Below are 121,546 nucleotides of genomic sequence, written 5' to 3'. Positions count from 1 at the left end.
AACTGTTTTTTATGTAGTCTGGCAGAGTCTTAGCACAGTTTGCTTCCTTGGGAAAAAAAAATCTGGGATGAGGGGGAGGTATTTTCAATTCTGGCTATCTTATTGCTTGACTGTTCCATAATACTGCATACACCTGTGGACAGAATATAGAAAAGGTCTTTTTCACAACCTAATATGTCTTTTTATCTCCTGAAGAGCAGCTTTATACCAATTATAGGGTGTCAATGCTATGCTCCAAGTTAGCCTGTGATATGACAACTTGCAACCCAGACACATGGTACTATTCCTTTGTATGCTCTTGCCATATTAGACTACCAAGTGCTATTGTAGCTCCCACTGTGTATAGACAAAAAATGTTGGAAGATTCATAAATACCCTTAATCTTACTATGCCAGGAAGAATAAGCACAATTCAATAATGCTAAATTCCATGTTCATGAAATTCATTGCATGTTACTAAATATGGTGTCACTGGAAAAAGAAACTTCAATCTGTCAGTGAAAGATGATTAAATGGCTGCTCCTGGCCAAAGCTGTTTTCAGAAAGTACAGAGCCACCCACAAAGGTAGCTCTGGTTTTAGCAGTTGAAGACTGATGTCACATTTATGTTTGAAAGACAAGAGGGCTTTTTCTCTTTTTTTTTCTGCTGTATGTGAGGTTGCAGATGTTCTAAATGCCAAGGTTTGCTGCACCCAATGGAACACAACCCAAATAAAAACTAATATAAAATAGCAGTAGTAAAAGGGTGTCTGCCTTTTGTCCAGTACACTGCCAAGACTTCAGGGAAACTAAGCAGCTGATATTCAGATTCCAGTTATTGGGAGGAAATGGATGGTTCACAGTGAAAGGTCATGAAGAATTCCTTGTGCTTGAGGTAGTTTGGGTGACAGTTCAGTGGACTCTGCAGACTGAGATGCCAGAAGGTCACCATGGCTGTACCAGATTTCCATTAATACTTTTTATCTTGCTGTTATGTGGAGAATGGAAAGATGAAACAAAATAGTGAAAGCACTTTGAGTAGACAGGGATGTTACTGGTATGTTTCCTTGTGCCAAAAAAGCTCCCAGCTTGAGGTGCTTGATAGTGAAGTACAGCTCCTGTCTTCACCTGGGAACTTAGAGATGAACAAGCCCATGACTAACACCCGTGTCCTTTCAGGGAGAATGAGGCGTGCAGGGCACCCACGGCACAGTCTGCACTGCCTCAGCCCAGCTTATCAAACACTGCAGTATGGCTACTGAGCACCTCGTGGCTGCCACTTGTTCCACACATCCTGTTTATCTGCATCCCATTAGCATAACCATTATCCCAAAATGGTGCCCAAAACCTTAGTTTAAATGGAAGTTCTCTTAAACTAATTTTAATGTAAGAGAGTAGTAATGGCTGGACAAGAACAACAACTTTGAGGTGTCTGTTGAAACCTCTACAATGAATTAATCATGAAATCAAGACCACAAAACTGTGTTGAAACTACTTTATTCAGTGAACCTTTTAATTATTTTGTTGTTATTAAAACAATGTAAATGAGAAGAATATTCTAACAAATTTTAATTTCCTCTGATATTTGCATATGAATCCAAACTGAACAAAACAAAGGTTATTATTACTAAGGGACCATCCTAATTCTGAGGCAGAAATAAGAGTTGAATTATGTCTTTTGCTGGTTTAATATATATGTTTTAATATATATGTATATATTTAGACCTTCATCTTAAGTAATGTGTAAGGAAATAAGCCATTCTTTTAAACTGAAATTAGTATGATTGCTCTGGATTACTGAAAATTTTAAAAATGGACTTAAAATCTACATTTGAATCACTGGGAGAGAATTTAATGTGCTTTTAAAGCTGACATTGGCCTGTACAAGTGGATGACTAATTAATTTCATATTTCTTCATCAAAGAGCTAGAAAAAGTGGTTACAGGATTCTTTTTATTTTATATATAATAGCATATTTACATGCATCTGATCTTGCTGGTGCTGAAGAAATAGGTGTACATTTTACATAACTTACCTGAGTAAATGAATACTGCCCTAATAACCAGTAATTAGTGAGCTGTGTGTTATTAAGGATTCATAGATCTCACAAAACAATGGCATTTATTCTAGTTAGAAATCTAGTTTTAAAAAATTGATCTAATATATGCAAGTTTGAAAATCTGGACTCAACATGAGCTGAAGCTGCACATTAATGGTGTAAGAAATACCCTTTTACATGCAGTTACCCATATTTACCCTTGCAGTCTCTACCACCAGGGAATATTAAAACCTGACTCAATGCTTTTGAGGGTGTGACCCAAACTTAACAATGTAATTCAAAAGTAAGGTTTACAGTGCTTCATTAATGCATGCTAATGAGGCCTTGCTAAATAATGGTATATGAGTAAGGCTTTCACTAGTTTCTTTCAATTAGCTTAAATATTACCTTGAAAATGCATTTAAATCAGTTATTCTCTCTGCTGCATAATATTCAGTGAACTAGGGTATCTCTTCCTTGCAGAAATTAGTGTTTACTGGTGTTCAGATACAGCTGTTGGTACATGAGGAAAAGTTGCTAAACATGTGCTTGTACTAATAAATAATTCTGAAATGCTGTTCTTTGTATGTTTTGGATCAGCCTCTTGCCAGGAGATAGAGATCCCAGCGGGCTGTTGCATTCCCTATCGCTGCCGTGTGTGCCTGTCCCACAGGGACAGCAGGTTTCAGCAACAGTGTTTCCTGTATCCGTTTCATCAAGAGGTTCCACTGTGTTATTTTGCTGTTTTGCTCCAGACTCCAGCCAAAAAGCTGTGAAAATATGAGGCACTGAAAAAATTTATAGGATGGAGAAAAATATTTTTTGGCTAACCTATTTCCTTTTCCTTATTGTCTCTTTTATTCTGTCCCATTGTTCTACTGCCTACTACATTTCTCAGAAATATGTGCAGCATTTGGGTCAGTGTTCTTTCTAAGTTCTTAGTAATTAATACAAGTTAAAAATTCCTTCATCCCTTTGAAGCTTATGTATTGATCAATGACCCCCAAATCCCCTCTGTCCTGATTCTTGTGTGACATAACTGTTTGATAAGCAGAGTCCAATTGCTTTTGCAATCTTAGTCCTCAGATAATTATGCAATGTTTCTCTAAAATACCTAATGCTGCCACCCTTCCACATCTGTCTGCCTGGGAAAGAACTATTTCTGTTTACGGTATTTTATGCAAAATTAACAGAATGAAACAATAATTCAAAGTTCAGCTGTTGGAAGAGTGAATTTAATTGCATAAGGAAATATAGGGAAAGGAATAGAAAAAACCAGATTGGTTGGGATAAGTTTACTGAAAAGCCAAGAGGCTGATCATTATGAAAAACCCCATAAATTAGCACTTAATGCAATATTAGAATTAGGAGAACATCCCTGGAACCATTGGTATTTTGAAATTCTTTCCTTCTGAGTTAAATCATTAATGCTTAGAAGTGTGTGTATGTGGTAGAAAACTGCAGAGGGAAGAAAAGGATAATTTCATTATTCCCATTAAGAGGATTTCTAAATATGCACAGTATTGTTCAAGCAGTTTATTTTCTGTGCTAATTGTTATTTAGATTCAGTCTCCTCTTTCTAAGTAATATCATCAATGCCTGCATTAAGCATCTCTATTCTTTAACACTGTTAGGAATGCTTGAGGTGAGTTACAGATTTTATTCCATGCTGATGTTTTGGTTGGGAAAGGGATTTTTCTGGGAGGGGCGTTGCTCTTTTCTCTGATGGGAAGAATTATGATGGTATAGAAAGACTACAATTCTTGGTACCGATCTTTATTGTCTTACACTGGTTATGCATAGGGTTATATTGTTCATTGTAAATAAGGAACATGAAGTTTAAAATGGGGAAAAAAAGACAGAAGGATCCTTTAGGCTTTGAAGTCATTCTTCAAGCTCTGAATGTCTTTGTAGCCTAGTTTCCTGCTGCCTGGCATTGGAAATCACATATATGAACAAAATCTAATTTTCTTGGTGCTGAAATTCGAGAATAGATTATGTTTTTAATTTTGCTTAAATATTACAGCTAATGGCAAAGTGTCAGGACTACTGAGGTTGCCAATAAAGATTACCTAAGAAGTTTTTCACCGATAATATCCTAATTTCCCTGAAATATCCTAAGCTGATACCCTAACTCTGCCCCCTTCACAGCTTTTCAGTGCAGGTATTTCTAACCCACAGTCCTACTGGACTGCAGAATAGTGTTTACTGTAAAAAATGTTTTCACAATATCTTTAAACAGTCATCAAGACAGGAGACATCAAACCAAGAATACACTTTGGAGAGAGCAATTTCCTTTAATTCAGAGGAAATTGTATTCCTTTCTCTTTGGCCCATTTTTATTTCCAGCTGAAGACAGAATAAAAACTGCCATGTTTTTTTGGGGAACACAAGGAGAAGGATTAGTATGTGGCAGGACAGGACATGCCGCCATGGAATCTGATCCTGGGATCAGCTACGCACTTGTAATTCAAATTAAACACTTCTTCCATGGCCAAAATGCAGTGTAATGTACATACCCAGAGCTCATTACAGATCACAGAACTGGCAGATTTATTGGAGTAAATCAGTATTCCTGTGTCATCCAGATCTTGTTAGACTCGGAAGAAGAGATAGTAGTTGGCATAAAATGTCATGGTTACTCTGACAACAGCACCAGAATAGAAACACACAGATGGACAATGTATTAGCCTGTGTTTTTAAAATACCAATTCTGCATAGAATATGAATTATTAGCTGTGTCATGGTATGCCATTATCTGTTTAACTGTTTAAGCACATGAAATTGTTAGACACACCTTTGCAGGCCAGCAATTCTACAAGATGCATAAGCCTGTCCTGTTGCTGATATAATGATGAATTGCAGATTGTCACTGCGTGAAATAAAAGCCATTTATTACCATCAAAGTACCGGTGTTGATCAAAACACTACTTATGCACAGGTATGCAAACGTTACTCAGATTTTTACAGCAACAGAACAGCTTCTTGACAATTTGCCATAATTCAGTGAGGAATGTTCTCCATGCCTTTGCCCTTAAATGCACAGAGGGAAAACCCATGCGTGCAGGATTCTCCTTCCTCAGTAGTAATAACTAATAAACACTTAGTTTGTGAGTTAAGGCTTTGATTTACTGATGCTGAAGTGGAGCTCAGCTCTCATCCTCTTGCATCTCCCTTTCCCTCATGCCCTCGCTACCTCAGCCATGGCCACATTCTCTTCTTTCTTCAACAACCTTTCTTACCGTCCTCCCTTCCTCTTCTCCCGGCACGCTGGCTCCTCGGCAGCCCCCGGGAAGGGGCAGGGGGCGGATCGTGGAACCAGCTCTCGAAAACCTCCACTGAAAAAAGGGATGTTGCACAACTTCCTTGGCTGGTAAATCACTGAGCTGTTTCAGCCCATGGAAATCCTTGCTGGTTCTTACATCTGATGCATCACAGCCCTTCTAATACTTTCGAAACCTGGAAGACATCTCTGAAATGCGCTTGTTGATTTGGGGTTTTTTTAGGAGCAAACAACGCAACTTCCTCAATTTTGTGTTATAGGTCACACTTTGCTGTTTCTTGTACTTGTTGCTCTCACGTTGTTGCTCTCCTGCTATCCTCAGCGCGCCTCCCTCCCACGGCTCTGCGAGAGCTGGAGCGAGGCGAAACCCTCGGCTTGCTTTGTGTCGGGAGACGCGCGGCAAACGCGGCCGCTTCCTCTCACTTGTAGGGGCTCCGAGCGAGCCCGTCGGTACCTAAAACACCGGGAGCTGCCGGGTGGATGCCCCGACACGCTGACAGCCTGCGAACGGCAGCGAGAGAGCGCAGGGACGCAGCGGCACAAAGACACCGGGGCGGGGACGCGCAGCCCGCCCGGCTCCCGCAGCGCCGCCCCGCCGGAGCGCCGCCCCGCCGCCGAGCCCGCGGCGTCCCGGGACCGGGCCGGCAGCGCACCGACAGGAACAGGAAGCGGGGCCGCGCCGGGAGCCGGTGAAAGGCTCCGCGGGGCCGCCGAACCCGAGCGCAGGGAGGCAGCAGCCGGCGGAGGACGATGGGGGCGGCCGCGCTGCTGTGGGCCGCGCTGTGGGCCCTGCTGCTCCCGCGGGTAAGGACGCGGGGCCGCGCCGCCGGCCCGGCCCTGGCGGATGGCGCTGCCTGTCGCTTCTGGTCGCTGCCGGAGCTCCTTCCTCATCCCCCAGAGCTCGGCGGCCGCGGCGGGCAGGGCCCGCGCAGCTCCCATTTCCCTGGGCTCGGCTGGGCTGGACTGAGCTGGGCTCGGCTGGGCTGAGCTGGGCTCGGCTGGGCTGAGCTGGGCTCGGCTGGGCTCAGCTGGACTGAGCTGGGCTCGGCTGGGCTGAGCTGGGCTCGGCTGGGCTGAGCTGGACTGAGCTGGGCTCAGCTGGGCTCGGCTGGGCTCGGCTCCCGGTGCCTCCGAGCGCCTCGGGGCGCTTGGGCTGGAGCGTGGCCGGGAGGTTTGGGCCTCCCTCGGACGAGGCCTCTCGGTTCCCCACACCGGGCCCGGGGAGTTCGGGCCGGGCCAGCTCCAGTCACGCCTTGCTGGTTGAGATAACAAATCTCCGGGTGCCTGCGTGGATAAACCTGGTTAAAACCTGGTGTTTAAAGTTGGATCCGGGGAAGGGGGAAGTTCCTAGTGTGGATTTGTGTCCTGACTTTTGTCTCGTTCATCTTCAGTTTTGGTTTCGGTATGGCACGTATTCGCAGCTTCTCCCTCAACACAGGTGTACACTGCCGTGGAAATCTGGCAGAGCACCTTCTGCCAAATGGGGTAGTGAAATGGGGAAGTCAGAAACCTCCATAATCTGCTTAGGCAATATAAAGGACAAGTATGCATTAAATGCTGTTCCTTGAAATTGTTTTGTTGTTGAGATGGTTTTTTTTGTTTAATTTTAACAGAGTCTATCTTGTTTTGGTAAGATGGGATGCAGAACACTTCTCTGCTGTGTTGGAAGTCACCATTGGATATACTCAGCAGCAGGTGCACAGCACAGTGTGTCAGTACCTGGAGAATGCCTTGGGGAAAGTCACTTGTCTCCCTTGCTTTTCCTGAGTCCCACAGAGCTGTCACTGTGTTGGGGTTTTTGAAGAGTGGCTTTGCTCTTTAACCCAATGGTCTGCTGCTGCTGACAAGGGAAAGGTGATTCTGCCCTCTTAGAAGACTCCAGGCCCTGTGTTCTGCCTCCTTTGCTCTACAGATGCAGTTGCAGCAGTGCTGAACATTGGACCAGGTCACTGTGCCTCAGGAGCAGCCTCTGGCCATGAACAGAGGAGTTGGGTTTGGGGGAGGATCACTGCTGCTCTCTGAGCATGGGCTCCTGATCTCCTGGGTCACAGTGCCTGCAGGGAGGGAGAAAGGCCAATTTGTGTGTGTCACAAGACAGAGCAACAAAATGATGGTTGTTCTGCCTTTTTATGTTTCTATTGGTTTTATGTTGTCATTTGGTACATACAGGCTACCCTCTCTCCAGTCTTTGAGATTCTGTATGTCTTGTCTAGGTACTAATTGTATGGATGTTGTAAATATAGGCTTGGTTTGGTCTCTGGTGCATCTGATTTCTTGTATTCTGCATGATGGGGTTACTGATACACTCCAAAACTCAGCAGTCAGCCCAAGCTTATATCCCTGCAGTGACATGTTTGTAAAATTAGGGATTAAGAGACAGAATGAGACCTCTCTATCAAACATAAGAAATTATACAACAAAAATTTAGAGGTGATAAGGGAAGGAAATATGATGAGAGAACTACCTGTCAGAAACAGGAAGGAATTTGTTGAGAGGTGAGGGGCTGTTGGGTAGTGTCTGAAGTGAAAGGAGATTTTGATGCCCCTTTAGGTAAGGACAGTTGTCATGCCTCTTCTCCATGTGGGAATGCTTTTATGCCAGGGCAAATCAGCCTAGGGAAGCAGGTTAATCTTTTCAAGAGATGTTCTTGTGATCACACCTTTAGTCTTGTTCTTGTGTAACAATATTGAAAATGTGCTTGGTGGGAAATGTTAGCTTTGTATGTAGGATTTGTTCAGTGGCACAGGTGACTGCAAAACCAATAGCCCTTGTCTGTTGAAAGGATATTGAAATGATTAGAAAGTAACAGGACTTTAGCTGGATGCAAGAGGATTTCCCTGGGGATGTTCCAAGTGAGGCGCATCCTGGAATGTTTCTTCTAATTTTTAACTTGTAAATGCTGTCTCTGGAGCTCAGCAATGAATAGGTGTGAGTACACATCATGCTCAGGTCCTGCCTCCCTCCACCTCATGAGGATGAATTGTGTGCCCTGATTAATCCCCAGAGAAGGGAAGCTTGCTAAACAAAACATGCATATCAAATAAGCAAGTAATCACTCCTTCTAGGTTGATTTATGCTTGTGTAGCGTTAACACTTGATTTCCTGGAATCCAGAAAACACTTATTATTCTATTTGGTGAAGCAGAAAGAGCTTTTAATGGATGTAAACCTCTGGGGTTTGCACCTGTTGGAAGCCTTTACTGCTTTTAATTCACCATTAGTTTGTACTTCTGGGTGAATGCATTTACGAGGGAAGCTTGATCATTTTTGTGCTGATCATAAATCATGGAACAATTTATTTCAGCTGGCAGCTGAAGAACTGTTCTGTATTAAACAGTTAATGTGCTCAGGCCCTTTGACACAGTTCCCCCAGCAGATGTTCATGCGCTGGGGCCGATATAATGGATTCCTCTGAAGAAGGTTTTTTGCTATTCAAACCAGGCAGACATAAACCTCTGAAACAATATCGTCACATGCTTTTATTTTCTCTCCAGTTCTCCCTTGCTGCAGAATACAGATCTTCTAGCTTGAGGAGAAAAGTCTGTTTGGGCTTCTCCCCCATAGACATGCCTACTAGCTTAATATGTCAGTGGTTTTTAATACAAATATGAAATTTACAGCAGTATTTTTTTAATTTTTTTTTTTTTAAATTCTGATGATACTTATTGCTGTTGAGGTCAGTTCAAGGCAAACAGTTGAAATAAGAGCATCTTCCAATGTTTTTTACAGTGACATTTCTTTGAGATGCAAAGAATGTAGCTGCATCTGATCTTTAGTCTGTTCATTTATCCACTTTTTAGAGGAATATTTGCATAACTGATATTCTAAACTTGGTGTAACTCAGAACACTGTGATCTATTGCAGGTAGCTGCTGATGAGGGGATCCTGCATGCCTCTGGAAGTGGAGTGCCTCCAGTAACTAAGGATTACTGCATCATTTACAATTCTAATTGGGTATCCCTTCCAAAAACCTTGGACAATGCTGTAAGTAGTTTGTAATCATACTCTCTAAGAAAACTAGAATGCAGCATGAATTTGAGTCAACTATAACTTATCTTCAAAATGTTGAGTTAAATACATGCTACACTGAATATTTGCCATTTTGGTTCATGTTGTCCCCTTCCCCCCAAATCACTACCAGTAGTGACATTTCTGTGTAATCAGTTTCTTATGTTTAAATTACAATATCAACTACTGTGAAATTGCACTTAGAAATAGCCAGATTATTTCAGCTCTATGCTGCTCTAAATGTCCCTTGGTATTGCATGCTGCTGAAACTGCTGCTGTGATTTTCTATTCCTGAATTAATCATTCTTTTTTGTTACACCCCTTCCTGGCAAATCTCCTGTTAAAGAGCATAGTAATGTGGTTGTCAGGATTAATTTGTTTGTAATATCAAATTTCCAACTTTAATCACATTCGTTTTCTGTCTCTGTAGACTTACTGGACTCTGGAAAACCTGACATCTACAGACCTCTGCAGTTCACCTGAAATTCCTTCTGGCTTAGTGAAAGACAAAGCAGTTGTAGTGATGAGAGGAAACTGCACTTTCTTGGAGAAAGCAAGAATTGCACAAAGTTTGGGTGCCAAAATACTGTTGATTGCCAGTAAATCTAGGCTGGTAAGTTCCAACAGTTTTCCTCTGTACTGCAGTAGTGTCTTGTCTGTTTGGTCCCATGCAATGTTGTGCAGGGTTAGCTGAGAGAAGCCCCAAAAGCAGAGGACCCTGAACCACGTGTGGGATTCCAGCATGAGCCATTTACCTTCCTCACAGAGCTGTGCTGACTTACATCAGCTCAGAGGAGCTATAGCTGAGCTGGATTTTTAAATGTTCCTTGTATCTTCAAACATGTTTCTAAATGCAAATACTTGTTTTTATCATTCCCCAATTTTAGTGCATTCTGAAAAATTAGTAAACTTGGGTGTTACTGTTTTAGACGTGTGATAAGAAGCTAGGGAAATGTAATCCAAAACTGGAAATAAAAAATGGTCTTGTGAGATCTCATTGCATTTTTGTTCTCCATTGCAGCTGCCAAGTGTATGTACAAATATGTACAATTTATGAATTGGGGTGATTATCACAGAAAGTTCATCTTGTTTTAGAAGTGTAGAAATTAAAAACAGTTTTAATTATCTCTGGTAGTACTATAAAATCACAAGAGCTGTATAAATCCAGATGTGTTGGTAGTAACATCTGGTTTAAGTACATCTCTCTTTATTAACCTTTTGCCAAGGGTGATGAATAAGCTTTTTGGTTTTTACCTTCCTACAAATACACTGAAATTGAAAGGATAATCTGCTTTAAGGGATCTAACCTACTTTTTAAATAGGCTCAACATACTTACCACTTACACTTTCTCTTTTAGCCTGGTATTTCAGATAACAAGACTGATTTTGAAGATGTGACTCTTCCAATTGCTCTTATAAGATATAATGACATAGTAGATATGCAGCAGGTAAGTAACAGAACTTCAGCATGTTATGTTTGTAATAACTTATGTATTTGAACAAATAGATTAATTTCAGGTCAGGTCTGGATGTCTGCCTGATTTGAATGTGCTTAGATACTGCTTTCAGTGCTAAGTGAGGATGGACATTTAGTTGTGGAAGTACTGATCTTCCTAATCAGGTGAACAAGAGGGAATGAATGATTGATTGGAACACTGAGAATGGGAAACACAATATCTAACTGGAGATGGGGAACCATGGAAGTTTCCTGCAGAACAAGATAAACTGTCTTCAGTAGATTTGGATATTGCTGCAGGTGCCTGGCACATGTGAGGAGCTGTAGCCTGAGAGGGCTGTTCCTTTAGTGCAGAAGCTACAACAGCTGAGCTTGCAGCTGCTGGCACCAGAGCTTTCAGGCAAGCAACACCTGAGCAAGTTAGATCTTGAGGAAAGACTGAAAGCTTTTTTGCCTTTGCCAGATGATGATCTCCCTCTGTGTAATGTGACAGCATCAGCTAAACACTGGTTGGGCAGTGTAGTTTGAGTTTCTGCTGGTGAGTTGATGGTGAGAAGCTGCATGTTATTAAACTGCAGCAGTTGTAGTGCTCCTACATTTTATAAGCAGGGGGAGTTTGTTTTGGGAGTATTTGGAGTTTCTTTTCCTTGGCATGTAGTATTAGAATAACAAAATACTGCACAGGGTTTTAAGGAAAACAATATATTTTCTTCAGTGTGGCTTTTTTGTTGTTATATTGTTTGGGGTTTTTTATTTAGCATTGAATAGTTTTGCTAAGCAGGAGTTGCATTGCACATATTTTTGGGGATAGCAGAGGTTAGCACTGTGTGGTGTTAGCTTCTTGAGTTGAATTTGCAAGCTCACTTCACCATTTCTGCTCTTAATCTTCAGAGCTGCCATGGGAGGTTGCCTTAGGTAAGTATGCAAACTGAAATTGCCTAGATTGGTAGGACTTTGGTTGCTTGCTGTTGTTATTAAAGATAGGTACTTGCTGAGCACTGACAGGACTGAAGGTTTGTGCTGTCCTCAGACTGCCACAGCCTTGATAAGTACTGTAGCTGGGTTCAGGTTGTCTTCTGTCTTCAGGTTTATTTCTTCAAGTCAGACAAGTGTTGTTTGCTTGCTTGAGTGATCTGAGGATGCCCTACTAACATGAAAGGGAACTAGGGCAAGTTAGGTCTGGATCTTCTCTGTACTTCTTTATTGCCCAGTTATACTTAGAGTGATGTGATGAAGAATCACTTCTGTACAGCTGGAGTAACTCACCAAAGCACCTCTGCTGTATGTTGGTATGCCAGATGGTGTCTCATATTGCTGCTGAATCAAAGAATTCTTTTTTGTCTTATGATGAGACTGCCTTCATAAAAGTGAGGAGCACAGCCTAGACTACAAGTGACCTTTCCTGGTTCTGCTGTAGTTTTTTGCCAAAGCCTTCTGTCATGTCCCTGGGAGCTGTTATTTTGAATGATATGCACTGCTTGGAATCCAGCAGCCATTGTACACTTCCTACTACAGTTGCATTTCTTGTTTAACTCCAGTTTCCTCCTTTTATTTAGAAGAGAGAGACAGCACCAGTTTGAGGGCAAGTAATTTGTATAAGCATTCTTTTTACTTGACAAGTCAATCATCCCTGTTAGCCTTCACCATTAGAGGCAGGGTTAAGAGTCTTGATAGCAATAGCAGAGTGTTACAAAGCTTTTAGACAGTGGACAGCTCTCTTGCAGATTTGTTACCTGATGCAGTCTGTTCTAGTCCAGAACAGATGTTGAAATTATTCAGCTTTCTTATATGTGGCTACTGTATTCCACTCTACTACTGGACTTCCCATTCAGTCTTTCTAGTGCCAGCTTGATCTTTCTGAAGCCAAACCTGTCTGGCATGTTCTTTTCTCTCTTGCTTTTATCTCACATGCAGACTGTAAACAAATCTGGGGTTTTTTTTCTGCATCTCTGAAGTCTGTTCTCACTGCACAATTATTTTAGATGTCTGGGCTTACTTTGACTGCAACAGCAAACTTGTCTTCCCTACTACTTTCCATTTCCTGTCAAATTATCATCCTTTTTTTGTTTTTTAAATCTCACCTTTCAATCAAATGGAAGTGCCTTGGTTTTGCTTTCAAAATTTTTGTACAATTCAGTATCAGTTGCATCTCAATGTTCTCTCCCATTTTCTTCTGTGCACTTGAGCTTGTTTTGGTTTTTATTCTTAGGTCTTACATTTTTAAAATGGCATGAAATTGCTTTCTTTTCATTTGAATTAAACTCAAATCATGTTTTGTGAATCTGCTGGTTAATAACTTTCTGCCACCTTGAACTGTCACTGTGCTCTGTCTGAAGCCTGATGTTGGAGTTTTGTGGGTTCAGGAGCTAGAGGTAGATCTGCTGATACCTCAGTGGACCTGTGAGTTTATATTTCAAGGTGACTGAGTTAGATGTGCTTTCCTGCAGAGCAGATGTCTTTGATAGCACTTGGTGTATTTTGGGGAGGCATTTGGGCTAGAGGCACAACTCAGAAATGTGTCAAGAATGCAAAGAGCACCATTTTCTCTTGTGGTATCTCTGCCTTTACACAGGAGTAAATAGATTTGTTTCCAAACCTGACCATCATTAAAGGTAGCATGGAAAGCATTGCTTCTTGGTAAACATTTGACATGTCTTGTGCAGCAAGTTGAAAACTTCCTCTCAGCATTATGTAGATTAAGAGTAGGAAATCTCGATGTACATCTTGTTGGAAAAGAAGCAATATGATTTCTTTGTTCTCCTTATGAACCAACTTGTGTGTTATATTTCAGGTGCTTGGAAATGAAGTTAATGTGACTCTGTATTCACCACCTTTGCCAGAGTTTGACTACAGTATGGTTGTCATCTTCCTAATTGCTGTGTTTACAGTGGCACTGGGAGGCTACTGGAGTGGAGTAGCAGAACTGTAAGTTTGTTAAATAGAACTGCTTAAATTACCTGGACTGCAAAGTTTGTGAAAATTATCACTATAATCAGTGAGAAATTATTTTCTTTTAGGTTGGTAATTAAAAAATTAGAAGATATAAGTGCAATTAGCTGCTTTGTCATGAAATGTTTGAGCACTGTGACCTCTGAAAAATCACCACAGGTCTTTGAGGAATCTCAGGCATAGATTATAAAAGTTCCTGAGGGATAATGCAGCTCTTTGGAGGAGGCATGAGTTAACATTTTGACAAATTACCAAATACTCTGTAACCAGCATCATATTTTCCCAATATCCACAATAGAAATGAGGTATTTTAGTTACACCTTTTGAATGCAGTGATTCAGGAGGTAAATACATATTGTATGTAGTGTCTGCATTGGCAGGGATCTGTACAGCTGCACCATCCCAGCTGGCTTTGCTGTCACTAGGAGCAATGGGAAGCACAGCTTGGTTGTCTGGCTGACTCCAGATAAAGTCCATCCTGGCTTTTCTGCTTCAGCTTTTGTGTTTTATCTGGTGGAGCAACAGAGCTGGGGCAGCAGCAGCTCTGGGACTGGGCAAGGACAAGGAGGCAGCAGCAGTCCCTGTGGAGGGAACAGGGAGTGCCAGTGCAGAATGTGGCAAAGGCAGGGGAAACAAGAGGTACTGGGAGTTTCTGCACGGTCCTTGAGGGGTGTGCAGCCTTCAGTGATGCACAGAATTGTTATTAGTCTGGGGTTAAACTGGCTGTAGGTGCCTTTGAGATCATGGCATTATTCTGCAGGACTTCTTGGGTGGCTGTGTATGCTAAATGGGTCAGTGTGTGTTGCTACCTTCAGGGTCTCAGTGGTGTTCTCATTCTCTGCTCACCAGAGCAACAAGGAGAGGATTGTATGTGATAACAACAGCTTCCTTTTTCCCACAGTTATGCAAATTAGCTATTTTAAAGAGATTAAAGAAGTAGAAGGAGGGGAGGTGTGTATGTTTCTTTTTTTAAAGGTTGGGTCTGATTATGCTTCTTTTTCAACCTGCAGTGCTGCAGGGTGTGGCTGCAGTGAATGCTAAAATAACAAAATGTGGTGCTGTTTCCCATATTAAAAATACCTAGATGTAATTTATTAAACTGGTTAAAGTGCTCTTTCAGAAATCTAGGGCGAGCTTATTTTTTTAAAAAAGCTGCTTATTCAAAGCATGTCTTCTGAGAAGGTGATTCATCTAACAAGGTGCCTTGCTCCTGTGGGCTATTCTCTTTTGATGGTAGCTGTTTCAGTTCTGAATTCAGCATTTGGTAGGTAGGTCCTGGGATTCCTCAGCAGCATGCTATCTGATGGGCAATTTGCACTAGGTCTGTACTAAAGAGTAGAAGGGCTCTCTGCTCAAAGAACAAACACAGCAATTTAAATCTCCTTATATTACATGGTGAGGTATAAATATGGAGTGTATGTATGCATAGAAATCTTACTTCCAGTGAAAATTCCCAATTGTACATCCTCTCTTTCACTTGCTCTGTAATTATGGGGTGTAAGAGTAGAAGAACTAGTACTTAGCTAGCTTCATTCTGTGAATGGGTTTTGCAGACACTTAATGTCTAGATGAGGTTCTGAGAGTGTGCAATACCTATGATTTTGATTTATTGTAGATATATTGATCAGATATTGTAGACATATTTATCAAATGGTTATCTACATTTTGCCCAATGAATTTTGCAGTCAGAGATGATGCACTCATTGAGCTCAATGTGTGCATCCTGAAAAGTTTGAGTGTAGCACTACTTTTCTTCACATGGATCAGGGTTTTGTTTAGAGATGCTCCCTTAAAGTTGGCAATTACCACACCATTGGAAAGAAGTGCAGTTAAGAATCTTTTCCTTGTGCTAGGTTGGAAGTGCATCTCTTAATTAAAAAAATTAAGAGAAATTCAGACAATAACCAGAAATATTTTCTGTGGGTTTAAGTCTAATAATAGTATGGAAGACCAAACTGAAACCTTACCAGTCTAAATATTCTATAAGCATCAATTCTGATCACAGTGAAACTTCTTCATAATCTGTCACCTGAAGTAAGTGTGTTTGTTGTTTTCATAAAACAGTGAGAATCTGAAAGCAGTAGCAAGTCCTGGGGAGAGAGAAACTCGCTGGAAGAAGGAAGAAAATGTTACTTTCACCCCTGTAACAGTTATTTTGTTTGTTGTCATCTGTTGTGTCATGCTGGTCTTACTTTATTTCTTCTACAAATGGTTAGGTAAGAAACAATGAATAATCTCCTTTGACTTATTTTTCTATATGATCTTAGGAGTGTTTGAGTCTAAAAAGCTGGATTTCTAAACTAAAATGTATGTAACTGTTAAAATTATTCTCTTCATGAGTGAGTTGAGGGTTGAAAGGATGCAGTTGCTACTTAAAGGAGAGATTTCTACAGCTGTCTTACCATGAGTGCCTTGACAGTGCTTGTTCTGAATGAAATCATATGGAAGAGAGGTGACTAATGGTGAGAAAAAGAAAATATATCATGTATGTCAGTGCTCTTGGGTGGATGGCAGTGACAACCTAGTAGTGTTTAGAGTTTGCTTAATGAGAACATATTTTGCTAATTGGGATTTGGTGTTTGGTTTTAGTTTTTTTGATGAGGATCTGTCTAGAAGGCAATTCTGATACCTCTGAGTCAAGTTTTTCCTTGATGAGAACTTTGTGATGGCAGAGACACTGAGAATTCAGCATTTTCTGTACTCAGCTGACTGTGGTCTCCAGTGACTGTTGAGCACTGCTGTAACTGTTAACAGTTGATATCATGGAATCCTTAAGATTGAAAGAGGCATTCAAAACCATCCAGTCCAACTGTCTGCTCAGTACTGTCACTGTAACCCTTAAACCACATCACCCAGTGCCAGTCCAGGCACCCCTTGAACACAAAATACCAAATGTATATTACTGTGTTTATTTGCTGTTTTCTATTTTGTTGTCACTGATTCCTGTCTTCATTGTTTTTATTTAGTTTATGTTATAATATCAGTCTTCTGCCTGGCATCTGCAATGAGTTTGTACAACTGTCTTGCAGCATTAATAGGACAAATCCCATTTGGGCAGTGCAGGTATTGTGCACCTTTCACTTATTAAAAATGACAGGTTTCCTCTGGGTGTTTTCTGCTTGCTGCTCAAGGCAGCATGAAAATATGAGAACAGCTTGACAAATTGTTTCCTGTATGGTTTTAGTGTGTGGGATAGTTATGAAAGAAAATTACAAGCTACTTTAATAAATATTAAAGGTATCTGTAGCATGATCAACAGTTAAAGTAGTTATAAATTTGCTGCATTACCTTTATTTGAAAGCATTCTGTAATAAAATTTGAAAGGCTCTGCTTGGCTGCTTGGTTATACAAAATTTTGGTTGTCTGTTGTATATTCTTATTTTGTTCATCAAGGACCTCTGTAAGGGGAGGATCCTTCACATTTGATCCTGTTTGGAGCAAGTATTGTGCTATAGGCAGGAGAGGAGATTTCCCCTCTTCTTAACCTATACTGTACCTGCCAATTTTTAACTTTCAGCATAGACAACACATTGCTCATGTTAGAAGGCTGTGGTTCCATTCCTCACTGGGTGGTTTGTTACCAGTGCACACATAGGTGCTTCTTACCACTCTTAGTTAAATATCCTGCACATATTAGGGTGTATGGGAGTGTCTCTGTTTTCCTTCCCTGCATTTTCACTTTTTCACTGAATGTTTAATGCAACAAATTGTTCTTTTTTTCCCCGAAAAGAACAATGCTTATGAACTTGGAACCATGTGAATCATGTGGTTTGCATGTTGCTTAGTGTAGGATGTTCATATCAGTATATATGTTTATATGTGATCCAGTAGCCCATCAAAGGTAGTAATCAAGTAGAAAAGAGCAGGTTTTATGTCAGCTGCAGGAGAGGCATTACTTCTGTCAGCTATCAGTTCAAAACCTGTCACAGAAAATTGAGTATGTGGTAGAAATGGATTTTGACTCACAATTTTGCAATTCATAGTTAACTTCATTTTTAATCTTGTATTATGTTTCCTAAAATCGATTTTTCTCACCACTACCATTTTGTGCAATTTTGACATGGCTGTCCCTCACTGACATAGCTCAATTGGTGTAATTGTTACATGAGAAATGGATGAAACAAACTCCTCTGCTTGCTGCCTTCCCTGGAAGTGCTTGCTAGAATGAGGACAGGCCATCCAAGTCCTTCTTGGTGTGTTTTTAGTGCAGCCCAGAAAAGGATTGGTGCTGCAGTTGTAAGAACAGTGCCACCTGAATCTGTGCAGAACAGATGGGCAAAAGAGAAACCCTTGGGTTGAGAACACCTTGTCAGCTTAAGGTTGTGTGATAGCACTGGCATGTGTCTTGGCTGTTGCAGGTTTTCTCTTTTAATTTAATTATTTTCTTTTAGGATTTCATGTTCCAACAAAACCATTGAAGTGAGGCTTATTTTTCTTGCTATATTCTGCATAGCAGCAGCTGTTGTCTGGGCAGTATTTCGAAATGAAGATAGGTAAGTGGTGCATTCTCACTTAAGAGTAAGGTGAATAATTGGTGTTAATGAACTTCCCAACATACAACTAATCCTGGAGCACAGCATCCTTCTAAACTCCAGTGCCAATTTCAGAAAAGTCATGAAAGTATTTTGAAGCTTAATGAGCATGGGAGTAATGGAGAACAAAGCAATGTAAATAAGCTGTGTGGTAATTCAAAGTTATAAAAAACTATGAAGATGAGGAAGAACTAGCTTGATTGCTAATGACTGCCACAGAAGAAAAGAGGTGCAGAATAGCATGGAGGATAATTCTGCTTAGCATTAACTACAACATCCTTGTGTTATCAACACTGTTTTCAGCACAAATCCAAAACATAGCCTTTACCATCTGCTGTGAAGAAAATGAACTCTATCCCAGCCATTACCAGCTCACTCACCTATTTATGCACAAAGGCTGGTATAAATTGACCATCTTGAAACTAGGACTCTTGTGGTTTTGGTAGTAGTCATTCTGAAAAACTAATTTCTTGTTTTCTGAGAAATTTTCCTTGCTATTTCCAGAAAAATCTAGATTCCAGCAGCATTTTGAACAACCTGTAAAAATGTTTTGGGTTTTTTTTGGGTTTTTTTTTAGGTGGGCTTGGATTTTGCAAGATATTTTGGGAGTTGCTTTCTGCCTAAACTTCATTAAAACATTGAAAATGCCCAACTTTAAGGTACTGTAAATTGCTTATCTTAAGATAATATTCTACTGCCATGAATCTGCAAGTTTACTGTCAGGAAGTAGGTTTTCCATACACAAGAAATATATATTAAAAAACATAAAAAACATAATCTTTACCTTTTTTAATGATTATTAAAATAAACTAATCCTGTTCTAAATGTTATGCCTAATTAAAACACATGGTACAGTAATGGTTCCAGAATCTAGCTGTTTGATACTTGAAAACCCATGGTGATTTTTTTTTTTTTTTTTTTGCCAGTCCTGTGTAATACTGCTAGGCCTCCTCCTTCTATATGATGTGTTTTTTGTCTTCATAACACCATTTATCACAAAGGTATGTTGGTTAATTTATTGTAAGAACAAAAATGTCTGGTCATTGGGAGAGTATTTTTGTTTAACCAGTCAGTGTTTGCAGCGTTCTCAAGGTGGAAAAGCTAATTTCCATTATTCCCCATGTTAGACAACAGTGGCATAAATTTTTATGGCAATCACATGGTCAAAAGTAAACCATGCCCAGTTAGTGTGAGGGATAGTGTGATCATGAGAAATTACTGCCCTCCAGATTTTTTTCCTTCTTTTGCCTTAAACACCTGGTTATTGGAATATGCTCTAATACTTTGTGATCATTTGCAGTGTGGTATGAACTGTGCAAGTGTTAACCTGCTTTATTTTGAAGCAGAAAGCTCATGGCAGAAAAGCTGACAGGTTTTTATCTAAAATTCCAGCTACATCTAGTGGACTTGTTGTTTGGGGATTTTTAACATTATTTTAGGCTGGACTACATCTTTTTATTGCCAAACAATGCAGTGTCATACTGTACAATACTGGGGCATTCCCTTTGATATTCAGGATTTTTCCAATCCTCAATTGTAATTGGAGGTACAAGCAGTTTTTGTAAATGTAGTGTGAAAGTTTTGGTTCATTAAAACACTAACTTCTGAAAAATAACTTCAATTTCAGAATGGGGCAAGTATAATGGTTGAAGTTGCAGCTGGTCCCTTTGGAAACAGTGAAAAGGTATGAACAATCACTGTGATATATGCATTATCAAAGTACTGACTCTGTGTAGCTAATTCATAGTGTGCTTTTCAGCATAACTTTCTCACAAAATATAGCCAGCTTCTGCTATTTTCTTACAAGTATTAAATGCCTTTTGACTTGGGTTTGATCCTAGAGTGATGGAAACTTGGTGGAAGTCCCTACTGAACGCTCAGCTCCCCATGAGAAAGTAAGGATTGTATTTCAGATACTGGATTTTTAAATTATTTCCTCTAAAAAGGCTGTTCTTTTGGGGAAAACCTTACTGTCCAAATTTCTCTTTAGGGCCTGGATATCATTGATCAATATTCTGTAGTTAGGTTAATAATCCAGATTTGTTACTCCCGTTATATGGTTAAATATTGTTTTAACTTTTTTTTTGTGTGTGTGCATATTATTTGTAAATCTGAAATTCCAGCTTACCAGTTGCCTTAAGCTTTATCTACTTTCTGTGTTGGTTTCTGGTTTTTACTTCAGGTTCTACCTATTTTGAAGTCTTCATTAACGATAAATTAATTATCTTTAAACTGTTTATTAATTCAAGCAACCAAAAAAATCCAGAACACTGGAATGCTTTAGATGAGATTTATGTGGCTTCTGAAATAATGTTTTCCAGTTACCCGTGGTTATTAGAGTGCCTAGACTTGAACACTCTGCATCAACATTCTGTGACTTGCCCTTTTCATTGTTGGGTTTTGGAGACATTATTGTCCCAGGTGAGCAAATATTTTTTGGTAACTTTAAGTTTTATTTTTCAGCTGTCTTGCAGAGTAATCTAAATCAAATGCAGCAGTTTGCCTTGATTAGTCAGTGCAGAATGCAACAAAAGCCAGAGCAGAAGAAAGCTCAGTATGTTATAGAATACTTAAATAGTGAGAGGTTTTTTATTTTCTGTTGTACTGGATTGAGTCAAAGCAAGTCCCATAGGTAAATCGGTTGCCAGTATTAACTAAATTTCTAATTGTATTAACTAATTTTTAACTTTTTAATTAAAATCTCACAGAAAGCAAATATTCTGTGACTTCGTAGTATTTTCATATCCTAGACTGTGTAATTAGAGGTGAGGTAATGTAAAATGTTTTGCCAAGTTTTTCCATCTTTCTCAGAAGAGCTGAATTTGGCCATAATTGGAGTCTTGAGCAAATTACTTTAATTGAGCATTTTCAGGCAAAATTGCTGAATGTTAAGGGTGAGCATTAGAATCCTGTTGAAGAAAAGTATTAAAATAGGTTGTTACACTTCTGTATTAGAAAGCTGAAAATAGCACAATGTAATTAGGTTGCTTGAAAACCCCAAACCTCAAATCCTAAACTTGCTTGGCTCATATTTTCATTATGGTTTTGATTTTCTAGACTTACTGTAAGATTTCTTAGACTGGTTCTTGCCTTTACAGAAAAAATATTGGAAGATGATAAAATACCATAGTAGGAAGTCTTACTATAAAGTAAGACTTTATGCTGCTTTCATTTGGAAAATTGGGGAGGAAAAAAATCATGACTAAACATTTAATTAATCCTTTTCCTTTTTTTTTTTTTTTCCCCTTTAAGGGCTTCTGGTTGCATATTGTCGAAGATTTGATGTTCAAACAAGATCATCTTCTGTATACTACATTTCCTGCACAATAGGTAAATTGTGATATTGCAGCATAGTTGATCTTCACAGCAGCTTTTTTAAAATGGTAGATCTAGATGGTTTTCTTCAGGTAAGGTTAAGGGTTGTCAAGAATCTCTCTAGAAACTCTTTTTAGTGTGCCTACTTGTACTTAAGGTGACTATTCTTTATGGTAGTGAGTTGCTTTGAGAAATCTTGCAAATATGGAGCAGCCTATTGTGTCCCTTCTTCAGTTATATTAACAAGGAAAATACTGCTTAAAAAGAAATTCTGTCTTACTAAATGATTAATCTAAAAATTCTCCTGTTCTTGATTGTGTATGTCTGAATGTCTTTTTATAGCTTATGCTGTTGGCATGGTGCTGACTTTCATTGTTTTGGCATTGATGAAGATGGGGCAGCCTGCCCTTCTCTACCTTGTACCATGTACACTCATCACAAGCTCCCTCGTTGCCTGGAGGCGCAAAGAGATGAAGAAGTTTTGGAAAGGAAGCAGTTACCAGGTAGGCTGGAGGCCTTGAGTATTGTTGTTAATTCCATTGAGTGTATGTTTCTCTGATAATTTGGTGAAAGATCACCTGCAATCCAGTTTTTGCAAGTTTTCATGTGATCTTCTGGAGCTAATAAGGAAATGTAGTCTTTACTCATAGAAAATCTTAGTCTAGTAGTTGACGTGGCAGAACAAAGCTCAAGTGAGCTGAAATAGCTGGTTCAGTACTCAGGGAGGAAAATTAATTTGTTCTACTTTGAAGTGTTTTCTTGTATTTTAACATTCCTCATCTATCATCTTGATGTGGTATAACATGAGTCACTGAACTAAGCTCCAAACTGCACTAGTTCTGTATTAGAGACTGTTCCAGAAAACTGGTAATCAGCTAGAACTTTAGAGATGCTCCATGCATCATCACTGGTGGCCTACATCATCAGGATTGTATGGAGCATTCAGGAGTAAAATAGCTGGGTTATGTAACTGTTTATTATCACAGCACACTGCCTTGGATATTCTGTATTTTCCTCTTGGTTATGTCTAACACTACCCAGGAATTGCAGTTCTTAAATCTTCCCTATTGACTCCTGCACATTTTCCCTGATGTGATTTGCTGTAGTAACTGGGTGTTCCAGTAGCCCTTCTGAGCTGGCATTTATCATAAGACAACAGTCTCAAGATTATTCTGTGTTTTGCTTGAGACCTAAGTTCAGTCTTGTTTGAATTGAGGCACCATCACCTATACCTAGGGCATGTTGAACTTGGAGCTTGGATAGTCTCTTCTGGGGAAAGGTGAGTATCAAGTTCATGGTGGATAGCAGCAGCTCCCTCTTCTTCAGCTTCTGGATTGAAAAGTTTGAGTGGGTCAGTTGAAGTCAAGAGTAATTCTTGTGAAAGTAAAACTACAGGCACCAGCTCCTATAGTATTACCAGCAAAATGCTACCTTTTGTTGTTCTGATACACTACACCTGTTTCACCTGGAGGCTGGCTTAGGTGTGAAATTACTCAGGAGATTTTCAGCTTTAACTAAATACCCTGCCTTTTTGTTTACAAAATCAACTCCTCCTTGCATAGGTCCAATGAATAGAAATGTTCCTCTGTAGGTCAGAATGAATTTGGTTTACTATGCATTTATATATAAATTGGTGCCTGTTTGCCCTTCTAAAATAAACAAGGCCACATTTATGAAGACCATTAACTCTGGGTTTGTTGTAGGGAAAGCACTTTGCAATTTGTTTTCCTCACTTGAGTTCTGAGTAAGATTGGCCTAAGTAAATTTGGCAGGTCTCCCTTAGCGACAAAAAATTTCTTGCACTTCTTGTAGCAAAACTCATACTTGAAAGAATTATGTTGCCATAGTAGTTATTTCATGTCCTTTCAGCTGGTTTCTTGAAGGATTAAAACTACTCTGAACTTCAGCTTGTTTTGAGTCAGATGACTTCATTCCTAGCACAATTTAAAATGTTGATTTCAACCCCCATTCCAGCATCCCTGAGTTAGACTTGCCTGTAATTTAGCCTAAAATTGACCTCTGTGTAACTTTACTAGCTTGTATTTTTCTGTAACTTTCTGAAGAACATTTCTGTATTAATTTTTTGTTCCCAGAGGGCATTATTCAAGTTTCACTCTTGAAATGCTGCATATGTTGTCCTCCTTATCTATAACTGTATTTTGAACTGTCCTTAATGAACTTACAAACATGCAAAAAAGTCCAAGCAAACAAACAAAACCCCAAATAGCCCCACACAACTCTAGGGTTGAAATCTCCAGCTTTCAGTGTTCACTCTAAGGAGGAAAGATATGGAAAGGTATCAAAAAACAGTATCTTGCTCAATCTGCTGTGATTGAGGCTCAGGCAGAGCTGCTCCATTGACAAGGGTGGCCAGACTTGTGTAGAAGTTTGCTTTGCCCTCACGCGAACAGAAAAACCTTGCAGAGTTGTTAAAGCAGGATGTCCTAAAAATTGGGGTAGAAGAGCATGACAGTGCATCAGGTGACTAAACTTCTTGAAAATAGTCCATTAGTTACCTTTTTGGAGTTTGGGGATTTTTTTTTTTTTTTTTTTTTGTTGGTTTTGTTGTATATGATTTTAATAATGGAATAAATTTTATTTAGGTATCGGACTCCTCCAGGACGCCTTTGCTACAAGGTGTGATTATGGCCTTCTTTTAATGTAGCTTTATTAATCATATTACAGTTTGTTTTTTCTTCTTTTTCCTCCTCTGCTTCCTTTTTCAGTCTGTTTTGCATCTACCTCAATTTTGTGTGAATTACTCAATAGAAGAGGGTAGAACTGAAGACAAGATACAAATTTGTATTCACACTTAGGTCTTCTGGGCTTTTTATTTTTTTTTAAAGGAGTGCTGGAAAACATAAGTAGCAACGAATCTGTGATTCCTAAGCCTGAAGACAGGCTTTGTATGTTTCTCTACTCTCTAACTTCCCAAACCCTAGGACTGCTTTCAAATATTTGCAGTTGGTGTTAGTTTTTCTTCTGTTACCTTTATTGCATTCCTTCACCTGATTTTTCTGTGTCAGCTGCATAGATGTGAAAACCTGTTTAGTGCTAAACAACAATTTTGTTGTCTTCTGTTGCAACACTGAGCATTGTAAATTTGCCTTTAGTAATCATGTGTGCAGCCCTTCTGTCATCATCCTGCTCCACAGTGCCCTTCATCCTGTCCTGCCTGCCCTTGCACGGGGCTGGGGAGCAGGGAGTGGGACTGGCTCCTGTGGCCTCACTGCCGCACCACGTCTGGACTGCAGAGAAGTTTGACCTTTCTTGGCAGCAGCTCATGACTGCTAACACTGATGGCATTTATTTTTGCTGTCCACACAGCTTGCAGAGAGCAGTGCAAGCTTTCAAATTTCAGCTTCTTGTGGAATTTAAGCATTTAAATATAATCTTGAATTATAGTTGCTGGAGTTATGCATCTGTTTATAAAGTGTAGGATGTTTGCTCTCAAGACAATTTGAGATGGTGAATTTTGCCTGACTGTCTTAAACTCTCAAATAAAAAGTATTTTTCTCATTAGATCCTTTCCTCTAAGGAAGAGTAATCTAACAATTTAAGTCTCATTAAAAAGCCTTCATAATAAAGAAATTAGATATAAACCAAAGATGATATTAGGAAGTGGGAGGAGTTGAGTGCAAATTAAAAACAGATGGTCAGACTATTTTTGTAACTTAGAATTCTTCTGTCCTGCTGTGTGCACTTGAGTTCTTGGATAGGTTTGGTAAAATCTCTTTTTTAGTTTCTACTGAATACATATGACAAATGCTTGACTCCCCAAGATAGCTTTGAGGTCCCATAATTCATAGCTGAGGTAATTTCTGTTTCTGCATAATGATGCAGTCCTAAATTCTAGTTATGCTCTGTGTGGCTTTTTTTATGGTGTAGTCCTGAGCTGGAATGAGTTGCTGCACAGAAAACATTTTAACTATTCACTGAAGTTCAGAGATTTCTTGGAAGAGTAATGTACTTGCTTCCCTGCCACCTAACTTTGAGTATTGCTGTTGTGAAGTGTAAAATAAAGATTTATCTAGGTTTCTGGATTGCTTATACTCCTTGTGGATGCCTTCATGATAAACTAATTTCATACTTATTTTTCAGTTATTGATTTAAATTTAGAGTACTGGTTTTTGTATCAGTGTAATCTATGGAATAATTTTAGCAAAATTGTGGAAAATCTAGTGGCCTAATGCATCTTTGAAGTCTTCTACATGGAGTAGTCTTGCAACTTGGAGTTTGTCAGTTTGAAGTGTTTAGCATTTCTTATCTCTCATGGAAGTAATAAATCAACAGATTTGTCACTGGCATGTTACACAGCATGCACCTGCTCTTCAGTAAGTTTTATAATCACAGTTTTAGGTACTTGCAGCTTATCATAACTGGACTTGTTAAGAATTCCATGAATACAATATTATTGCCATGAATATTGCAAGCAACTGTGTGCATAGGTACTGTGTGCTCCTACAGGGAGAGATTTGTACAGCCATTTCTAGTTTGGCTCTGTGGAAGTGTTTTTTTTTGGAAGTGAGTTTGATGGTTTTTAATAGTTACCATGTTAGTAGATAGGTTAAACAGAAATGTTTTAGTTACAAAGCTGCCTTAACACCTCCCCCTTAAAAACTGTCAGAAATTCAGATGTGAGAACAAAGCTTCTAAGTCTCTTCCACTTCCAGAAATGTTCATGAGCTTCCACAATGTACAGATTGCTTTGCCTTGTTCTTATCTTAAAACAACTTTGTCCAGGAAGGTGCCTTCATCCTGCAGCTGGTTATCACAAAGATTCCTGCAGCTTCTTCTTTGAGGAAGGGGTTGTCCTGAGAGAATCCACAGTGGAGATACATGGACAGGACTGTTTAAATGCCATCTCAAACTTTTAGAGAGGCACCTGTTGTCCCCAGCTTTATGTTGTGGCCTGTCCTTCTGTGTGGAGGAAAGATTAAAAATGGGGTAATGTAACTTTTTTTGCCTTGAAACATTTATATAAACACCCACCTGTCCCCCCAACACCCTTAGAGTTTTACAAGGCATTTCGTTTTAAAGTTAACTTCAAAATCTGATTATTAAGTGGAGACTTTAAAATTTAAAAACAGGTGCTATCTCCAATATATACCAAAAAAAAGTACATTTTTTGCTGCTTTAGGATAACTTTGGTATACACTGAATTATTGCAAATACTTTGAATTCTTATTTCTAGAAGCATCTTTTCCATTTAATAGGAAAAGACTGTTGAAAAGTACTTTACAAAATTACTTTCTCTGTGCAAGGTATTAGATGATCTTCCCTAGGCTGAAGGAAGATAATATGGCATGACTTGATGTAATATGGTACTGTGGAGGAGGTTGTTCTTGTTTTATCCTGGAAATGAATACTTTAATCCTCATTCAAAGGGATGGTTTGAGTTCTGTAATTGTAGGGAGTGTTTTGCTTTGGGTGACTTTTGATGTGGATTTTTGGTCACAGTATAGAGGAAAATTCTGGATATACTGAAATAAATGCGAGATGGTCATTAGCACAAGACTGGGTGTTCACTGCTGGACTGAGTGTGTGCTGCTGCTCTCAGTCCTTAAGTCTATTGGCAAGATTGGTGCCTGCCTTGGTTCTTATTGTCATGATTCTGGCACATGAAGGGAGGGTTGTGAAAGACCTTTTCTGGTCTTTGATTTTGTGGCCACTGAACTCTCCTAAACCTTACCCAATCCACTGGCTTGTTTTTTGGAGCTGTCATCTCAGTTACTGCACAGCATGCTGGTGTGGCTGGACTGTGAAATAGCTTGTTTAAGCAAAAGTGCTTTTGATAAGGTATTGTTTGTTTACTTTCAATGAAACAATTCTGGTGGCATAAAAGAAGGAATGGCACAGAGCTGTGTCATAACTAGAGAAAAAAAAGCTAAAGGAACAGAACAAGTTTTTTTTTTTACCCTTTACATAGAATCATACCACATTAAAGTGTGTACAACACAACAGTGTCAGAGCCTGGCTTTGTCCTGGCAAGGATTCTGAGCAGGTGCTAGAAACAGGAAAATAATTGTGTGGAAATTTGCCCAACTTAGATCAGAACCCACGCAGTGAGCAGCTGTTGCACAGAAAGACAGGCAGGATATGCCACTATGGAAGAATATAAGTAGGGTTTTTTGCCTTTTGCTGCTTGAAACATTATCTCTTGTCCTAATTAATCCTGCCACTCTGGGCATATAAGCTCCTTGGCACATTAGGTTTTTTCAGCATTAGTTGTACAACTCCTGTGCCTTCTGTCTCTGGCTGTCAGCTACCTAAACTGTCCAGTTCTTGGCCTTTTGTTAATGATGCTCAATTCTGAAGCCCTCAAACTGATGGTCTCAGTTTGTCATACTAACAAACGTGTGTATTACCTCTGGAATCGTTCAGTGCCTTGTCCCAGAGGGACAGAGCCTTCATTGCCTCCAGCAATGCAACAGTGGATAAGGAAACAGGCTGCTTTGTAGTCAGGACAACTACAAATTTGTTTTGAGTTATTCAGGCAATCTAATCAGTCTGTTTAATAATCTGGTTTGGATTCTCTTCTGATGCAGGACTTTACAATTCTATTTCCTTTACCTTTTCTGAGATAAAAGGAAAATTTACAAAGAAATGTGACCACTACAGTTAGTTTTGACTAATTGTAATACAGGTAGCCTTTACTGCCATGAAAAGAGAGTGTTTTCTATTCAAGCTATTGCTTGCTACCTGTAAATGTTAGATAAGATCCTAGAATCCATTTCCAGTTTTGCAAGCCATATCTTTGAAAAATTTGCTTAACTCCAATTTTTTTTTGTTCTCGGTATTTAATAATTGGGATACTTCTGACTCACAAGTTTGTTTTCCTTTAGAGGACTTGGGTTCCTTGGTTGGAGAATCATTTTGTACTGGAAAGCATTAGCTAATAGAGCTTTGATTATTTGGCTTAAATACTTTTCTGTTCTGTAGAGGACCTCCTAAATGTATGCTGCTAGAAGGCAGTCTAACGTGTTTAATTATATTCCTCTTAGCTAACAAATACTTTAGATAAATGGGGTAAAGCAGTATTTCTTTATAAAGAGCCATCTCTTATCTTTTTTTTTTTTTTTTCATTTTTTAGATGATGGAACACCTGGATTACACAGGAAATGAAGAAAGCACAGCATCAGCCTCTGAACAGCCTGGAGGACAATAATATGTGGGATCTTGATTTAAAATAGCATTTGAATTTTTCACAGATGAATTGTAGTAAATTTGGTGAAATTTTACAATGGAGTGTTTCCCACTCTGTGTAAAAGGGTTTTTTATTCCTTCACCTGTATTTTTATGGAAAATACTGTTAATAACATAAAAGTAATCAAAATGGAGTCACATTTTTACAGCCAAACCATAGCTGGTAAAATCGTGCCTTAATTTAAATCAAAGGATATTTTCTATGCAATTTTCCAACTGTGTTTCTATACAGTATATTTTTATAAAAGTTGCTTGCCCGTATCAGCTTAAGTGAAATATTCTTTTAAAGTTTTGATTAAGACTAGTCAGACTTCTTTGAAAAAAAATAAAGTACCCTTCCTAGGATTTCTTTCCAGATTTTGATAGCAAAGTTGGATAGAAATGTAACTATAGCAACTGAAGAATGAAACTATAGTTTCATTACTACAAGTAATTCAATAAACAGTGTGTATATTGAGGTACATTGTGAGCCATAAAATAAATAATAGGGCAAATTGAAACTGGGGTCGTGAACTCTTCCTCCCCATTTCTCTCATTGTATCACTGGCTAATGCCTTAATTGTGAAAATTGTTAAGCTTTGATGCAAGTCTTTGGATTATATACATTTCCAAACGTTTAAAAATAATAAAAGAGGGGAGGTACTTACACATGGTCCTGAAAACCTCTGTGAAGCTTCTGGAGTAGTTGACAGACAAGATGGTGTGAAAGGCAGGAGGATTTTTGCTCAGTCAGTGCTATCTGAAGGGATGGGATGAAATGTTAACACTGGCTTTGTTCTCTCATCTGTTGAGAGTAGGTGCATATTCGTGGTCTTCATTTGGCTCTGAATCAGTTCAGAAGGATAGAGGAAGACAGGACAGATTTTTTTTTTTACCTTTTGCATCTGCATCATACTTTTTTTTGAAGTATTTTTGAAAATTCTTTGCAATTGATAGACAAAACAGGTTTGAATAGTACTAGTAGTACTTGTGTTAGCTAAGGCAAATGCATGTGTTTAACTTGTTTAATCTTAATTTGGTTTTGCTTTTAAAGACTTGGAAAAAGGATAAGTACTTTAAATCATTAGTTTGCATTTAGAAGAGTTTGAGTTTGACACCTGTTTGTTTTTCAGGAAACTGCTAATTGAGGGGAATTAGGCATAGAAAATTTGTATAGCTGTAATGCTAATACTTGACACCAAAGAAAACTGGAGAAGGCAACAAGGGGAGACCACTGAGTTCACTTAGTGTGAATGTCAGGTAGTTGTTAAAACATTTTTCCTATTCTTTAAATGAATGTCATTCCTATAGCAAGTACAAGTTCAAGAACCCTGGAGAAAACAACTGAGTAAGCACATGCTGGGCAGTGGCAATGGAGGCTTTCCTGCAGTGCCTCGTGCAAGTGCCTGCTTTGTTTGAAGGTCACCTCTAGACATTAGTAGTCAGTTTGGGGCATGTCAGCTCAGGAAAATTTACCCTGATTAAATCTAGTTTAGCTAGATTTACTTTGGAAGTGTGTTAATTAAGACAATTGAAAATCTGTTTTGGCAGTTAACAAAGGCTTACTGCAAATTTACCTAATTTATATTAAGTTGAAATGTTTGTTTGCAAGAGTCAGGAGCAGACAAACTGACAACCTGGATATCAGTTGTTGCCATTCACAGAGATTGAGCCAGTTGATACGGGTAAGGTAACTCACCTTGTTTGCAGCTTCCCTAAGAAAACAGAAATTACAAGCAGTTTTTGTATGTTAGTAGTTCCCCCCTTGACTCGAGCTTCAACTGACAGCCTCAAAATAGAGTGGTCATCTTCTGGTTTATTTAACTGGTATTTCATAATAAATTACAGCATACCTCAATATTAATAGCAGACTGAAAATGTGTCTTCTGATGTGTTATGTTCTTTGACAAGTCCAGTATCTGCCAAAGTTCAGTGATTTTGAAGAAGTTTCTGAAAATTCCTGAAGCAGATAAAGAAGTCATAACTCAAAGCTATTTACAATTGAAAGCCCTCAGAAGCTTCACAAACCTATGTAAGATGATTTCTTTGTCTTTTTGAAATCTTCCACATGGAGGATTAATTAAATTTTCAGCTATAAGTGATAATGGAGTTAATAAAAATAAAAAAGACCTTTGGCAACATAAATGTATTCAGCAGCTGGCTGTGGAAGCTCTGTCTTGTTCTGTGCCTAATAATGCTCCATGCCTGATCATGCCTGAGGTTTCACACATGTGCTGCCGTTTAGTGGGATGTAAACTAACTTTTTTTTCTTTCAAATGCTTAGGTGCTTTGTTTACAAAAATTATGAATGGAGTTTAAAATTTTATATAAATAGTAGGTTAGTATTGACTACTGAAATGAGGTTTTCTAAGTTCAATAGAACTGATTACAACACTTCTAGTAATTTTGAATGTTTTTAATGTTAAACTTGGTTGAGCTTAAACACTGTTAAAAGCCTTGTTAGTCATACTTTAATAGAAAAATCTTACTACCTTTTCATTGTATGTTTACTGACAACAGCCCCCTTCCTTTTGACTCTTAAGTTATCACCTTAAAAATGTTATTAATAAATGTTACTTGGAAAAAAATAGCTGAGTAATTGCTTTGTTCTAACTCATCCCTTTCCTACTGTAAATGTTCATGGCAAAACAATTAACACTTCATAATACCAAGTAAATTAAAAATCCATAATGCATCCCCATGAATATGTAGTTGCAGTTTTTCTCCATGTATTAAAGTTATGATTCTGCTTGTAAGTAAGTACCTGTGTGATGGGTTTGGTACTTTGCTTTTTCTCTGTTCTTTTTTCCCTGGGATGAAGAGGCAGGAACTGAAGTGATTTGAGCTTTTCCTGGTGTTTTCAGTTTTCCAGTAAATGCTTGTTGTACAGCCCTTAGTGCTGAGGCTGGGTGAAAGTACATCTGAAAAACAGTGAGCTGGACTTCACAGCTGCAAACTTATGATGGAAACAAGCTCCCTGCAGCCAGCCAGGAAACAATGCTGCAGAGGCATGGTTCAGCTGAAGGTGCTTAGCCATGAAGGGCAAGAAACAGCCAAGCCTCAGACTTGAAACCCAGGCTGGGTTGGAAGTGTTGGCAAGGAAAAAGAGAAAATCACTGAACTTGAGCACACTTGATACGTGATCCTTGAGACATCCCTGCAGCCCTGTGATAGTGTGCTTTGTATGAAACGTGTTCTTAGGTATTTTAAGTCTCTCTTGCTTGTACACTGGAGTTACAGTAAGTTTGAGTTACAGTAATGGAGTGCTTAACAGGGAGAAAACCCTCCAAAATACTCTTTGAATTTACTTATTTAAAAAAATAGAAGTTGAGAAGAACAGACACAGCTGCAATGAGCAAACATATTTTTCACTTTTCCCCATGTATTCCATTATTAAGGCTGCTCCAATTGACAACTGGCTAAACTGGAAATCTCAAAATTGCAAGTAGAAGAGGCAGTTTCTTCTAAGGAAGAAAGTTAAGATCAGTCCAGACTTTGCAATACAATTCCATTTAGACACAAAGCTTTTCCCTTTGAGTGTGGTCAAGCACTGGCACAGGTTGCACACGGTGGTAGAATCTCCATCCTTGGAGACAGACTAAATACAAGTGGCCACACACCTGGCAGTCTGCTCTGAGCAGGAGGGGTGGTACTAGGCACCCTACAGAGGAGCATTCCACTTTTATTGGTCTGGTTATGAAGGTGGGTGTTGTTTGGGTTTTTTTTTTCTGCTTGTTTTCCAGCTTCAATGATCTGCAATTTTTTTTTTTTTTTTTCTTGGTGGAAAAACTCAAATTTTATCACCACATGGGTTTGGTTGTTTTTTTGGTTTTTTTTTTTCCACTTGGAATAATTTACTTATACTAAACTGTTAGATTGAAATATATTTAAAGGTTGTCTTTGGATTTCTAATGTTTTCAAAGGCAAAAGCACTGTTTTGTTTTCAAGTAGCCCATACAGCACATTTTCTGCGTGAATGCTTTATCTCTACAATTTTTGAGGAAAGAAGGACAACTCAGACTTGTTATCCTTTTTGTCAGTGGTGAGCAATCAAAGTTCAAGGTTTTGTTCTAGAGAGAGGTTGATGGTGGAAGCTCAGGTATCTCTGGAATTCCTCTTATTGATAAAGAATGTGCAAGATCCTGTTTCTCTGAATACTTAAGTACATCAAATAGCTGAGAATAGGCTTTTGCTTGCAGCTCAAAGACCTTTTAACCAAGATGTTTAGATCAAAGAGCTTTCAGCTGTTTGTTAGGGGTATGCTCCTGGGTATTCTGCTGTCTGGTTTCTGATCTCTCTCCTTGCTCATAAACATAGGACCTCCTTTCTTTCTTCCTCTTTTCTATTTGGAGCAGTACCAGCATGATTTGAAATGACTTTGTACATTATCTTGGACAATAATATGTTCTCTGTTCCAGTATGGAACCATGAATGAGGAGGTTTAATCTTCTGGATTCCATGAAAACAAACAGTGCCATCATGCCCACCAGCTCAAGCCACCGGTAACAGGAACTTAAAACAAGCTGATCTTCTGCATGTTCTTGTCTGTGTTACGGTCCCACCGACTTTCTCAGGTAACATTAATGGTGGTGTAACTGCCAGGCTTAGATTTGGAAACAAAAAATAAGGGTTTTTGCAGTTTCATCAGAGGCTGAAGAGTGCTCATGCTGGCTCTCCCCGCATTTTGTAGAAAGGCTGCTGGAATATCTTAAGTTGAGTATTGTAAACACTTGGAATACAAGGAAATTCCACAGGATTGGTACATTTAAAAGTTCAACAATAGTCCAATTAATTTAATTTCCACCTTTGTTGAGATGTGTCCCCATCAAAGCTACAAGAAAAGTGGTATCCTTTTAATTATTTATTTCTTTAAGAAGGTAGTGGAAACTTATGCTGGAGAATTGATCCATCCTTGTGGATTTAAAGCAACTGACTACAGAAAGTTATCAAACATATTTATCTAGTGTGTATATATATATATATATATATATATATATATATATGACTATTCCTGTGGTAGCTGCTTCCAAAAGTAAATTTAGGTAAATTTACATTATAGTAACAATGGAACCAAGAGCAAATGCATTCCCACTGGAACCTCCTTCTCCAAGAAATGGAAAAGCAAGCTTCTGCAGGACAAAGTGACATTTTTGTCATGGTCACTATCGCATAAGAATTTCAATTTGTACAATTAAGACCTATCCCATATAGAGTCGCCTAAAATTTTAATTTTTTATTATCTTTTAAAAATTTCCAAAACATCAAGAAGCAGAGCTGTGCTGGTTGGTAAAATTTAGGTACCTTCAGCTGTTGTCGATTTCCCTGCTGGTTCCAGCAGCACAGTCCTGGAAGGAGATGCTGCACCTCTGTTTCTTGCACCTAGATCATCTCTTTGGTGAAAAGGCCTGACCATCTGCTCAGCTGCCAACACATGAAAGCACAAGAATTTGTGGGCTCAAAGATTTCAGCAGAAACAATTTTCACAGGGAAGCTTTAGGAATTCTAAAAAGTTAATGGGAGGAGAAAGTTCAGAAAGAACGAAACTGAGATAAAGCCATTTTTGTTACATTTTTAAAGACAGGCACTGATAAAATCTTGCAAAGGGTCACTATTATGTTGTAAATGCACCCATGCAGTTCCTGGCAGCTACTGATTTTACACATCTAAATAGAGATGTTTGGAGGCACACCCTTGGCAGTTTTGTGCAAGACTGCGGCCTATGTTGGTTAAGCTCTCAAACTGTTTTCCAAGCAGGAAGTAACACAGCATTCCCAAACACAGGATATGCTTACATTCTACTTTAGATGATGGTAGGGTAATGTATCTCTTTTTGTGCACTCATGGAACATGTAAAAGAACATTCTGAATTACATGTGTTCAATTGCCTCATTAACTTGATATCCCTTCCTATTACTATGGAATATCTTTAATGCAGATTTTAAAACTGGAAAACCCACACTCTCTGTTGCCTAATTTGGATGTGACAAGTCCTAGCACAAAGCTGAACTGGAGTTACTGGTTTTGCACTCTGAGCTTGGTGTGTTTGGTCATTGGGCCTTTGTGCTGCAATCAGAAAGGTGCCCTCCAGCCCTTTCCTACTGTCAGTGGGGGTTTGCCATTCCCAGCAAAGCACTGAAAAACTGAGAAGCCTCACATGCCATTCCCTGCATCCCTGTTGTAAAGTCAGTGGCTGACTTTGTCTTATGCTCTGGCCCTTAGTTAACAGCTAAATGCAGTTAGAGAGGAGCTGAACTGCACTGGTGGCCTTCAGATGACCCCAGATCAGCTCTCTTATCTCCAAAGCCATCTTCCCTCTTTGGGGCTGTGGCACACTGAGATGCCAATCTTATTTCATTGATTTTAATACCTGAGCACTTCTGTAACTTGAATTTAAAAACATCAATTGTCTGTGAGATTCAAGTCTAAATCAGACACAGGAGATTTGTTTAATGGTCATTAAAGACTCAAAATTAATCTTTTGTACATTATCTTCTCCTGGTGTATCTTGACTTTATCTTGGATTTTATGACCTATTTCTGTGTGCTTGCTTCTTTTGTGGGAATACATCTCAGCTGTTAAGGCTAACACATTGCTCAGCCAAATTACTTTTTGCCTTTAAGGAAACTTGATATAATGCAGAAAGATTACTAAAACATTGGGACCTCTTCAGAGGATGTCTGACTCTGGGGTGTATCACAAACCAACGAAGTAACCAGAATTACTAAACAATTTAAAAACTGTCAAGTTATTCAATTTCTAAGTTTTATTTTCCCTGGCAAGACACCTTCTTCTAGCTGTTTCCACTTCATCCCATTCCAAAACAGTATATTTTGAATTGTTGCCAAATTATGTGTTTGTAACATTTGGTATTTTCTAGGAAAGTTATTGGACAAATTTTGTCACAAAAAAAATCAGTAACATCAGCACTAGAAAATTTTCCACAAATAATGGAGGAGACTTACAGATCCCATTAACCTGTATCATTGTATGTTTTTTGCCTTACTTGACAAATTTTAAACTTCTCTGAGGAAAAAAAAAGTTATCTTCAGTTTTTAGGAGTAGCAGTCCGAATGTAAACTGCTGACTTGCCACTAGAGCTGTAGCTGGAGAAATGATTTACCTGGGTAACAGAAAAGGACAAATCTGTGGCCAAAGAAAAAAATAAGACATTTGGGAGAATTCACCCGTTTCAAAAATTTGAAAAGTGAACAAGTAATAACTCTTTTCTGCCACAGATTACTTAATTGTGGGACAAAAAAATGTTTTCTGCAGAAAATCTGTTTGGCCTCGAGTGGGACATTAACTAGATCTCCTTATCAGTTAGCATTTGCAACTTGTTTAAATACTTGAACTCTAGCACTTATTTAGTACAACTGCAGAATAACAGCACATATCTGGTAAAACTTTTTATAGTGTCAAAGCCAAAACCGGGTCACTTTCATTTAATGGTAACTCATTTAGTTTCTCATCAAGAGGAATGCTGTGGGTTTTTTTGTATGCATGAGTCAGTATTTCATCCATGTGAGGGTGAGCAATCAAACAGCAGCATCCTGGCTGCATGATATTGCAGAATTGAGATAAGACTTCCTAAGAGGGATTTCTTATCCTTTACTGCTTACACTGAGGTCGAGTTACAGTTGGTTTAATGGGATTTCAACCTATTAGGGTTGACATCACAAACTTTACTAGTTCTAGTGATGATTACATAACAAACTCAACGTGTCAAGGACAGATGGATAGTTTGACTTGAGATATAAAAATGAGATATGGAATCACATAACAAAAGGAGTTTTGTTTAAGCCAGTTATATTCAATCTGAGATAGTTTAAGCCAGTTGTATTCAATCTGAGATAGCAGAAGCTTGCTTCAGGTTAAAGGTCCTTAAATGCCATAAGGTATAAAATAATGATTCATTATTTCCTTGTGATTCACCGCTGTTGATTTGGAAGGAGAAGAATTTTGAGTTGACTTTTGGTGTGAATGCAAGGTAGCACTTAGCATGACAAGTAGCAAATATTTATCCTACAATGCAGTAATTGACAAGATTTAAGATCTGAATGTACAAGAATTAGCTTTTTGGATGACTAAATGCTAAATCATGCCATGTTCTGTGGGACTGATTGGCTGATGAAGGTTGGAAGAGGATATAAAGTGACTTCCTTAGGCCATGTGCCATCACTGCCAGGTCACAGGGAAGTGTTTCACTGTGGTGCTGTGTCCCTGCTCCCAAACACTGAGGGCTCATGCTCCCCCAGACAGCACGAGGCAGAGAGGATGTTGATGACTCATCTTCCTTTCATTTTCATCCTAAACTGCTCCTGAAACAATGTGCTCTTTCCAACTAAGCTTATCACAGCTGAACTCTCAAACAGTTTGATGTTAATCTCTACAATTTTGCACGATCAGCAGGAAAAAAAGGCATGGGAATTCCTCACCTTACTCATGTTCTCCTAAACTAATAGCTTGCATCAGAGAAGACTCATGCCCAGGCTGGCCTTCAGCTACTTTTTCCTATTTTCCTTGCTTCTTCTAGCTCTTGGATTTACAAATATGAAACATAGAGGCCAACAAGATAATAATGAGAATCAAGTCAGGATAGCCCAAATATTGCTGTGAGATTAAGTGAAGGATCTATCATAGAAGAACTGAGTCATTAATCTAGTGTAGTATGTGAGCTTTAGATCAATTAATTAGAAAGAGAAGAAAAGGGAGTAAGGAAGAAGGAATGAGGTAATTTCTCAGAAATGCTGTATGGTGTCAATGGAAGAGCTCAAAAATCCCCCGTTTTCTCTACTTTGAAAGATTTTTGAACCATTTCCCAAAGGTTCTGCTGGGCTTCCACTGTTCTTTCTGTTCCTGCTCCCTAAACCAAGAACTAGCCCATGGGAATCTGGGCAGGAACAAGTAGTGGCAGATCAGCACGTTTAGGACTTCTACACAGGAAGAGAGTGAACAGAGCTCCTTTGTCCTGTGATCTTGTACTCAGAACTCATTTAAGTTTTTCCTGGAAAAGCCTAATTTTCCATTTCTATGGAAATTGAGAGTCACAAAAGCCTAATTTTCATATCTACGTAAAATTGCAGGAATTCTTCTGAAGGTAACTTAAAACAAGCATTAGGATCTCCCCTGCAGCTGAGGAACTCCCTGCAACACCCTAATGAGATCTGGATACCTTGGTTGCTGAGTCTTCCCAAATTTGCACCTATTGTCTGCAGCAAAGGTGTTCTGACACCAGAATTGACAACTGGATTTGCCCTGCTGCTAAACGGCTGTTAACGCAAGAACGTTTTGTTTGTTATCTACAATTCTGTTTAAAAATGGGGGAAAAAGGCAGCAAAAGCGGCTGCTGCAAGTTGAGGCTTGGTTTGATTTCTGATGGTGCCCGTGATGACTGGAGTGGACTCTGTTACCCTGTGATGCACAAGCCCAGGGTTCAGATGAGAGCACACGTCAGCTCAGCCCAACATTGATGATGGCATTTTGCACGGAGAGGAGACAGATGATAAACAGCTCACAACAGCTGATAAATTATCAGGCTTGATAATGAAAAATCAAAGGTTTTAAGTTACTTTGAATCTTTGGATTGAGTTTATATATAATTAGCAGGGCTATGGTATTTTAAAAAGAGATGCGAAGTTTTCCTAGGATCTCTTTACTTTTTTTTTTTTAATTTAAGACCACAAATAATTTAAGCCAAACCCAATCTCTCTTCTTTTCCTTAGAAATGCTGTTTACCCTAGCACAGAGGTTGTCGCAAAAGCTACATAATGACATATATATATATATTAGAAATTATTGTATACGGCTTTTCATTTGTGGTACTGATTCTCCAATCTTGTAGATTGCATAGAGACAAAAGACGACAAGGCTCCTCCCCTAAGCAGTTTCTAATCTAAACTGGAAACTGAGCTGGCTGAATGGAAGAAATGCATCCTCCTCCTTCCCTCCAGAGGGAAATTTTCTCCAGGTTGGCTCAGGCTGTTGAAGATGCCCCGACGCGGTGCTAATGGCGGCACCATGTGCGAGCAGGGCTGGCAAGGACAGCGTGAAGCCATCGGAGCTGCCGCCGCTCCTGCCCCGTGGCTCTACCGGCGACTGAGGCCGGGTCCCTCTCCCGGAGCTCTGAAGTGACGGCCTGAGGCGACCCCCGTTTCCCGGGGCCCCGTCAGAACCGCGCCTTCCCAGCCAGGCGGCTTTCTCTGCCGGGAAGCTCCATTTTTAATATCTCCGCCTTCACTCCACCAGAACGCAGGGCGGCACAGCCGCTGACAAACACCGACACCTTCCCCGGCTCTCGGGACCCGGCTCGGGGCGCCGCTCGTGTGGAGAAGCCGAGGGCCCCGCTCGCCCTCCCGTCCCGCCCTGAGGGGAGCCGGGCGGGCAGCGCCGCCCCGCAGCCCCCTCCTCCTCCGGGGGCGGTGCGCGCTGACGCGGCAGCGCCGCGGCTCCTCCGCCGGCCGAGTCGCACAATTATGAGAAAGAGGCGCCGGGCCGAGACCGCCGCTAGCCCTGGGTCCCGGTGCGGAGCCGAACCAGCGCCGTTCTCCGCGTCCCGCGCCTCCCTTCATCCCCGGAGCGTCGTCCTCGCCCGGCCGCTCCCCACCCAGCCCTCCGCTGCCGCCGAGCCCAGCCCCGATAGATGGAGACAGGCCCCGCCACCGCCGACGCCGAACCACGAGCAGGAGCTGCCCGGCGAGAGGAGAACCAGAGTCGGCGCCGAGACCCAGCCCGGCCCTGAGGAGAATGGTGAGAGCCGCGGCGGCGGGGCCGGGCGCGCCCGGCAGGGAGGGGACAGGGACGGGGCCGCCGGATCAGACCTGTCCCAGCCGGCTGCCGCGGGTCCCGGCCGCCCCGAGCCGCCGGATCAGACCTGTCCCAGCCGGCTGCCGCGGGTCCCGGCCGCCCCGAGCCGCCGGGGCCGCCTCCCGCTGCCCGCCCGCCGGCGGCACGGACGGGCCCCGCGGGCCCGGCGCTCCCGGAGCTGCCCCGGGATTGCCCCGCGCCGCCGGGCGAGGCTCCCGCCGCCCTCCTCGCGCCGTGCCCGGGCAGCCCGAGCAGCGCCGGTCCCGCGGCGGAGGCGCCGCTGAGGAACGCGAGCTCCCCGTCCGCGCTGCCGTCATGGTGCTTTGGTCCACAAGCACGCTGTACTTCCCTGGGCTGCGGCAGCCCTTCCCTTCCCTCCCGATCTTTACACCTATTTGGTTGCTGCAGTTTCAGCATGGTATGCATAAGGAGTATGCATACACTTAGGGATTTATGAGGGTCTGCTGGCTGTTAAACGGTTCTTCATCCCTATAAGTTTATTCCTTAATATTTAAATAATTTAGAGTGACTTATCGCATCAAGTGCTTTCAAGCAATTTTGAAAATATAAGTGGGTGGTCTAAATATATGGATTTCTACAGACTGCTTGAACTTCTAGTAAGATGCTTTGTTTCATTTTAAATAAAGGTGTTTTATTTCACGGTGTTTTCTTAAAAACCACAGGGATTCGTGCCCATGAATCATCCATTCCTGAGTATATCTGTTGAACTGTGTGGAAATGTGGGCTGTGTTTTTCTAGAAACTGCAAATCCAGCACTCCTCTAGGAAGAAGCTGAAAATGCAACCTTCCATTCCGACTTAAAACACTGCTTGGCATCTGCCACTTGCACGGTGCTTGCTCTTGTCAACTGGAGTGGTTTGATGTTGGGTTTAGTTTTGAGGAGTGGGGGATTTGGGTTTTTTAAATTGATTTCATTTTTTTAGTTTAGCTCTGGGGGGGTTTTTTGGTGCTGTCATAGCTAGAAATGTATGGATTGGTTTTAACCATCATAGTTCTGTGAATTCGAGACTCAGTAGCCTTTTTGGCAATGTAGTGTCTTTGCAGTGTTTTATATTTGGTGTGTGTTTACCAAATATTTTGAAACCTCTGTTAAACAGGTGTTTTGGTTGAGTTGAATGTAGGACATTTTATGCAAGCTCATTTTGCTAAAAATTTCCCTACTGCTCCATGACTATTTAGCAGCTTTGAATAATTGCTGGACGATGTCCAACATTAAATCAGGAATTATTCTAAGGAGTGAGTTGTTCAATGTGGCAATTCCGGCTGTTCAGTCTTTTTTTTTTTTTTTAAATGTGTCTGTGTGGGTGAGATAAGTGTCTGCTAGATCATCCTTCATACCTTCTGGTATGAGGCCATTCTTGACTTTGCTATTTCAAGGCAGGAGGGGGGAAACCTTTGTGCATGTGAAGCTGTTTTGGCTGAGTTTGGACTGTTTGTACCTTAGTTTCCTGATGTTGTACTTTGATACTTTTTTTGCTTGCCTGAGCTCAGCAGTGGAAGGGTAATGTTCACTTGTCATACAAAGGCACCTTGAAACATCACCTTGCATTTGACAGTTATCTCACACTATCAGTATCAGATCATCTCTCTCCCCACGTGGATTATCTTGGAGAGAGTTACTCCATTGTGTTTTAAACTTTCATTTATTTTCTTGTCCCTTGAGGCTCTGCCTAACTAGTCTTGCTGCATTACCATTTTGTCTTACCACATCGGCCCAGCTTTCTCTGCTCTGCCGGTGATAGACTGCAGCATCCAAAGTCCTCTCTTTCTCATCGTTATCTTTGCCACTTGCTGTGCTTCCCTTTCCTGGAAACTTTGGAACAACACCCAAATTTTTCATGCTTCCCTTTCATGGCTCATCCACGAGGTGCATTTCTGTTAACCGTACAGTCCTCGTGGACAGTCATGACAGATGAGTGTTTTCTAAAAAGAACAATATTGTTTTGAACTGAAATAACACTCTGACACAATTGAGTTTGGCTATATTGGTTTGTGCTTTGACACCAGTAATGTTGCAAATAAATCTCTAAGAGAACTTGTCAAAAATCCTTGTGAAGAGAGATGCTTAATAGAATTTTGCAGTCTTGACTTGAGAATGGATTTCTATATTGTAAAGATTTGAAATACCAAGACAATATGAAATTATACTTCTCATTCCAAAATATTTAACCTGAAAAAACATGTCTTTGTCCTTTTTTTTAAGCTGATGTTTATTTCTTTTAGAATTCCAAATTTCTTTCAGCAGTGTCTGCGTTGACTATGATATTTACATGCCCTGTTTATTTCCTGAAACAAGCAACATTAGTTCTGTTTCTTTTTCCCACTTTTTAAAATGGCAGACTGATAGTAAAATCAATGAAAGAATTGAAGTTTTGGTTTCGAGGTGATGTTTCTTGAGTCTGTGAGTAATTCTGTCGAGGTGCGTTTTGCCTTCAGTGGTTGAAATTTCAGCAACTGACTTTTCATCAGATAAATTACTGAATAATCTTGTTCTCTGTGTGTATTTGAATAAGATACTTATATAATTATTAAAGCTGTGTCACTTTTTACCTCTGATACTGACAAATAGCTGTTGCCCCTGACAAATGAGTCTGTGTGCTTCATTGGTTCTACAAAGAATAGTCCACTTGACCTGTGGTAGAACTTGAACTTTTGTTGCACACTTTCTTTGTATTCTCTGGCCTGAAGCCCTCTTTCTCCTCTACTGTAGTCTCTGCAGTCTTATTATTGTCCTTTTTTTTATTTATTTAATCCTTTTGCTTTTGCTCACATAATGAGAACGTAGAGGTGAAGGTGTCATATATCGTGATACAGCCAATACTGAAAGTGATCTACCTAATCCTTGGTTATTTTTATTATGGGAAGCTTGGCTTTTCTTAAGCTAAAATTATAGGTGTTTTTGTGTTTTAAGTAACAAAAGACTGGTTTAACAAAAGAACAGAAAAAGTAAACCCCAAAACCTTAGTGTTGGCCAGCTTTACTCTCTGTCCTGGCTCAGCAAAGGATTAGCTGGGCATCCCTGCTGCTGTGCAGGAGGGGAGAGAGGAAGGATGTGCAGGAGGTGATTTGTCTTTTTGGTGGCAGCCAGTCATTAAGCAGCTGACCAGCTGCATCTTTACTGGGTGGGATCACAGCCCTGAGCAGCAGTGGGGATTGCAAGAGCAATCTCCATCACAGCTGTTCCACTGATGGAAGGAACGCTAGTTTTCTTGAGGAGTGGTGAGTTTTTCAGCCTTTACCTACATTTTGCTAAGCATGTAGAATGTGAGCCACTTTCTTGAACTGCCAGGTGTGCTAGACCTACAAAACAACCTGAGTTTGTTTTTCTCCCCAGCCATCATAATTTTTGCACAGAAGGGACCACATAGATTGTCTAGTTGCTGTTAGGTGAGCAGAGGACAACTCTTACTCCTGTAAGAGGAAAGACCAGTGAACTTCTAATGGGATAATGAAATATAAAAAAACAAAAGAGAAACTGTATATTACTTTTTTTCCTTCACAAAAATCGGGTGAAAAGTGTCCTGAACATATGGGGAATACAGATAGTAAAATAACTGTATTGCTAATAGTGATGCTGGTAGTTCTGAAAAGCAGCTTTATGAAAAGACAGAATATTTAACTGTGGCAGGTGGTTTGACAGCATATGGTATAAGGATGTTGCAGGTTTAGTCTGTAAGATAAATGTGGTTGATTGCTAAGGAGAACTTAAAATATGGTACCAAACTGACAGCACATTAAAGCTTGCAAGTTATGCATTTTTTGCCCCTTAACTAAAGCAGAGTTCGGGTGTTACTGAAATGGTAGGCTTGTATTGAACCTTAATTATGGGAATTTCTGTATTTCTTTAAAAAAAATCCTAAGAGTTGCATCACAGTTACAGTTTATTTAATCTTTATATAATTAAGGGATTTGTATGAACTCATTCTAATGTGAGCTGGTTCATGCATTTTGTTGTCACATTTTCTGAAATGTTTGAGCACTCTGTGTGTATTGCAAATGTGCAATTGCTGAGTTAATGTATGTCAGCCCATCTTTGTTTCATTTGTTCTCAGCCCAAAGAGGATGGAATGAGATTTGTGTGACAGCATATCTGTTGATTTTTCTACAGCTGCAAAATCAGAATTTTATAGGCTGCTTCAGTAATTAAGTTAGTTCTTTGCTGTATGTAGTTGGGCAACTGATGTTTTTAGATCATCCAGCTTCAGAAACAGCTAATGTAAACCCTCTGAAGCTTTAATGGGACTTCAGCCTGTCTGTGGAGAGCCCTAATTTACATCACATACAGTCCAACACCAAGTGCTTATTTTGTTTAAATGCACATCATATGTTTTGCACAGCAGAAACAGAGTGTGCACCAGGCCAATACACAGTTTCAGTGAGTGTAATTGTGTGCTTATAGTTTGTGAAAATTATGCACATGTGAGTCTTACAATGTCTAGACTTACTGATAGTAATTTAATAGCAAGAATTTGAGGCCTTTCTTTGATTTGGGGAGCATTAGACCTTTTTTTTTTTTCAAGATTTCTAAGAGCCTGGTCAAGCTTTTTGTTTCTTTGTTGTGGTTCTGGATGACTCCCAGTGCTCTTGGATTCTGCCTGTAATTGTTTACTGCTAAACTGAGCAGATGTGAAAAAAAAAAAAAGGAAAAAAGCTATAGTTTTGAGAATTGTCATATTGCAATTAAGTTCTGGTTTGCTGATATTAATTTTTTTGCTTAGATTTTTTTACTGGCAACCTTTTGGATGATTAATGAAGTATATTTTTACTGTGTTACACTAAATCATTCTTGCTTGAGAATGCTTTCTCAGTTACAACTCTAAATGAGTTTAATCTAGGTGTTCTGCCTTTCACCACAGCTCTGTAATCCTCAAAGCCTGGGAAAGTGTCTGTTACAGCTCAGTCAGTGGTAGCACAATGGTTTTTGTAATCAAATCCCAGCTTTTGTTCCATGCTTTGTTCACACTTACCTCTACCTGAAGTGGTACTTACTTTCTTTACCTTATCTACTTGATTCTTGTCACCTCTGCTAAGAATTTTCACTTTGTAGTCCCCTGACTTATGCTGGGTCGAATTTTACAAGATGTCCCTGGTGATGGTTCTTATCCAAATGTCTGCTCATTTTTTTCTTGAATGTTGCAGTTTCTGTGAGATGTGGACTTGCAAATCTTGACTCTAAAGGTTTAAGTTTAATAAATAAATCTACATTATGCCTCCTGCAAATACATTTCCAGATGCTTTGTTAGGAAAACTTAATTTCCCAAGCTTAAAAATTTCTGGAGTTGGGGCTGTCCTAGGGCTGGTATTATTTAGCAGCCTAGTCCTTCCCACTCTTACTCATTTTATTGACAATATATTTTCTGAATGACTGGAATGCTTGAATTGTGTTGCAGGGTAATAACCTCAGGTTAAGGGTTGTTGTTCAAGCTAGCTGTTCCCACATGTGTCAAAGCTCTTCCTAAAGGTGTGTTGTAATCCAGTCAACACTCCTCTAAACCCTGTCTCTCCCCTTTCACCTGTCCATTTGTGCTTCCTTGTGTGTTCAGTCACTGGGGATCTGAATTGAATAAACTTCTCATCACCTCCTCTCTTTTTTTTTTTTTTTTTTTTTTTTTTTTTGTGGATTATTTTGTTAGTCATTTCCCTGAACCAGCTTCCATGTGACTGCATAAATGCTGGTGCTGGTATGAAATAGGTTGGGATCATGTGCACAGGCTTAGGAAAATGGGATTGTGGCACCCCAGACTTGACAGGAGCTGTGAAGCTGGATTGGAAACTTTTACTCTAAGGTGCCTGAGATTTGGTTTGTGCTGTTGCATTAGGAAGTGTTCAGCCCATGGCACATGAATGTTTTCTGGTCTCACAGCCTTGTGCACAGGCATGGATGAGCTGTGACAACACAAGTCAGGTTCCATGGCCTCTTCAAAGTATAAACCAAATTGCTTTGTAGCCTTGTCTAATTGTACTGCAAGCAAGTGGTGACTATTCTTGAATACTCCTGTATCTAAATTCTTGTTCACAGAGGATGTTTTTCTTGACCTGCTTTTCTGAATGTGTGCTAACAGATTCAAGATCACTTGTTTTTACCAGATGTGCTGTGCTGTGTCTGTCTCTGAACTGAACTGCACCAAGATGAGTTTGATCCCTCCCATCAGGTTATTTCTGTTGGCAGATTATTCACTGCTGGTAACTTGTCTCGTCTAACAGAATATTGCTGGATTTTTTCCTCAGTGTTCTTAGCATGCAGCATATTTGCTTTTTAGTGCTGTTCCCATTCTTGTTTTACTTTCTCAGGAAGCTGAAACTGTTCCTTGGAGTTAGGAGAAACCAAAACTGCATTGAACTCATGTATCTGCCAGAGCTCAGCACAGCAGCCAGGTGGACAGGTTCAAAGACAGTCATGCTGCTGTATAACACTGTTAAAATTGCATGTAGATTGGCTTTGTGTTGTGAGTGTAATGCAGTATTCTAGTTTGTGGCTACAGCCAGTCTGAAAAAGCTGTTTCCTTTCAAAGCCTGTCCCTGGAGCTGCTGCAGGTCATGAAAGTCTTTAGGCATAACTTCAGTCACCTGGATAGGTTAAATTATGCATGTGCTTAAGTGACACATGATTAGAACCTAAAAATACCAGTTGTGTAATTACAGAACTGTTAATCAACTTTCTCTTCAATTATAAAAATCAGTTAATCTACACAAGTAAGTGTAGTTAATGATGTTTTAAATGTCAAAGTCTTACCAGTTTCTTCTGTGTTCCCTGGCTGCATTATTGTCTGTAGTTTGCAGAATCCTGTTAAACAGCAAGTTTTATTAAACTTAGAAGAGTACATGGCTGAAGGTGATTTTCTGGACAAAGAGTTTGAGAGAGATTAATTTTGAAGGAGCTCCTGTTTCTGGTAGTAACCTTGCACTAGGAAAAGAATAATACATCACTGATACCTTAGCTGACAAATATCCTAGAGAACTGTCTAGGAACATTGCCTGGTGTGGCAATGCCTCTGGCTGCAGAACTGGTTGGAAGAGGCTCAGTCCTCCTGATTTCACAGGCTCTTCTTTGCTGACCCCGTTCTGCTGCTGGAGATGTTCATGGTTCATGTCCCTGGGGACAGCCCTGTGACTGCTCACCTGCCTCAGCCAGGGGCACTAAACACAGATGTGGAGGTTGGGATGGACTTTTACCTCTTAAACTGGCATCAACTGGCTTTGCAGCCAGAGGCATTGAAAAACAGAAGTATCCACTTAAGTAACCTTTGCCCTTCTAATTTGTACAACTTCAGAAATGTTCTTGATGGAGATTTATGCCTTTGCCTCATTAAGCAATTGTTCTGTCTTGGTTTCTTTTATAAAAGCCTTATGCAGAAAAATAATTTTAAAATTTTCAGCTGTAGAAAACCCACAGGTTGTGTGCATGCGATTTTCAATATAAATCTTAACTGCTGGATGTGCAGCTCGGGACTCTGTTACATTCTCTGTAATTGTTTCAAATGCTGTAGTGAAACAATGTGGCCTTTTAATGTAGCTTATGTAGGGAAAGAGGGCGGAAAGCATTCATCACCCTTGTCCTGGTGTGGGCTGCCAGCTTGTGTTACAGGTGAACATTCTGCGGTGCTGGAGGCTGCGAACAAACGAGTCATTGTGTGAGTGTATCCTCTGCTTGTGCTCCACAGGAGAAATATTTGGTACTGCTATGATCACAGTCCTCTGCTGGACAGAACAATGCAGTAAACTTTGGGCAGGGCTAGAAAATGTGCAAGACCAAAGCTTTTCTGCCTTTTAGAAAAGTCCTGTTTTCAGATTCTAGAAGGATGTTTTCTGGTCACAGGCAGTCTGCAGAGTACAGGTAGAGTTTGCAGGGAGGGGAGGATTATTCACAGGAGCTAATTAGGCAGTGAGTCCCCAGGCTTTCTCAGTAGACACCAAGGGGGATTCTGAGCAGCTCTTCTCTCTCTGCAAAGAGGATGTAGAAAAATTAGCACAACTGAGATAAGGTTAGTCATTTTGACTATCCTCTTGGGTGTCATTACTAGGTTTTTTGGGGTTTTCTGACAAATATAAAGATCTTGCATGTAGGACAAGAAAAATCTTTAGTAATTAATGTATTAGGACTTGAATGTTAATTATACCATGAATTAGAACAAATCTTCCATGCCAGATGAGAAAGGTATTTTTAAACACCGGGTATCTGCCCCTCCAAAATGTGACCTTAGGCAATATGTTCTTGCTTCATTGGCAGCTCTCTAAGAAATAACGAAATATAGTCTTAACTTCCTTTCCTTCCTGAATATCAGGATGCATGTGCATAAAAAAATAAAATCATTTTGTATGATAGATCTGTAGTCTTTCCCTGGGTGCCTAGAGCCTGTGTGCTTTTGGGGATAATTTTGATGTACCTTGGCAATATGCTTAGATCAGCTCACCTCTTCTGCCAACCCAGTATCTGTCTGCTGCAAAAGGGAATATCCTACTTCCCTTCTTCCCACCCTGATCATGGCCGTGTGATTCTTTTTTGTGCCTTAGTTTTCTGTCCAGTTTGCATCTGTATCTGTTAATTCTGACATTAAAGTACCTGCTTTTTTTTTTTTTTTTTTTTTTTTTCTTTCTCTCTCTGAGTGTAATGTGCTGGTATGGGGAGCTCAATCAATTCCCTAAAAGGCGAGTGCACAACTGCAGGTGAAGAAGTAGCAGGAGAATGGGTGGGAGGGCAGAATAGGAACTTCCTCAGCTTGTCTTCTAAGACTGCACCCTTCATAATTTGAAGAATTGCATCTCTAAAAGCAAATATTTCTCCTGTGTTTCTTGGCTTTGCCAGGACCTCCACCTCCCTACTGGTGTCTTTTGTTTCTCTGGAATGATTGTCTTCACTCTTCTCCCAGCAGGCCAGGGAGGAGCCTGTCCCAGGTATTAGTCCAGTGTATCTTAGACAGGCCTTTGTGCCACATAGTACTCAGCATTGGTGAGTTTTACTGGAATTTAGTATGCTGGAAGAAATTACCGTAAATAGAAAACATTTTCCATGTGAAATCATGTTGTGGTCTCTCAATATCGTTTAATTAGTTGTTTCCCCTACCCTGGGAAAAAAAAACCAAAATAAAAAAAACCCAACAAACCAAACAAAAAGAAAGAGGGTACTTTATTTCTAAAAATAATATATTTAGTTTCTGAGTAATTATTTAGACTTGTGGTATTTAACATAGAAGGACTTCTGAAAGCATCAGAAACTCAAACAACCCTCAAAAACAGAGGGTGGAAATTTTCAAATGTGCCTAAATAAACATAATATATTATTTCAGACAGTAATTAGCTGCTTTCTCATTTCCTTAACAAACTCAGTAAAGTTTCTTCTTTGCACTTTTCTAGCATGGAAAACAAAAACGGCTTGAGTAGTTTTAGTGGGGAACTTTGTCTTCTGATGGGAGTTGAGGTACATGGATGTCTCTTGAATGCTGTCAGGGTTCTTGTGGCCTGAGGTGGGGCTGTAGCAGCTGCAGGCTGGGCTGGCAGTGAGAGGGGAGCTGCTGCTTTGTCTTGACAGGCAGGGGAAGGGTAACTGAATCAGTAGCTCTTTGTTATGAGCTGTAGTTAAAAATGCTTAGGTCTTTGTAATTTGACAGTAGGTGAACTATAGCAAATTCTTGTTTTGCCCTGCTTTTATGCCAGCTCATCCCACTTTCTCCAGCCTTTTCTAATCTCCCAAGAAGTCTGATCACACAGAAGAGTTGACCAAAATATTTGCTTCCCTACGTGTGCCTAACGAACTCTGGTTCATTGGTGTGCAAATGTGTACAGGTAGGGAGAGCCCAGAATTCCAGATCTGTTTCAGGTGAATCTTTGGTTGTGTGTTTGCAGATAAACCTCTTTCCTAGTTTCACTGCTTTTGATTATAACAATAAAGCTGTTTTCCCAGATACTGTCTAAACATACCTTCTGTGAAATTTCATCATCCTTACCCGCGGTCTGGTGCTGTCTGTTATTTCAGGTGCCCACTAGTACTTTCTGTTGCTCTTCCTTCTTACTCATGCTATTCAGAGAAATATTATTGATCTACCATAATTAACGTGGGCACAGGCTTCCTTCTTTTAAATATATATTTGAAGAGTTGTCTGAGGCCAACTATGTCAAAAATCCCTCAGCGATAACAAGTTTCCATTGTCTAGTGAGTTAATAATAGCCTGCTTAAGTCAGGAAGCATCAGAATCTTTGCTGTGATGATAGAGAAGTGTCTTTCTTTGTATGACATGAAAATTAAGTCAGATTGAAGAAATTGAAGAAAGTGGTAGAGCAGGACAAACAGCATCCACCCTTCCAGTTTGCTTTTGTAGTTGTAATGTGCTTCAGCACATACTGAATTAATCAGATGTTCATGCACTTCGTGAACTAGAAAGGGAGGACTTTCCTTAAATCTGCAGCTCAAATATCGCTGAAGTACATCCTTTGCACGAGGTGAGGGGGTTTGCAGCCTGTAAAGCTGTCTAGGAACAGCGGCTGCCAGAGCTGAGGTTTCTCATCAGGGAACAAAGCGGAAGCAAATTGAGGGCAGGATTAATTATTTGGCTGGTCACACGAGCCCTTTCTCACTGCTTTATTTCCAGAGGTGGCCACCACTGCCTCCTTTCTTGCATCTGTGACTTGTATTCCCTGTGTGAATGGGGAAGGGACTGGAGGTTGCTTGAGGAGGACAGCAACCGGATCCAGACTGTGTGAGTTGCTTTCCTGCTGAAACCATGCCCCAAGCCTCATTCCTTCCAAAAATAAATCCAGAGTTTATGGGATTGTCTGTTCATACACCCTCTGTGGCACGTGCAAGGTAAGCCCAGCACTTGCCAGAGATGTGAGGTATGAACCAAACGAATTCTTTGATGTAGAGCAGATCTGCTGAGCTGGGAAGTGCAGGGGTTTCAGCAGCCAGCACAGCGTGCCCCATCCGTCCCTGTGGAAAGGACCAGGACAGGCACCAGCCTTCATAGCCACAGAAATGTTTTGACAGACTTAAAAAGACTTGGCATCATTCTGTGTGTGTTGGTGAGTAGGAAAGCTGACTCTACCTTCCTGCTGGTCCTATTTGAGAGAGTGTGTGGGCTTGCAATCTGCCTCTGGTGAGGTCAGAATGATCACACACTGCAGCTCAATGTCGAGTGCTGTGAGAAGTGAGGAGGATGCAGACTGTACAGTTGTGTCACTGTGGAGAAAGAAGGGGAAGGAGGCTGGATGTTTGAAAATATAAGAGATTCAAGGTTGGTTTATATGGGTCATTCAACAAAATTAAAACTGGTTTTTAAGTGAGGAACCCTATCAGAAAGAAGCAGGCACTGTGTGACAGGCTTGCAGGCATTCCCATGTACTTTGCCATGATTTTTTTTTTTGGCTTTTGTTTTGTTTTAATCTCATTTGAAGAAAGTGAATATTAAGAGTGAAAATGTTGGCTGAAAAGCTATACTTCTTGTAATTACAACCACACACTCTTTCTCTATCCTTTTCTTTCATCCATGGTGTTAAGTATTAGGGAGTAAGGAATTTTTTCCATCTCTTTTGAAAACTCAGTGATCTGTTGCTTCTAGGTCATAACTTCAGTATATGCTTTGAAATACTTTATGAAATGCATCAAATGCAATTGGTTGGTGAACTCAGAGGAAGTAATTTATAGATTGTTTAGCAGGGCTAAATTTTTTTAGCTTGGTATTTCATTAGTTGGAAAGACTGCAAATGTAAACTATTTAGAAATTAATTTACTTCAGCTTGCAGCAATGAAACTGGTTTACCTTCTGCTGTATTTTCTTTTTCCAACCGAAAGTCCAAATTCTGTCATTGAAAGTTGTTGGGAAATAAAACTTGAAATGCAGTTCTCTCCTTGCTTCCCCTTGGCTTTTCTGAAGGCGTGTTCAGAAACAGTTTGCCATCTGCTGTGCTGCCACAGTCTCAGGGAGTTTCTGGTTTTGGCAAGTTTAATTACTGTGCTGGTAGAATTGGGCACTTAACTCTGAAGGTTCATTGTTATATCAGGTGAGAAAAAGACAGTTTGATATTATACCAGTGGTTAATTGTCTTCTGAAATCAACTAATGATCCATTCCGTAGTGACCTGACCTCTCTCATACTGTAGAATCAGTTGTGAAATATTTTTCTAGATGTATATTAGTATTTATTTTATGCCTGGTGTAGATGGTGTATGCATTTTCAAATCTAGTACTTTCTGAAAAAGAGTAATTTTATGGCTGGTCTAAGTGCAGAATGGCACAGACTTTGACCTATTAAGTAAATAAATTTATTATTTATTTTTAAAATATGCTGCATTTACTCTGAATTTTCTACTGCTGTATTGCAGCCAGAAGATAACTTTCCCAACAATATGGGTGTAGTGGATTGAGTTTGAATGTAATAAAAATATACCAAAAATACTAATATTAATCTGTGGATTTTATTGTGGTACATCAGGGTTAAAAGTCACCATTTCATAATGCTAAATTCTGTTCATGAATTTAGAGTATTCTTAATTAAATGAATCTGCAGGAAATAAAAATCCCTAAACAACTAAATTATGTACTTTGTAATACTACAGTGAAATAATTCTCTCAAAACCAGCCTATTCTCCAAATAGCAGATTGGAATAATTTTCATCAAGTTTGAGAGAGCTGTAAAAATCCCTTTTGACAAATCCTGATTACCTTTTGCATCCAAAACTGCACGTGGGTTCTGGGAGTTCTGTGGTGGCTTCATTACGTCAGAGAAGAACTTGATGAAACAATAGCTACTCTGTTAGAGACCTGGATTGCTGTGAAATCTGTTCAGAGCAAATCTCCTGAACTGTTTAATAAAAAATAGGATTGGTGAAGGTTTGTTTTCAGCACTAAGGGAGCCATTGAGGTGAAGATTCTTATCTTTGCTCTCTGGCTCACTTGAGATCTGCTTCCCATGTGCAGAATTTACAGAAGGCTTTCTCTGACTGCCCTCTTTCCTTGCTTGCTTCACCATTTTTATTTAACATAAACTCAGTATTTTTTTTACTGTCTAACAATCAATTTTCATGACTGTAGCAATATTTTCACTAGAGAAATTTTTCAATCCAGAAAACTGGAGCAGTTTGCTTTCTTAGGAGTCCAGTGAAACCTGGTGAGCTATTCTGTTCAGAACAGGATCTTCAGCATAGCAGAGACACTTTGGTGTGTGATGGGTCTGTCTGTCTGAGCTGGTCACATTTCTGTGACAAGAGATGCCTTAAAGAGATTTCCTTAATGTATTTAAGGAAAAAAAAAACCAAACCAAAACCTGTCTCGTATATGAAGCTGGTAGTTGTTTTAGACTCATAAAGTAATCCTGATGCAGCAGGTAAAATATACTTGCAAAAATTTTCATTTGCAGTGGATTAAACAATTAAGTTAGTGCTATTCTTCACAGGGATTCATTACAGCACTGCAAAAATATCTTCTGGCAGTGGGATAATGTCTGAGCCTCTGTCTTTCAGGTATTTCACATATCCATACTTTCTGTGGATGTTAGTACAAAAAATTGAGGTTGACTGATACTGTAGATATTGATTCAGGAACAAGTTTTGTCAGTGCTCTGTGCATATTGTGCTTTCTTTGGACAGACACCACTGTTCTGTGTCAAAGAGTCTTTTAAATATAGTTCATGATACTAGATGGCTAAATGCTTTGTTTTATCCCTTCTCTTTTATAAAAGAAAACAAAAACCCCTGAACTAAAATTATAGAAGTATGCAATTTTAAATTGAAGGGAAAGCTAGTAAATTAAATGCTTGGGATTTGACAGAGCCAAAAGTTTAAAACAAATGGTAGCCAATATATGGGATTAAACTACCTAACTTTTTTTTTTTCCCTTCCATCTGCTTATTTGCTTAGTTAGCTGAAGTTTTGAAAAGTTTCCTCAAATGATAAGTGTTTTCTTGAGGAACTGAGATGTGCTCTGCTAGTATTTTTAATACAAAATTGGAGGTATTTTCTTTGGTTGATAGGCATAGATATCTTTCAGCTAACTCTCCACCCCATACACAATGGCTTAGTTACTTAGCTCATCCTGGGGTGCACATTTCCAGTATCATTCCATTGTTTTGTCCTAAAAACAAGTCCAGGTGCTTTACCTGCAGTGTGGTTCTTACTGCCTTAAGGATTTGGAGCGCCTACTAGAAATCTTTTCAGTGAGCTATTGAGGTAGAGGAGGCTCTATAATGTTATGAAAACATACTTGAAACTTTTCATTTGGTGCATTTTATTTATGGCTCCTCTTCCCATAAGAAGCTTTGTGAATTCTAAACTACTTGATATGCATTAACCTAATTGGATATTGTATTTATCACGGTTGTTTGGCTTTGTTGCCTTTATTCAATATGTCTAACATAAAAGCAATAAGATAGAGGTTTGTCTGGAATTTCTACCTTTCAGCTATAGCTGCAGGAGCCCAGTGCATGGCTAGGGTTGGTTGTGTGGGCAAGGATCACAGGTCAGTCCCATGGTGTAGCACGTGTTTGGATAATGGAGTGGGTTTCTCAGATGAGACATCCTCTGGTAAGTCACGAAGAGCGTGTGTGGTGTGTATAGTTATATAAGAAGCAGTAACTTCAAGTTGGGACATTGTCAGTGGACAATTCCTTGAATAGACAAGCTAAAGGGCATTTTTAGTACAGTTTGTCTCTTAGAAATGTTTTGAAATTTATCTTGTTGGCTGTAAGTGACCTAGACAGACAGGACTCGACTGCGGCAGTGCTAGCACGGCTGTTCCTGCTGCACACAGTTTCCATTGAGCCTCCCTGTTTTCAGCCTTGCTGAAACTTTCCTGTATTTTCTTCTGTCCAGATGGAAAATAAACATCTTGGAAAATTTGAGTCAGTAGAGAAAGAATATGGAGTCTATATTAATTTTTAAATAGAGACAAATAAAATTGATGGGTGTTTTCCTTGAGAAAGAATTGTATGTGTTGAACTGCCATATGGTGTAAGCAGAGATTTGAAAGATGAAATATGAGACAGTGTAGAAAGTGATATGATTTCTAAATTTGAAGCTCAGTCTATGCAATCAGTAACTGAAATCCCCATTACCAGCCCTCCACAAAGGTCACAGTTTGGCAAAATGTTTATTAATTCAGGTCAATTTCCTGATTCAGTGGGAAGTTTGATTGGAATGTGGTCAGGAGAACTGCTGGGTTCCTATGCACTGTTGCAGGCTCCAGGGCAATATAGTTGTGAAAAGTTAAATTTTAGTTTTCTAACAAATATTGTTACAGTATTGTAACTTATGGTCTTACAACAGTATACAGTATCACAAAAGAGTAGGAAAAAAAAAAGGGATCCCTTTGTGCATGAAATTCAGGATTGCCAGCTACAAATATTATTTATACCTTCCATATTTGTGTTACATGAAAAACATGCAGGTCATTTGGACATCTTGCTAAGCAGGCAGGCATGCTTTCTATAGAGAAAATAATTCAGGCCAAGCTTGTTGAATAAACTTTGAGCATTTTACAATAGCTTGGTTAGGCTTTGCCATATTGCCATGCATCAACTTTCTTGTTTTAATGTTTTGAATGAGTGGCTCTTAAAAACCAGTGAGCTGAAGGGAAGAGACTGGTAGGGGGTTGGCTTTTATTTCCAAGACCTGATCTCATACTGTACTTTGGTGATGGTTTCTTTTTTAGAAAAAAAATTTCTTTTTTTGCCTGCTGTATGCAAAAACCTGAAATTATAGTTGGTGGTAAAATTTTCATTCTACAAAGAGACTTGCTGAAGTTATCCAGTGTGAATTTCAGTAAAAATAACATATAAATCTTGAGCAGGTACATTTAAATTATCCCTGTTATTGGAGCTTTGGAGTGCTAGTGCTATTGCTGAGTCCAACATAATTAATATTAAAATGGCTATGGTAAAACTTCCACCTTATAAAAGGTCATGGGATTATCTTGGCATTTAGATACTTCCAGAAGTTGGAAATAATTGAGCATGTTCTTTTGAGTTTGTAGTTCAGCAAGTACTTATGCAATTTTTATTTCAAATAGCAATTAGAATTGTTTCAGCATTGGTGAAACTGTTGGGTGAGGACATATGTTTTTTGAATAGTGTGAAGAATTTATTTCAATCATGATCTCAGAGTAAATATGTCTCTTCTACATGATTGAATCAAATCTATATGCTTTCTGCTTCTTGACATTCTTTCAGAAGTACTGAAAGACACAGGGAACTTTGCTCAGAGAATAAGGTGTCTTGTGAAACATACAGCTTAAAGTCTGGGTAAAAGCCTTGCTGGCCTCTTTGGGATAAGGAGTTAGTAGTTACTGTAGTACCTCTTCCAAAAAGGTAAAGGTTAAGAATTTTTATGTGTGTAGACAAGATTCTCCCAGCATTGTCTGCTGAGAGGTCTTAACGTGGTGAAATTTTCATAGTCTTACCTGAAAAGTGAAGATAGTTCTGGAATAATACAAATAGTATTAAATTTTTTCTTCTAAGTCTTAAATTTTATTTAACTTGAGAGATTGCAAATGGACAAGAAAGAATATGGGAAGCTAAGTTTTTTTTCCCCACAAGATGCAATTTTGGAAGGAAAGAAAATAAATAGTTAAAAAGTAGATTTTTGTATGTTGATGCTGCTTGTGCTTTTTGCTAAAAGGCTCCTGACCCATGTTACCCATAGCCATGGTGTAAAGTGCATCTTCTAAAAATACACTGGGAAAACAGAGCACTTGGAGCAGCAGGAGCTGCCTGTTACTGGAAACAGAGTTTGGGGGGTGGAGTTCTGTATCCTGTTCAGATGATAAAAAGCTTCAATAAGAGTAGGCAATTTTTTTAAACTGTCTGATAACTTGTATATTGATTTTTGATGTCTGACTTGATCTCCTATTTTAACTTAATCTTTAGCTGATGAGGAAGTATTTCTTAGCAGTAACTGCTGCAACTAACTTAGACTTAACAGTGTCCTCATATCATCTTCCTTTTTCTGGTCATCACAGGAACATTATGTAATAGTTCTTATTTACATGGAAGGCAATACTTCCTACACTTTCAATGTGATTTTTGCCCATTTATGGGAAGTCTTTCACTCAGCTCTTGTCTCTTCTTGGTTTGTATGTTCTTTTTTCTTTTTTTCTTTTCCTACTCTCAAAAGAATACAAGACTTTGGAATTAGCAAATTCTGTATAAAATCTGCTGTAATAAAGATTAATTAGCATAAAGGCATGCTTCTACAGAGAGTCTAATTTTACCAAAAAGTTTCTAGTGTGTTTTGCTAGCATTACAGAGCTTCTTCTGACTTGAGGTGACTTTGGGGTGACTTGGTGTGACATATAGATGTAGTGATGCTGTGCTGAAAATATTCACATTACTGAAGAACTGAGAGAAATCCTTGATGAGTGGTTAAAATTACATTCTTTGAGAAAAATTGATAAATGGTTAGTTGTTTTGTTTTGGGGGCCTTTATTTATTTATTTTTTTCCTTTTTTGGGGTAAGTGTTTATTATGAAAAGTGGTGTTGCACATTGTGAGCCAGTGTTCCCTGTCCCCAGCTTTGATCACCACTTAATAATAAAACAATATTGCGTGGAGCAATTGACGCAATTGCTTGTGGTTTATATTCTTTGGATTTTGACATCCAGTGTGTTATGCCTGTGATCTCTTGCTTCAAGGTGTGGTTTTAGCCAGCTGGCTGAAACATCTAAGTATTAAATTTCTGTATCTTTTTATATTCTGGAGGATCTGCAGACTCAAGCTTAAACTACTGCAGTGTTAAGGTAATGCTCAGTTTTAAAAAATTAAATACAAAAATTCCCATGTAAACACTGGGGACTCAGGCAAGTGAAAGCAGCTTCCAGAACTGGGATTCATCTCACAAAGGCTAAAGCTTAATAGTGCTTAAAAAAAACTAACAAACCCTAATCAAGGAGCTAAAAATTTGGTCTGCTTACTATATGTAAAAACACACATTTAGTATGATATATGTATAAATGTACATATACACATATAAGTCTATTTTTGTGGCAGTGCTAATCATCTGATAAAGGTAGAGAAGAGGGAGAACTGTTTTATGCCCAACTCTTGTAAGGCAAAGGTGTCCTAGGAAATACTCAGCTCCTTTGTGGTGGATGGTACATTTTCCTTGCTAAAGTAATGAGGAGATGCTACTAAAGGATTAGAGATTAATTCTGAGGACAGCAGAGGAAGAGATCTCTTTCACAAGCCTATTAATGGTCAGTCACTTTGTTCTGCTTCAAAGGAAAATGAGAGGAAAATGGCAAAAAACAAAAAAGAGGGAAAAGGACCATAAAGGGTGTAATGGAATCCTCCATAGTACCATGTTTCCATATATCCTGCATTTCTCCTTTGCTACAGCATCCATCCCTGTCTGTAGGGAAAGGAGCAAGGACAGTAGCAGATTATGACCTTGGCTATTAATTTATTCCAGGTGTCTAAAGGATCAGTATAAATGTGAAATGCACTGAATGCTCATTCTGTTGTCTTAATTTTTCTTCCATGATTCTTTGCTGTGGATTGTGCATTTTTTCTCCTTTCTGTCTCAAGAAATACCTTTACTCTGAAACTTTTCCTACTCCTTGGAAGAGGCTGTTGGTATTCTTAATGTGAAGACAGAATCTGGAGCTGCAGTTTGTTGCTGTCTTGATAAATTCATCATCAAAATTCACTAAAGCAAAACACTGAAAGGTGATCATGATGAATAATGTAGGAAAGACCTCCTGAGTCTGGGAAATGTTTTGAAAGAGGATGGGCAGTTCAGTAGCAGTTTTCTGGGGGTCTTTATTAAAATTAGCTGGTACATTCTTTCTTGTAATAACGTCTCTGTATTGTTGAAGTTGCAGTGAGTAAAAAATGCATCCATCTTTGCTTAAACTTCTTATAATCAAAAAAAAAAAAAAAAAAAGTCTTAATGTCTTCATTGCTTCTGCAGACCTCTGATTGGATATCTGTGAATAATACCCATCAGTCTTTTTTCCCCTTCTTGCAAAATAAAACAGTGTGAAATTTGATAAAATTTTTCTAAAGGTAAAATGTAAATGTAGTACATTGCTGTTAGAAATGAAATAATTTTAGTGTAATCTCAGTGAGGATTTAAAATAATATTGCATAAGATGCAAATTAGCATTCCAAGATGTTTTCATGTTTTAATTTCTAAAAGTCCTGTTTGAATTTCTTTCCCAATGTATTACTGAAATGTGGACATTATGCATATTATGATGTTGTTTAGCAACTAACTTAAGATTATTATGTAAGATAATGTGAATGTGGTTGTTTAAAGCAACTGAAATGAAATTATGTCCAGTGATTAGAATAGTAAGCATTTGAATTAGTGAACATCCTTAATTTCATGTTTCAGAACATGTTTCAAATTTAACCTTAGAACGCAGTTCAGAGATCCCAGTTAATTTTATTTACTGACATGAAAAGTTTCTTGAAGAACAAAGGGTTATGACCTATTTTTTGCTAGTTGAAAAGATTGCCAGTATTGTTAGAAAGCTTCCATGCTCACAATTTCAAGATGAAAATTTTACTTAATTAAAGAGAGAAATAAATGATAGTATTATTTCAGTTTAGTGCAGGTAATTTTTAAAAATTTTACCTGTTTTTTTTTTTTCTTAGCAAGATAGGGTAACAGTATATCTTAAAATTGTTTATGAGGTGTTTTTTGGGTACATATTGATTTACACATTAAAATTTTTACTATTTGAATTTTAATTTTGAAAAATACTACTTCTAATTTTAAGTGATTTGTATATAAATTACATAATGATTCTGGTTATCTCAACTTTTGGAGAGATATATGAGATGCTTTTATAAGGTCATGCATAGTTTTGTTAGTTTTTTACAGAGCAGACCCCTCATATTCTAACTCTTGTTTCCTTAAAAAGCATTTTTCATTGCAAAGGTATATGATTTGTATTTTATAATGCTATTAATTTTTTTGTTTTTCAGTCCCAGAAATCCTGGATAGAAAATACTTTCACGAAGAGGGAGTGTGTGTATATTATACCAAGTTCAAAAGACCCCCACAGGTAAATGAAAAATGATGCAAGAACTCATTGCTGCTCTTTAGTATTGAAAAAAAAAAATCAGTGTTGTCATGAGTGTTGGACTGTTTTTTTTTGTATGAAATATTCTTGGGTTTGTGCTTTTGTGACTGGACATTGTCTCTGTGAATTGGATTTTCTTTTACTGAAAGAACTTTGGCATTGCAGAAATCTCAAAAAATGTTCCCCTGTTCCCTTTGCTGCTTCTTACCACTCCTCCTACTGATTTCTATGTTCTGTTTACAGTGAGGAGGATGTGAAAAAGAAATTTCTGAAGTCAGAAAGTCTCATAGTGATCACCCTACATTTAAAAAGCTGGCTTTTAAATTCCAGTAGGGGATAAGTGTGAAAATCAACCTGACAGTGTAGGAAAAAGGGGTGAAGAATGCATAGAAGAATAAAGAAAACCAAGAATTGGGGTGGGGAAAAATGTTAAAAGAAAAAAAAAGGGCTAAAGAAATACTTGCTTCTAGGGAAAACAGATAAATCAGAGCTGTTCATATTTCATGTGATACGTAATAGGTTTTCATCCTTAAGTTCTTAAAGGGAAAAAAACTAGGCTGAAAAATGAGGAAATTATTTCTAGAGGGAAGGCTGAGGCTAAGAATATTTTGCATATCTCACTTGCTGTTTTTACCTTCTCTTAAATTAGAGGTGTGAAATCAAGCAAGTTAGTGATAGTGTATATCTAGCTGATTTTAACCAAGTGTTACAGGTATAATTTAAGAGTTCCTGGAATGATTGAGTTTGACGTGTATAGTCATGACATTTGTGTCACAGGTGAAATAAAGTCAAATTGAAAGTAGATTTAAAATTAGTGTTTTTAAGGCAGCTTTGTCTCCCCATAATGTTTAGTAATGTAATGATGGATTTCAGATCACTCTTTTTTTTCTTAAGCTTCATATATATGAGAGCAGCTGAGAAACCTTTTTTCCTGAGGTTGAGAAAATTTCCATTTCACTCTTTTCCTTAAAAAACACTTATAAATCTTTTGTTATACTGGGGTTACTATTTTTCATTTAAGTACTTTGTTTTTAAACAGAAAAAGAACTAAACAGTGTAGAATTTTCAAATTATTGTAAATAATTCACCACATTACTTGAAATCATGTGACATGAGAAGCTTTTAGAATTTATAGCCACGATTGCAGCACATGGAAAATTTGCAAATGCAGACAAAGTAATTAGGAAGCTGTTAAAATTTCCAGAGCATTTAACAAGGAACAGAATGGTCTTCAACAATTGCCCTTTCAGTTTAACATATTTGTAGCTCACAATGGATTTTTCAACTTTCCCACCATGTTTGTCCTTCAGTTTCTAAGAATGGCCTGTGGTTGGTGGTGAATTGCTCACTGTGTGTGTGAATTATGTGAGAAGTTTAGTCATATCTTTAAATATTTCTTACAGATGCCTTCCAGGATGTCAGATTTGTCAGCAACTTGTCAGGTAAAAGGTCTTTATAATTACAGTATTTATCAATGTATTCTCATTAAATAAGTGCTTTCATAATAGGGTTTTCAAAAGTTTTGATCAACATTATGAGTGACAACTTGGTGAAAGGTTAGCTATAAAATAAATATAACTAATGTTTAAAGAACTGTCTGCAATAAGTAGGTCATGGATTTATAAATGTTATATAAATTACTTGGCTTCAAAGAGCAATTTCTCCTGGCCTCCAGCTTGCTACCTTAGTGAGCTTCAGTATTTTGCATAATAATATATATTGTAATTGACTATTACTGTAAATATTTATGACAACAAGGCTCACCCTGGAAAAGAGGTTTATCTAATGTCTAGAATGTTTGCTGTCTAAATCTGTTCTATTCCTGTTATGGGTGAAGGAAGTTCTTTTATCTTGGAAGTTTTAGCAAAGCTTTCTCTCTGCCCTGGCTGGTGCAGGTGCTGCTGTGGCCGCTTGGTCAGACAACACGCTTGTTTCACTGCCAGTCTGGCCATGAAATACTCCGATGTGAAGCTGGGTGAAAACTACAACCAGGAAATAGAAGAATGGTCAGTGGAAAAACACACAGAGCAGACCTCTACTGATGCTTATGGTGTCATCAACTTTCAAGGTGGCTCTCATTCTTACAGGGCTAAGGCATGTATGACGTTTTGTTGTTTCCTTTTTTTCCTTACTCTAGCCATGTTGGTGCTGAATGCTTCATTTAACTTCTGAAATTGAAGGCTGAAAGTATTAACACCTCCATTGTGACAAACGTGTCCTCGTCCTCTTCTATTTTAGCATTTTTGTTGTGATTTGAATTCTTTCTAATTTCTGTTTGTAAAAGATTTTTAGTTGTGGTAGAAATTATTTAAAGCTTATGCAGTTAGAGGCTACAGGGAGTTCTTTTACAGTGTGACTTCTGTGGTCAAACTGAAGTGCTTCAGTGAGGGAGCTGTGTTCTTTAGCTGGCAGAAGCCCCAAGGACAGTCCAGTGCTCCAGCTCAAACCATCTCTCTGAGGGAAGGGCCCTTGGCACAGTTCTTTCATGTTCTCAAAAACACTGTATGGGTTATGGGTTCCTTTGTACTTGGCGTGGCCTAAAATTGCTGTGAACCCTTTTCTAGGAGCACAGAAACACCAACCTGCCCACACTCATTTCTGCTTCCTTCTGCAGAGTGCAAGTGGGATTGTTCAACTGGGGAGTAATGTTTTGTTATTTAGAACTTTATTCAGGAAGAGTTCCATTTCCTACTCTCCCCTCCTCTATTCATTCAACAGCTCATACTGAAGATGTGGCAGCATTGTAGCTGATCAACCATCTACTTAATCTTAATGCTGTTAAACATAGAGTGTTGGAAAGCTGGCAGTTTTGAAGTTTTCTGTTGAAAAATACAGGTTTCATTTCCACTAGGAACAGGGAAGGAAAACCAAGCAATTTTAAAACTCTTTACAGGAGACACAAAAGCCTCTCCCAGCAGATGGCAGAGCTTTTATGTATACTTATGAACTTCATCTAGTTTAAAGATCATCCAGTGCTTTCATAGTCATTTTCTAGGTCAATGTGCCAGTAGGTTGGAATACCATGATCTTTCTGTAGTTGTTTTCTTTCCAAACTGTCTCATCTGGACTGTAGAGGATAGCTTGTTCATTTATTGCATCTGCTGTATTTTGAGGAAGTAAATTACAGTTTCCATAGCCAGGAGTAGGATAATATATCCTGAAATACATCCTGGTTCTTTTTACAATTTGAACCTTTTAATTCTGTTCTTATGCCTGCAGTATGTGCGATTGTCATATGACACTAAGCCTGAAGCTATTCTGCAACTTATGCTAAAAGAATGGCAGATGGAGTTGCCAAAACTTGTTATATCTGTCCATGGGGGCATGCAGAAATTTGAACTTCACCCACGCATCAAACAGTTGCTTGGCAAAGGTCTTATCAAAGCTGCAGTAACCACAGGAGCCTGGATTATAACTGGAGGAGTGAACACAGGTAAGGAACTAGCAAAGAATGTGCTCAATTAACTGGATTGCAGAGAGCCAAAAGATTTAATGTATGGATGCATTGCTACATCCTAAAACAAAGTAAATTTATATTAGTTTGGTCAAGTGAATTTAAAATAATGCATTTGGAAAATGTGTATTTGAAAGTGGGCTACTGTTTGTTGTGAAAATAAAAACATATAGAGGGGTTGGGTTTTGGGCTTTGTTTTGTTCGATTGATTGTTTTTTGGGTTTTGTTTTTGAAACAAGGAAGAGCTTAATGTGATTAAAAAGAAGTACAGTAATGTGCTGTAAACCCTTTAGTTCTTGCTAGGCTAATATTTCTTTTGTAGAATGATTTTCTTTCCTCCTAATAGATGTAGCATGGTGCCTTTTCTTTGCTAGTGTGTCAGCAAGTTTCCAAATCCTTAAAGGCCTGGTTATCTAACTAGAACAGTTAAAGGTCCAGTCACCTAAATAAATATTTGTATTCTTAGTAAGATGTGGCATTCAATGCACTGGAATCTTTTTATGCACGAACAGGTGTTGCAAAACATGTTGGTGATGCTCTAAGAGAACACGCTTCCAGATCATCTCGAAAGATTTGCACTATTGGGATTGCTCCGTGGGGAGTGATTGAAAACAGAAACGACCTTGTTGGAAGAGATGTAAGGATGAATTACCTAACTGAAATAATGATTTACCTCATTTACTTTTGGCACATCTGCTCAAGCATGTTTTTCCCTTGCTTTGCATCATTGGAATATTTGCTTTACTATGGAGATACACTGACATCTGTGACTTATGCAAGATTATTACTGTAAACAAGTTGCAAAATGCAAATGTGCTACAGGAGGAGCTTGTTCTTAAGTATGATCCTTTTCTCCTCCCCACTCTCAATTATATCAATTAGATATTATAAAATCAAATAACAAAAATTCTATTACAGAGAATTCACATTTAGTGAGGATAATAAGTTGAAGAAAATTTGATGTAGAGTCTTCAATACTAACTACTGTTTGCTAGAGAAGTCATAAATTTTCCACAGACACCTTTTCAAAGGATCTTTTCTCTTTTACCCTTCAGAACAGCATCCTTTAGTGATGCAATTATCTGATTCCCTGCACAAAGTTCAGAGCTGCAGCTGTTGGTGTATCCTAATCTAAGGCATGTTTGTATGTGTCAGTGCTTCCTTATATGTGTCATTGCTTCTTGTTGAGCCACCAGTTTTTTCTAGTTAAGTTTCACAGAGACTGTGTGAACCTCTGCAAGTAAAAGCCATTTTTGTGTGCTTACACTTAGGTGGTTGCTCCATATCAGACCTTGTTAAATCCATTAAGTAAACTAAACGTCCTAAATAACCTCCATTCCCATTTCATTCTGGTGGATGATGGAACAGTTGGAAAGTATGGAGCAGAAGTTAAACTGCGAAGAGAACTGGAAAAAACTATTAATTTGCAACGGATCCATGCAAGTAAGTAATTCTGGTGCCTGTGGGATGTTGCTCCAGCTTAATGAAAAAGGTATTTGCAATAAACAACTGAATGACAAAATAAAATTAGAACTGTAGTTTATTTGTCAAATCTAAAATTGCAAATTTCAGCTGCTTCTCTGGACCCTAGTTATTGCTGTAGATTTATGATTTCTTTGGGACCACAGAGGAATCCTTTTTGAATAAAGTTGTCTGTTTACTTTGTAAAAACAAATGCAAATCGCTTCAGGACTTGGTGTGTTGTCAGATCTAATTGGTCTGATTAATTAATGGTTTTGACACTGATCACTTGTAGTTTCACAGTTTGCAGTTTGGTGTTTTCCCAGTTATGGAGCAACACATGTATTCTGACCCTTACAGGAATGCTTTTGCAATACTTCCCATCAGTGGGTGGTTCCTATGGACCTATGTTCAAACTGACTATGTGTAGTCAACTTTGAAAATTATTGGGGGAAGTTAAGAGGAATTCCAGAAAGAAAAAATTCTTCAGTTTTCTGCATTAGTTCATGAATGTTTCTATAAGGAATCTCTTCTGTTTTGTAGACTCTATCCTGTTGTATTGACCAACTTGGCAGTGCTTGTGTCCCAGCCCAGAACATAAAATGCTTGAAACTCTGCATTACCAACAGTTAATGTCTGGCAGACTGCATTTTAATGTTGATTAAATAGAAAGGACAAACCTGATTTATTGAATGTGTAAAACTGGCTTTATCATTCACTGTACTTTTACAGCATTGTCTGAGTTTCATTATTTGTTTGCCATTTTCCAGGAATTGGCCAAGGTGTGCCTGTGGTGGCACTTGTGTTTGAAGGTGGCCCCAATGTCATCCTGACAGTTCTAGACTTCCTTCAGGAGAGCCCTCCAGTGCCTGTGGTGGTGTGTGAAGGAACTGGCAGAGCTGCAGACATCCTGGCCTATGTTCACAAGCAGACAGAGGAGGGGGGGTGAGTGCCAGCAGTGCCAGACTGGCACAGAACCTCTGACTGGGTCAGGCTGGAAGGGACCACAGTGGGTCATCCCAGAGCACACGGCACAGGATTGTGTCCAGGCACTTCTTGTCATGCACAGATAAATGACTAGATGTACAGATGGATGGCATCTGTGTGTGTCTGTCATCCAGAGATGAGTTTTGAGACCATTTCTTCATGAATCTGTAGAAAAGCTTTTTTTGTCTCTTTTGAGTGCAGCTTCAAAATAATAAAAAGGATGTGCTTGAGCTTCACAATACTTGATGATTTCTAGTTGGTTGTCAGACTTGCATAAATCCTTAAGCACACTGGGTCCTTGCAGGGGCTGCCTCAGAACCTTGGGAGGCAGGGATCTAATGTAGCTGTAAACCAAACAGCTTTGTGCAGGATAAGATCACAAATGGTCTTACTCAGAGGAGTGACTGCTTATTATTTTGTGTAAAAATCTTTTGGTTGAGAGTAGCTGAGAACTCAATATGTGAAGGAAAGGGAGAGTGAGTTGAATTGCTTTTAGGAGGCAGTAGTATAGAATTGTAGATTAAATTACTTATAGTTCTTTCTAAAGGTTACCTAAGGTTTTGCCACAGCAACAGTAATGAGCTTATAGATAGCAGGACTCTGAATGGACACGTTGAAACTAATTAAATGCATTGTTGTTCTTGCTGCTCATCTAAAACAATTGCTTTCCTGTTTGTTTGTTTCAATCTCAGGAATGTTCCTGAGGGTGCTGAGCCTGAAATCATTTCAACCATCAAAAAGACATTTAACTTTGGTCAAAGTGAAGCAGTTCATTTGTTTCAGACACTGCTGGAATGCATGAAAAAAAAAGAACTTGTAAGTAGATCTTGCCATAAAATTTTCTATGCATGCATTTGTGAATTCATGATATGATTTTTTTTTTCTTTGTTTTTTGGATCTTTTAGTTGTGACTACTTACAAAGGTATACTGTCATTGCATGCTTGAAGCAAAACCACTTTATAGAGGTTACATGTAGCCTGAGTTCAGGGACTGGTGTATCATTTGGGCATCACATTGTGCTGTTCTGAGATACAAAATTACCTTATTCAGCTAACCACGTTTGCTGGCAGTTTTATCTCTTAATCTGTAATGGACTGTAGAGTTAAACAGGATACTGTGTTACAGATAACAGTGAATTGTAATCATAGGAGGAAAAGCAGTTCAACTTAACTGAAGATTCCCACTAAGGAAAACAAACCAAAATGCACGTTAAAAGTTTAAATTGGGATAGACAAGCTACAAGTTGCATTGAAGACAAGGTGTCTTTTATACCAGGAATTGAAAAAGATTTAAAAGACTGAAGCCAATCACCTTTGCCTGAACATAACTTTCAAATATGTTTTCCCCATTTTGCTATTTTGGACAGATTACAGTTTTTCATATTGGGTCTGATGAGCATCAGGACATTGATGTTGCAATACTTACAGCATTGTTAAAAGGTAAGACACAATTTTCTCAGATCATTTGGAACCTCAAGCTGTTATTGATTAGTGTTTATGTGATGGATTATTTATAAAATACTAATGGGAATCATAAGTTTTTAAACAAAAAAGTATCTGTGTTCTCATTGTATAATACTATAATGTGACATAAATGATGACATGTACAGCATAATTTTGTGGTGGATTGCTTGATTTGGCTTTTTTAGGAAGCAAGAATGTTTATTATCTTGTATTATAATGAATTTTAAATTTTCTTCACTGTGTTTGCTTCTTAAGGCACGAATGCATCTGCATTTGACCAGCTTGTTCTTACACTTGCATGGGACAGAGTTGACATAGCCAAAAATCACGTTTTTGTTTATGGGCAACAATGGCTGGTATGTAATGGTGTGGATTAAGCAGAATGATAATTCCTAATAGAGAGAAACACAATTTACTGTAAAGGATGAATCATGACTTTAGTAGAGAGAGACTTTGGAATACTGACATGTTTAATTTGAGGCAGTAATTTGGGTGTACTGCATAGCCTTAAAGCTGTTTTGCTATTATGTATTTGAAAATGGTCCAAAAATTTTAGAAATGTGCTAACTATTCTGAATAACTAGCAAAGAAAATACATTACAAAAGGTGAAAACTGAATTCATGTTAGTCAGATGCTCTTTCTTCACTACAGTTGTATGGCCTTAAAGTTCTTAAGAAACATCTAGTAAAATGCACTATTGGCAGCACTGCACTGTCTTTTGAGGGAAGGACAAAATGTCTGTTTTTTGTAGTTTGAAAATGGGTTTAAGAACTACCTGGTGGCTCTTGCTTTTTCTCCCTATTACTGTAAAAAAACCCATGAGCTTATTGAATGTGCAGTTATAAGCACATACTGTGTGTCAGGCTTATTGATTGCCATGATGGCTCTGACATCTTTGAAACAAATTGTGCTTTAGGTATTTTATGTCTTTTTTGTTGTTGTTGTTGTTGTATCCAGTATCAGCCTATGAGAACACCTCAGTTATGTTAAACCAAATGTTTCCTTAGTCCCACTGTCTCAGTTGGCAGTACCTATGGAGCAGTTCAAGTCTTCAGGGTATTGTCCCATCCTGTAATTGTGTGGAGTTCAGGGGATATTCTGAACCAAGAGTGACGTCTTTATAGACATGTAAAGTTTTTCCAGCCCTGTAAATGAAGGAAATTGACACAGTACCCAAGTTGACTTTTTTACTGGCTCTCTCTAGGCTCTCCCTTTTTGCTTATTTGTTGTAGGTTGGCTCCCTGGAACAGGCTATGCTGGATGCCCTTGTGATGGACAGAGTTGCATTTGTGAAACTTCTGATTGAAAATGGAGTAAGCATGCACAAATTTCTTACAATCCCCAGGCTGGAAGAACTTTATAACACAGTAAGTAAATTGCTTTTTAAGCTGCTTTTAGAGTAGTTTTTTAGTTGCTCAGCCTGTCGTGTCCTGGCTTATGTGCAGCAGTCTGGAACTTGTGGAGTGTTGGTAGGGAAGGCTCCTGTGTACAAGGTTGGAGTTGAGAAGTGGATGCTGTTGGCTGCTGTGCACAGCCCCAGCAGCACCAGAATTGTCTGTCAGCAGGGTGTTCATCTGTGTTTGAAGGTGGGGATAGGCACTAAAGGGAAATTGCAGCTCTGTTGTGGACACATGGAGTGTGCAAAGCACAGTGGGGAAGAGAATCAGACAAAGTAATGGGGGAAAACTTGTGCCCAAAATCTGAGATCTATAGGGCTTCATAGGATGGATTCTCTCTGTAGCAGTTAACATCATAATAGATCTAGAAAGAGTTTAATTTTACAACCTGCATAGTTATAATTATTACTTGGAAAAATTTTGTTGCTGTAGGTGTTGATCTAAGAATTCCAAGGTAATTTTGGTAACAGTATCCAAAGACAGAATAAAGAACCTTCCACCAAAAATTAGCTGATGTGAGTAGTACACAAATATGGCTTAGGTTTGTGTTAACAGTCTTGTTATCTGCTTTTGACAAAAAGAGAAAAAATAATTAATTTTTTAGCTAATAAAATTTTGTAGAAAAACCTCCTTGAGAAGTTTATTTATTTATAATATTTATTTATATTTTAAAATAATTTTTAAAATTAACCTCTTATAGTGTTGCTGTTGCAAGCTAATTTCTCATTCCTAATTTTCCCTCTCTTTTGTTATAAAGAAACAAGGCCCCACTAACCCAACACTCTTCCATCTTGTCCGGGACGTCAAACAGGTATGCTGTCCATGTAAAAATCTGTCAAACTAGTAGTTATTTTTTGTTAATTTCTTGTGTTTGACTCTCAGTTTGATCTGCAGTTTATTAATTGCATTTTTTTTAAGTATTAAGTTACCTCTGCAGACATTTTGGTAGTTTACAATTCTTCTGTTGTATGCTTGGTGCCTTGTTGCCTAAAAGATGTTCAAACCAAAGAGTGTTGTCTTTCATCTTTATTTTGATTGTTTTCCTTCTTGGGGGGATTGAAAGCTGATGCTCCCAGCCTGGAGAAATTTTGGCTGTTAAAACAATAGACAAAAAACCTCCAGTGCCTCCCCCACCAATGAAATGATTATCTATTTTGTTATTCTTCTTTTCTTCTTTCATGTAGAAAAGAAAGTGTAACCTGGTCTTTCTTTAAAAATAATAACTGTTGAGCCATGTAGATGCTTTTTTGGGTTTTGTGTTGGAGGGTTTTTTTATCATCAAAGGCTTATTTTTTTATAAAATACCTTTTATATTCCTAGGGAAATCTTCCTCCAGGTTATAAAATCAACCTGATTGATGTGGGGCTGGTTATTGAATATCTGATGGGAGGAACCTACAGATGCACCTATACAAGGAAACGCTTCAGAGCCATATACAACAGTCTGAGCGGGAACAACCGGGTACGTTCACTGGGGAACAGCAGCCCCATGTTCTCAGCTGGAAACACCCAAACCTTTGTCATGTGGAGAATGATGGAATCCATGTTGGTTTGTTCTCCTTGTCAATGGACTGGTTCTTTTCAATAGTAGTAAGGGCTATAAAGCAGGTGAGAACTGTCTTAAACTAAGGGCAAACATCAGGTTTTGTTCTCCTCAACCTTATTCTAGCATATTCTGATTCCTTCTCTGTGATTCCCTCTTTTCCTACTCATAGGGGAGGAATGGACACTACACATGCAGGTTCACCAGGGCTTGGAATTGCAGCTATTTTTGCTTCTTGTGCAAGCTGCACTAACCAACAAGTGTAACTGCCCATTTAGTGACTTCTTAAAACTAATGAAAACAAATAAGAAACCATATTAAACATCCAGTGAGAATTCTGGTTGTGCTGTTGTAAAAGTTCATCCGTGTTTCAGTAACCAAACCCTTTGTCCTTGTTGCAGAGATCTGGGCGAAATCCTTCAAGTACTACTCCTCAGATGTGTAAAAGCCATGAGTCCTTTGGTAACAGGGCAGACAAGAAAGAGAAAATGCGCCATAATCATTTCATCAAAACAGCACAGCCGTACAAACCAAAGGTGAGGGTTGTGAGGGGAACAAGGGGCCTGAATTCAAGTAGCTAAGAGTGGGAGCCTGCTAGAAATCCAAGTGCCACTGGAGTGTGAGTAGCAGCAATTGCATTGACTTCAGTAAAACTGGAATTTCAGCCTTGCTTTTGTACTTGTTTCTAAACTGCACCTTTTTTACAGGATTCTGTAAAGGGTGTTTCTGTATAGTTATCTTGTGGATAAACTTTGATATGTTAGGGACCAAAAAGCTTATCTTTGACAGAGCTCTATTAATGAGGGTGGGATTCACATGGCTTGATAGATGGAACAAAATTTGGCCATATGTTTCTACTACAGGCAGTTTCCATGAGTTTTTTTAATTGTATGTAGGCATATTAGTTATAACTTTGATCTATAACTCAAATTAATTCAGTCTCACAGTTATTAAAATTAATTGTGCTCAACTGAAGTTTTTGAACAAAAGTTCCAGCTGCATTTCAAGTCTTCAAAAATTTTCTTTTTTCTTTTTATAATTGTTTATTATTTGGTATTGGATCGCTCAGGATTTTATTTCAAGTTTACATAATGACCAAGTGTAACGACTTAAAATGTGACTTTGTGGTTTTATTTTCAAGATTGACACTGGTGCAGAAGAGGGAAAAAAGAAAAGAACCAAAGATGAAATAGTTGACATAGATGATCCTGAAACGAGACGTTTTGCTTATCCTCTGAACGAGCTGTTGCTGTGGGCAGTGCTGATGAAGAGGCAGAAGATGGCTCTTTTCTTCTGGCAGCACGGCGAGGAGTCCATGGCCAAAGCTTTGGTGGCTTGCAAAGTCTATCGCTCCATGGCATACGAGGCGAAACAAAGTGACCTTGTCGATGATACTTCAGAAGAACTGAAACAGTATTCCAAGTAAATTACATTCTTATTGCTCAAGATATTTTCTTGACATCTGCAATAAAAGTAGTGGGCTACTTAAGAACAAAATGCAATTTGTTCTGTTAGCACACTTGAAGACAATTATGTTTTGCAGAAAGGTTTAAGTGGAACTCTAGTAGAAGCTTTATATTAGATACTGCTCTTTCTTGAGGGCTGTTACAAGTCTTGATTTATAGTCAAATTGAAAGGAGACTCAGTGTGCCATTTTCTTCTGTGTAATTTCTGTGTGTATTTTAATAGCTGTATTAGCATGCATATGTTTTTAACAGAAGTCAAAGATTGATGTATTGTGGTTACAAATTACAGTGTACCTGTACAGAAGGCACAAATAATATTCCCTTCAAGTTGTGCAAGTTGAGAATTTGTGGAAGAAAATTCATGCTAAACTCATGGTCATTTCTATAGATAGTATATTTTGTTTTGTTGTTTTTTTCTTCATTCTAGTGAGTTTGGTCAGCTGGCAGTTGAGCTGTTAGAGCAGTCCTTCCGACAGGATGAAACTATGGCAATGAAATTACTGACTTATGAACTGAAAAACTGGAGCAATTCCACTTGTCTGAAGCTGGCAGTGTCCTCAAGGCTCCGTCCATTTGTAGCACACACTTGCACACAGATGTTGTTATCAGATATGTGGATGGGAAGGCTGAACATGAGGAAGAATTCATGGTACAAAGTAAGCACTGTTGCAGTATTCATGTAAAAAAGGGTTAATGGAATTTATGTTTAAAGGGAAGGAAAGTGTGTTTAAAATGCTGTTAGTGTAAAGCTTTCACAACTATAGCTTTTATTAATAAATCCTGTAAACCAATCTCCTATAACATAATCAAAACTGGAATATTTGTTGTAAATGCTTCTTTTGACACTCTATTATCTTTTCAAATAAGGTACAGAAATATAGAAGGCAAAAACCAGGCAAGTAGCCTTTAATCAGAGGCTTAAAGAGATCATGTGAATACTAATCCACTACTAAAAACATAGTAGTAACAACCCTTAACAGATGGAAAACCTGTTGTAAGGTTGGAGTTTCATGCATTTTGACTTTTTACAGGGAGCACATACGACTTGATGTAAAAAAGCTTTGTGAATATCCTATTTTGGAGGAACTGAGCAAAAGCAGGGCACAGAACAAAACAAGGGTAGGCAAATTGGGGACAGGTTTTTCAGTGGTGCCCTTTGTGTGATATAGATCAATATGATCTAGACAGAGATAATTGATATAGATCAATTGAACCAAAATGGGAGTTGCCTATTTCTTTGAGACATTAGGTACCAATACCTAATTGTTGCTAGAAATATAATGAAATAAAACTTTCCTACAAAATACCTACAAGCATCATTTAACTTGTGACCTACTAAAATCCTCTTTGATAACTGATTAACTGTTTTCTTGCTTGCTTTGTAACAGGCTAATGACAGTAAATAGCTTTCACTTACTCTCTTCATCTATACCTTAGCTCATTTTTTTACCATGAATTGAAAAAAAAAACAAAACAAAACCCCAGAGAAAACATACATCACTCCCCTCTCCCCTCAAAACCCATAACCTTGTATATGCTTTTAAAATACACTCTTACAAAGTTTCTGGGAGTGGATTAAAGAACAGAGTGTGTACAGAACATCTCTATCTTTAGGCTTGGAGTACATTCTTTCTAGTAGCTTTGAATTTTGGAATTTCTTGGTTTTTCCCATTTTCCATGTCTTCAAGTCAAGGAACACTCTATATGTGATCCTAAACTCTTAAGTGTATATACAAGTAATAACAACTAATTATTTTCTACATTTTTCCCCTCAATAGCAAGCAAGTGAAATTTAGAGAATATATTTTCAGAGGCTATTCTGTATTGGTGTATTCTGATGCTTTAATGTAGTTGTGAACTATTTACACTTAGTCTTCATCTTTTCCAGGTGATACTGAGTATTTTACTCCCTCCTGCTATATTGCTGTTGGAATACAAGACCAAGGCTGAAATGTCACATATTCCTCAGTCTCAAGATGCACATCAAATGGCAATGGATGACAGTGAGAACAACTTCCAGACTGCAGCAGATGAAATACCTATGGTAATGTGGTGCAGAGGAAGATATTAAAACAATATTCCTCACTAAAATAATGACATTTTTAAGTCCAAGTAGTGAAATTTAGTGCCAGAAAGCATGTATAGTGTGGGAAGTTAACAGTTCTTTTATTTTAGGAGGTTTTTAAAGAAGTGAGGATCTTGGACAGCACTTTTGAAAAGCATGACATGGAGACTCCAGCTAAACCTAAAAGACTCCCAATTACTCAGAAGTTTTATGCATTTTATCATGCTCCAATTGTGAAGTTTTGGTTTAACACGGTGAGTTTTTTTCTGTGTAGTGTGTATTTTATTTGGAAGTGTAGCTTAGATTTTTGGGTTATTTTCCCAACACATAGCTCTGATTGATTCAATATTAAGCACCATCCAAAAAGCAGACAGAAAACCCCTTACCTTGCTGAGCTGGAAATGAGAAATATTTGATTATAAAACTGCATAAGCACATGCTGTGCCCTGTGGTTTGGGGTTTTTTAATTCTGTTCTGAGTAATTATTGTCATCAGTTGCTTGCAGTTCTGTGACCATTTATTAGTCTCATGTGCATGCACAGCTTCATTTCCATCACTGTAATAGAAATATTAGAATTTCTACTAAAGGAAACTAGCTGTAATAAGAGCAAAGCTTTGCTAACAATAAATAGCTTATTACAGCTATTTTTACTTTTCTAAGACAAAAATGTTTGTATTCACTTATTAAATAATAACTTGTCTAAAAGGGTAAATATTATCCTGTAATCCTACTTGAAGCTTTTATTGCATACCACATGAAAGATTCTATATACCTCTGTAAAGGATCCTTCAGTAATTATATGTGTATGTTTTATTTGGTTTTTTAGTTGGCATACTTAGGATTCCTCATGCTCTACACATTTGTGGTTCTTGTAAAAATGGAAGAATTGCCATCTGTTCAGGAGTGGATTGTTATTGCTTATATTTTCACATCAGCAATCGAGAAAATTCGTGAGGTATGCCTGTAACAATCTGGGATTTTACCTTTTTTGTCAGTTGAAACAGTATGCTTAAAACTATTATTATGTAAATAAGAAAACTGAAGAAACCTCAAGCATCAGAGTATAAAATGTAATACCTTTATCTTGGTATAGGCTACTAGATGGAAGCATTGTAAAACAAGGTGGGTAAAATGTGTATTTATTTGTCAGGCAGGCTCTACCACTTTGCTGTGACAAATATATCAAAACATAAAAAGCTTTAGTGACACAGGGAAGCCATCATAACTACAAAGTTCCTGGTTAGCAAGAGCCTTTACAAAAGTTCTGTAATATTTTTTAAATGGGGCATCTCATGTTAGTCCCTTAACCTGGTACCTCAGGCTCAAGTGAAGGCAGATAGAGTTCATTGTTTTCATGGTAACTGCCTCAAAAGAAATAAAAACATCACCAAAACCCACTAAATCCAAAATTCCTTAATAAATTGTTTAGACATGGACCCTTCTTGCCTTGTTGTGAAGCTGACACAGTTAAACACTGGTTTTGATTGCTCAGCATTTAAGAGTTATCCATTTGAATAACATTTTTGCAAGTGTAGAAATGCTAGTGATTCACATATTTTTACTCTTGGTCCCTGTGAATAAATATGAGCTGTCCTGACCTTCATTTCTTTTACAGATTTTTATGTCAGAGGCTGGGAAGATTAATCAGAAGATCAAAGTGTGGTTCAGTGATTACTTCAATATCAGTGATACAGTTGCCATTGTTACTTTCTTCATCGGGTTTGCATTAAGATTTGGAGCCAAGGGGAATTTTGGAGAAAACACTTACAGAGAAAATTACGTCTTTGTTGCTGGAAGAATAACATACTGTCTCAATATAATTTTTTGGTATGTGCGATTACTGGATTTTCTAGCTGTAAATCAACAGGCTGGCCCTTATGTTATGATGATTGGGAAAATGGTAAGTACAATGTTTGTTACTGACTTTTTTCCCCCCCAACTGCATCCATTTACAACTTCTCTCAATAGTTTTATTTAATTAGAAGTTTCTTATCCTGCTGTAATAGGATAAGAACTTGGTGTGCAGAATTAGCTAGCTGGAATATAACTTGAAGGGTTTCAAAAGAAGCACTGATGAGAAGGCTTCCTTTATGGAGCTGTCCTTGTTACCTAAATGTAAAAAAAAGATAAATCTTCCTTCTCTGGTCTGTTTTGATCTCAAATGTCAGAGACTTAAATGAATATGATGAAGCCTTTATCTTGATTCAGCTTCCCATTTAGGTCTGAATTTTATAGCCTTTGTGTTCTTTAGGTCAAAACTTTTAACTTCTTTAGTGTCCTAAAGCACCTTCATGGTTTTATACTATGGCAAACTGGGAATAGATTGTGCTTCTTGTCATCTCGCACCAAAAATATTAAAATTGTTTAAACTTAAATTTAAATAACCTAGCTCTACTGTCAGTACCTATTATAAATGTTACATACCATTTTAAGGCTTGAGAACTGTATATATGAATGTGGAAGGGGATTTTGTGTTTCATCTCTCTATAAAATGGTTCTTACAAAATGGAACCTTGTCATTCCTTAAAAACAAGGGCATCAAGTTGCTCATTTCTCACTTTGATTTCTTGCAAGAGGCATAGGTTCTGTGTTCCTGCCCTTGGAAAACTACCTCTGGTTTTTGTGCACCTATTGAGTACATTTAGGAAGGAATGTTTATCTTTGTCACCTGTTCTTTGTGTACCTAATAGTATTCAAGTTGAAAGGGAAATATACTCTGTTGCCTTTGACCAAGGGTACTAAATACATTATAAGAAAGGATGGGGAAAAAACTCAATAGTTTTGGGGGTTTTTAACAGGGCTGGCTATTTAACAAAATTTTCTGAGTGAAATATTTGTGTCCTGGACTCTTTTCCTTTTATAATACATAGAATTTCTCAAGTGTACATTGTCACTGTGAAAGTTTTTAGAGATGTGAGAGCATATTTATGACCTTGTGGATTAACTGGCTTTTTTGTGTTAATAGGTGGCCAACATGTTTTACATTGTGGTGATTATGGCGCTTGTACTACTTAGTTTTGGTGTTCCCAGGAAGGCAATTCTATATCCTGATGAAGCACCCTCTTGGACTCTAGCTAGAGATATTGTGTTTCATCCATACTGGATGATTTTTGGTGAAGTCTATGCCTATGAAATTGATGGTAAGATACTGCCATTATGAAGCAAGTAAAGAGAAAGCTTACTCTGATAAGGTCTTCTCAAAATCTTAGGGAAGTCCCAGTACTGTTGGCATTGATTCCATTCATTGGAATATCTCCCTTTAGTGGGTTGCAGCTGTATAACTATGTGACCTGATTTTTCATTTTTTTTTCTAAAACGTGATTGGCTTAGAATGAAAACTGCATAATTACAATTTCTCTCAAGGCTATTCCTAGCAACATTTTGGAATTCTGCCCCACAGCTATCATGACAAAATTTTAGCTGTGATGGTGTACTATGCTTTTTTTAAAAAGATAATAATATGATTACAGGATAGTATCAGCCAGAGACGTTGTCTCTGGTATTTTTCTACAATGTTTCTAAATGCACAGAGACATTTAGAATTGCAGAACCAGTGTATCATAGACGGTTGTTGCAAAATGTGACTTTTTTTTTTTTTGGTGTTTTTTTTTTTTTTGTCAATACCTGCTGAGAGTTCTAAAAGATGTACATGTCTTCTCTGTATCTTTTTTTCTCCAACACAGTCTGTGCAAATAATTCTGATGAAAAAGTTGCTCATCTCTGTGGCCCAGGAACATGGTTGACCCCATTTCTTCAAGCTGTCTACCTCTTTGTACAGTACATAATCATGGTTAATCTCCTGATTGCATTTTTCAAGTAAGTATAGATACTAGTTAATTTTTGCTAATAATTGGACATGTCTCATCTCATTGCAATAAGATGACAAGATAAGAACTGATGCCAGCTCAAAGCAATCCCATTTTGTGGAAGTTTTTTCAGGTTGTAAGGCTGGTCTCTGTCTCTTCCTCACTGCAAGCCCATGGCTCAGTTAGTGAAGTGTGTGATGTGACTGGTTCACATCACATCTATGAGGTCAGGGGAATCAGAAGTTCAAGGAAATTTGAAGGCATTTTGTAACTTCTTTTTGTCAGAAAACAAAATTATTTCTTTGTCTTTACTGTTGTTCCTAAATTCATTTGACGTTTTCGAGTTGGTTGGGTTCAATTGTAGTAAGTTGTCTTTTATAGTTCTCTGCAAGTCTTAGATTTCTGGGCATAGGCAGCTCATGAACACTGAAGAAGGCAGACTGCAGAATTAACGTGGTGTGATATAAAACTCTGGGTTCAGTTAGAAATAATTAATTTGTTTGTTCAGCGAAGTTGAAATTTAATTGCAGTGTAATTTATTTCTGAGATACTGGTAACCGAGATACAGAGATGTTACCTGATAGAATTTCTTTAGCCTTTTCATTGCTCGTGGATCTGGAGGTCTCTTGAATATTTTTCCAACTTCAAAAAAAAAATTTTGCAGCAAAAACCAAGTTTATGCTTTTGTCAATTACTTAATTGGCTTAAGGATTCAAGAATTTTGATTGTTACCAGTGTATTAATAAAAAAAGCAATCCAACAACCACTAAACAAACACCAACCACTCCCCACCACCCCAAAAACCACCTTAATGTGTTCATTGTTCTGTTCCCTTTCAGCAACGTGTATTTACAAGTAAAGGCAATTTCAAACATTGTGTGGAAGTATCAGCGCTATCATTTCATTATGGCCTATCATGAAAAACCTGTTCTGCCTCCACCACTGATCATTCTTAGCCACATGGCTTCCCTGTTCTGCTGTATATGTAAAAGAAGAAAGACAGACAAGACTTCAGATGGGCCAAGTATGAACAATTATCCAAAAACCTGCAGTAATTTTTTTGATATGGTTAAAGCAAATTGTCAGAAAAGCTTGGTTATAATGTGTATTGTGAAGAAAGTTAAAGTGGGTCTTAATTTTATGTGTTTTCAATATTGATAATTCTTTTGAAAATCACCATGCTGTTCTCAAGAGTTTAATGCCAGCCCCTAGAAATTTCTAGTAAAACTAACTTATCACACAAACAAACCAATTAGATTTCTTGTTATTGCTAATGGAGAAGATTTTTTTTATTTCTGTAAAACTTCTCTGAAACTTAAAAAAAAATCCAGCTAAGGATTCTAGCTTCTGCCTCAAAGAGATTAGAAGGTAGGACCATAAGGAATGATAATACTGTGCACAGATCCTCTTAGAATTACTATTTTAATTTTATTTTGTTATCAATCTTAGACCTTGATCTTTTTTTTGTATTGAGAGAGGAAGGGTCTTAGGTGACTCTCTGGTAGGGTTTTTTGGTTTATTGGGTGTCTTTAATGTCCTTTGTAGAGTTGTGACTATTGGTTTGCAGCACCTGTACAACTTCACTACATATGTCTCATCTTAACTGTTGATCTCTCTTTAGAGCTCTTCCTGACAGAAGAAGATCAGAAGAAACTTCATGATTTTGAAGAGCTGTGTGTTGAGATGTATTTCAATGAAAAGGATGATAAATTTCATTCTGGAAGTGAGGAGAGGATTCGAGTCACATTCGAACGGTAGAATATTTGCAAGTAAAATTTTTGAATAGAGAATTAGAACTTTTACAGGTTTTTTAAAATGTACTTTAAAGGGGGAGAAATGCAGCTCAGGAACATAAAGTGTTTATGCAAATTTTATATGGTATCTTTCCATTGCTATGCAGAAACTGATAATGTAATTGATGCTTCGTGATCTATAGAAGCACTCAGTAAACTGAGACAATTGTATTATTTAGTTTCCCATGATGTTTTAAGAAAGATTTCAGAAAGTGCTGTAGGCCCTCTATTGATACCTGTTTTAATTCTGTGATTCAGAAGTATGTACAAATGTTGTATTACAGAACAGCCCAATGCTATCGTATTATTGTGACATTTCAAAGTTTTTTTTCCCCCTGATTAAATGAACAGAAAGGGCTATAACCATGTTTCTTTTGCCTATTGAGAAAAATGCCTTTTATATCTACTTCATAATTTTATTTTTCTTAGGGTGGAACAAATGTGCATTCAGATAAAGGAAGTTGGTGATCGTGTCAACTACATTAAAAGGTCATTACAGTCTTTAGATTCACAGATTGGCCACCTCCAGGATCTGTCTGCTCTAACTGTGGATACTCTGAAAACACTGACTGCACAGAAAGCCTCAGAAGCCAGCAAGGTTCATAATGAAATCACCCGGGAACTGAGCATTTCTAAACATTTGGCACAAAATCTCATTGAGGACGGCTCTCTCAGATCATCTGTGTGGAAAAAGCACAGCATTGGAAATGTCTTTGGTTCTTTTCCACAAGGAGGCCTTGAGAGTAATAACCCTTTACTCTGTAACATTTCTATCCGTGATGACAAAGAAGTCCAACATAGGACAATTGGTCAGGAGTTGGCTCTGGTTCCCCGAAGAGAAGATAAAAACTTCCAAGAGGCAGGTTCCTCAGGCAGTGCCTTATTTTCAAATGCTGTTTCCCCTCCAGAACTTCGCCAACGAATACAGGCTGCAGAGATCTCAAAATCCACTAGTAAAAGTAAAAAATTAGGCAACTCATCCAACAGCATGCCACATGTAACATCCCCAGCAACCAAGTTTTTTGTTAGCACTCCATCTCGACCCAGTTGTAAAAGTCAGCTGGATTCTTCAGCAAAGCATGAAGAGACTGTTTTCTCTAAGGCTACAGAAGGAGATAATAATGTAGAATTTGGTGCGTTTGTGGGTAAGTATAACAAAGTAGATTCTGAATGTCCTGAAGTCATTAATAGCTGCTCTTATCCTCTTGCTTCTGGCTCTGCTTGCCTTGCTTTCACCCAACCTTGTGTTGAAAATGGAGGCTACATTAATTGTGGTTTTATTCATGATGAGAGTGACACTAATGATAACTACAGCTGCAGAGTTGACAAATGTGCTCACCAGTCCCCTGTCAAGTTAGCGAAGAACAAGCCCCAAACGAAGTTCTCTTTGTCAACGGGCGACTTGACCTCAACAGTCAACTGTGGCGGCTCACATGGAAAATTGAATATTAAAGATGAACTTTCCAAAAGTCAGCATGTCCATGCAATGGAACTGCAAACCCGAGATTTATGTTCTAACATCCTTATGGGACTACTTCATAAACTGTGGACCAAATCTAAGCCACAAGGTTTGACTTATCAAGAATTGTATGGTATTTTGGGTGTATTCCGGTTGCAGGTGACTTTATTCTACCATTTTGCTCTGCTATTTTTGCATTTAACATCTCTAATTTCCCTGTGTTGCTTGAATGTTTTTTTTAACTGAAATGATAATTTCTCCATAATTCTGTCACATAGACAATATTTTTCTGAAAAGCATTATCCAGTTGAGTATAGCAGTTTTGGGTAATGGGCAGCTGTACAACTTGGTACGTGCACTGTAGACAAACCTTTTGTGACTCATTATAAAGCTCCTACTTCTGATTGCATAAATCAAAAATATTGTCTATTTCTTGACGTAATTCCAGAACACTACTCAGGCTGATGGAGTCCTGGACAAATATCTTTGTGGTATCTGTGTCAAGCTGAGGGTTCCTCCTATACTATGTTTCTAAACACTGTTACAGCTGGGATCTTCCACTGTTGCCTAGGCTAACCTATGTTGGGGCTGTCCTTTTGGAAGCTTCCAAAGTCCTTTGATTCAATACGTTTTGCCTCCCCTCAAGTTCTGCTTAACAGTAAAAAGGTGGATGGTTTTGGTTAGTTGCCTGCATATTTGAATGGTAAAACAGTGGCAGATTCATTGCAAAACACAGGTGTGGGTTTACTAACTGATCCGTGTAAAGTAGATAATGCTTGAAGTATGCTTAGTGTTTAGTAGAAGATTGTAATCTGGAATTGTCAGATTGCCTGCAGAGGTGTTGTCTTGCTATAGTTGTTTAGGGATGTCTCAGTGTTTTCCAGAGATCTGCTGAGGTTGTATAAATCTAAATCTCTAGGCAAGAGTTTATTCTACTGCTGTGAAACCTGGATTTCTAAGAAGTTACCTACATTAGCCATTTGTGTACAAGTGCCTCATGGTTGAAAAGAGAAAGCAAGGCTAAACAGAAATTATGGACAGTGATTGTACAACTCTTATCTAATCTTTAAATGTACTTCACCACTAATAACTTTGAATACTAACTATACTTATTTACTGGAGCCAGATTTTTTGTATATGGTCCTAGCATTTAGAACATACCCTTCATTCTTACTATCCACAATTTACAACAACTATGATACCATGCAGGTTTCAATTGTGAAGCCAAGTAGATTTTCATTCATTATAAAGCCACATGCTTGGGAAAATTCCAGAAAGTATTTCTTGCAGCTGGGAGGATGAAGGGTATATTGTAAAAGCTACTTCTAGGAAACTGTCTACTTTCCCCTCATTTGTCAAGCATACATAAAAGTACTGTAATCCAGGTTTTGTTCCTTTCCTGTGAGGAGCATACCTTTGAGTAAAAATTTAAAATATTAGCTTTACTTTTTGAACAGTGGTGCTCCACAGCTCAGTGCTGGAAAGGCAATAGTTTGATATTGTTCCACTGATCTTTACTTTAGCATGTTTGTGATGTCTTTCCTAGTGCAAACAGGCACACAGACCTAGGTGGTTTGTAACCCTTTGCTGTGGTGATGCAGACTATTGGCATGGTCAGAACATTGGAGGTTGCCTGTGATTTTGAATACTCTTTTTGAATTCACTGTGTCAAAGGTCACAGAGACAGCATGGACCTGCAGCGGTTCAAGGAGGCAGCCAGCAGAATGAAGGAGAGAAGTGCTGATATTGAGGTGAGCATGAAAGGCTTTGTCAAGTATGTTAATGGGATAATTTGCTTTTAAACTGTAACATCACAGTATGTTTGGAAAAAGTCTAAGACCAGATATAATCAAAAAACTTACATATTCCTTGCAGACTGCACTTTGCATCTGTTTCATGTTTAAAAAAAAAATCCAGTGGAAACTCATGTAACCTTAACTGCCATCAAGTACTGTTGCTTCATAATAGGAAATAATAAATATAGTGAAATAATAAACAAGCTCTGAGGTTATGAAAGCTATGTTGACTATAACTGTGAATTGAGATAAAATTAAGTATCCCATAATTAGTGTTTAACTAAATGTTTTACGCTCATAAATTTCAAGATCAGCCTTTAGGAAGACTAGAGTGTTTTACTTCATACTTTACACAGCAAGATGTCAGTGTATATAATTTTCAAAAGTGACAAAAATTGTTCATTATGCTTCCAAGAAGAAAAAGTTTTTAATAAAATTGTTGTAAACTAAAATTAATAATTTCCATTTCCTTCAAGAAAAGTAAAAATTACTGAAATGGAAAAGTGATTAATCATAAACTAATTTTCGCCATGTAGTGTTGAATTAGTACATACAAATTACTCTTTTCACTTCTCATGCATTCAGGGGAGAATACACATGGCAATTGCATTATGACCATTTGCAATGCCTCTGTTCTGCTGAGTTGCTTCTTCTGAACCTTTCAATGAATATAATGTGTGACTAATAAGCTTTTTGTGTGTATTTCTGGCACAGATTTTTTGGTGTTATTGTTAACAATTTATTTTGTTTCTTTTATAGGAGCAGCAGGAAGACTTCAAAAAAGCTATATTGGAGGGTATAGAGACAGCCAGACTTCAAGTAAGTAAAGAAAGTTTCTATTTATTAGGGACATTATTTTCAACAGATACTAAAAATATTCTTTCCAGTAAAGACATGGGTTTCTGTTATCTCATCTGTAAAGTGGATGTCTCCTTGACATAGGTTTAAATAGTTCTAGTGCTTAGGGATGTAAAGAAATAGTTTTTATGCACACAACCACACATCAGATACACATTTTGGGCACACACCCACAGAGGCCTGTATATGTGTTTGTGTGTGGGGTGTATTCTGTAAGAGGGAAGGGTGAAAAAGGGTGGTAACAACTTCCTAACAGTTTTAATTTTAGGAATCAAAAGCAGGGCACAACGAATTTTTACATTTTATTCAGGTAACCACTGGAGTTGATAGATGAGTATGCCCTATGCCACTCTACACACAGTCCTAGTTTGTGATAAAACCACCTTTCTCTTTTTTTGCAAAATAATTATTTGTCAAAAGTTGACCACCTCAGTATATATTCCAAGAATGTGTGATTGCTATGAAGGAGTATATCCATGAGGAAATTGCATTCATAACTCATAGGTTTCTAGATGGCAGGAGTTTATTTCATTTTCTTGCTATTTTAAGTGGGTGCAAATTGAAATTTAGTTTTTGCAAGAACCACATTCTTAGCTAAGAATTGATTGCCAACAAAGGCATGAAACATGAGCTGAACGTGGTGCTTGTAGTGATCCAGTGCAATTGATGTTTCTGTACTTGTATCCTATTGTAATGTTCCCTTGCAAAGAACTCTTTTGGTGTGGGCCTGGAGTCTTAATGTGTGCCTGAAAGCGTTACAGCTGGTGGCCACTGTGAGAAGAGCACTTGAACTGAATTAATGCACTCAATTTGTGCATTTCTGTGCAGTGAGGTATTTGAAGTACATCCTACATCCAGAAATTTTGAAGAATCTGAGTCAGTCATAAAAAGAAAAATTGGGCATATTGTGTTCCAAGAGTACTAGTTGAAAGCAATAATGGTAATGATGACTGTTGGTAAATGCAATTTTTTTTTTAGGGTCATCAAACTGACAGTGGTCTACGACAATCCAGTTCTTGTGGTGGGTTCACTGACCCTCTGACAGCCCACTCAGAGCAGTGTAAGTCTGGTCTCTGCTCAGGTCCCCTAATGTTGTCTCTAATTTGACTTGCTAATGGGTATCTTAAGCAAAGGAAACACAGATGTTAATTCATATTGAAATATTTTCGTGTTTAGTAATACTTGAATCTTCTGCTTCTTGTCATTTTTTAGCCATGCCAGGTCAGTTCTGTTACCTTGTATTTTCCACAACCAAAGTTGTGAAAAGCAAAGTGACCTAGTTAGGATTGCAGACTTGTTTCATGAGAGCTATGTTAAGCTATTTGTTCACTGTTAGGAAACAGGTGACAGTGGCAGCTGCCATTCTTTGTCCAGTTACAAATCTCCTTTGTTTGTAGTGTACAGCAAGAGCAGGAGAGCATCGAGTGAAGAGACTCAGCAAGTTGACTCTAAAGCAGCTTTACTGACGGTTTGTATCAAGCTTATGTGACATTCTTGAGCAGAACTAGAAGCTGAACAAGTAAAGGAGAAGAAACAGATAAAGAATAATACTGATTTGTGGACTTGCTTGTTCTAGGAGGCAACAGGAGACCTGTTTTCACTAAGGGAAGAAATTGTGTATGTTCTCACCATGAAAATCTGTGCTGTTTTCTGTTTGTAGAAAAAAATCAAAATTCTTTTCTTTTGAGGAAAAGAATTACTTATATAATCCATAAACAGTAGTGAATATAGAGCCTTTTTTATTCTTTTAATTGTAGTTACCATTTCTCAGTTGTATTTTGGTATCTCCATTCAACTGCAGTTCAGTACAGCCTGGTTTATTTCCAATAAACAGGCTGTACTCCAAGAGCTTAAAACACATTACCACCCCACCTCCAACTGAATATACTGTGTTTTCCTTACAAAACTGAAGCCCTCTTTGTTTTTCCTCTCCTTTGTTTTAAAGGATTGGCTACAAGGCAGACCTTCAAATAGTGGTCAAATGTAAGTAAGCTTTCTACTAATTGAGCAATTTTATCACTCTGTATTTTGATCTGTTTTTCTTTTTGGTTGTCTTTGGTTATAGAGGTGTTAATTGCATTTACCGAGAAGAAAACCATTAAGTTTGAATTTTTTTCTTCTAATAAATAACCGAGTGTATTCAGTGGAATCATAGGATCATCATAGAATGGTTTGGGTTGAAAGGCTCTCCCAGGCTGTCTCTGGAGCAGAGGGGCTCCAGCCCTCAGAGTATCTTTGTGGCCTCCTCTGGGCTCTGTCCAACAGGTCCTTCTTGCCTTGGGGGCCCCAGAGATGGACACAGTTCTCCAGCTGGAGCTCTCACAGCAGAGCAGAGGGGCAGAATCACCCCCCCCTCAACCTGCTGGTCACTCTTCTTGGGATGCAGCCCAGGATTGGGTTTGCTTCCTGGGCTGCAGGTGCTCATGGGTGGGTCAGGTTGAGCTTTCATTGTGCTTTAACAGGTTCTGTTTAGATTAATGGTGTCACATGTTGGAGGGCAAAACATGAAAATGATTGTGTTGACACATAGTGAGCAACTTGCTTCCAGGTAAAGGTCTTTACCCAACCTTTCAAAGTGTAACCACCTCTGAAATTATGCAGACATTGTTAACAAGAGCAATTACCCCCTGAGTTAACTGTTAAAGCCATTACCTTATTTATCTGATAACAGAAGGATAAGCTGTTGTGAACAAGTTTTAATGGAAGTGCCTCTGTGGGAATGAGCTCTTGTGATGCAAACTTTACATAATGGTGTGCATGACTTGGAGGTATTTAAAGTGTAGCTCTAAAAACATGAGATTACTTAACAGCTTTCCATTACTATTTTGTAATTTAACTTGTAACTTGTACTGCCCTTGAAAAATAGGATAACAGGATAAAAGTGGTACTGTGAGGTTAACAAGGTGACCTAGAATGAGGTGTTGAAATCAGGGAATACAGTAAGTTTTGAAGATGACTTGTTCTTGTGGCATTTCACAGGCCATCAGAAGAAGATGCATTGAATGGTAAGTTTTCTTTCTGCTCTAAAGGTGAGAGATTTTTGTATATAAACAACTGCTTGGGTCTTGTATGGGAATGTATTTAATTGATGGTAATTTGGAATTTAATGGACACACACTGCAATTTGATTTTTTTTTTTTTTTAATAAATATCCTAGCATTAAGCACTGCAATTTTTTTGTCCCCTTAGTACATAAATTAGTAGCAAGAGTATCTCTTTTTTTCTTCTTTTTTTTCTCCTTAATCTCTTTTCAGGCATCGCTTCTCCTTTCAAGCCTATCATGGATATCAATTACTATTACTCAGGTCAGTCCCTCTTAGGAACTAATGTTTTTATTTTTATTGACATTTGTAAGATCCTTAAACTTCAACAAGTTGTATAATTTTCCTCTAGCTGTAGAAAGAAATAACCTGATGAGATTATCACAGAGCATTCCATTCACTCCTGTGCCTCCAAGAGGTAAGAATTGTATTTCTTGTTGCTGGTTCTCTGTGGGTTTTTTGGGGAAGAAAAGCAAACCTTATGAAGATTCTAATTTGGTTTGATCCTTCTAATATAGAAGGATCAAGGCAAAGTTCACAGTTTCTCACAGCAAGTGTGAAGCTGAAGTCTTAATGAAATAAAAGAAGTTTAGTTTCTGTCTTAGAATGCTCAGAAATATATGTGAGTATGGCACCTTTTCCAGGGCAACTCACTTGGTTATGAAATGTGGATTTAATTATAGTTGTCCTCAGAAATGGTGTTACAGTGATGGTAGTATTGTACTAACAGTTTTATAACAAACTGGAAGGATTCCTTTAAGTTGTCTTCACTTGTTTAAACTGTAAACAAACATTTATTCAGTGTTGTTAGTGCTGTATGAACAGTGTCATTAATAGGTCTAAATAGGAGGACAAATTTTGCAGCTCTGTGAAAAATGCTGTAGAGGGGTCCTCCCACTGGCCAGTTTAAATATTTTGTTAATTCAAGATGTTTGTAATGACTTAATACTGCAGCTTGTTGTAAGAAATGGTGGGTTTTCAGTGCTTTTAATTTTAAGCTTTGGAAATTAAATGCAGTGATTGCTTTTTGTGCTGCACCGCAGGTGAACCAGTCACTGTGTATCGCCTTGAGGAAAGTTCTCCCAGTATCCTGAACAACAGCATGTCCTCCTGGTCACAGCTGGGGCTCTGTGCTAAAATTGAGTTTTTAAGTAAAGAGGAGATGGGAGGAGGTTTACGTCGAGCTCTCAAAGTTGTATGCACGTGGTCAGAATACGATATCCTGAAATCAGGGCATCTTTATATCATCAAGTCTTTCCTTCCTGAAGTTGTGAATACTTGGTCAAGCATTTATAAGGAGGACACTGTGTTGCACTTGTGCTTGAGAGTAAGTTCTATCTTTGTCAGTTATTAAACATGGGACAGGCATTATATGTTAAACACGAACAATTTCCCCACCTGTGAACTAGTAGACTTACTAGAATAAGAAAAATGTTAATTGGGGGTTTTCTGTGAGCAAAAGGGTTAAAAACTCTGCTCCAGGATGGCTTATTTAATCAAAAGAGCTCAAATTCTCAAAATACAGATATAATTTAAAAAGCAAGTAAGCTGTTACCCTGTCTTGGAGGAAATAGGCACTGTTCCCACTGCCTGCTTGGCTCTGCTGTTCCCTGTTCTGTAATGTACCTAATGAGCTGTGGGTTTGACTCACAGGAAATTCAGCAGCAGAGAGCAGCACAGAAGCTCACCTTTGCATTCAACCAGATGAAGCCCAAATCCATCCCATACTCTCCAAGGTGGGTGTATTTAAACTGCCATTATATTTCTTGCTTTTGGCTCAGGGGAATGCCTAGAGGGTTGTTAACAGATGCATCAAATATATCAAGATACTCATAATTGGATATGTCTTGGAATATTGCTGTGAATGTGGCAAGCAGAATTGTCCATGGCAGTATTTTCCACTGATACTTTCTGCACTGATTCTAATCTAGTGTGATCATCTAAATGGTATTGTATAATAATTTTAAAACATTTGAATTGTTAGTAAATCAAATAAAAATCTAATAGTAACGATAGATCTCTATTTTGGAACTATATTAACTGTACTTTCTACTAGGTTCTTGGAAGTTTTCCTGTTATATTGCCACTCTGCTGGTCAGTGGTTTGCAGTTGAAGAGTGCATGACTGGAGAGTTTAGAAAATATAATAACAATAATGGTGATGAAATAATCCCCACTAACATGCTGGAGGAGGTGATGCTGGCTTTCAGCCACTGGACATATGAGTATACACGGGGAGAACTCTTGGTATTGGATCTGCAAGGTAATGCCCTGACTTTGAAACTTGGACTGGGGCCAAGGTATATGTGGGTTTTTCTTTTGATAGCATTTTGTAAAGCATTTGTATGTTTGTAATAAACAACAAGCATTATTTGGTGCTTCTTCTTCTAGTTAGTTTAGATCTTTGATTTTCTTATTTAAAATCATATAATGATAAAAATTAGAAAGTACCTCCAGGATTGTTGAGTCCAGCTTTTCCCAACACTGCCAAGTCCAGCACACACCACATGCCCAGGGGCCACCCCTAATCAGCTTTTAAATCCCTGCAGGGATGGTGACTGCACCACTTCCCTGGGCAGCTGTTCCAGTGCTTGGCAACCTTTTCAGTGAATATATTTTACCTCATATCCAACCTCAACCTCCCCTACTGCAACTTCAGGCCATTTTCTTGTCCTATTGCTGGGGACTGTCCCCCACCTAGCTACAGTGTCCTTTCAGGTAGTTCTAGACAGTGATGAGATCTCCCCTGAGCCTCTTCTTCTCCAGGATAAACACCCCCAGCTGCTCCTGACAGGGCCTGTGCTTCAGACCCTTCACCAGCTTTGTTGTTCTAGTGTGGTATTAAATCTTACAGCAACACAGAGAATAAAAATGTATATATATTAATTTTTCTTAATTACATGTGCCATAAGAAATTCTGGTTTTTGGTACATTTGTGTAGTGCCAATGTGGTGAGCTAGTTTTATCCTCAACTCTGTGCCAGATATTCTGGCAGTGAGAACTGTATAGGAGATTTTTCTCATGGGTGAGAGCTTAAGCTAGGCAATGCAAAAAATAGATGGAAGGAATCTGACAAGTACAAAGTGCTTGTTTAGGAGCAATTTTCTAAGGGTAGAGAATCATGTATTGTTTCAGTTGGATTTATTGTGGGGTTTTTTCTGTTTTTATTCTTGGAGAAGCCAAGAAGTCATAGATAAGGATTCCAAGGCTTTTTAATATTATTTATGTAATGGGAAATGTATCAGATTTAACTTTTTCTTCATGTGCTGTCTGAAGGTGTTGGTGAAAATTTGACAGATCCCTCTGTGATAAAAGCTGGGGAAAAAAGGTAAGGGTAAAGAAAGACTTAAAGTATTCTAAAATTTTCACTGGAAAGAGAACAGGTGCAAGTGATGTTTCTGTGCCCTTTGTTCCTGAGGTCATACGACATGGTGTTCGGTCCGGCCAATCTGGGAGAGGATGCAATAAAAAACTTCAGAGCAAAGCACCACTGCAATTCCTGCTGCAGGAAACTGAAACTTCCTGGTAAGAGCTGCAGTACCCTCCTTATGAGACATTTATGCCGTGAGATATTGTATGATACATAATGAAATAGTCAAGGCATGCTATGAAAGTGGAGAAAGAAATAAACAGCAGTTTTGTAATTTGACTTTAGGCTTCTGATTGTACCTATGATAAAAATCTCTTTTCTGACAGTGCAGATCCTGGAATTCCTCTTTATAAGTGCATTTATCTGACCAATTCTTAGCTAGATGTTTATGCCCCATTGATACTACTAGCTCCAGAAATAGTAATCATTCTGCCTTTGTTCTGTTTGTCCAGATCTGAAGAGGAATGATTACACACCTGACAAGATCATCTTTCCTCAGGACGATGCCCCTGAATTGACCATTCAGCCTGGAAGCTGCACCAAAGATTCCGACCCGGCCAATTCTATTCGCCTGATGCTCTGATGATGTGACCAACTCAGTGGCTTCATTCACATTTCGTGGAACCTCACAAAGTTATCACTTACCTTTCCCTCATTATAATGAAAAGAAAGACTTGTCAAAACAAGGATTACTGTCTTATAAGTGGAATTTTGGCTGGTCCATAATTTAGGATTTTATGACTTGTGATAACCATCTACAGAGCAGCTGATCATGCTAAAGGTGGAATAATGACAAGTATTTAAGATATGTTTTTAAAGGGGCTTTTTAAGCAGAAAGTTTTATTTTTTATTTTATTTTGGTTTAGTGGAGAATTTTCTTCCTGTAGTCCTGTGGTGGGAAATATGCCTTCCACCAAAAGGACTTTGGTAGTTGATGTTTTAAGGTAAAGCATTTGTCTTTTGGCATTTGTCTTACTGTCAATGAGCAAAACCAGGAGAAAGCACCTACCTCTGTAATGCCAGAGTATTCTTAGAGTGTTTTCGGAAGTGTTCCACTAATATTTCTCACCAGGTGTCTTTTAATCTGGCCTTTTGAAGAGGACAGAGCCAAATGAGGTGTATATAGGATGCCAATAGACTGAAGTTGAAGGTAGGAACTTGATCTGTTCCAAAAGAGAGAGAGTCTCCTGAATCAGGATTCTTTCAGCTTCGTGACTGTAAAACCAGGCTTGGTTGTTTTTGTTTTGTGAAATAGAGCCTGAATTGTGCATAATGAAATTTCTTGTTTTACACATTTCAATTTTATCAAGTCACTGTCAAATAGCAACAAAGCCATGATAGACTGGTATAATCATATTTAATAGAAGAATTAGTTTGTGCTGGTCCAAATAAGTTGCCTTGTAAGAACACAAGTTGGAAGTGCTTTCCCTTGTACGTACGTAGTGACTGCTTCAGAAGTTCTGCCTTCCAAAGATCTCCTAAAACCAGTATATCCAAACCGAATGTACACATAACTTGTAAATGTATTTAAAATTGTGTAGAAAACATCTTTAATGTTATGTTATTTGTGGTACTTACTTAAGAGAGACTAGGGTTGGATTAGCATTGTGTAAAGTACGGGAGATTGCAATGCACCTTCATGCCAATAAAATGTAATTTAACTGTCCCAAATATTGTTGAGCATTCAGCAAAAGAACCTGTTGTCCAACTGAAGTTTCATGCTGCGATTTTTTTTTTTTGTTACATAGGTACTAATTTGTAATTTTTAATTAAAAGGGCAGTATATAGCTCTATAAATTTTTTTATTCAGTAGTGTATCTTATAGATACAGACCTAAGGCACGAACACAATAGTTGTTTAAATGGTGTTTTATGTTTGATGGGGAAAGGTAAAATGTTATAAGGATATAATACTGTATACATTTTGTATATCATTAAATCTTTAAAGAATCTAAAATAAATTTATTCTTGTTTACAGACTTCTGCTCTCCGTCTCAGTCCAAAAGGTTATTTTGGTGAATTTAAGTAACTCTTTATGCAGAAAAGCAGAATTTGCTGTGCTGGATCAAAGCAGTTGTTTGCCTTTGAGATATCACAACTTTGGCCAACACCAGAAACTAGGGAGGTAAAAAAGTGAAAACTGTCATAGTTGTCAAACACATATGAGGGGATTAACGAGTAAATGAGTCAAAAATAGCTCTTCACAATGTTTAATTAGGAGTTGCTTCTTAGAGATGCCTGAGTGCCTCACCTCCTGTTGCTGGGAGGGAATGGGCAGATATTAGAGATGTACTTGCACATTTTTAATGCCAAGTAACAGCAGCACTGAGTCTGTAAGCATGACTGGCTCTGTAAATTGAGAGGGATTCCAGAGGAATCTCTGGTGTTTTGAACATGTGGCCAAATTTCAGTGTATGAAAGAAGAAAAACATTTTGAGAAAATTGCAAGTAAAAGCTGGGAAACTTTCTGTTTCCTGACAAATACTTAACTACACAAAGTTATTTTTTAGCCATGTTACTGGTCTTCAGTAGTTCTGCTTGTGACTCATTTCTTAGCAAAACAAACAGATGTGATGACCTTGTGATGGGTGTGAGTGGTCATGGGGAGTGCTCCTTCTGCTCAGTCTTGCAGTGACTCAGGCATGAAGCTTTTCCAAGACCAAAAGGGAAAAAAGTGGTTGGGAAATGCCTTGGAGAAATGCCTTGGAAAGACTTGGAGTGGTTCCCACTGTTCACATTTCTGTACATCTTCCTGGCATGAGCAGTAGCTTACTCTACTCTGTGTGACTTACAGCTCAAATTACATGAAGAGTCTATGTTTAAACTGAGTGGGGAGAAATGTGTAACGTTCAGGAGTGATCTGCCTCATACTTGCAGAAAAAAAAAATCATAAATGTCAAGTACCCTATAGGGAAGGAATTGGAAAAGTGTGGTGGCAAAGGAAAAACAAGTTAGTTTGAAGAAGCAGCCTGACTCTGGACAGTGCCACATCCTAATGTTGGGCAGAAAGAACATGAAAACTATTCCATGAAATTCAATTTGTTTGAGAACATCAAGTGTCACTCCTCTGCTGAAACCTCATTAGTCTTGAAATGCCCTATAAATAGGGAGGAGTTGTAATCCTTTAGCTTTTAAATTTCCTTTAGATTAACAAAAAGAAGGAAAGTGATGGAACTGGAACTTCTGATAACTATCCAAGAACTAAAGTATTGGCATATCTTCTTAGAAGCTGTTTTTAAAATACAGGAATATAATTCAAATCCTCTCTTCTAATCCCTTTTTTTAAGTGAAAATCTGAAATGCTTCAGTGAATTTCTTACTAGGAGAGTATTTAAAAGAGTATTTATCATCTAGGGAAATCAGTAAGCTGCATAATTTAAATTTTTAATTAATCCACCAATGTGTTAACTGCTTTCTTGCAGTATTTAGGTGGTGAAACATATCAGAGAAAACCAATGCCAAATGCATTGGGGTAATATTGGGAGCTGTTTTTTTTAGCTGTTGCTCAGCAGCCTTATGATTTGGAAAAGGAGGGGGGTTTGGTATTTTTAAGCCTGTGACAGTGATTTCCTACACTTTAATTCTTTGTGGTTGCATCTCATTTAATGCCAGAACTCTTGACACTGCAGGAATTTGGAGAGGGAAAGACTACAGCTGGAGACTTGGTAGTTACCAACAGTTCATATTAGGTGTTCCTAAAAGACCAGTTGGGGAAAAAAAATAGGATCTTCTAACGTGTAGCAAAACCCCTGAAAAACGTTCTGATGGTTTAATCTTTCTTTTCACAGTAATGGAAAGTTAATTCTCAACCCCAGAGCATGCAGTAGGTATCACTCACATGGATTTGTGTAACATGTTACATTAAAATAGTAAGTAAAATCATTTCATGGGCTTCTGTGGATACTTGTTACTTCCAGAGCTGTGTTAAATAGGGAAAAACTGCTGCTCTTCAGTGGCATATGGAATTTAGAGATGAACTGCATTAATGTAACTAATTAAAAGCCATCTGCCATACCTTTTCCCTCAGGAAAATCTTCAGAACGCCAAGAAACTAATTCAGTATGATATTTTGAAGTAGCTCCATCCTTTTATGGTCAACACCCTTGGTCATTACTGCCCTTCCAGCAGAGCATGGCAATCATAAATCCAAATACAAGTATGAGCAAAGATGGGTAAAGCTGTGTTGGGCCAAAGCTCCCTGCTCAGTGGTATGGATGGGTGCCCCTCTCTTCCCAGGGTTTTCTGGCACATGGAAGGAGATGGAGGCAGGTCTGGCCAGGTGTGTTCCTGCCCAATGTAACCAAGTGACCTCACAAGGGGCTGGGGCAGGAGTAGCTGGGGTGACAGGATGGAACACGGGCCGGGCGGAACGCGCGGGCGCCGCTCGTCTTTGCTCTACGGAGATTGCTGCGGTTCTAGAGTTCTCTGTCCTGCCCCAGAGTACAACATCAGCTCTGAAAAACAGCAGCAACAGTGGTGAGCACATGTGGGTGGTGTAGGGCCTGTGTTCAGCCTCTCGACTGCCTCATTGGGGATGGGGACAGCTTGGTCCAGGACAGACTTATGCAGCCAGACAACAAACCTACTAAAATTTTCCTAACATGAATTAAGAAACATTTTAGAGCAAAGATCTGAAGAACAACCTGTTTATAGTAGCATCTAGACTGCAACCTATGGCTTTAGAAAACAGGTGAGTACTTATACCCCTGAGGAAATGAAATATAATGTAATATGCACTGTTAAGGATTTTACCCTAAAGATGGCTATTCACAAGCGGTTGTAGTTTTTGAGCAACTCTATATAAAGACTAAATGGAATTTTAATAATAACTCTTAAAATCTTAAGTGTTTAACTAATACCTCATAATGATTTATCTTACCATATTGGAAAGAGTTTAGTGGGGAAGATGATGAGTCTTCACCACTATAAACCTGGTGAAAATAACTGTGAATGTAAAAAATAAATGTGAATGTAATTTTTAAAGGAAGAAACCACAGTATTGTAGATTTCCACTGTTGTGGATTTTTCTCGTAGTAGGTGGAAGGATGGCATGGAAATGGAAGTACTCCCCCAAGGAACAGCTGGAGGATATGGGCAGCCTGCACCCAGGGCTCACAGGGCTGCAGAACCTGGAGAACACGTGCTACATGAATGCAGTGCTGCAGTGCCTCTGCAGCCTGACCCCACTCGTGCAGTATTTCCTCTCAGGAAAGTGGAACACAGCCCTGCACGAGTGAGTTGGTTTGTTCACAGTACTGAGAGCTTTCTGCTCAGCACTGTATTCCTTCCAAAAAAGGATACGTGTTACCATGGGAATGTCCAAGGCACCTGCCAGCTCCCCCCAGGCACTTCTAGTCAGTGGCCACCAGCTGGTTTCCTTCTCCTTTGAGAGCACAGCTTGTTTCCTTGCTGGGTCCTTCAGTATGATACTTTTCTTGCCATATTGATGGTAATACCCATTACTGCTGGTATCTCAATGCTTCCTACCATGTTCTGGGATCTGCAGAGCCCCTCAAGCCAAGTGACAGCTGCCAGAGCTGCACTGTACCTGCATCTGTTCTCTGAGTTTCTGTACCGTTCCCCATTTGAAGGCAAACACTATTTTTTCACACATCACCTGCAACTCTCCCCTTTTTCCCAAGGGAGATTGGCGAGTCTGCGACTGCCTTTGGCTGTTTGGTGTCCGACATGTGGCTAGGAGAGTTTGACTATGTTTCCCCTGAGGCTTTTCATTCCGTCTTTGGGAAACGGCACCCAACTTTTAGCAAGAGGACTCAGCATGATGCACAGGAGTTCCTCATCTGTGTGCTGGATGACCTCCATGAGGCTTTCAAACAGGTGAGAGCCCAGCTGTGGTGTTTTGGGAACTACAGCTGTTTTCTCTGCATTTCATGACTTAGCATTCCATCTAGTAATTGCTTATAGTCCTCTTCTGAACTCCATGATGTGGCCACTAATAACTTTTCTTTTCTACCTTTATTTCATACCCATGTACACACAATTATTAATTTGCTTCTTTTCTAATGCTTCACCAAATTGCAGCCCCAACCTAAATGATAATGTCTCTGCAGCTTCAACTCTCCCTCTCCTTGCTCCTTCCACATTTAATGTTCTTCCACTTTCTCATCTGCCTGAAAACTTCATGTCTGCCATGCACTCACGTCTTCCTCCCTTCCATAGCCACTGACAGGCAATTAATGCTATCAGATGTCCGAGTTGTTGTATTTTTGTTACTTTTCTCTCAGAAAAGAAATCAATCTTACTCTGGATGTATGAACCATCAAGTAACGCAGCAGCATTTTAGAGCCAAGTTCTGTGGCAAGACTAACAACTAACAACCCAGGCAGTGGGCAGCACTGATTAAAACCCACTGAAGGCACTTCTCAAACAAGTGCTTATCTGCATTTTGTTAATTTTTTTCCTTCTGTACAGCCCAGCCAAGAAAGACAGAGCCCTAGTGCAGGAGCAAGCACAAGGAGTAGCAGTGGCACATCAATTATAACACAGTTATTTGAGGGACAGCTCAGTCATGGTATCAGGTGTCTGACATGCAAAGCCCACAGCGACAGACCTGAGAGCTTCACCGTCCTCTCCCTGCCCATTCCTTCCACCAGAGCCTGCTCCCTGCAGGTACAACACATTCCTGCTGCTTTCTGCTTCACCTGGAGCAGGGGCTTAGACTAAGAGGTGTTACTGGGAAGATGCAGGGGTTTAGTTACTTTGGTCTCCTGGGCACTACGGGATAGTCTTGGTTCTGGTCCCTAGACAAGTGGGGTCTCTTTACTGGTGTCAGAACCATGGAGGCTGGAAAGCTTACAGGAGCAATGCTCGGGAGCTGCCAGGGGATGGAGGGATATTAAGATCATTCAATAGCAGCTGTGAAGGTTTCTTCCAGGCATCCAAGTATTTCCCACCTTGGTGGGGAGAAAGGAAGCCAATGTTGGCTGCTTTGTCTTGCAAATTTGTAATGTCAGCCTTGCTGCATCACACTTAGGAGAAGCAAATTCACATCTTGCTTTGCTCAGCACTTTCAGGGGTGGAGGGAGAACTATTCAATCAAGTGATGTTTATTTTTTTCCCTGTTGACAGGACTGCTTGGAATGCTTTTTTCAGCCAGACACACTGACTCTGAACAACCAAATCAACTGCTTCTGGTGTGGAAGCAACCAAGATGCAACAGTAAAAGCTTCCATAACCAAGGCACCACCAATCATTATTTTTCATCTAAAGAGGTATGGTCTAAGTGGGGTAGGACACAGGCAGTTCCTGGGTAATGTGAGAGAATGATGCAAAGATATGACTTCAGACTTTGATTGAAGGATCAAGAAGCAAGAGCTTTGGTTTTCTTGCTGGGTATCTCATGTGGGTTTAGTGCATTTTCTGTCAGTTTACTGCAATATGAAACATTAATAGGGATCTTTCTCTCAAATGCTGGGTAGTCAGTTGTTGGTTTTCCCTCCTCCCAGGAAAGACCACAATGCAAACAGAAGCTGAAGGTCATTAAAAATAATTCAAAGTTTAATTTCAGGTTTGCCTGGCAGGACAAGAACAGAAGGAAACTCTCAACCACTGTGTGCTACCCGTTCAGTGATCTGGATCTCTCTCCCTACATCTCCACATCGTGTCGCGACACCAGAGAGTACAGCCTGTGTGCTGTGGTGGTAAGCTGTGCACTTCCTGCCTTTACTGGGAATGCCCTGCCTCATGGAGCAGATGAAGCCTGTGTTTGTTTGGACTTCACATATAATGATTTATGATTTAATGTAGGTTTTGTTGTATGCTTTTTTCTACCTGCCACGAACATAATCCAGGAACAGTAGGTAACCAAAGAACAGAGACGTCATTTCTCCTTCCCCAACATCCCAAATTTAAAAGAATGCACTCCTGGCACATAATGCCTCCTCAGAATAAACTCACAGGCTGATCCTGCATGAATTCTGTTTTTAAATAAGGACATGGCTCACAACAAGTGGGGCCCTCTTATAGTGACGTGTATAAAGGCTAATAGTTGGGTGGCAAATATAATTGCAAAATAAATAAGCATGATCATCATCCATTTAATCTGTTTGAAAGAATTTATTTGAATTAACATTCCCTACCCTAGGCCAAAAGGGTCTAGAACCCTCTGTCCCACCTTTTCCAAGTGCACACATAAAACAGTTGCCAGTTCCCAGCTTTGCCTGTAAGGAGACAGAGCAGGACTCTGGTTTTAACAGACTGTGTTGTTTGTTACAGAATCATGCTGGAGATATGGATTATGGCCACTACACGGCCTTCTGCAAGCACTCAGTCACCAAACACTGGTACAGCTTTGATGATGCCCAGGTCACCAAGATCCCAGACTCTGAAGTGCAGGCTGACACAGCTTACCTCCTCTTCTACACCTCCCAAGGCTACTAAGACCCTGTTAGTCCTTGAAAAATCAACAGTGAGTAGGGCAGCACCTAGAACTCACCAGCAGCATTAGTCAACTCCTGTTTCATCAATAAACTAGAGCATGTACACTACTGATCAGCTGTTGTGGTTGTTCAGGAAGTGATTCCTAGAAAGGACAGTTACAGCCTCTAAGCCAGGAAGGAACGTGCATCCTCTCCATGTGCACAAGGGCCAGGGGTTGTTTTCCATGACAACCTTCTTGTACCCCTCAAAAGAACACAGATGTTGAGCACACAGATGCACTTACCTGGAAATTCTTGTTTTTCTGCTGGTTAAGTATAGCAGGTTGTTCTAAGCTGCCTTTCAGGAGGATACCAAAAGTAATGCATACAACTAGACCACACTATGTGCTACAGAAGAGAGGATGGAGTGACCATTAATATATAAGAAAGAAAAAGGCATTGTTCTACTGCTGTCATTTTTGTTCCTCCAGCACTTCAAATTTGTTTGCAGCTCGTAAGCTTATGGAAAACAATGAATATTGGTCTTAATTGCATCAGCAAGACAGACACAGACAGGTAAAACCTCAGAATGTAAGACATAAATGCCAACCTAACCAGAAAAGGAAAACTCCAATCCAGAGCAGGGAAATACATAAGATACAACTAAAGTAAGTTTTTAAACTAATCAGCTCTATGCAAAACAGCATTTTTTTTTTAATCTGGAGAAACTTTAAACTCTGTGACTATTATTCAGACTGTTATGATGTACAATCTTGATCATTACAGAACAAGCTGAGAACGAAAAACCAAACCCAAACATACTTTTAACAGCATATATTTTTAAATAATTTCTTCATTAAGGTTTTTAATGCATGTGTACATGAAAATTTATATTAAAAAATTAAAAAGGGAAATCTTGTTTGTTTAGAATAACTCTGAAGTGCACAAATATTGACAAAAGCTAACAAAAAACAATACAGCTCTGCTTTTTTATTACGTAGTGTTGCAATTACTTAGAGCTGGCAAATAAATGCAATCCTCTGAGTTTTAGAGATTCTCACAAAAAGGACAACATTTTATTATATACATAATTCTGATGTGCAAGTATGCAATCAATATGTACACTTACATTCCTAACTGTTTATATCGTTCTAGAGTATTCACAGTAGAATCAAGCTTAAGGTTAGAAATGTGAAAAGGCCATTAACAGTGAAAGAAAAAAAATAAACCAAGATATGCCTTGGGATTTTAAGACATTTTAAACTACTTGTTAATAGATTTCAGATGACTAAGCTAGAATTTAATTTTGGAGCAGACTAAAAATATAGTTCTTTTTTAAATAAACAGTAATGCAAGTATGCTTGTAAATGGTTTCAGAGATGGCAGCATGACCACAAGCGTTACCCACCAGTCTCTGATTGTTGAGCACTGCGGCGGGCCCGAGCGAGCCCTGCTGGCAGACCCCCTGCTGCAGCCCTCCCCTCCTCCAGCTCTATGTCTGCTCTAGCTCTGCATGTCTACATGCATTCCCAGGCTACTTTGCTCTTGAAGAAAGAGAACCAGTTTCCTTAACCCACATTGCTCTACGTGGCCATATCTACTGCTCGCTGTTCATAGGAAGTATAAAAGAGGATGTAAGCAGCTGAGGATTTCACCGAGGACGCCGAGATCTCAGACACTTCATGGTCATCAAACTTAAACCAGCGCTGCTTTGAAGCATTTTTGCAGTAGGCTGTGTAGTGCCCCCCGTCCAGCCCACCGTAATGATTCTGTGAATGTAAGGCAAGGATTAGTGGCCTTCAAAGCTGCCATTCCTTCCCTGGTTAGGGAAATAATTGACAAAATAAAATTTTTACTAAATCTCAATTGTTCTTTTTAGAATGCAACTTAGTCTTAACTACAATGCAGCCTGGGAGCCTGGCTGACTCACACAGGCTACCCTGAGTCCTCACAAAGTGCAGCTGGATTTTGAAATGTGACATGGTTACTCACCGATACTGAAAACAGATTGTATCTCTTCAAGGAAGTCTTTGGACCAATAACATACTGTGAGAGGTCAAGAGTTTCCAGTGGAAAATCTACTGAAGTTTGAAGCTTTTGTTTCCATCTTCCATCATAGGAAAATCTAGAGAATTAAAATGCATTGTGAAAAGTTACAGGCTGTTCACAAGCTATTCAAGTGTATTAATCATGTTTGTTTGCCCTGTTTTTACCAGAATGTGATCTCAGCTAAAGGCCCCAGCTCTGTTAATGCTTTCCCATGTGTATCTTAGCACAAATAACAAGAGGTCACTTGTGAAAGTGCCTTGGGAATTACAGCTTTTAAAAAGAAGCATCAGATGAAAATAAAATTCTTGCAACATTACAACTGTTAATATATCTATGACCTTCTCTAAGAAAAAATTCTCAGCTGGAAAAATCCAGTTCCATCAAAACCTAGTGATTTCGTCCCAATTAATATTCACCAATCACCATTTCCTTACCGTTTCAAGTGCACAAGAAGAACAGGTGGCAATTTCCAAATTTCTATTTTTTTTGAAGAATCCCTTCGAGTTTTGCAATGGCTACAGTAAAATCTATTGTTATCAGTCAGCTTTTCTTCTTTGGAGAATAATCTAAGGCATTCCTAAAACAAAATACAAACAGAGATTGTGAATGGCAGGTGTTTATGGAAGCGTAACAAAAACGTTTGCTTCCCATTTGGTTGTTAACCTGCATTAGTTATCTGCATCCTACATTAAAATGGGACTGAGGAAAAGTGACTTAAATCTATGTGAGGAAGCAAATTTTGCTGCAGATATTAATTAGCATCCTTAAAATATACAGACAGTGTTTTGTTTAAAACCACAGAATACTTAAATTGTGACCTACTAAAGCAAGTAATAAACATGCTTCTCTTGCAGCTTCAGTATTTCCATCCTGCTTCTAATTTAAAACTGTTAAGGCATTACCTATTTCTTTAAGATTAAAAATAATGCAGATTCAGATCTGTTCATGTTTCAGGTCAGTGCAAATGAAGCAGAATGCTGACCAACCCCTTCAGCAGAGGGTGAGCAGAAGCAGCACCATGATGAAGTCTGCACTCCAGGAGCTGCTCCTCTCCTGTCCCCATACCTGCAGCGTGCACTTGCTGGAGGATGCCAGGGGCAACGACAGGTACATGAAAGCCTCGAAGGTTCGGGACCTCTTGTGACACGTCAGACACTGCACGGTGGATTTGAACTGGCCTTGGAACAGTGCCACAATAATGGACTCGTTGAGCTGTTTGTGTTTGTGCCAGGCTATTTCTGCTGCACTTGAGTCATCAAGGTGATCGTTATTTTCTTCCTTGTATCTTTTCCTGTTGTCAGCCTAGATAGCAGAAGTTTAAATACCACAGCAATATATTAACATATATATAAGTAAGAAGTTTCATCTATTGGCAAGCATATGATTGAATATTTACAAGAATATTTAAACATGTCAGTGTAGCCATCCAGTTCTTGTCTAGTGAGGCTTCTGGCTCCCTCTGCTACCTTAGACCATTTCATACTCAATTCCTACTTTAATTCTGAATACTCATTTCTTTCTGTACAAGGTTGCAGTAACACAATTTTCTTATGGAGTAAGAAGGTATTTTAAAAATTTATTTCTCTTGATAATTTACAAATACATAATTTAAATGTATTGCTTACTTTATTTAAGTCTTCATGCAAGCCATCCATTAAAAAGAGAAGCAATTCTTGGGAGTCCTGTTGGCTATATCCAGCAAATTGGTCATTAATCTTCCCAATTGTAATTTTGAAGTCTTTTGGACTGATATATTTATACTGTCCTGCCCATAAAGCTTTCATTATTACACCAAATTCTTCAGCCACTTCACCTTTATGGCCCAGGAAATTTGATCTAAAAAATGAGACAAAAAAACCCCAACCTGAGCCATTCAAATAACTGGGTTTTAATATTAATGTTTTTAATTCAAGACATGATCCCAATTTAAAATAATTTCTTTAGACAAAGGAAAACTGGCTGTTAGACTGAGTTAAATTTTCATCTATGTCAGCACTGCAATTTGGTTCCATATTCCAGATGGAAGGTACAGCTGTTTTCAGCATGTTTTGTGAACTATTTAAATACTCAGTTTGTTTTAGGAGACTCTAGTACACATGTATTTTATGAATGTGGTGACCATAATTTAATTATCACTGTCCAGTAAAACCTATTTAGTGACACACATGAATTTTAAAAATGCCAAGGTGCCCGAAAGTTACCATTTGTCTCCTGCTTAAAAAAACAAAAAGCCCCACTAAGTGATCTTGAACTGGCTAGGATAAAGATGAGAGATTGTTACCTGTTAATATCAGCTTGATACAAGTTTCTGTTGAAATACTCAGCCAGGTGAGGTGCATTGCACAGACACTGCAATATGGAATTCATGTAGCAAGTGTTCCCTAGATTACGAAGTCCTGTCAGAGCTGGTCCCGATCCCCCAAACACGGGATTAAGATTCCGAATCTGCGATGCAGAGAGCCTGGAAATTTCTGCTTTAGTGTAACAGGCAGGTCTGTAAGCAAGAAATTTTTCAGGAGTCTCAGACTTGACAAAGTTGTGCATATAAACTAACAGACACCACACCTCACCCCACCACCCACAGGGACTGGACCATCCTGCACCAAATATCATTTAAGATATTCAAAACCAGCCAATGCAACAGTGAGAAATCCACATATACTGGCCTATAATGAGGCTGAGTTTTAGGCACCATCAGTTGTGAGATTTAAGGATTTTTTTTTCCCTAATTTCTTTAACTTACAGATGAAGAATTAGCTGTTTAATACACTTTAAAGTCTGAAAACTTGCATTTCACATACTGTCAGAAGACAGTTTTTTAGTACGTTAATATAAATAATAAAACTTAAAAAGCAAATGTCATCCAATTAACAGAAAATTCCTGCTAATACATAACTATTCTATTGATTTCTCAAAGGTAACTGCTCTATACATTGAACTTTTAGCAATGAAATCTCAGTCTATTACTCTTGCATCCTTTCAAACCCACTTGGAAAATAGTAATGAATTTCAGTTGGTTAAACACAAAGAAAGTCCTTTGTGCTGTCACACTGCTTGAGTTGTGATCTAACTTATCAAACATACTTATTGTCACGATTGACAGCGGGAGTTACAGGAATTCTTTTCTTGTCTTCCTCCTGGATGGCTTGTGTTATATCTGGGGATGAGTAGGAGCGCTTGAGTTTGGAGTGTTCTCTCTCCCGTTCAACAGTCACCTTTGGCTTGGCTTTCCGAGTTGGAGGGGTTGATGGAGGAGTGGCTGGAGGAGCCATTTCTGGTGGGTACATCTGAACAGTGTTTGTTGGCGAGTGATAGTAACGATAGGTTCCAGTGATGTCATCCAGGAACTTGGGGAAAAAAACCCAAATAGTTTCAAACCCAAGTGAAAATCCATCATTAACTTACCTATTAATAAGTTCCTATAAGAACAGTAAGAGTTTTTCAGACATTGGGATATTAAGTCGTGGCTGGTCTCAACATTCAATAGATTAAATTTAGTAGAAGGGAGCACTTTCACCAAAATGCCTATTAAACAACAAATACCAGGAACAGCAGATGAACTGTCCTAGTTTCATTAGAAATAACACTAAAATTCAGAAAGTAATGTGTGGAAGTTAAAGGGAAGTAAAAAATAATGAAATAAGATCTAACTTAGAAATAAGACACAACTGACATACAGGACAAAACTACACAAGACAGATTGATTTTCATATCAGAAGAAGAGTTACCTTTACCCAACCTGCAGGCAGCCCTGGGACTATCCTCCCCATTTCCTCACTTCGTGCTCTCATCAATGGCTCCCGCTGGGACTAAGAAACAAAGAGAGAAGTAAGGTATGTACAGGCACCTAGGCAAGGCAACCAGCTGCCTGGGACTCCTCTATGGAGTTACATGATTCAGTGCAAACAGTACAATAAATCCTTGGTTATAGAGAGAAATACAATGTATTGTAATGATAATTTACTATTTTCTACTGCTCAATCTAAACAAAACCCATTTGTTGACACATTCCAAAAAAATCAAAAAACAAACCAACCATTCAGTCTCATTAATGTCTCAAAACTCAATTTTTTCCTGAAGAATCAGGAAACAGTAGGAGCACGTGCTTCTGTTAAACACATAAGGCTGAGCTTTTTTCCCCTCTTAAAGTAGCACTTGAAGGTGTATGTATGAGATGACAAATGTATGGAGAATGCTTGGCAATGCCACCAGAAATACATCAAGACTTCTAATGAAAGTTTCAAGTATTTTTTCATATGAACATGACAAATGAAAAAAAAGCAAGCCAACACTGTGAACATGGCATAGTCTTAAGATGATGACTTTAAAAATTGGAATGAGGTGGAATTTAATATAATAAACATAAAGCATCTATGCCTGATTATTTTGGCTACATACAATACATTTGTATTTACTTTAAGTCTTTCAGTATCTTGTTCAGAATCCTCTCTAAGGGGTCCTGGCTTTTGAGCTCCACTGTCTGGTTGTCCTTTAACCCCCGTTTGCTGCAAAAAATTTTGAGAGAAGGCTTCAATTTTCAGGTCAGTAAAGAATGCTGATAAAGCAGAGTTATACTTTCTTTTTTGGTTGTTAAATACATGTACCACAACAAAGTGGTTAAAGGTAATTTTTATTCTTTCTATATACTATAGGCAATTCACTGGAACAGTTTTTGAAATTGAATGTTGCATTATAGTTTGTTCTCTAGTTTCAACAGCTCAGAAATAAAGTGCAGAAGTTCCACCTATGCTACTTTCCAATCTAAAAGTTGTGGGGGTTTATAATTTGTTGTTAAATTTCTGGCTTTTCTCCCTTTCACTCCTCACTGGTCAAAGCTCTCCATGGAAAAGGCAAACTGTGTAGCAAACATGAATTTGGCTGATCATAGGCCATCATTTTGGGATTATGTGAACTTGCTCTGTCAGTCAAAAGCTCATGAATGACTGTACTAAATTTGCACAGGAAGATTTATTTTTGCTTTCTTGTGCATTTGGATTAAATAAATATCAGAATTTGATCAAATCACAACTGCAATTGCAAAAGCAGAGAAAAACATCCTAATGCATGTTTTTTAGAAGTGGTTTTAAAGACATCTGTTCCACTGTTAGCTTCACAAGTAGCTCCTATTTTATGATCAGATGATTTGTACATTGATAAATTCTGCAATTTTTTCCAAGAATGAAGAAAGAAAGAACTGTAACACTGCTCCCTTCCCTCCAAGGCTTGGAACTGGACCATTTTCAGCAAAAATCCCAGATCAGAGTGCCAGGTAACAAAATCCTGTTCTGTCAGTGTTTCTACAGCTGGGGGCACTAAAGGGTTCCTTATACTCCATTATGTCCCTAACATCACATAAAGTACCAAGCTGGTACAAGAGATAAAATACCACCAGGCTTCTATTTTTGATACAGAGGGTTGTAGTCTATGAACCATCATCCCTTCTAGCTGCATGTGAGTGGGAAGTTATATTATCCTGTGGGGATTTCATGCTGCCCACCTACAGGAAAGAAACAAGCTTGTCTTAGGAAAAAAATATCTATTTGTGTCTTGGTTTCAACTCTCTCCTCTACTTTTATGTAAAAAGTAACTTTTATGTAAGAAGGTCTAAATAAACATCCAATTACATACATCAAATTGCTAGGTTAAAACTAGACTATTCAAACAGATTTAACTAAGTACTTCACATTTGATGATTTTTTTTTTCACTAACCTTGCCTGGAACAGTCACAAAGGTCTGAGATGCATCACCCAGTGCCCGTTTCTGTGTTTCTGGTGTCCGAGTTCCCTTTTCTCTTTCATCCATGGATATTTTGTCTATCTCGATCCTTTTTGCACCAGTGTTTTCTGGTTCATTTTTATTTTGCTTTTTTGCTTCTACTGCTTCTCTGTGTGCTCTTTCTTGTTCCTTTTCCTCCTGTTCTCTTTTTATTTGTTCCTCCCTCTCCTTCTGCTCTCTGTCCTCCTTTGATTGCTGTAGCTTTTCTCTGTGTTCCTTTTCCTTCTGTTCTTTTGCATTTTGTTCTTGTTCTTTTTCTTTTCGTTCTTGTTCTTCTTTTTCTCTCCTGAGCCTCTCTTTCTGTTCCTGTTGTTGCCTCTCCCGCAGTTCCTTCTCCCTCCTGTTTTTCTCTAACAAAGCAGCAGTTTCTGCATGGACCTGACTTTTTTCCTCTTCTGTCAGAGTGCCCCTTCCATCACGCACAGGCTTTGTGGAGCGGTCTGGAACTATTCTTCCATTCTCACCAGCCTGGCTGTCACTGACTGCACTTGGAGATTTTGCTCTGTTATCACCAAGGATTTTTAGTGAAGGCTTTTTAGAACGATCCACCTGTAACACAGGTGCAGAACACAGACTGTAGAACAATTCACTACAGCTATTACTACTCTCTTAGCTAAGCTTTTCCTATGTGAGATTTGTAAGAGAATAAAGATGATATCAAATTAAGCTCTGTCAGAGAGAGTGATCTTTCATTACATCTGCTCATTCAAACTGCTTGTCAGTAAAATTAGGCATTCATTCCAGGTGTGAACTAATAAACACGCCCTAAAGAACAATAAGGACAGCATTATTCACTGATTACCACAACCCTCTATTGCTGAGCTTTCAAAGGTGAACATTTTAGGGCAATCAGGCAGCTTAATTTGGACTTGGCTCTCTCAATCATGTGACAAAGCACATGTTTAAGGCAGATCTGCTTGATGGGAAGGGGGATTTAAGAATAGCTTATGGTCAGATGCTGCTAGTAGGTTGTTTTTGATGCTGGAGTGAATGTTCTGAAGAAATAAAGAACTCATCTGGTTCAGGGACAAACCAAAATAAGGTATTTAAATTTTGCAGTATAGGGTCTCCTGAATGAAATCTATGTTAAAGGCTGTATCTAGAAGGTTGAAAGTAAAGCCCTTTTAACCATGTCTCCTTATTTTAGTATAAGAACTCTGCAAAAGTGTTTTTATTAAGTTTTATTCACATGGAAGGAAGAAACAAATTCCTATACTTTCATTATTGGGCCCAGAGTGACAAAACACCTAAATGTTTTATTATCTGAAGGAAGATACAGTAGCTGGAAATCAGACCAGTGGAATAGCCAAGGTAAGCCATGGCTTAACTATCCTTTCTGTACTTCATACTATGTGCTTCTTGTAGAAAGTTTTGTTTATAACCTTTCTGAATTAGTGATCAATTGCTGACCTTGAATTTCTCACATGCTCACATAAAAACATTTATGAAAGGTTTTGCTATTCTGTTAAGTGTATCTAGTTTTACAGAATTCTGTGATCAGTTACCACAGCTTCACAGACCACCAAGAGTCTCTGTACCAATATACTCTTGTAAAAGGCTTCAACAAATGTATTGAGTATGTTTGCTTGTGGATTTAGTTTTGGGTGTGGTGGGTCTCTTAACAGATTAACCATATACTGACTGAAAAAAAGAGACAGCTCAAAAAGCTTACCTCAGGGATACTTCTTGTAACTGACACTGGATTAACTACAAAGGGACTGTCAGATTTTGGAACAGCAGCATCCTGTATGTTTGGTCTGCTAAGTGATTTTAGTCGCTCTTCCAAATTATCTCCCATTTCTTCATTTTCAGCAACAACAGGAGGCACAGGAGCTGGCTCTTCCAGAGATGGATATGTAAAATCCACTGCAGGGAGGGGAGGACAGGAGGGAACCATAAGAGAACTCTCAAAATAAAACCACAAAAGTAAAATAAAACCCCCATTCCAACCCAAAATTTAGTTTTTAGTCAGAACAAGACTTTAAAAAAAAAAAAGCCCTGAATGAATGAAACTCCAGTAACTACAAATGTTTGGTGGGTATGATCCTTTATACTTACAAGAAACAGTCACTGCTTCAGTCCTGCCATGCTGGGGTGGAGTCACTCTAGCATTAGTTGTATACTGGGGAAAACAAAGGAGCCAGTTTTCATAACCTCCCTCTAGAATTAAAGGTTCATTCTGCAGGATGGTTTTGCTTTCCCACTGTATGGAAAAAAAGTTTAAAGTTAATTGATTTAAAAAATAGAATGGAAACTTTTAGAAACTAATAGTGTTGTTGAAATTTATGTGCCTAGTCATTAAATTGAGAGATTGTTTTTGAGATTTTTAAACAAGCATTAAAGAGGTTGCAAAAATATGAATCCTCTCTGTATTTGGAGAATGCCCAGCACTGTTGGGTTCCTGGCTCTGCCTACAACAGGGTGTGAATATTTCCAGTACAGAAAGAACCACTTACTGCTACTTCACATAACAATCCTCCATGCAGAAAAGTATTTTTATTACAGTATTTGCTTCAGTTTCTTATCTGGTATGTTTGCTGAGGGATTAGTGATTTAGAAAGCATAACATTGACTTTCTGAAACCCCTTGAGAGTTCAAGCTTCAGCCTGCCCTCTTCCTGATGTCCTCAGTACATGAACAAGACATAGACAGTTTAGAGAATAGTCTGTAAAGCAATAAAGAGGGAGAACTGCCTGACTACCTCTGAACCTCAATCCTGAATGTCAAGGTAACAGAAAGATTTGCAGTCTTTCACAAGAGCCACTGCTATACAGAGAAGGGACAATACAGCCCATAGAGAGTTTGACTCAAAAATGTTTGGCATCTACTCACTGTGGAGTCTATGAGCTTCCTGCACTGATGAAACTCAAACTTAAATTAATGTTTACCTAAAAGTTATATTCAATAATGCAGAAAAGTTAACTGTGCTGGAAATATTTCTGGAGCCTCCTTCATTACAGCCCTTCCATTGTAGGAAGTACCTGGCTGACAGGACTGCAAAGTAGGTGGCCAGTCTGTTCCCAGGGATAAGGAATTACTTTTGCTAGTACAGGAGAGAGGGTGACTGTTCCTGGTAAACAGGACTAAAAGTACTTTCCCAAATAACTCTGTCAGCCAAGAAATCTAAGTTGATGAGCTGCTTGTTGAGGAGGTGAGTTGAGTCACTCTGCTGTTTACCTGTTTAATAAATGATACTGTCATCTACCAGAGCACAGTGTGAAACTTCAAACTTCACTTCTGCTGTCAAAACAAGCATCCTTGAAAACTCAGCCAACTGAAATGTCATTAAGGCCTCCATAAACTTTGTAAATCTAAGTGCTTCAAGACCTTATTTACTAAGATGAATTAATTAATGCATTAAAATATGGAATTTGCCAACCTTAAAAAGTGCATCTTTCAGGCTCTGAAGAGTTGTTCCCAGCTTTAAGTCTTCAGCACAACTAAACCAGTCTAGCAGTATAACATAATGGAACTGTCCTCTCCTCTTCCATGCATCTCTAGAATCCTCTGGGAGTCTAGCTTCAATGAGATTAGCAGTATCTCTGAAATGTATTAACATGCTCTTAAAGATTCATGTACAAGTAACATTGTGTCCAACAATACATAATTCACACATGTTTATGGGCTTGGATAAAATAAATAGGCATTGTCTTTGTTGGAGTCAGTGAGTTAGGGCAGTACATGCAAGAACAGAGCTGTGCAGATACATCTCACCCACTGGTACACAGCAGGGATTCTGACACTAGGTGTGCAAGCTTTAAAAGCATGTAATTTTTTAGAAAATGAAATATTTCACTCTCATTTAACATCACGTCTTACCCAGGATGGATAGCTTCTTCTGGGACACTAATGGATTTTGGAATACAGGATTCCTGATAATCCTTCAATTTTCGAGCATCCATTATAAGCAATTCAATATTTTTGTCTGACATCATTGCAAACAGTTTCTCAGGTGTGACTGCTCCTTGAAAGAGAGAAGGAATTACATGTAAGAAGCTACATTATAAATGAAGATAGCTATGAATGGCTATGGTATCTGACTGGTGCAATCAAAACTGCAAACAGATAAAATAAAACTAATAAGTCTTACAAAGTCATAGAGGTCCACACTGTAATGTGGACCTTCTGCTCCCACTGCTGCAGTGAACAGCACCTGATCTGTTACTGTGGTCTCATCATTTAAATCAAGCTATATAGGCAAACAGTTTTGAACTATATGTTGCAGATGTTCCTCTTAAAAACTCTAGAGAACATTTTATCATACTCATTACAAGAACAAAAAGCAGAAGGTTGAGAGGAAAGGAAAAATTTCATATTTAACTGAGTAATCTGTCATATTTCAGCCTTGCCTATCAACTGCAGAGCTGTTTTTCTTTCTAACCTGACCACTTCAGGACTAGTTCAGCTTTAATTACTGAACAGTTGAAAAACTAGCTACAGCTTTCTATGTTTATGAGAAGGCTTTAATGTAGAGCTTAAATAATTACTGATTTGTTATAACAGAAATTCAGGATGCTAGAATTTCATCAAAATATTTTAATTGTGAAATAACTCCTGAGAGAAGAACTGCAGCTGTGAGGTGATTAGTGCACAGTTATACAGAAACCTTTTCCACATTTGTGTGAGCACTGTATCTCTTACCACTCAGGCTATCAGACTGATCCTTTCTTTCCAGTGAATGCTTTGTCTCACCATTAATCTGTATGATAAGGGGGAAAAAAAAGTTTAGCATGTAATACTCAGAACTAAGGTAGCCAACAGACAATGACTCTCACAGAGCTTCAAGGAAACTGGCAGACAGTTAAGCCACAGGAAGAAACACAACACAAGGAAGCTGCTTCTGAAGATGTGCTGACAAATGTATTCAACAGACACTAAGGCTGCTGCCCTGCCTAGACAGAAAACAGTTTAAAAGGTAATACAGCCTAGGAAACCATCATTTACCAGAAGAAATTCTTGAAGTATTTGTTGAGAATTAACTGTTTTCATACTACTGCTAAAAAATCAACCTTCCCCACAAAAGGGAGATGTTATCCTTAAAATCAGTTTGTCATCTTGGATTTCTTGCATGTAATTCTTGCTCTAATTCTAGCTTAAAACAGAATCTGACTTTACCATAAAGCTCAGTCTATCTTATACAAGGCTTGGAGGCTGCTAGGACTTCATGTATTCCAAAGAAATGTCAAAGAAAGGTTATGGAGAGTGTAAGTTAATTCAAAAAACCCCCAACTTTGTTCTGAACTGGAAATAGCTACTAGTAGAGACCAAATTCTAGATTGAAACTATACATTCAGACTGAATTAGAGTTTGTAAACATCTTCACTTACCCTTTGGCTTTTTCCTTTGGAATCCACAGCACTTTCTGAGGAGTTTTTGGCTGAGCTCTTTCCATCATCTTTTGGTTCTTGCTTTTTCTGCAGCTCTTGTCTGTCCCTCTCTTCAAGTTTTTTCCGAACTTCAGCTTCCTCATATCTATTGGGGGGAAAAAAATGCCTTTTTTCAATATAGTTGTTTTGGCTAACCATGGATTATTAATATCAAAATCACTAAGTCTTCACTCAAAAATCTTAAAAGAAGTATTTAGAGTTTTAAAAAGTTAAAGTATTATCAGCTTTTGTATTCCAACAAACTCCATCTTGCTTCCAAACTCCATCTTACTTCCTAACTGTGTGGTCTTATTTCTCCCACTTTTGGCTTGGTTTTCTTATTGTTAAATCTTGGTTTGAGTCCTATTACAGAACCACTGATTGCAAAGCTAACTTTTTCTTTAAACCTGAGGTCATGGTTAGCTATGGTATCTCTGAATGTTTTTCACTTTCCACAGTAAAGGGTAGGTACTGGTGAATTACAAGTAAACTCCAATATATTACAACAGTCATCCCAGGTATTTTATTTCATTTTGCAATGGAGCCAGTGAGGAGTTGACTCAGTTATCTAAATTGGCTTTTTCTGACAAGTTGGATCAGAACTAATTATACAGTAATCACCTTCAGAATGTAAGTTGCTTCCATGATGTGCTCACCTGTGTGCCTGGTACTTGTCTCAAACACTGGGCCTACAGGGAAGCCAATGCAAGAACTGTGTTCACTCAGGAGTTTTGGGGGATGAGGCCTTGCATACAGCTGTCCTTTCCATAAAGCCTCAGACTTGAAAATTACCCTCCCAGCCTTTCACCACTGGAAGGGCAATCATGGTATTGTAAGCCAGTGATCTCCAAACTGCAGTTTTCAGGTCACCCACTGGAGATTTGTACAGTCCTATCATTGTTCAATAGTATTCACTTACATTTAATACAGCTGAGAAGTTTAAGTATTACTAATATCATAAAACAACAACAAAAAAAAGAATGCTTGACCTAACAATTTGGATGACTGAACCAAGAAGTAAAACATGAACACAGAACTGTGTTAGTAAGTGCTCATTTTAACTAGATGTTGCATAATGAGGGTTAAAATAACAATGACAATACAGCTGGGTTTCAGTTCAGAAGTACTGGCTTCATAACCTAGATCATTCAATCAAATTCCACTTCCAAGCCTACTGCACTAATTGCCCAGTAAGAGAAGGAGGCAGCAAGTCCTTAATTCTTATTTTTTAAATAGGCTTCTTGATTTGGTACAGGCATTGTAACTTAGAACTGAGCATTTTGTTCCCACAATGAGTTAATGACACTGAAGCATATTTCAGAATTTAGTTTAATTTGGTCAGTATGAAATATTTACCCATCAATTTGCCATTTATAATTCTGAAGCACATAGTAGGTCATTCATGTAAGCATTCCTGCCCCTATACAAGTTTCAGCAGCTCCACTTTTAGTTAACAATTAACATTTAAACTATTTGCTGGCCTACTGCCTGGGGAAGAAATTATACAAATAATTTCCTTGAAACTACTTCTGTAGTTACACAGGACTCATGTTTCATTTCTGTTACCTTTAAATATTTACACATTTTGAGTAGTTAAAAGTCACCACATCAACTTAAAAACTTCGGTCCTTTCATAAAAAGATGTAAGTTGTTTAAACAAGTCTCTACATTTTGGGTTTCTCTGATTCTATCAATGTTTACTCTTAGAGTGAATTTGTAGCTCACTTAAACAAAGAAAATTTAAAGATTGTTTCATACAGATGGCATGAGACATCTTTGCAAAATCCCTCTTCACATACATGTAACTACACTCACGATTCACCTAAACTAACTTTATAGATTTAGCACTTTGGAGGGCATAAAATACACTTTCTCAAGAATACTTGGGAAGAGGAGACTGGGACATGACACTTGTGAAGGGAAATGTGCCCAGCTACAGAGAGAGAGTTAAATGAGTGAGAAAGAATTGCTAAGGATGCAAAAAGCAGAGAAGGCTGGACGCAAGAACTACTGTGCTAAATATCACCTAAAGATAGACCCCACCTTACAACTTCTTACTAACACAATCTCATGGCTTGTGGCACTAGGATGTAACTTGACAGCTGTCAATCAGGTACTCAAAAGTGCATTCCATTTATATGGCTGCAAATGGCAGAGGAAAAGTGTGGCTAAAGAATCAAAGCTTGGTGTTTCTTAGTGTAAACTACATCCAGACTAAGGGGACTTTGTAACATATCTGATTATTAGGAACATTCATTAATATATTTGGGTTCAGATGACCTTAAAAGGTTGAGGAGGAAATTGCTCTTAATCATTGATCTCTATGTATATGTACTTCACACCTTATGGTTTCTTTTTATTAGTCAATATCAAAACTAGGAGACAGTGTAAACAAACCAGTTACCAGGAATTGGCAGTGTATAAAATGAAAAGTTATTGGAGTGTGTGGCAGTGAAAATTGGCAGTGAAAATTATCACTAGTAAAAGATTTCTGGGAATAAATTTAAGCACTAAAGAGTTTCAGGTACCTATGGTTTACTAAAGTGCAATTGCTTACTACTAAATAGCATGAAAACCTGCACTAGGCACAGGTACAGGCTTGAGGTATAAGGAACAATGTCTTAGCCATCAACAGTATTACATACCTGAGTTTAAGGCTGTCTGACAGTATTTCAGCTTCATCAAGAGCTTTTTTTAAGTTTGTAGGTCCCAGAATTGAATGAAAATAATCCTAAAATGACAAGCATCATATCACATAAATACACACCTTAACTATGCCTACTTCTAAGCATGTCAAGAGTCACTAATGTATGGAGAATTTATAATGATATTAGTGCCAACAAAAGGAATTGGATATTGAATCAAAATATTTTCCATTCAAATATGAGTTTGTAAGTAAAATTGTTTTAATAGCACTAATAAATAAAGGCTTGACAATGCAATTTCATTTAAAAAGTCTGACTGGTAAAAACTACAAGAATACCTTTCCATGAAAAAATATTCACAGATCTGACAATTTATATAGTTCATACACTAAAAGAAAACGGTAAAAAAATTAACATCACATTTGTCAAAAAAAAACAGGAAAGAAAAAACAGCACCATAAGTGAGACAGTTTACTTAATATCAATGTGATCCTTTGAATGTGCATTAGTGTAATTCTCTGTACTTCTCATACTTTGGCCAGTGCAGAAGAGATCAGTCAGAAAGCTTTTATACCTGTTGCTGCTTAAAATCAGGTCTCTTTCTAATAAGGTTATAAACAGCCACATATTTCATATATAGGATGTAAGCTTTTTCTTCATCTCCATCCAGTCTGCTTTCCTCTGCTGCCTTGAAAATCTTAAGGGCACTCTGCACATAACTGAAACCAAAAAAGATAAAGCACATAATTGTTGACTTGTCCTCAAGCACCTTTTCGTTATAAGATGCCATCTTAAATGCTTACAGACTTCACCCATATATGAAGCATTTGATTTTACCACCTTAATATAAAGCTTTCATTAAATATGAATTGCAATCACATTCCTTCAAATAAAGCTTGTCTTTGCTAGTTTGTTTACCAGCCTTATTTAAAGTCTTCCATAATTAAATACCATAGTGAGATATGGAAAAAAGTACTCTTCCCTTTTAAGAACAACTTTTTTCCTAGGAAAAACTAAGTCAGAGTTAGACAAAATTAAACATTTTATTGTCTAAAAATGCTAGAGGCAAAGCATTCAAACACTTGCTAAAGGTTTTATCTTTTACAGATTTGCATTTATGTAGCCTTTCCTCTAAGTATGCAGATTTTCATGGGCACTGTCCAAGTCATGTTTTGCCAGGTGACCTTCTGAAGGCAGTAAGCACATCCAATGTGACAGTTTAGAGTCATACCTAAGACTACTGAAGATTTTATATGTAGCAGAAATAATGAAGGAAATTTAGATCCACAACATATTTGTTCTGATACCACTAATATTTTAAGTATTAATTAAAAATCAATTATATATACCTTTTTGTACTGGTCTTTTCAGGTTTTACTTCTGTCTTCTTGTTGAGATCTTTCAATGAAGTAGAGAGGTACAGCTCCTTAGGTACAGATGCCACAGCAGGCATGTTAATATTGTTACTTATGTCCCTTCTAGGATGTTACTGCTTCTTAGAAGTCTTTATCAATATTTTTCTGTAGGAGGAAAAAAAGGTAGGAAGAGCCATATTATATTCCAATTACTTTTAGTACAGTAGTTATAGTTACCTGTGTAAGCTTATTATCTATTTTATCTCACCTTATGTGAGCTAGCAAACAGAGTATCAAAACAATAAATGGTATAAATTAAACCTCCCAAAGTGACAGTATTATTTGAAATCACTTCAGGTAATTGATAAGAATGTCCAACAATATGGTGCTAACAGGAAAATAAAAAAAAAAGAAATGCTGACTCATGAATGTTCGAAATCATCATATACAGCAAATTTATTCTACTGAAATGCCAGCAAGAATATTATCAAAGATTAGCTGAGTCCTCTGTACTCTGCAAATACACACTACCCCCCTTTGAAAAATGACTTCTAATGTCTTGCTAAGAGATAAGCTGGGAACAGGAAGGATGCTACCATTAAAGTCAATTGCAAGGTCTTGGACATTCTATAGGTCTTTAATTCCTTGGTGCCATTGACTTTGTGCTTTCATTGGGAAGTGCTCTCCAGGCAGCCATGAAACAGTTAAGCAGTTTGGTCACAAGGGACTGTTACATCATGTTATCTGAGACAGGAAGTCCATGGAGTCTCCTACAGACAGTCTAACCAGAACTTTGCATCTAGTACAGTGAGCTGTTTTAGCCTTGGGGTGGCAGAGAAGGAATTGAGATATTAAGATGTGTGTGATACTGAAGGAATTAAGGGGGACTCAGAAGAAAGACACCCAAATTATATTAGCAAGTAAGTTATTTCCTAGTAGAGAAAAGCCACATGGCTTTTGAGAAGATGAAAATAGAGCACTTCCCTTTCACTCTCCATGTGATGAACAGCATGACAAGTGAGACCAAAAGAAACAGCCAGTGACCTCAGAGGGAAGCTTCCCCTGACCAAATTGATCAGTAGCTGACTGCCATGGAATGAGGCAGTCCCAATTTCCCTCCCTCCTTCTCATGCTGGTCTGGTATTTCTCCAACCCCTTATTGAGCAAATTCAGCCTGCTGAAGAAGCAGAAAGGCTACACAGCTTGTGCAAGGGCAGCAGTTGGCATGTGCAGTCAAGAATGAAAAGCTAAGGTGGGAATGGGATCCCTTCCCAAGGCTCATAGCTGTTGTACTCCTTGGAGTATTACTGCACAGAGTACTGCTAGGTTGACTATTGTTGGCCTAGGAACTGCTAGTCAGACAAAGACACTAAGTTAACACTAACTTTTGGTTTAAGGTCTGATATGCCAAGGTCAGACTAAACAATACTTAGTAAATTATCTTACTGCTTGAACATGGATGCTGTAGCTGCTAACTTCCAAGTAGGTATCAGCTTTTTAAAACTGAAAAATTTGTTTAAAATCTCCTCTTAGGAGATTAATTTCCAGATAATTCTATAAAGTAAGTAACAAAGTCCTCAGATTCTACCTTTAATACATAAAATTAAATATCCCATCTCCTATCTTGTTCATCTTAAAACATTCTCTTTTCTATATGATGCGTCATACATTCAACTGTAACTTTCAGGGAGATAATTTGTCAGAACTGCATGCAGTAGAAACAAAACAGGCACCCCCTGCTCCAAAGAAGACCTTTCCAGTATAAAAGCCTTTTAGCCTTAAACCAAGATACTTTTTGCAACCTCACAGAGGCTTCACTCTCATTAAGATTTTAGTATTACTCGTCTCATTCTACCTTCAGAGCATGTCTTTACCTGGCTTTTTTTTCTCCATGGAACTGTAAATAGACTTTCCTTTGAAGCTTTAAGTCCTTTCCAAATATATCTTCAATGTTTGCTCTATTATGTAACCAGTATTTTCTTAATCTTAAGTGGCAGCATTTGCTTGTGCCCTGTCAGAATATTGTAACTAAACACGCAGTCTGAATAAGATATGCACACAGCATTAGTGCTGTGTTCATGTGAGGAAAAAAAAGCTCAAGATTATGTGGAAGATGAACCATTTAATGATGTCAGTAAATTCTCAAGTGTTGCTGACACACCTTGAAAAGGGCAGATCTTCTGGAACATCATCTATACAAATGCAGAACCAGTAAATAAAAGCCAGCTCTGAGCTTTGGCAAGAAAGAAAAATTGTCTTTTCACATTTTCCTATGGTGACTAAGTTATAATTGCAGATCTTTAAACTGCTATGCAAGTTCACTGCTGAACTTTTATTTTCCGATTAATTTTTTTTTTAAATATGAGCTTCTAGCTACAGTATCTGATGAATGAGATACTCTTTGACCTCCCACAGCACCACAATTCATATAATATCCTGCAGTGGAATGAGTAAGAATGGATAAGGAAAAACATTTTCTTAACTTTTAAAAAAATCAAATTCTCAACCACACAATCGAAATACACACAGCATATGTCATAAGTTGATATGAGATCTCAGTTGCAGTTTCTAAGTCATTCTTTTATACAGAATCTTAATTTTGGATCTGTAACTAACATTTGCAGGTTTATGCATCACAAATCCCCTAACTGGATTTTAGTTACTACAGAGTGACCATTGTTGAACTGCTCAGTCTTAGCTCATAAGGACTCTTGAAATTTCTTAAGCTTCTACTAAATTTTAAGATGTACTTTACCTTGATTTTTTCCTTATACTCAAATGAATATGGTTTATTTCCTTCATTTTTGAGCAAGCTTTGAGAAGACTATGATATCAGAGGCCAAATCAGCTCCTTCATTGATAAATACTGCCATCTGATTTTGAACGCAATTTTTTGCAGATATCTCACTCCTAACTGGCCTAGTCTCATGGGAGCAATCCAGAAAAACCCAGTTGCACAAAGGCAGTTTGGAACCAGTCAACATAAAAGAAAACTAGATCATAAAACTGTGAATAATACAAGGGACTGAAAAAGTTGTAATAGCTAAATCTACTATTAGTCAACCCTGTGAGAAAGAATAAGCAACCTATTTCAGGTTTGTCAACTTTTTTTCCTTAAAAATTAAGATCAAACTCAAAACCTGTGACCTTTTCTACTTCCAGCTGAAGTATTATCTCTGGCTCCTTTTTCATACCTATGACTGCTGAAAACCAGGCTAATATCCCAAAAATGTAAGTGAAGTCATGCTCCTATGTTTATGTGCATTTGACATACTTTGAATGGATAGTTTTACCCTGACAGGGAAACATACCTGTTGGTAACAGGTTTTTCAACATCTAATTATCATGCCAGTTGTACTAAGGATATGAGTAAGCTTTAAGTGGAATGACTACAGAAAGAACCACGCACAGAAGCAGGTACACTGCAAGCAGTGCACACACCAACACATTGTGAAATACTGACACAAGTGCTGTGCATCACCAATTCATGTACGTAATAAAGTATTCACTTATTTTTGTCTCTAGCACTTGAGAAAATGAGAAATGGATTTGTCATGAACATTGTTACTTGGTTTTCTCAGAATTAAGTTTTAATGTCTGCACTTAGTACACAAGAGTTGGTTATGTTATCAGTGTGAATCTAGAGGTTGAGAATTTTACGATGATTGATTACACAATCAATCAGCATATTTAGTTCTGTAAGTCCTCTAGCTCTCTTCCAGGCTCTGGTATTTTTAATACTACAGGCCTTGGTCCTGTAACCTAATGTGCACAGGATGATTATAACCATCGGGGCTTCTATGGCAAGCTCATTCTGCTCAGAGAGAGTACCCAAACTTTCACCCTTCTGGTGCCACCGTCACCAGGGCAGTAACACATCAGGGTCTCTCCAGCCACGAACCCCGCTGCAGCTGCACCAGCCTCGCAGCGACCCTCCACGCAGTGAGAAAACCCATCCAACAGCTTCACTGATGCCGAGGGGAAAGAAACACACTCTAAAGTTTCTGCAAAAGAAACACACTGGATTTTCTGCAGGAAGTTTAAAAGTTATTCTATCTAAGTAAAACCACAAATAGTTCCACTTCTTATGTAGATAAAACAACATTTGCAATGCGTAGGCAAACAGCAGAGGTGATAAGAAGCCGGGGAGGTGACAGAGAAGCAGAAAACTCCTCCAAGTTTGGAAGCGGGCGGTCAATAGCGCTGCGGCGGCCCGGCCGGGCTGTGGCAATCTCCATGACACCGCAGCTCGCCGGCCGCAGGAGTGCGGCACTCTGGGAAGCGCCGCTTCCCTGCCATCTTCCTCCGGCCGCTCTCGGGCTCGGCAGCGGCTCCCCCGGCCCCGCTCGCTGCGCACCCCGGCCGGGCTAAGGCTGGGGACTGCGGGCCGCCCAAGGTCACAGCGCCGGCTCCCCGCCGGGCCAGGCCCGATTCTCGCCGCGCCGCCCAGACCGGCTCCCCCGTCCCGCAGAGCCCCTCGAGAGCCGCTCCCCCCGCACGGCGGGGCTGGGCCCGGGGATCCCTCCAAGGGCGCCCGTCACTGCCGAGTCCCCCTGCCCCGCAGCCTCGCTCCGCACCGGCCCAGAGCCGCCCCGGTCGCGCACTCACCGCCGCGGGGACTCGCTGCCTCCGCCCGCCGGCCCGGGGCAGGCCCATGTCCGAGCGCGGCTGCCGAGGAAACGCTACGCGGCCATGGCTGCTAGGGCGGAACTCGGCGGCGTCCCTCCTTCCCCGCTTCCCTCCCTCCTGCCGGGCCTCCGCTCCCCGCGGGGGCGGGGACTGGCTCGGCCCTATCCGTGCCGCGGGGCCGGCTCGGGCCGCGGCGGGCGGCCCCGGCTCTGCCGCTGGCCTGCGGGCCCTTGGGGCGGGCAGGGGATCCAGACCCACACCCGCCTGGAGCTGCCGCGGGGCGAGGGGGGGGGGTTCTGGGGCGGTGTGAGGGCAGGGAGACGCGGGTGCCCCGGCCCAGCAGCACCGCCCGCCCCGGGGGCGCTCCGAGGGAGCGCTCGGTCCCCCCGTGCCCCGCCGGGCCTGCCTCTGCCTCGGGACATTTGTTACCGTGGACAAGCCACTAAGAGCGGGCTCTGGGGTCTGTCACATTCTGTAGGGCATCGCAGTGTTTGTGTGAGCTGTTAAAGTGGCTCACTACACTGTGCAATCCGGTGTGGGAACGTGAGACATCTCTCTTTATAAAAATACCTATTTTTAGGCCAGAGAAAACTGGATTGAAAGGGGACGCTCCAAGTTTCCCGCTGCTGACAGTGTTTTCTGTGTACCCTGTGTTACTACGAGCACCGTACCTCGGGGATGGCAGGTATGTGTGGATGTGCTGGTACAGTCGTGCTGGGAGAAGGGGAGAGGCTGGTCGTGCCACGGAGATCTCACACAAACGGAGGAGGCTCCGTGCTGCCAAAGTCTTGGCCTGTGCCCCAGCTGTGCTGCAGAGTGAAGGGATTCAACAACTACATTTCAACCTGGTACTCAGTTTTGCCAATGGAAATGTCTTGTGAGCTGAAGCAGTTTCTATCAGTGACTTGAAACAGGGAGGTCTTGGAGTCTAAACAGGGAAGTTTAGAAAATGTGGAGATGCCTGCCTCCACAAAGCCTTCCATACTTCTGATTTCTTGCCCAGGAACCTGGACTGTATCACAGCACCTAGTGGTACAATAATGTTGGTTGGTACGGGGCATATGAAAGGCTCAAACAATTTCTCCTTTGCAGTGTGTGTGGGTGATCAGGCATGTGAAAGGTACTGGGAGAAATGAGAACAGTGCTATGTCTTCTGTATTGTGTAAAAGGTTAATACCAAAGTAAGTCAATAGATTCCAACAACTCTAAGCTGAACTTAATAACACCATGTTCTTGTGTGTGCCTTTTCCACATCTGCTATATGTGTCTAGCCAAGGTGGGTGATGCCAGAAAGTGACTACAAGATGTAAGGGGTAAGTCCACTGATGTCAGAGCTTGGGATGTGTACAAATTAATGATGACTCTCATACTCACTGCTGTCCAAACTGGACTCAGAGAATCCCTTTGATTGTTTCTCTTATATTAAAAAATTGTGTGATACAATCTGTGATCTTGCTTGCATGGGCAAACCCCAGCCATATGTAGAAAAGTGCTGGGGAGGAGTTGCCTGTGCAATTAGCTTTTCCCCACTCCAGAGCTTGTTAAAACATGCTAATAATGTTGATTACGTTATAACATGCTGTGATTGCCTCGGGTTAGAACACATTTTCCTATCAGCACGTATGTTCTTGTGTAGCAGTATTAAATAAATAAAGAAAATAATTTTAAAGAGTAGAAATTGGTGTGCTTTTTAGTAGAATTAGATTATTATTTAGTAGTATTAGACTATTTAGCTAAAAAAATTTACATCTTCTAAAGTGGGGTAAAATAGAAACCAGGTACTTTACAGATGTATTTGCCTGTATCAGACATGC

At 38.8% G+C, this 121,546-nt stretch overlaps 4 protein-coding genes and 1 long non-coding RNA gene across 18 annotated transcripts; 3 read left to right on the top strand and 2 right to left on the bottom strand.

Annotated features, from left to right (window-relative positions):
* Positions 1–5,916: 5,916 nt before the first annotated feature.
* SPPL2A (signal peptide peptidase like 2A) lies at positions 5,917–30,057 on the top strand. 7 transcript variants are annotated; one of them, XM_079317847.1, is made up of 17 exons: positions 5,917–6,103; positions 9,163–9,282; positions 9,737–9,919; positions 10,665–10,754; positions 13,554–13,687; positions 15,776–15,927; positions 16,678–16,774; positions 18,103–18,204; positions 18,821–18,902; positions 19,170–19,244; positions 19,871–19,927; positions 20,085–20,138; positions 20,565–20,664; positions 21,496–21,573; positions 21,901–22,061; positions 24,162–24,195; positions 28,652–30,057. In XM_079317847.1, exons 1-17 carry the CDS (start codon positions 6,050–6,052, stop codon positions 28,681–28,683), a joined length of 1,605 nt encoding a protein of 534 aa, XP_079173973.1. In that variant the 5' UTR covers positions 5,917–6,049; the 3' UTR covers positions 28,684–30,057. The 7 variants fall into 7 exon arrangements, with proteins under 7 accessions (XP_079173973.1, XP_079173975.1, XP_079173972.1 ...); XM_079317849.1 differs by lacking the exon at positions 20,085–20,138; XM_079317846.1 differs by lacking the exon at positions 24,162–24,195.
* Positions 30,058–39,355: 9,298 nt separating this feature from the next.
* TRPM7 (transient receptor potential cation channel subfamily M member 7) lies at positions 39,356–91,513 on the top strand. 2 transcript variants are annotated; one of them, XM_079317984.1, is made up of 40 exons: positions 39,356–39,489; positions 59,478–59,557; positions 60,979–61,017; positions 61,471–61,669; positions 62,795–63,008; positions 63,542–63,666; positions 64,301–64,472; positions 65,261–65,435; positions 66,170–66,293; positions 66,845–66,917; positions 67,197–67,297; positions 68,175–68,309; positions 69,097–69,150; positions 69,660–69,800; positions 70,283–70,417; positions 71,023–71,303; positions 71,775–72,003; positions 73,236–73,391; positions 73,523–73,666; positions 74,240–74,368; positions 75,029–75,313; positions 76,379–76,553; positions 77,097–77,229; positions 78,059–78,243; positions 78,841–78,973; positions 79,442–80,157; positions 82,146–82,222; positions 83,027–83,086; positions 84,104–84,185; positions 84,523–84,593; positions 85,071–85,108; positions 86,105–86,130; positions 86,380–86,430; positions 86,519–86,584; positions 87,210–87,493; positions 87,820–87,902; positions 88,223–88,428; positions 89,442–89,493; positions 89,584–89,690; positions 89,988–91,513. In XM_079317984.1, exons 1-40 carry the CDS (start codon positions 39,487–39,489, stop codon positions 90,116–90,118), a joined length of 5,670 nt encoding a protein of 1,889 aa, XP_079174110.1. In that variant the 5' UTR covers positions 39,356–39,486; the 3' UTR covers positions 90,119–91,513. The 2 variants fall into 2 exon arrangements, with proteins under 2 accessions (XP_079174110.1, XP_079174109.1); XM_079317983.1 differs by having other exon boundaries at positions 79,442–80,580.
* Positions 90,874–93,685, bottom strand: LOC306807938. The gene is made up of 2 exons (XR_013775859.1): positions 93,550–93,685; positions 90,874–91,013 (listed from the first exon to the last, which is right to left on the bottom strand). It is a non-coding gene; the product is annotated as an uncharacterized lncRNA (long non-coding RNA).
* Positions 93,615–98,041, top strand: USP50 (ubiquitin specific peptidase 50). Of its 5 annotated transcripts, none has more exons than XM_079317991.1 (8): positions 93,919–94,010; positions 94,146–94,224; positions 94,572–94,767; positions 95,177–95,372; positions 95,967–96,164; positions 96,624–96,766; positions 97,063–97,195; positions 97,770–98,041. In XM_079317991.1, the coding sequence occupies exons 3-8, from the start codon at positions 94,580–94,582 to the stop codon at positions 97,932–97,934; spliced, it is 1,023 nt and encodes a 340-aa protein (XP_079174117.1). In that variant the 5' UTR covers positions 93,919–94,010; positions 94,146–94,224; positions 94,572–94,579; the 3' UTR covers positions 97,935–98,041. The 5 variants fall into 5 exon arrangements, with proteins under 5 accessions (XP_079174114.1, XP_079174117.1, XP_079174116.1 ...); XM_079317990.1 differs by having other exon boundaries at positions 94,569–94,767; XM_079317988.1 differs by lacking the exon at positions 94,146–94,224 and having other exon boundaries at positions 93,615–94,010.
* Positions 98,042–98,731: 690 nt separating this feature from the next.
* Positions 98,732–119,866, bottom strand: USP8 (ubiquitin specific peptidase 8). 3 transcript variants are annotated; one of them, XM_079317985.1, is made up of 20 exons: positions 119,712–119,866; positions 115,098–115,268; positions 114,323–114,467; positions 113,749–113,834; positions 111,065–111,209; positions 110,379–110,436; positions 109,557–109,701; positions 109,117–109,279; positions 107,796–107,940; positions 107,410–107,603; positions 105,672–106,286; positions 104,377–104,466; positions 103,690–103,770; positions 103,046–103,308; positions 102,243–102,455; positions 101,587–101,797; positions 101,027–101,263; positions 100,396–100,538; positions 99,905–100,037; positions 98,732–99,681 (listed from the first exon to the last, which is right to left on the bottom strand). In XM_079317985.1, the coding sequence occupies exons 2-20, from the start codon at positions 115,199–115,201 to the stop codon at positions 99,496–99,498; spliced, it is 3,357 nt and encodes a 1,118-aa protein (XP_079174111.1). In that variant the 5' UTR covers positions 115,202–115,268; positions 119,712–119,866; the 3' UTR covers positions 98,732–99,495. The 3 variants fall into 3 exon arrangements, with proteins under 3 accessions (XP_079174111.1, XP_079174112.1, XP_079174113.1); XM_079317986.1 differs by lacking the exon at positions 119,712–119,866 and adding an exon at positions 116,148–116,165; XM_079317987.1 differs by lacking the exon at positions 104,377–104,466 and having other exon boundaries at positions 119,712–119,859.
* Positions 119,867–121,546: the final 1,680 nt, after the last annotated feature.

This window comes from Erithacus rubecula, assembly GCF_903797595.1.
Source record: "Erithacus rubecula genome assembly, chromosome: 14".
NCBI lineage: Eukaryota > Metazoa > Chordata > Aves > Passeriformes > Muscicapidae > Erithacus > Erithacus rubecula.
The sequence above is the reverse complement of the archived record's forward strand: the minus strand, read 5'-3'. Positions and strand labels throughout refer to the sequence as shown.

Excerpts from the sequence above, each read along its gene's own strand:
- SPPL2A (XM_079317846.1), top strand. The coding sequence starts at position 6,050 with ATGGGGGCGGCCGCGCTGCTGTGGGCCGCGCTGTGGGCCCTGCTGCTC. Across the intron at positions 9,920-10,664 it reads TTGCCAGTAAATCTAGGCTG|CCTGGTATTTCAGATAACAA; the intron begins GTAAGTTCCAAC and ends TTTCTCTTTTAG. Across the intron at positions 20,665-21,495 it reads TGGAGACATTATTGTCCCAG|GGCTTCTGGTTGCATATTGT; the intron begins GTGAGCAAATAT and ends TTCCCCTTTAAG.
- USP8 (XM_079317985.1), bottom strand. The coding sequence starts at position 115,201 with ATGCCTGCTGTGGCATCTGTACCTAAGGAGCTGTACCTCTCTACTTCA. Across the intron at positions 106,287-107,409 it reads TTACAAGAAGTATCCCTGAG|GTGGATCGTTCTAAAAAGCC; the intron begins GTAAGCTTTTTG and ends CCTGTGTTACAG. Across the intron at positions 101,264-101,586 it reads TGCATGAAGACTTAAATAAA|GCTGACAACAGGAAAAGATA; the intron begins GTAAGCAATACA and ends TCTGCTATCTAG.
- TRPM7 (XM_079317983.1), top strand. Across the intron at positions 64,473-65,260 it reads TTTGCAACGGATCCATGCAA|GAATTGGCCAAGGTGTGCCT; the intron begins GTAAGTAATTCT and ends GCCATTTTCCAG. Across the intron at positions 73,392-73,522 it reads CAGCAGATGAAATACCTATG|GAGGTTTTTAAAGAAGTGAG; the intron begins GTAATGTGGTGC and ends CTTTTATTTTAG.
- USP50 (XM_079317988.1), top strand. The coding sequence starts at position 93,749 with ATGGGTGCCCCTCTCTTCCCAGGGTTTTCTGGCACATGGAAGGAGATG. Across the intron at positions 94,768-95,176 it reads TGGAACACAGCCCTGCACGA|GGAGATTGGCGAGTCTGCGA; the intron begins GTGAGTTGGTTT and ends CTTTTTCCCAAG. Across the intron at positions 97,196-97,769 it reads ACAGCCTGTGTGCTGTGGTG|AATCATGCTGGAGATATGGA; the intron begins GTAAGCTGTGCA and ends TGTTTGTTACAG.